General features: G+C 47.0%; 47 protein-coding genes across 47 annotated transcripts; 28 read left to right on the forward strand and 19 right to left on the reverse strand.

Moving 5' to 3' along the window:
• Nucleotides 1–206: 206 nt before the first annotated feature.
• On the reverse strand, nt 207–1,784 carry F5891DRAFT_419241 (amidase signature domain-containing protein). Its single transcript, XM_041371760.1, has 6 exons — nt 1,758–1,784; nt 1,021–1,326; nt 806–965; nt 638–751; nt 444–586; nt 207–397 (listed from the first exon to the last, which is right to left on the reverse strand). The coding sequence occupies exons 2-5, from the start codon at nt 1,282–1,284 to the stop codon at nt 546–548; spliced, it is 579 nt and encodes a 192-aa protein (XP_041224762.1). The 5' UTR covers nt 1,285–1,326; nt 1,758–1,784; the 3' UTR covers nt 207–397; nt 444–545.
• Nucleotides 1,785–2,090: 306 nt separating this feature from the next.
• Nucleotides 2,091–3,035, forward strand: F5891DRAFT_1110918 (ribosomal protein S3; the record flags this gene model as incomplete). The annotated part of the gene is made up of 4 exons (XM_041363714.1): nt 2,091–2,231; nt 2,286–2,494; nt 2,550–2,762; nt 2,810–3,035. The coding sequence occupies 4 exons, from the start codon at nt 2,091–2,093 to the stop codon at nt 3,033–3,035; spliced, it is 789 nt and encodes a 262-aa protein (XP_041224763.1).
• A 101-nt stretch (nt 3,036–3,136) lies between these two features.
• F5891DRAFT_1234528 (polysaccharide lyase family 8 protein) lies at nt 3,137–6,098 on the reverse strand (the record flags this gene model as incomplete). Its single annotated transcript, XM_041369614.1, has 12 exons — nt 3,137–4,150; nt 4,200–4,283; nt 4,333–4,498; nt 4,550–4,593; nt 4,639–4,656; nt 4,706–4,838; nt 4,888–4,955; nt 5,009–5,290; nt 5,346–5,548; nt 5,600–5,712; nt 5,760–5,912; nt 5,971–6,098. The coding sequence occupies 12 exons, from the start codon at nt 6,096–6,098 to the stop codon at nt 3,137–3,139; spliced, it is 2,406 nt and encodes an 801-aa protein (XP_041224764.1).
• A 307-nt stretch (nt 6,099–6,405) lies between these two features.
• F5891DRAFT_1040020 (uncharacterized protein) lies at nt 6,406–7,810 on the reverse strand. Its single transcript, XM_041361982.1, has 4 exons — nt 7,208–7,810; nt 6,933–7,154; nt 6,756–6,881; nt 6,406–6,703 (listed from the first exon to the last, which is right to left on the reverse strand). The coding sequence occupies exons 1-4, from the start codon at nt 7,485–7,487 to the stop codon at nt 6,624–6,626; spliced, it is 708 nt and encodes a 235-aa protein (XP_041224765.1). The 5' UTR covers nt 7,488–7,810; the 3' UTR covers nt 6,406–6,623.
• Nucleotides 7,811–7,852: 42 nt separating this feature from the next.
• On the forward strand, nt 7,853–10,589 carry F5891DRAFT_1279033 (Mpp10 protein). The gene is made up of 6 exons (XM_041370343.1): nt 7,853–8,104; nt 8,167–8,904; nt 8,955–9,344; nt 9,397–9,902; nt 9,956–10,243; nt 10,294–10,589. The coding sequence occupies exons 1-5, from the start codon at nt 7,960–7,962 to the stop codon at nt 10,235–10,237; spliced, it is 2,061 nt and encodes a 686-aa protein (XP_041224766.1). The 5' UTR covers nt 7,853–7,959; the 3' UTR covers nt 10,238–10,243; nt 10,294–10,589.
• Nucleotides 10,590–10,689: 100 nt separating this feature from the next.
• F5891DRAFT_1147353 (uncharacterized protein) lies at nt 10,690–12,112 on the forward strand. Its single transcript, XM_041365045.1, has 3 exons — nt 10,690–11,296; nt 11,349–11,899; nt 11,956–12,112. Exons 1-3 carry the CDS (start codon nt 10,783–10,785, stop codon nt 11,971–11,973), a joined length of 1,083 nt encoding a protein of 360 aa, XP_041224767.1. The 5' UTR covers nt 10,690–10,782; the 3' UTR covers nt 11,974–12,112.
• F5891DRAFT_1040025 (uncharacterized protein) lies at nt 12,113–14,251 on the forward strand. The gene is made up of 10 exons (XM_041361983.1): nt 12,113–12,326; nt 12,384–12,409; nt 12,457–12,623; nt 12,670–13,012; nt 13,063–13,116; nt 13,168–13,490; nt 13,548–13,560; nt 13,610–13,759; nt 13,817–13,918; nt 13,975–14,251. The coding sequence occupies exons 1-10, from the start codon at nt 12,289–12,291 to the stop codon at nt 14,148–14,150; spliced, it is 1,392 nt and encodes a 463-aa protein (XP_041224768.1). The 5' UTR covers nt 12,113–12,288; the 3' UTR covers nt 14,151–14,251.
• F5891DRAFT_1040040 (PUA-like domain-containing protein) lies at nt 14,252–15,873 on the forward strand. Its single transcript, XM_041361984.1, has 11 exons — nt 14,252–14,688; nt 14,739–14,792; nt 14,847–14,876; nt 14,934–15,029; nt 15,079–15,095; nt 15,143–15,183; nt 15,230–15,292; nt 15,342–15,424; nt 15,481–15,514; nt 15,564–15,623; nt 15,679–15,873. Exons 1-11 carry the CDS (start codon nt 14,327–14,329, stop codon nt 15,730–15,732), a joined length of 894 nt encoding a protein of 297 aa, XP_041224769.1. The 5' UTR covers nt 14,252–14,326; the 3' UTR covers nt 15,733–15,873.
• An 82-nt stretch (nt 15,874–15,955) lies between these two features.
• On the forward strand, nt 15,956–17,104 carry F5891DRAFT_1040043 (uncharacterized protein). Its single transcript, XM_041361985.1, has 5 exons — nt 15,956–16,049; nt 16,076–16,247; nt 16,298–16,334; nt 16,460–16,543; nt 16,599–17,104. Exons 1-5 carry the CDS (start codon nt 16,016–16,018, stop codon nt 17,010–17,012), a joined length of 741 nt encoding a protein of 246 aa, XP_041224770.1. The 5' UTR covers nt 15,956–16,015; the 3' UTR covers nt 17,013–17,104.
• F5891DRAFT_1040045 (uncharacterized protein) lies at nt 17,105–18,458 on the reverse strand. Its single transcript, XM_041361986.1, has 2 exons — nt 17,812–18,458; nt 17,105–17,754 (listed from the first exon to the last, which is right to left on the reverse strand). Exons 1-2 carry the CDS (start codon nt 18,419–18,421, stop codon nt 17,180–17,182), a joined length of 1,185 nt encoding a protein of 394 aa, XP_041224771.1. The 5' UTR covers nt 18,422–18,458; the 3' UTR covers nt 17,105–17,179.
• An 87-nt stretch (nt 18,459–18,545) lies between these two features.
• On the forward strand, nt 18,546–19,491 carry F5891DRAFT_1040051 (uncharacterized protein). The gene is made up of 2 exons (XM_041361987.1): nt 18,546–18,684; nt 18,732–19,491. Exons 1-2 carry the CDS (start codon nt 18,634–18,636, stop codon nt 19,131–19,133), a joined length of 453 nt encoding a protein of 150 aa, XP_041224772.1. The 5' UTR covers nt 18,546–18,633; the 3' UTR covers nt 19,134–19,491.
• Nucleotides 19,492–21,261, forward strand: F5891DRAFT_1040057 (GAMM1 protein). The gene is made up of 9 exons (XM_041361988.1): nt 19,492–19,667; nt 19,735–19,787; nt 19,838–19,925; nt 19,978–20,149; nt 20,198–20,285; nt 20,332–20,484; nt 20,533–20,706; nt 20,757–20,997; nt 21,056–21,261. The coding sequence occupies exons 2-9, from the start codon at nt 19,740–19,742 to the stop codon at nt 21,109–21,111; spliced, it is 1,020 nt and encodes a 339-aa protein (XP_041224773.1). The 5' UTR covers nt 19,492–19,667; nt 19,735–19,739; the 3' UTR covers nt 21,112–21,261.
• Nucleotides 21,262–21,575: 314 nt separating this feature from the next.
• On the forward strand, nt 21,576–22,228 carry F5891DRAFT_954080 (uncharacterized protein; the record flags this gene model as incomplete). Its single annotated transcript, XM_041375232.1, has 3 exons — nt 21,576–21,718; nt 21,773–21,914; nt 21,965–22,228. 3 exons carry the CDS (start codon nt 21,576–21,578, stop codon nt 22,226–22,228), a joined length of 549 nt encoding a protein of 182 aa, XP_041224774.1.
• A 278-nt stretch (nt 22,229–22,506) lies between these two features.
• Nucleotides 22,507–25,060, forward strand: F5891DRAFT_419594 (major facilitator superfamily domain-containing protein). The gene is made up of 8 exons (XM_041371762.1): nt 22,507–22,925; nt 22,984–23,174; nt 23,221–23,704; nt 23,751–23,810; nt 23,873–23,966; nt 24,014–24,185; nt 24,235–24,308; nt 24,365–25,060. Exons 1-8 carry the CDS (start codon nt 22,723–22,725, stop codon nt 24,890–24,892), a joined length of 1,806 nt encoding a protein of 601 aa, XP_041224775.1. The 5' UTR covers nt 22,507–22,722; the 3' UTR covers nt 24,893–25,060.
• F5891DRAFT_1110946 (uncharacterized protein) lies at nt 24,868–26,741 on the reverse strand. The gene is made up of 8 exons (XM_041363715.1): nt 26,407–26,741; nt 26,218–26,356; nt 25,910–26,165; nt 25,808–25,861; nt 25,675–25,759; nt 25,494–25,621; nt 25,325–25,442; nt 24,868–25,271 (listed from the first exon to the last, which is right to left on the reverse strand). The coding sequence occupies exons 1-8, from the start codon at nt 26,672–26,674 to the stop codon at nt 24,961–24,963; spliced, it is 1,359 nt and encodes a 452-aa protein (XP_041224776.1). The 5' UTR covers nt 26,675–26,741; the 3' UTR covers nt 24,868–24,960.
• Nucleotides 26,730–28,100, forward strand: F5891DRAFT_1040072 (ribosomal protein L15e). Its single transcript, XM_041361989.1, has 6 exons — nt 26,730–26,894; nt 26,955–27,139; nt 27,197–27,351; nt 27,403–27,593; nt 27,649–27,735; nt 27,786–28,100. Exons 2-6 carry the CDS (start codon nt 27,063–27,065, stop codon nt 27,879–27,881), a joined length of 606 nt encoding a protein of 201 aa, XP_041224777.1. The 5' UTR covers nt 26,730–26,894; nt 26,955–27,062; the 3' UTR covers nt 27,882–28,100.
• Nucleotides 28,101–28,131: 31 nt separating this feature from the next.
• On the forward strand, nt 28,132–30,305 carry F5891DRAFT_419882 (glycoside hydrolase family 16 protein). The gene is made up of 14 exons (XM_041371765.1): nt 28,132–28,543; nt 28,597–28,632; nt 28,693–28,704; nt 28,757–28,873; nt 28,924–29,000; nt 29,053–29,071; nt 29,122–29,149; nt 29,197–29,269; nt 29,317–29,360; nt 29,410–29,569; nt 29,624–29,764; nt 29,814–29,828; nt 29,882–29,964; nt 30,015–30,305. The coding sequence occupies exons 1-14, from the start codon at nt 28,317–28,319 to the stop codon at nt 30,171–30,173; spliced, it is 1,191 nt and encodes a 396-aa protein (XP_041224778.1). The 5' UTR covers nt 28,132–28,316; the 3' UTR covers nt 30,174–30,305.
• On the reverse strand, nt 29,990–32,009 carry F5891DRAFT_420086 (sure-like protein). The gene is made up of 8 exons (XM_041371766.1): nt 31,925–32,009; nt 31,769–31,863; nt 31,635–31,707; nt 31,419–31,577; nt 31,284–31,360; nt 31,171–31,233; nt 31,071–31,104; nt 29,990–31,013 (listed from the first exon to the last, which is right to left on the reverse strand). The coding sequence occupies exons 2-8, from the start codon at nt 31,790–31,792 to the stop codon at nt 30,352–30,354; spliced, it is 1,092 nt and encodes a 363-aa protein (XP_041224779.1). The 5' UTR covers nt 31,793–31,863; nt 31,925–32,009; the 3' UTR covers nt 29,990–30,351.
• A 622-nt stretch (nt 32,010–32,631) lies between these two features.
• F5891DRAFT_1234549 (ras guanine nucleotide exchange factor domain-containing protein) lies at nt 32,632–36,354 on the forward strand (the record flags this gene model as incomplete). Its single annotated transcript, XM_041369615.1, has 12 exons — nt 32,632–32,970; nt 33,022–33,394; nt 33,446–33,649; nt 33,707–34,136; nt 34,191–34,261; nt 34,320–34,461; nt 34,519–34,570; nt 34,605–35,069; nt 35,124–35,224; nt 35,281–35,580; nt 35,632–35,854; nt 35,905–36,354. 12 exons carry the CDS (start codon nt 32,632–32,634, stop codon nt 36,049–36,051), a joined length of 2,847 nt encoding a protein of 948 aa, XP_041224780.1. The 3' UTR covers nt 36,052–36,354.
• Nucleotides 36,355–36,493: 139 nt separating this feature from the next.
• On the forward strand, nt 36,494–39,174 carry F5891DRAFT_1190012 (DEAD-domain-containing protein; the record flags this gene model as incomplete). The annotated part of the gene is made up of 7 exons (XM_041367238.1): nt 36,494–36,685; nt 36,737–37,418; nt 37,470–37,999; nt 38,053–38,234; nt 38,291–38,477; nt 38,533–38,653; nt 38,711–39,174. 7 exons carry the CDS (start codon nt 36,494–36,496, stop codon nt 39,172–39,174), a joined length of 2,358 nt encoding a protein of 785 aa, XP_041224781.1.
• Nucleotides 39,175–39,699: 525 nt separating this feature from the next.
• On the forward strand, nt 39,700–43,038 carry F5891DRAFT_1040136 (anaphase-promoting complex, cyclosome, subunit 4-domain-containing protein). Its single transcript, XM_041361990.1, has 11 exons — nt 39,700–39,952; nt 40,008–40,338; nt 40,387–40,982; nt 41,037–41,143; nt 41,191–41,321; nt 41,373–41,524; nt 41,575–41,828; nt 41,888–42,115; nt 42,169–42,226; nt 42,283–42,468; nt 42,519–43,038. Exons 1-11 carry the CDS (start codon nt 39,721–39,723, stop codon nt 42,686–42,688), a joined length of 2,445 nt encoding a protein of 814 aa, XP_041224782.1. The 5' UTR covers nt 39,700–39,720; the 3' UTR covers nt 42,689–43,038.
• Nucleotides 43,039–43,353: 315 nt separating this feature from the next.
• Nucleotides 43,354–45,453, forward strand: F5891DRAFT_1040151 (uncharacterized protein). The gene is made up of 4 exons (XM_041361991.1): nt 43,354–43,776; nt 43,834–43,868; nt 43,925–44,458; nt 44,510–45,453. Exons 1-4 carry the CDS (start codon nt 43,628–43,630, stop codon nt 45,223–45,225), a joined length of 1,434 nt encoding a protein of 477 aa, XP_041224783.1. The 5' UTR covers nt 43,354–43,627; the 3' UTR covers nt 45,226–45,453.
• A 1-nt stretch (nt 45,454) lies between these two features.
• F5891DRAFT_1147391 (phosphatidylinositol N-acetylglucosaminyltransferase subunit C) lies at nt 45,455–46,969 on the reverse strand. Its single transcript, XM_041365046.1, has 6 exons — nt 46,702–46,969; nt 46,429–46,650; nt 46,190–46,370; nt 45,992–46,139; nt 45,773–45,939; nt 45,455–45,720 (listed from the first exon to the last, which is right to left on the reverse strand). The coding sequence occupies exons 1-6, from the start codon at nt 46,805–46,807 to the stop codon at nt 45,675–45,677; spliced, it is 870 nt and encodes a 289-aa protein (XP_041224784.1). The 5' UTR covers nt 46,808–46,969; the 3' UTR covers nt 45,455–45,674.
• F5891DRAFT_1040157 (uncharacterized protein) lies at nt 46,951–47,850 on the reverse strand. Its single transcript, XM_041361992.1, has 5 exons — nt 47,600–47,850; nt 47,431–47,547; nt 47,322–47,374; nt 47,180–47,256; nt 46,951–47,122 (listed from the first exon to the last, which is right to left on the reverse strand). The coding sequence occupies exons 1-3, from the start codon at nt 47,750–47,752 to the stop codon at nt 47,366–47,368; spliced, it is 279 nt and encodes a 92-aa protein (XP_041224785.1). The 5' UTR covers nt 47,753–47,850; the 3' UTR covers nt 46,951–47,122; nt 47,180–47,256; nt 47,322–47,365.
• On the reverse strand, nt 47,851–48,786 carry F5891DRAFT_1040163 (uncharacterized protein). Its single transcript, XM_041361993.1, has 5 exons — nt 48,667–48,786; nt 48,560–48,611; nt 48,317–48,508; nt 48,118–48,266; nt 47,851–48,068 (listed from the first exon to the last, which is right to left on the reverse strand). The coding sequence occupies exons 1-5, from the start codon at nt 48,727–48,729 to the stop codon at nt 47,961–47,963; spliced, it is 564 nt and encodes a 187-aa protein (XP_041224786.1). The 5' UTR covers nt 48,730–48,786; the 3' UTR covers nt 47,851–47,960.
• Nucleotides 48,768–50,541, forward strand: F5891DRAFT_1040166 (actin-related protein). Its single transcript, XM_041361994.1, has 9 exons — nt 48,768–48,928; nt 48,983–49,047; nt 49,106–49,304; nt 49,361–49,485; nt 49,537–49,659; nt 49,713–49,902; nt 49,953–50,127; nt 50,177–50,316; nt 50,365–50,541. The coding sequence occupies exons 1-9, from the start codon at nt 48,875–48,877 to the stop codon at nt 50,428–50,430; spliced, it is 1,137 nt and encodes a 378-aa protein (XP_041224787.1). The 5' UTR covers nt 48,768–48,874; the 3' UTR covers nt 50,431–50,541.
• Nucleotides 50,542–51,517, reverse strand: F5891DRAFT_1040168 (ribosomal protein S24e-domain-containing protein). Its single transcript, XM_041361995.1, has 4 exons — nt 51,362–51,517; nt 50,942–51,226; nt 50,815–50,886; nt 50,542–50,758 (listed from the first exon to the last, which is right to left on the reverse strand). The coding sequence occupies exons 1-4, from the start codon at nt 51,362–51,364 to the stop codon at nt 50,705–50,707; spliced, it is 414 nt and encodes a 137-aa protein (XP_041224788.1). The 5' UTR covers nt 51,365–51,517; the 3' UTR covers nt 50,542–50,704.
• Nucleotides 51,494–52,330, forward strand: F5891DRAFT_420545 (uncharacterized protein). The gene is made up of 5 exons (XM_041371767.1): nt 51,494–51,584; nt 51,634–51,889; nt 51,942–51,992; nt 52,044–52,170; nt 52,219–52,330. Exons 1-5 carry the CDS (start codon nt 51,549–51,551, stop codon nt 52,313–52,315), a joined length of 567 nt encoding a protein of 188 aa, XP_041224789.1. The 5' UTR covers nt 51,494–51,548; the 3' UTR covers nt 52,316–52,330.
• Nucleotides 52,331–53,032: 702 nt separating this feature from the next.
• On the reverse strand, nt 53,033–53,870 carry F5891DRAFT_954209 (uncharacterized protein; the record flags this gene model as incomplete). Its single annotated transcript, XM_041375240.1, has 3 exons — nt 53,033–53,196; nt 53,249–53,521; nt 53,576–53,870. The coding sequence occupies 3 exons, from the start codon at nt 53,868–53,870 to the stop codon at nt 53,033–53,035; spliced, it is 732 nt and encodes a 243-aa protein (XP_041224790.1).
• A 564-nt stretch (nt 53,871–54,434) lies between these two features.
• On the reverse strand, nt 54,435–57,217 carry F5891DRAFT_1040175 (ARM repeat-containing protein). The gene is made up of 10 exons (XM_041361996.1): nt 57,027–57,217; nt 56,937–56,973; nt 56,587–56,883; nt 56,276–56,524; nt 55,985–56,221; nt 55,809–55,923; nt 55,508–55,753; nt 55,116–55,453; nt 54,789–55,059; nt 54,435–54,734 (listed from the first exon to the last, which is right to left on the reverse strand). Exons 2-10 carry the CDS (start codon nt 56,961–56,963, stop codon nt 54,730–54,732), a joined length of 1,785 nt encoding a protein of 594 aa, XP_041224791.1. The 5' UTR covers nt 56,964–56,973; nt 57,027–57,217; the 3' UTR covers nt 54,435–54,729.
• Nucleotides 57,218–59,142: 1,925 nt separating this feature from the next.
• Nucleotides 59,143–60,387, forward strand: F5891DRAFT_1040181 (galactose mutarotase-like domain-containing protein). The gene is made up of 4 exons (XM_041361997.1): nt 59,143–59,223; nt 59,273–59,555; nt 59,605–60,067; nt 60,115–60,387. The coding sequence occupies exons 1-4, from the start codon at nt 59,176–59,178 to the stop codon at nt 60,239–60,241; spliced, it is 921 nt and encodes a 306-aa protein (XP_041224792.1). The 5' UTR covers nt 59,143–59,175; the 3' UTR covers nt 60,242–60,387.
• A 142-nt stretch (nt 60,388–60,529) lies between these two features.
• F5891DRAFT_954395 (uncharacterized protein) lies at nt 60,530–66,313 on the forward strand (the record flags this gene model as incomplete). Its single annotated transcript, XM_041375253.1, has 19 exons — nt 60,530–60,740; nt 60,790–61,963; nt 62,019–62,090; nt 62,127–62,192; nt 62,346–63,024; nt 63,075–63,216; nt 63,259–63,537; nt 63,585–63,783; nt 63,832–63,978; nt 64,029–64,161; nt 64,212–64,455; nt 64,508–64,635; nt 64,684–64,836; nt 64,886–65,065; nt 65,114–65,271; nt 65,327–65,458; nt 65,511–65,678; nt 65,737–65,984; nt 66,036–66,313. The coding sequence occupies 19 exons, from the start codon at nt 60,530–60,532 to the stop codon at nt 66,311–66,313; spliced, it is 4,791 nt and encodes a 1,596-aa protein (XP_041224793.1).
• A 721-nt stretch (nt 66,314–67,034) lies between these two features.
• Nucleotides 67,035–70,349, forward strand: F5891DRAFT_421014 (uncharacterized protein). Its single transcript, XM_041371769.1, has 3 exons — nt 67,035–69,026; nt 69,079–69,261; nt 69,316–70,349. Exons 1-3 carry the CDS (start codon nt 67,122–67,124, stop codon nt 70,252–70,254), a joined length of 3,027 nt encoding a protein of 1,008 aa, XP_041224794.1. The 5' UTR covers nt 67,035–67,121; the 3' UTR covers nt 70,255–70,349.
• Nucleotides 70,341–73,520, reverse strand: F5891DRAFT_1110991 (DCP2-domain-containing protein). Its single transcript, XM_041363716.1, has 7 exons — nt 73,221–73,520; nt 73,103–73,174; nt 72,842–73,049; nt 72,692–72,790; nt 72,488–72,640; nt 72,345–72,436; nt 70,341–72,294 (listed from the first exon to the last, which is right to left on the reverse strand). Exons 1-7 carry the CDS (start codon nt 73,334–73,336, stop codon nt 70,833–70,835), a joined length of 2,202 nt encoding a protein of 733 aa, XP_041224795.1. The 5' UTR covers nt 73,337–73,520; the 3' UTR covers nt 70,341–70,832.
• A 1,017-nt stretch (nt 73,521–74,537) lies between these two features.
• On the forward strand, nt 74,538–75,251 carry F5891DRAFT_1040192 (uncharacterized protein). The gene is made up of 4 exons (XM_041361998.1): nt 74,538–74,736; nt 74,787–74,840; nt 74,908–74,937; nt 75,002–75,251. Exons 1-4 carry the CDS (start codon nt 74,542–74,544, stop codon nt 75,050–75,052), a joined length of 330 nt encoding a protein of 109 aa, XP_041224796.1. The 5' UTR covers nt 74,538–74,541; the 3' UTR covers nt 75,053–75,251.
• A 197-nt stretch (nt 75,252–75,448) lies between these two features.
• Nucleotides 75,449–76,945, forward strand: F5891DRAFT_1234617 (phosphoribosyl pyrophosphokinase; the record flags this gene model as incomplete). Its single annotated transcript, XM_041369616.1, has 6 exons — nt 75,449–75,482; nt 75,545–75,584; nt 75,635–75,944; nt 76,040–76,087; nt 76,223–76,317; nt 76,370–76,945. The coding sequence occupies 6 exons, from the start codon at nt 75,449–75,451 to the stop codon at nt 76,794–76,796; spliced, it is 954 nt and encodes a 317-aa protein (XP_041224797.1). The 3' UTR covers nt 76,797–76,945.
• An 805-nt stretch (nt 76,946–77,750) lies between these two features.
• On the forward strand, nt 77,751–81,683 carry F5891DRAFT_1164726 (Pkinase-domain-containing protein). The gene is made up of 5 exons (XM_041365365.1): nt 77,751–78,225; nt 78,286–78,515; nt 78,567–79,247; nt 79,302–81,158; nt 81,214–81,683. The coding sequence occupies exons 1-5, from the start codon at nt 77,979–77,981 to the stop codon at nt 81,349–81,351; spliced, it is 3,153 nt and encodes a 1,050-aa protein (XP_041224798.1). The 5' UTR covers nt 77,751–77,978; the 3' UTR covers nt 81,352–81,683.
• F5891DRAFT_1040204 (ubiquinone oxidoreductase 20 kd subunit) lies at nt 81,684–82,487 on the reverse strand. Its single transcript, XM_041361999.1, has 5 exons — nt 82,102–82,487; nt 82,007–82,047; nt 81,930–81,955; nt 81,893–81,897; nt 81,684–81,809 (listed from the first exon to the last, which is right to left on the reverse strand). Exons 1-5 carry the CDS (start codon nt 82,415–82,417, stop codon nt 81,772–81,774), a joined length of 426 nt encoding a protein of 141 aa, XP_041224799.1. The 5' UTR covers nt 82,418–82,487; the 3' UTR covers nt 81,684–81,771.
• On the reverse strand, nt 82,469–85,812 carry F5891DRAFT_1040209 (P-loop containing nucleoside triphosphate hydrolase protein). Its single transcript, XM_041362000.1, has 9 exons — nt 85,568–85,812; nt 85,480–85,518; nt 85,392–85,455; nt 84,926–85,341; nt 84,256–84,873; nt 83,932–84,207; nt 83,493–83,877; nt 83,002–83,439; nt 82,469–82,945 (listed from the first exon to the last, which is right to left on the reverse strand). Exons 1-9 carry the CDS (start codon nt 85,651–85,653, stop codon nt 82,574–82,576), a joined length of 2,694 nt encoding a protein of 897 aa, XP_041224800.1. The 5' UTR covers nt 85,654–85,812; the 3' UTR covers nt 82,469–82,573.
• A 125-nt stretch (nt 85,813–85,937) lies between these two features.
• On the forward strand, nt 85,938–87,336 carry F5891DRAFT_954421 (WD40-repeat-containing domain protein; the record flags this gene model as incomplete). Its single annotated transcript, XM_041375256.1, has 6 exons — nt 85,938–86,164; nt 86,218–86,265; nt 86,324–86,411; nt 86,462–86,553; nt 86,606–86,953; nt 87,006–87,336. 6 exons carry the CDS (start codon nt 85,938–85,940, stop codon nt 87,334–87,336), a joined length of 1,134 nt encoding a protein of 377 aa, XP_041224801.1.
• A 172-nt stretch (nt 87,337–87,508) lies between these two features.
• On the reverse strand, nt 87,509–89,732 carry F5891DRAFT_1040234 (uncharacterized protein). Its single transcript, XM_041362001.1, has 5 exons — nt 88,844–89,732; nt 88,748–88,780; nt 88,673–88,696; nt 88,247–88,604; nt 87,509–88,194 (listed from the first exon to the last, which is right to left on the reverse strand). The coding sequence occupies exons 1-5, from the start codon at nt 89,659–89,661 to the stop codon at nt 87,556–87,558; spliced, it is 1,872 nt and encodes a 623-aa protein (XP_041224802.1). The 5' UTR covers nt 89,662–89,732; the 3' UTR covers nt 87,509–87,555.
• Nucleotides 89,733–89,904: 172 nt separating this feature from the next.
• On the reverse strand, nt 89,905–91,322 carry F5891DRAFT_954128 (uncharacterized protein; the record flags this gene model as incomplete). Its single annotated transcript, XM_041375236.1, has 3 exons — nt 89,905–90,087; nt 90,138–90,867; nt 90,922–91,322. The coding sequence occupies 3 exons, from the start codon at nt 91,320–91,322 to the stop codon at nt 89,905–89,907; spliced, it is 1,314 nt and encodes a 437-aa protein (XP_041224803.1).
• Nucleotides 91,323–91,499: 177 nt separating this feature from the next.
• F5891DRAFT_1040240 (uncharacterized protein) lies at nt 91,500–92,425 on the forward strand. The gene is made up of 3 exons (XM_041362002.1): nt 91,500–91,903; nt 91,948–92,176; nt 92,230–92,425. Exons 1-3 carry the CDS (start codon nt 91,538–91,540, stop codon nt 92,367–92,369), a joined length of 735 nt encoding a protein of 244 aa, XP_041224804.1. The 5' UTR covers nt 91,500–91,537; the 3' UTR covers nt 92,370–92,425.
• Nucleotides 92,426–93,382: 957 nt separating this feature from the next.
• On the reverse strand, nt 93,383–94,798 carry F5891DRAFT_1129161 (uncharacterized protein; the record flags this gene model as incomplete). The annotated part of the gene is made up of 9 exons (XM_041364363.1): nt 93,383–93,458; nt 93,553–93,698; nt 93,751–93,879; nt 94,011–94,065; nt 94,114–94,279; nt 94,304–94,307; nt 94,355–94,463; nt 94,519–94,662; nt 94,713–94,798. 9 exons carry the CDS (start codon nt 94,796–94,798, stop codon nt 93,383–93,385), a joined length of 915 nt encoding a protein of 304 aa, XP_041224805.1.
• Nucleotides 94,799–95,267: 469 nt separating this feature from the next.
• F5891DRAFT_1040244 (uncharacterized protein) lies at nt 95,268–96,244 on the reverse strand. The gene is made up of 5 exons (XM_041362003.1): nt 96,113–96,244; nt 95,979–96,088; nt 95,809–95,929; nt 95,510–95,754; nt 95,268–95,453 (listed from the first exon to the last, which is right to left on the reverse strand). Exons 1-5 carry the CDS (start codon nt 96,124–96,126, stop codon nt 95,329–95,331), a joined length of 615 nt encoding a protein of 204 aa, XP_041224806.1. The 5' UTR covers nt 96,127–96,244; the 3' UTR covers nt 95,268–95,328.
• A 1,064-nt stretch (nt 96,245–97,308) lies between these two features.
• On the forward strand, nt 97,309–98,936 carry F5891DRAFT_1190035 (uncharacterized protein; the record flags this gene model as incomplete). The annotated part of the gene is made up of 5 exons (XM_041367239.1): nt 97,309–97,396; nt 97,463–97,836; nt 97,889–98,159; nt 98,206–98,543; nt 98,598–98,936. The coding sequence occupies 5 exons, from the start codon at nt 97,309–97,311 to the stop codon at nt 98,934–98,936; spliced, it is 1,410 nt and encodes a 469-aa protein (XP_041224807.1).
• A 1,578-nt stretch (nt 98,937–100,514) lies between these two features.
• Nucleotides 100,515–101,369, forward strand: F5891DRAFT_1190036 (uncharacterized protein; the record flags this gene model as incomplete). Its single annotated transcript, XM_041367240.1, has 3 exons — nt 100,515–100,603; nt 100,655–100,980; nt 101,029–101,369. 3 exons carry the CDS (start codon nt 100,515–100,517, stop codon nt 101,367–101,369), a joined length of 756 nt encoding a protein of 251 aa, XP_041224808.1.
• Between the last annotated feature and the right edge of the window lie 20,107 nt (nt 101,370–121,476).

The following is a 121,476-nucleotide window of genomic DNA, read 5'->3' on the forward strand; positions in this document are numbered from 1 at the left end:
AGGGGAATTAGACGAGAAAAACCTTTGTGCCCAGCCTTCTGGAGAGCCGCTTTGGTCATTTCCAGAGACCTCCTGATAGGTGGGTGGGGAACAACAACGCCGTCATCCCACATGATCGCAAAACACAAATCCTTGCCAGATCCATGGTCCGCGAGTTCGTACTCGTCCTTCATTCCATTTCTTTCGAACCGCAAGAGGGTCCTTGAGCCATGGTTTGGAGTCAACGACAGCTTTCATGAAGACTTTGAGTCCGGATAGACTGTTTGTCATAGGACCGAATACGGAGAGAATCGAGTCTTGGCCCTCAAGTGAGTTGCGGGCACCGCAGTACGGTACACGCCCGTATGACGGCCTCAGGCCGTATATGCCGCAGAATGCAGAGGGAATACGAACAGAGCTGTCGGGAGGTTACTACCAGTGATACTTCCAAAATTTTGTCATACCCTCCGATATCAGAACCGACTCCCAATGGGCTTCCTTTGAGGGCAATCAATGCACCCTCTCCTCCTGACGACCCACCTGAGGTCAGGGAGACGTTGTGTGGGTTAGTTGTCCGACCGAAGACACTGTTGAAGGATTCTGGCCACTAAAATTACTTTGAGCACACGAGTAGGATTCATTTTCAGGGTGCGCTCACCATAAGTGTCTGTGGAATGTTGGTGCGGAACAAATGGCACAGCTCCGCACTCGATCAGAATGTCGACCAACACTGCGTTTTTCTCTGCATACTGCCCAATCCACGAGACATAACCTGAAAACCCAGCGAATCACAACGCGTTAGGTCTAGACCGGGATTGTGACTTACCCATAGTGGTTTCCAGTCCTTTGATACATAGTTGGTCCTTTAGAGAGACGGGCAGTCCGTGAAGGGGACCAACAACCTTCCCGGTCTTCTTCAAGTAATCATCAAGTTCAGCCGCTCGGGCCAATGCGCGATCAATAAAGATTTCCGTCAAGCAGTTGACCTTGGCGGCCAGTTAACGCCACATCATCGAGCAAATGCCTGGCAACTTGGCTTACAAGCTGATGAGCAACAATGGCCCTCTTGGAGAACGCGGTGGTGACGTCTACAGCTGTCCATTCTGCACTTGCAAGTCTCTTCAATAAGACATCCACCGAAGTATTGGTGATCTCAATTTCTCGAGCATTCAAGAGACCACAGGACTCTGGAAAACCAGTCACATCTAAGGTAGAAAGTGGAGGCGGGGTGACAAGCCATTCCTGTGGAATGGACTTGAGCTGCCTCTGTTTCTTCTCTGCGGCTAAAGCAGTCCAATGCGGCATATGGATGGCGTTGGGGACGAGAGTGAACGATGAAGTTCAGACCTAAAAGAACATCTTAGAGTAGATAAGACATACAGGTAGCGGGTAAAGGAATTCCGTGGCTAATCTTAACAGCGAGATAAGACCGTAAGAATGATTGGCTTGAGGGTCAAATGCGTGCACGAAAGAGAAGATCTGGTCATGTGGATTCATCATATAACTATGTACAGAGACAATCGATCAAAACGTGTATGGTTCTGTCAAATAATGAAGGCCCGGCCTAACGGAAGAATCGTCAGCTGAAAGCTCAACTAAAAACAAAACAAAAGAATCATGATCAGAAAGTCATTGATGTCAGTGATACACGTCCGCCGTGTTATGGGCTCGCGTGCATCAAGTCGACTAAGAGGTGCCAGTGGTGGTTGATATACAACGCTCGTCATTGAATTGAAAGCCTTATGTGAAGGGGTAAGAAACATGGAAATATTACTCACCGCCAGCTGTACGCTGTCCCAGGCAGGAGCGTTTAAAAATTGAAGTTGTATTTTCAGCACAATTTATCAAATGGGCTTTAGGCGGCGATTAAATATTATTCGGCAAGCAGTACCCGCCGCAACGTGCAGCGCGACAACACGTACGGCGTCGAAGGCTAAATTTCATCAAGGTTCGTCCAATTTCTTGCAGTCAATGTGTCCATAGCCTGTTTGCGTGGTATCGCAGAAGATCGGAGCCGGCAATGGCATTGATGGGATGGATGACAATTCTGGGATTTGGATGATGACAGTGTCTTATCTATCCGTCTTTGCAGACATTCCCCCATCCCCAATATGTCCGCTCAAATCAGCAAAAAGCGCAAGTTCGTAGCTGACGGTGTATTCCGTGCTGAACTCAACGAATTCTTCACTCGCGAACTCGCTGAGGAGGGTTACTCTGGATGTGATGTCCGTGTCACCCACGCCCGCACCGAGGTACGCTAGTGTGCGCTGAACAGCCTTGCCATCTTGCAAATGCATTACTTTCAGATTATCATCCGTGCCACACACACCCAGGAGGTCCTTGGTGAGAAGGGCCGTCGCATCAGGGAGTTGACTGCACTCGTCCAGAAGCGTTTCAAGTTCCCCGAAAACTCTCTTGAGCTTTACGCCGAGAAAGTGCAATACCGCGGTCTTTCCGCTATTGCTCAATGTGAGAGCTTGAGATACAAGCTCCTTGGTGGTCTTGCTGTCCGCAGGTCCGTGTTTCTACCAATCACAATGCGTCGTTTCTGATCATGTCCATGTCTCCAGGGCATGCTATGGTGTCCTTCGCTTCGTCATGGAATCTGGTGCAAAGGGTTGCGAGGTGGTTGTCTCCGGCAAGCTTCGTGCTGCTCGTGCCAAGTCGATGAAGTTCACCGATGGATTCATGATCCACTCCGGTCAGCCCTCGCGAGACTTCGTTGACTATGCTGTGAGACACGTTCTGCTTCGCCAGGGTGTCCTTGGTATCAAGGTTAAAATGTAAGCTGATCGATGTATTTGAGGACATATGGCTCATCATACAACAGCATGAAGGGCTATGACCCCGAAGGCCAATTGGGCCCTCGCAAGCCCCTTCCCGACTCTGTCCAGATTCTCGAGCCTCCTCTCGACAAAATTGTCTCGGAACCTTCTTCAGAGTCAAGAGAACCTGCCGTTGTTTCCGCTCCACCCCCAGCTGCAGAGGAACCGGTTGCGTATGCACAGGAGCCAGCCTACCAGCAGGAGGCATATGGCGAGCAGCCTGCATTCTGATCTTGTCTTTGTTTATATCTCATCCACAAAATATGTACTTGATCGTTGCAACGCATTAGGATTTGCATAGTACTGTAAGATCCCATCTGATGAACGATGTGCTACTTCCCTAATACGTGGGTCACGCTGCTTCCTGCCGAACCGCTGCTAGGTAGTGTGAAATGTATAATAAGGGTGTTCTGAAGACACCACCCTTTCGGTTTAACTCCATCTCCAGCGGTCATTTCTATAGTGAGTTCAGAGAGTGTCTGCGATGGATCCGAGACTGTCACATTGCCAGATTCTACCCGATAAAGAATGGCGGCGTTTGCACTGGCTGTGACGGTGATCGGTGCGTAGCCATCCAGCTGGAAGGTGAAGGAACCTCCAGAGGGGCTCCAAAGTACTGCTGTTACTGTTCGATGGACTTTATCGAGCAACGCACTAATACTTGCGCTATTCTCAATTTCTTGCAACCGGGTGGCCGCCCGCTTGAGCATGAAGGTGCCATAATCAACCGCAGGATAAGATGTATAGGAGACGGGGGCGGATAGATTGTTATGATAGAGCCATGCGGCGAAGAGTTCGACCGTCTCGGGAGGCTGCGTGGAGCTTCCAATGTTTGACCAGGCACCCGTGCGGTTACCCCATTCAACGGAGAGTCCATATGTCCCATTGGCAGCTGGAAACTCATAACCAACTTGGCCATGCCACATGGTTTGTGGATTTGTGTAGTTGCCACCAAAAGTCCCTGCTCCATTGACCCAAACACCGCCTCCAAAGCGTCGTTGGTCAAGAACTGAAAACACGGGGGCTGCAGTGACAGACGAAATGTTGGCAATCATGACATGTTGAATGTCGGTCTCCAGGAAAAACCATGTCTTTTGCCAGGATATCGAACCACTCTCAGGGTTGATGTAGCGCATTGCTGCGGCGCCAATTTGACCATCCGTGACGCCACCGACAAAAGCTTCTTGACCGGTATATGAAGTATGGTTACAATCGAGTACTGTAGCGTTATAGTCCACGGTAATTCCAGGGATAAGGTTCCAGTCCCAGGCGGCAGCGATGTCTTCATATTCATTGCCTTGAAGGTAAGTGTAAACAGTACCATCAGAGAGGTGGAAGCCCCAAGGCTGATATGTCGTTAGTGCTGCTTACACGGCGTAGGAGGCGACACCATACATTTTGAGAGTTGAGACATTCTGTGTTGACTGTCCTATTGGAGTACATTCTCAATGTGGTCACATAACCTGGACCGCGAGTTACCTAGGGGCGCGGGTCAACGGATGGGGCGGACAAAAAAAAAAGAACTCGCCATGTAGTCATTTGCGAAAAACATACGATTCCCGTGGAGCTCACCCACATTTGCATCGGTTGCGTTGGCAGATACAGTCAGAGAAAACTCAAGGAGAACGGTAGAGTTCCATTCCTCTCCGAGTTGCTGAACTTCTGAAATATTCATATTGATGCTACCGGTAGCCCTAAAACAGCGTTAACAAGAACATAGCCAGCAAGCGTCATGATAGCCTCACTGCTCGTCAATCACCGGGAAACTGATAAAACGACCCAAGACGCTCTAGGCAGCGTCAGAAAACATTGAACCGCAGGAACCCTAACTCACAAAATCCCAATGCGATACCTGCAAGATGATCGATCATAGGTAATATGACAGTAAACTGTTGACAAACATTGGTCTGAACGTTGCGGAAAATCATCCACCGATTTCCGTCGAATAGAGTTTCAAGTGCAGTTCTGGAAGTTGCGTTAGCGGCAAATTGCGTTCCTGCAGCCTCAGTTTCCAAATCAAGAACATCATTCGAGCTGGCGCGATTCAGATGGAGACTTCTTTCAAAATACAGGGATGACATACAAGTCTTTCCCATAATTGCCGTTATAGATGATCCCAAGGTGTTGACCGAAAGATCCGTCGGGACGAATCTGTTTGACAACTGACTATTAGTTCGCCAACTTCAGGACAATGATGGGCTTACCCCATCAGATCCAACAGGCTGTTCGATAACCACAGTCTCATGGATTCTCGTGAAGGCATCTACGATCATGGAGATATTGACAACCAGAAGACCTTCATCGATGCCAATTTTCGCAAGGTCTAATGCATTCGAACCAGTAATATAACCTATACCATTGACATAGTGGTCGAACGTGCCATATGCACGGAGGGTGATGTGAGTACAATTGCCAAGCTGAGTAGGTGTTAATGTGTTATTCAGCAGGAGGCAGGATTGTGACACAAATTCAGGGATTAAGATAACCTAAACCAGGTGTCAGAAGAAATTGATACGATTAAAGAAATAGCTGCGATCCTACATTGGAGAACCAGTTGGTGTTCCAAAATCCCGGCGTGCCACAGGGGCAGGTTGGAGTGCCTCCATAATCTAGACATGCAGGGTTGGTAAAATCATTAGCGAACCAATAGTCCATGGCAAGCGATATGGCGGCCAAGGTCTTCGAATCATTGACGTATTGCTGCCCCCCGCTAAGACCGCCATGCCAAGCAGCAGCCATGGTACCTGTCAAGAGCAAGTCAATGTGTCAATTCGTGGGCCAATGTAAATCCTCACTGATGCGTTGCCAGTGCAATTGAGCAGGCCAGTTGGACCTTACTGCATCACATCCGGAAGTGTAATCCACTTCAGAACTAGGCCACCGACCATTGGCTCCCAGGTCTGCAATCCTGCAATGTGATTGTAACCAGGTGTTACATACAAAATAACGACTAACCAGGATGTGATATTCTCAGGGCTCAGAGTGATTTCCTCTGTAATTGTTACCAGCCTGCGCTGATGAATGGTGTTGATGTCCTGCGTGATAGTGGTGCCCGCAGCCAGCGTGGGAGATGATACGGGTGGTGTGCTAGTACTGGGCGCAACTGAGCTGTTGAAAGAGGAGTTGAATATGTACGGTCAGCAACGTATATTGGGCTCAACCGTACCTCGGAAACCCGTCATATCGACCTCTATTGTGGTGAGCGGCAGCAATGTTGATATGGTCTGGAATGTGAAGGTCGGTCGCATAACTGCAGACCACACGAAACAGTAATATTAAAAGAAACGTGAGCATGAGCCCGACAATACTACCCAGCTGCAGGAAAAATTCGAGTTGGTTGACTCAGTGGGATTCGAGAAGAAGTCCCCATTCTTTATATGGTCTGGGCCAGTGTAACGCGGAGACTAGAAGCAATCATCGGATCAAATGTTAGAATCGTGACGGCGCCGGCGACAGCCCCGGACTCGCTTATTCCTAGATTGGACATTAGTCTTTTTTTTATGATTCATTTTGCATTTGCAAATGAATCGCATACTGACCTTGGACGTGACAGAACAGATAGGTTCTTTCATCTTGAACATCCATCGATGCACTCAATGAATGAATCTTGCGAAAGATGCATATCAAATTTGATTCCCTCTGATAGATTAACTAGTACATGATATACCTCACCTACTAGATGAGTTCACCAAGGGCACGGGTAGCAACTTCCATTATGGATACAGCAATAGCGAACAACTATGGATAAGTATACATCTTGGATAGAGCACGGAAAGGAAGACTTCTATGTCCATGTAAAGGTAATAAACTTCTTCATCATCACTTCGTAGCAAGAACGTGAAACTTAGCCAATGAAACAACGACAGGAATGGCAAAGAATGCATAAGCCACCCAAATCACTACCAGACTTGATTAGAACTGAACTTGAGAATCGAATGTACAGTCACTCACTCGTGAATGCGTTGCCAATAGTGGCAATCAGTTGGGGACCATTGCTTCCTTGACCCTGGATACTTTGATTGAAGTCATCGGCGGCCTTCCCAAACCACATAAAAATGATGAGAGTAGATCCGAGACCTAAAGCCCCAGATCAGCCCCAGCAATGTGTACTTCGAAATAGATGCATACCAATCAAGAACGCAAAAATCCCAATCCATGCGGAGACTCGCTGCACCATGGGTTTTTCCCAAACAGCACCAGCTTTACCCATCAAGTGACGGAATGATATTGCCGTGAACATGACGAAGAAAGTCACGGAGAATACAAGGGAGATTGCGATGAAAGTTGGTGCACCTGCAGGTGGGGCCGATATGACGGAACTGGGGGTGTTAGATGTAAACACCGAAGTGTCTTAATTTCATGTGAGCATGACTGATATTGGCAACTAGATAGCTTTAACTTACTATAGATGGGAGATATGGAAGATGGCATACACGTCAGACCAGCTTCGTTGTTTGGTCGAGAGCACGATCCTAGAGGTCCAAGGAAAATGCTGGGACCATCCACTGCTTTGGTAGATCCGGGCTGCGTCAAGGTAGAGGAAGGTGTCACTGTAAGCAATGCGACTTGGCTATGTAACATGACAGTCGGGGCAAGGTACGAAAACAACGAGAGTAGGAGTGCCGTGAGCATGAGCACAGGGGTGAAGTACAGGATGGTGCCTTTTGAAATGTCGGCTAGCATGGTTGAAGCAGTTGCGTAAAAGTATTGAGCTGAAAAAAATGAATGTAGCGAGAGCCTGCTCGAATGTCGCGGGACCGTGCGCGATAGAAACTAGGTGGACCGATGAGAGAAGGGGATTGAAACGTACTTTCCATAGTTTGGGATCGATCTTATGTACCGTAGCACGTATCATACGTCGATTCGGTAGCCTGTAGGACAAAGTGCAAGAACAAAGAAATCGCGCTCAGTGCAACGCAATTATAAATTGTTGCCTAGGCATTTGCCTTTTGTTATGTGACTCGGATATAGAGCGAGGAATGGAAGCCCATCGTCGAAAGGTCGAGACCGAATATCGTTCGCATATGGAGAAATCATCCGGTCGTATTCGTGCGTCTATCGAACAAATAATCACAAATAGACGGCGTCTGTCAGAAACTCAGAAATTTCACCGATCGCACAAGTCCAGTGCAGACCTGGTCTGCTGGTGCATGCAATGGAAATCGAATCACAGGTCATTCTGCCGAGAGAGCTCGATGATCTCTCGTCTTTCATTCAAGAAAAGCCCGAATCATTGGCAACTGCCACTGCTGAGCTACAAGCCATAGCTCTCCGCGCAACCAAATTCATATTCGATCTTGGTGAGCAGACCAAACCCAATTCAATATCCGCACATGATGCAGCCGGGCTGAGTAGTTCATAGCTTTGCGGTCGGAACCTGCATCTCTGCCTCATATTGAGAACCTTCTGTCTTCACTCAAACAGTCTCAAGCACCACAGACGAGATCACAGACTCGCGCTAATGCCAAACGGAAGAGGAGTCCAAGTCCTGTACTGGAATTCCCGAAGAAGGTCACTATAAAAAATACACCACTGCCCTCACTTTTTATCGAGGATATGAATGAAGATCAAATTTGGCAGCAGCTGGACCTTAGGGCTGCACCTCTTTGCAGTAATCTTCTGCTGCTAGAGGGCGAGACTGAAGATGACATGGAATTACCAGACGGGATGTATGACGATCAGGAGGACGAGGAAGGTGACGAGGTATTAGAAGAAAGCGAAGATTCTGAAGAAATAGAGCACACGGACGATTCTGAAGAAGACACTGGTGGGTCAGAAGAAATGACTGACCTTCGCGAGGAGCTGTCCGAAGACGAGGAGGACGATTCAGATCATCATCCATCTCTTCTTGACGTCGTCAAAGTAAAACCCTCTGTAAAACGTGCAGTCGCAAAGAGACCCAAATCAGACCTTGACGACGATTTCTTCAGTCTGGACGCATTCAATCGTGAAACGGAAGAGGCCGAAGCAACTGCTGTTTCCCGTGGTCAACTACGACGAGAATCGGATGACGATGACGATGAAGGTGACAGTATTGATCTCTTCAGGCCAATAGATGACGTCTATGACTCTAATGACAATGCTTCGGAAGACGGCGCAGGTATGCAATCTTGTACTCTTTTTGTCACGCGTAACTCACATAACACGCAGAACCGCTCTACCAAGATTTCTTCGATGCTCCCAGGGGCTCTGGCTCGAAAGCTATTACGAATACTTCTTCCTCGAAGGAAGTGCGATTTAGTGAGCAGGTCAGAGTGAAGAGTATCAAGGCAAAGGGCAAGGGCCTACCGGTGGCTAGTTTGATGGAGGACGACGATTCCGACGACGAGAGCGGACGGAACATGTACTTAGAAGATCTGGACGAGGTCATGATGGACGCTGAGGTCGAGGAGTCATTTGTAGACGAAGATGAAGATGGAGACGAAGACGAAGACGGAGACGAAGATGAAGATGAAGACGACGATGAAGACGACGAAGGTCGCGCTACCATTGAAAGACTGAAGGACGACTTATTTGCGGAGGAGGATGAACCAGATTCCAGTAAGGCCAGTCATATTCTTGTTGGTATCATTTATTTACAACCTGGCTGCAGATATGACCACTTATGAAAAACGTATGGCAGCACTCCAAGCACAGATCAAGGAGCTCGAGGCGGAGAATGTTGCTAAGAAGGACTGGGTATTGATGGGGGAGGCCACGTCGAGATCTCGACCTCAAGATTCTTTGCTGCAAGAAGATTTAGAGTTTGAACGAACGATGAAAGCGGTGCCCGTCATCACTGAAATTGTGGTTCAAGGTCTGGAAGAGCGAATAAAAGCTCGCATAAAGGATGGCCGATTCGACGATGTCGTGCGGATTCGCGCTATCGACGATAAACCTTTCCTTCCGTCACGATTCTTTGAGCTCCAGGACACCAAATCTTCCCAGTCACTTGCTCAAATCTACGAGGATGAGTACGTCGTCGCACAGAACGGCGGTACGGGAGGTGACGACAGAGACGGTCGGCTCAAGAAGGAGCACGACGAAATTACAAAACTTTGGGATAGCATATGTAGCAAGCTAGATGCACTTTGCAACGCGCATTACACTCCAAAAACGGTACGTATTTTGGACCCTACCATTATGTAGATATGACGCTGAAATTCCGACAGCCGAAAGCTACTATATCGACAGTCTCCAACGTTTCCGCAGCTACTTTAGAATCAGCACTTCCTACTAACAAAACCGTGTCTTCTATGCTTGCTCCAGAAGAGGTTTTCAAAACAGCATCTTCTGATCTCCGCGCCCGTAGCGAACTTACACCCGCAGAAAAGCGAACACTACGTGCGAAAGAAAGAAAGGCAAGGAGGAAGACGCGAGATGCCCTTGACAAGAGCGTTCACAAGTATGCCAAAACGAAATCAGGGAAAACCTCCTCCAAAAAAACGAGTTAATTTTTGGTATGTTCATTGAAATCATATAAGACTAGTTTTCCTAACCCCGGTCGCAGATTACTTCAGATTTCCGGTCAATTTTCAAGGTGTTTTCTTTGAAATTAAACTGGATCCTATTTTACTTCCGGGAGAGCCCAAGCAAAATACACGAACATCGATTATTTTATTGGCATATTTGCACAGTACTACATACGCACGCATATACAAAAACAACTCATCGGGTGGGGAGATGAAAGATCATTCATTCATGTGCAATAGATCGGTACTTGTGGCGCCGACATGTTCTTCGTCGCGTTGATGAATAATGTCGAAAGCAAGAAACATACCTGACTGTTAGAAATCCACATCCAATGACAAACTTGAATTGCGTCTGAAGAAGAGAGGCCATTAGCGGGACCTCCCGGACCGGCAATTTATATTATTAGTTTACGGTTTGGTTACGGTTTGGTCAAGGCGATAGTGACTTGTTCACCTGTGCAGCAGTGCTCGACCTCTGATTCCCTTCCTCATCCGAGTCCACCAATATTATCCTCGCATTTCAAGGAATGTCGTTCTTCAAGCGTAAGGAGAAAAATTTGATTCCTCCCGTCCAGTCAGCAGTTTCCACATCAGATGGTTCGCGAGGTCCATCTCGAAGCACGTCTTCCCTCCCTAGTTACAAGTCCACCGCCAGTACCTACGTTGCCAGCCGCGATGGGCCAGATCCTTATAATGCCATGAGCACCAGGACTCAGTCACAGAATTCGTACGACAACTATGATACTTATAGTGCCACTGCGGGTAAAACTCCTGATGTCGAGGGAGATCGGAACCGCAATGAATTGTTCGCTGGATTCAAACCTCAGGGGAAGACAGGTTCTGGTCGATACTTCGATGGCCCCGCGCTAGGCAAAGAACCCTCTCCTGGGGAGGAGAATGATGAGGATGTAGAAGGCATCAAACAGCAAACCAGATTCATGAAGCAAGAGAGCGTCAACTCTACCAGGAATGCACTGAGGCTTGCTCGGGAAGCGGAAGAGACTGCGGGGAACACCATCGGAAGGCTCGGGGATCAATCTGGTGAGATCCGGCTGAAGTCGTAGTTTCATTCTCATTGATCGTTTCGCGACAGAGAAACTCGCTAACACTGAGCGTCATCTTGATGTTTCAAAGGGTCACACCTTGCGCGCCGAAGATCAGATCGGTGAACTGAAGCAGCTCAATCGGTCAATCTTCCGCCCTGTCATTACTTGGAACAAGGATGCAAAACGCGCCGCTCAGGAAGACAAACTTCAGCAGCGGTATGAAGATGAAAGGCTAGATCGCGAGAAGGCTATGCAAGACATCAGAGATACCCAGAACCGCTTGGGACGTGCTACTACATATGGCCGTCAAGATGAAGAAAGCTTAACATCTGGAGGGTCAGGTAGATTCCGCACTGAGGAACAGCTGGCCACAAGAAAGGAGCAGCGGAAGAGATATCAGTTTGAGGGGGGTGCCTCTGATGACGAGATGGAAGATGAATTGGACGACAACTTGAATGAGATCTCGGCTATCACCAAAAACCTGAAGGCACTGGGTACTGCTATGGGACAGGAGCTCGATCAGCAAAACTCGAGACTTGTTACCATCGAACAAAAGACGACTACCTTGGACAACAACGTGTTCAGGAACACTGAAAGGGTGCGCTGCCATGTTTTCCACGTCACAATATCATTTGTCTGATTTCCGAACAATAGCTCAAACGCATCAAATAGAATGGCTCTTTCTGTTGGGAACAAGATGCTGTCTCTTCTGTATTTAATTCATGGACATTTTTCGTAAATGCTGTAGCGGACCCTATACCTTGTACACGTTATATATTGAGACGCCACCAGGCTGACATTTACATAAAGCCTGAGTGAGGAGGGATTTTGATGCTCCGCCTCTTACGTCGTCTGACCTGCAGGCCTGTTCCTTGGCATAATATTCGGAACTTGCTTTGCGCATCTCTCATGCTGCGCAGCATCTTGCACTGGACTTCTTAGGACAATTGACGAAAAAAGGTAGTCAGCATTCCCAGAGCCAGCGCTATGGAAGAATGCGCGACCTTAAATGACCTTCAGACATGGTGAGAGCCTCCACTTCTGCTGTCACAGAAACCTATTTATGCTAATTTCGTGCCAAGGGAGCGCCTGGTCGAAGAACAGTCAAGTACGTGGCATCTTATTACATGGCAGAGAAGACTAATATCTCAAAAGGCCTCTTTCGTCTTACACTCACTGACAATCAAACGCTACGCATTCGGGTCGACGAACTGGAACGAGAACTATCGGTGTGGAAGCTGGCTTTCAAGGCTGCCGAAGATGAAAAATGCAATCTACAAAAACAAATGCTCAAGTTAGAGAAAAACATTGGCTCGTTAAGGGTTGGTCATCTAATATGTGTTCTTCAATACTTGATGTCGTATGCAGGATGATAACCCGCTTCTCCTCTGCCTCATTGACGGCGATGGCAACATTTTCTCCCAAGACTTACTTGCGTCAGGCCATACAGGAGGCCGGCAAGCAGCTATGCTGCTAACCAAAGGGTTAACAGACTATATGGTCGATGTCGATGCTGGATCTTCCGGGCGTGGACAAGTTTGGCTGACTGTGTACTGCAATAAAACCGGCTTGATGGACACGCTGGTGAACAACGGTATATGCAGTGCTTCAGAATTTGAAGCATTTGTGCTGGGTTTCAACTCAGCTTCGCCGTTATTCTCTATCGTGGATGTGGGTGGGGGAAAAGAAGCAGCAGATGCGAAGATTAAAGGTGATGTGATGAAGTTTGTTTTCGTATGATTTCTTCTAACTTCCTGGTAGAATGTCTTCGTGTTTTCACCCGCTTTCCCCAGACTTCACGTGTATTCTTCGGAGGTGAATTTTCAAAGCAAGTTCTTGTTCAGCTTATGCTGACCTGATTCCAAGGTGGGCACGATAATGGATACACTTCGACATTAAGTACCCTTGAAAACGAGGGCCTGCTGGAAAAAATTGTCTTACTCCGTGGATACAAGACTCTCGCCGCTGAGCTTCAACCCTTCGATTTGCCCCACCTCGATATTGGAGGTGTCTTCATGACAAAGAAACTTCCGTCGTCTTATACACACAGGAGGTCGACACCTCCAACAGGGTTCGCTCCCCAAGAACATGACAGACAGAAGATAAACCCCAAAAATTTCCTCGTTGGAACGCAGAGTCCAGTCATTTCTATGAACACATCCTTCTGCAGATATCTTGATCCTTCTCTGGTAGGGTCTTGTTGCTTACACCATTCCGTGTTAATAACGATTGTTTGCTGTGACCAGCCACTCAACAAGCGTAGGTCGTTCATCATTGTTCATCGGGCATGATGTCGATCTTTTTACAGAAACTCCACGACCTTGCACATTTTTCTATCTGTCCGTGTGTAAGCAAGGTGATAAGTGCACCTATGGCCACGATTACTTTCTTACAGCAGACAATTACGCCGAGCTTCGTGCCAATGCGAAGAAATCACCTTGCCCCGTCTTTAATAAGAGTGCGTCACGTGTGGTTGTTCTTCATGGATGGCAACCTCAGTCTTCTGCACATCCAGACCAACTTTGTCCCTTTGGCGAAAGTTGCCCTTCTGGACACTACTGCCCCAGAGGGTCTAAATGTGGCTACAGGAAACAAGGCAAATGCAAATTCATCGGGAGTGAGCTCTTCGTGTCATTCATCAATTACGCTATTGACGCAATGTATGCTATGTAGGAGAGATGCATATTCCGCTGAATGAACGCATAAGCATCAGTGGACGACCTCCATCTAGAGCCCAGAGCAGCAACGTCAGCGGGCAGACAGATGGAACTCCGACTCCTCCGATGAGCCCAGTTGACCTCGGCAATTTCGCCACCATATCACCCTTTGTGCCACAAGGCACTAGGTGATCCATATGTAGATTACTAGATCCCGCTACGCTGAATTGTAGTATGTCTATAAATCTAATACTATTACATGTTGCTTAGCTATAGCATGAAACGCGGTCACGTGAGGGACACGATTTTATTTTAACTTGCAATGAGCGTATTCGCTCCCGCCCGCTTTCACTGTTCAACTAACCACTATGTCCTATGCAAAAGAGCGAGAGCAGAACATTGCGCGCAACAAGGCTCTCCTTGATGGCCTGGGTATCGCTCCCCTCAAACCAAAAATCGAACCGAAAGAGAATTTAAGGAAGAAAGTGGCAGCCAAGAAACGGAAGTCCCCCTCGCCCGAAAGCGACGAACTCGAGGAACCGCCCAAGAAAGCTTCTCGTTTAGCAGATGATAGTAATGAACCAGGGCGCGCGCGAAGAAGCTCTCGTCTTGCTGGTAAAACAGTCGATTACAAGCAGGAACAAGACCGCGGGGTCCCGGAACTGATCACAATCAAACGGGTTCAAAAGGTCAAAGTTGGCCAGCTAAAATCAAAGAGAACATATGACCCGTCAGTAGCCCTGTTCCCTTTCTTCAAGCTAACTGTGTAATTTTGCGTAGTCATAGGTACGGTCACATACCCGATGTAGAGGTGGGGACCTGGTGGGCAACAAGGTGAGGATGACTTGGTAATCTTTGCCACGAATATCGGCTCACTTGGTGTACTAGAGAAGATTGTTCAACCGCGTCTGTCCATGCGTAAGATTTTCCCCCCTCCTTTTCGAATGGGCACCCTCGAGTTAATCAATCTTATAGCCCTTGGGTCTCAGGTATTGCACCAGGTCCAAATGGTGCATACTCGATCGCACTTTCAGGAGGATATGATGATGATGTAGACGATGGATACGCATTGTGAGTCACGATATAAGCGTGCAAGAAACAACGACTCACAGCGATCCAGTACATTCACTGGTTCTGGTACGTGTGTTGTGGTAGAGCAACGGAGATGTCCTCACTTTTCTTAGGCGGTAGGGATTTGAAGGGAACAAAGACAGCACCCAAGAATGTAAGTACAATCACCAATTATTTCGATCAGGCTAATCTTCGAAAAGCTTCGAACGGCTCCTCAAAGCAGTGATCAGACTTTCGAGGATAGAAACAACGCAGCCCTCCAGGTAAATAGGGAAGGTGGCGCTTGATTTCTATTTGATGCATTCTTTACAGAAATCTGTTGACACTCAGAAACCTGTCCGTGTGATCCGGGGCTTCAAAGGGAAGGCCAGATCAAAGTACGCGCCGTCAGAGGGGTCTGTTTTCATTTATATCTCGCCAACTTCTTCGTTAATTGCCACCTTGTTCATAGGTATCGCTATGATGGCCTGTATCTTGTCAAAAAAGTGTGTCGCTTGGTCGATAGCCACTGTTTCCTTATCACTAATGTCGTAGGCGTGGATTGCAAAAGGGCTCAATAAGGGGGGTTTCCTCGTATGCAAGTTTGCGTTCGTCGTAAGTATTCTGCATTTCCGGTTATCAGTCCACACCTAATAGCGGTTCACACTAGCGAATGCCAGGACAAGAGGCTATCCCTGTGAACGACGGCGGTGATGATGAATAAATATACCCCAACCATCTAATGACCGTATCGTGCTCACTTCTGATCTAGATAAACCATATTGTACTTACTACCTCCTGCATCATCTCCTAGTATTACCTCGAGCATTTGCTAATGCTGAATTGATTAAAAAAATAAAGTCGGTTCCTGAGGCCTGAAATTTGAAACGCTATAGTGTGAGACTTTATATAGTCAAAAATGATTAGTCTTGAAATTTCGAGGTCAACTCTCTTCCACCTTCATGTTTTCGTGTTTTGCGGTAATAAACTAAACATTCATTGATAAAATGCACTCCTTTCATTACCTGTCTGTCACTTTGTGTGCTCTTTCATTTTTATCCCCCAAGTAATCGGCTTTAGCGGGGTCCAGTCGTCCGTACATGACCGCTCGCGCAGGTTGGCGCACGTACGCGCCCTAAGTGGTTCCGACCAGCCCCGGGCTCTCGATATCTCTGTCAATCAGTCGAGAGATACGAAAATCTCAAAGAGAGATACATTCACTTATTTTCAAGATGGCAAGTGAGTACGACCTGCAACTCAACCAAGACCCTTACTAATTGCACAACCAGTGGTGCCTGTGGAGGTTTCAATGGTCCTAACGACTATGTATGTTCTCTATCCTCTGGTTACTGTCGATCATCGCTTGACATTCATTCAGATCGTTGCGCAGAGCTCATGTGTATGTTCTACCGTTTTCTGGCTGCATAACCTGAAACTTAAATACAATGAAGGATTTTGCTGGAGGTAGCCATTGCTTCCAAACGATAACTATCACCGTGAATGGAAAGTCGGCGCAGGCCCAGATTGTGGACGAGGTATTTTTTTGCCAATTACTGCTTTGCGGAGCATTTAAGTGACACAATTCTACAGTGCCTTGGATGTCCTTGCGGGGGACTGGACTTTAGTCAGGGTCTTTTTGAGTTCTTCGCATCAACCAGCGTTGGAGAATTATCTGGATCGTGGAGTTATGGCACTAGTGCTTCTACCTCGTCCACGCTTCTGCCGTCCACGACGACCCAACAGTCTTCCACTAGTACTTGGACGTCACCTACTACCACCTCATCAAGTACTCCTACACCCACATCCACCCTCACAACTACGAGTACCCTCATAGCCACAACCACACCTATGACTTCAGTTCCCCTACCGACTACATCTTCATCCACTGCATCTCCCCTCCCTGCTTTTAGCCCCGACAATCCTCAAATCCTTGCACAAATTAATCTTGGGCTGATTGAGTTTGGTTCACTGCTCCAAGCTTGTGCAGCATCGTCTTCGGAATAATAGATATTTATGCCCTTCTTGAAACGCTCGCCTTTAAATACGCACCACGTTCTTGTATAAATCTTTTTACCACTTATAGGCGTGATCCAGAGGTAGTGCAATGATGTACATCATGTACCTGTCAATAACGCGTGTAAACATGTAGCTCAAGAATACTAAACCAACAATCATGGACATGGCTGAGTTACCGCCGCTTGGACGATGCGTAGGAATGCGTCACTGCTCTCTTCGTCTGGTTGGTTCAACTTCCTCGCCTTCCACAGGTAGTATATGCCCTTTATACTTTCAGTCACTGCCTTGTCCTCTTCAACAGAAAATTCATCATCCTCTTCATCTGCGTGTCCGTTCCCTGCATGCCGCCCGTTAGAATATGACATGTCATTTAACGTGATTTTCACGGGTTGAGTAACGTGGCCATATTGACCGGGATTCCCAGACACGGGGGTCTCAAGGTCCGAATGATCCAACGTTGAGGGTGGTGACGGGCTATCACGATCGAAAGTTGACGATGGTTCGTTTGACGTGTGCGTGTGTATGTCTTTGCGTGGGGAGATAATATTAAGGAGATGTGCCAATACAGTAGGCGATGGCGGCCCAAACTTACTGTCGGGCAGCGGCAAAGAATGTATAGTATCAGCTGGTATGGGTATAGCTTCTTCTTGCTGTGTATAATACGTCGGAAGCGCAGTTTCTAGTTTCCGGTGGTTCGGTAGGGGCGAGGGCACCGTGGAATCAGCAGATCCTAGGAAAGATGTCAGGCAAGGTAAAAATACCAAGCTTGGAAAGAAAGAAACACCACCTTGTACTGATGAATACCGTGCCCAATAAGCATCTTCTGTTCCATCGGCCGAACCTTCCTTAAATATACTGCGAGGTGCTAGAGCGGAAAATGATTCATGCAGCGGGGCATTGTATGCGTTCCAATAGCGATCTTCATCATCTAGAAAACCACGAGCCACTGAGGGGAAACGTTCACGCGCCTGTTCCGCCGCAGTTGTTGGTGGATGTAACGCAGAGCGTGAAGTGGGTGGGAAAGGCATCAGCTGAGTGTCATGATACTTCCATCCGTCTTCGTCATCCCACTCAAAGAGGAGGCGGACACCCTGCTCATGAGATACGACCTGAACATGAGCATAAGTGTGCTCTGAATCTGAAGTGTACCGAACGTAATATTGGCCTGGCTGATCTCCGGGGGATGAGAAGATGTTGAGAAGCTCGATAGCACGGGCACTTTGAGAAGCAGGCCAACATAGATACTCTAGAGGATTATCAGGTGAGATCTGAAGGAAATGATGTCGCTGAAGCAGTGATCTAGACAATAAATGAGGTGGCAGGGGTTGAGTTAACTCAGAGGGGGGTGATATGTATTGCAAAACGAGGTGTATGGTATGCGATTGAATTGGGAACATAATCGATGGTCAATCAATGAATCGATGTTGGTCGATGGTAAGATGGAAATCACATTTTTTGTTTGTGATCTCATTATAACAAGGGACATGAAAAAACGACCCCCCTCGACCCCCCTTCTCACCCAAGTACTGCCTGTCAGACAGTGTCCTGTGTTACTCACAGTCTCTTTCTCTCACCTTCCCGCAACCATCGTCGCTCTCGCCCTTCAGCGATGTATCTACTTTCTTTTCTTCTGGCTTTACCTTTGCTCTCACTTGCGCAGGTTCGTAGTTACCTCCCGTTTTCCTGTCAAGCTCACCCCAGCGTCAGTCATCGCAGAGTGTTCAGCTCTCAACTTCCACCATAGTGGAAGAGACTCTCGGCTCGAATCGCCAAACTAGCACAGTAACACAGATCACAGTTTTTACTATCACTCCCGCTCCCACAGCGTCCGGTACAGTTTCTGCCTCTGGCAACTCTTCTTCAGCAATAACTAGCGGTACCAACAACGGGACCACCACATCAATCGCCTCTAGCAATCTACCCACTGCAGCGTCTACCATTGCTGGAGCAGATGGCGGTCCCAACGGTGCCCCCAGTCCAGGAGCATCAGCGTCAGGTGGAATATACGGCCCTCCAGATGGCTATATTGCAGGCGCACAGGCTTTGCGCAGTGCAAACATTCTCGGAGCTGTCGTCTTTCTCGCCGGAGGAGCATTGGTTTTGCTTTAGAGGATAAAACAGTTTCAAAACTGCACACTGTTCGTATGTTTATATATCCGTATGATGTGACCCTGGCACACTGCCAAACATACTTAGGATATTCCGTCTAGCTCTCTTCAAGCTCTCTTTATTGAACATGGACAAACCAGCTTGCTTTTAGGATTTGCTAATGGAACTGTACTTTTGCATATATCGCATATATCCTCGCATGCCTACCGTTCATTGACACTATTATATCTGGACTGTCTTGGACCGAGTACAGTACTAGCATACTGTAATGAGACCTGGTCTTCTGACTAATTCTAGACGGGACGATTATATGCTGCCGAAATCGAGTTACGTATCAGTATGCTCTCTGCTCACTGGGTAAGTACTGAGTAATAAGAATTCGAGATTTCGACGAGCGCTTGATTTTGCGTAAGCATGTCAATATTAATCGAATCATTGGATTTCGGATAACCCATCTGAGTGTTCTTCACTCGCACCTACTGCCCATCTCAAAGAGACACTTTTATGACCTTGGTAAACAAGGTCATCCCTAGCGTACGTTCGTCGACCATTACTTTGGCCTACCTATTTCGCCTGGATCGCAAGCTGAGTAGCAGGACAGTTATTATGTCACAAACAGGGCCCACTACCAAAAAGCAGAGAATGGATGTCAAGGTTCGTTCGATCACTTGCAGGATGTATCCTCATCTCTAGCGCCTGGATAGACCATAGGTACTCATAATGGCACCTTCCATTGCGATGAAGCACTGGCAGTTTTTCTTTTGCGTCAGACGGACGCCTATAAAGATGCAAGTGAGTATGTCAAGTTTTTCATCAGTGCTCACCTTCCCAATCGATTTTCAAGGCCTAAAACGTACAAGGGACCCAGCTGTTCTCGATGGTTGCGACATAGTAGTTGATGTGGGAGCTATATACGATGAAAGCAAACGCCGATTCGATCACCATCAACGTGGTTTTACGGAGGTGTTCGGTCATGGCTTTAGCACTAAACTGTCATCTGCAGGTCTCATCTACAAGTATGGAACTTTTAGATTCTTCTTGAGGTATCTAACACTTTCATAAAGGCATTTTGGAAAGGAGGTCGTTGCCAGTGCGGCAGGGCTGGAACCGAGCGACAAGAAAGTTGACACACTATGGTTAAAAATGTACAAGGTATGCAGTCGTTCAGGGAGAAACACATCTTTCCAACTATCTGCAGGAGTTCATTGAGGCTCTGGATGCAATTGATAATGGGATTTCGCAATACTCTTCCCAAGAACAACCGAAGTACCGCAACCGCACCGATCTATCGAGTAGAGTTGGATGGCTTAATCCTCGTTGGAATGAGTCTACAGAGTCTGAGAAAGTGGATGTGAGTGCCTGCGTCTTTACATGTGACACACCTAGCTGAACTGTCTAGGCCCTGTTCTTGAAAGCTTCGCAGCTGGCTGGGGGTGAGTTCCTCGGCAGGCTTGATTACTATGCCAATGCATGGTTGCCTGCACGAAATTTGGTATTGGCTGGGCTCTCATCGCGCCAGAATATCGATGCCAGTGGAAAGATCATATTATTTGAACAATTTGCTCCATGGAAGGTTATATTGTTGTCGATCACGACCTTTCACTAGATTCTGACATCTGACAGGAGCATTTGTTTGAACTTGAGGCCGAACAGGGTGTCTCCGAAGATGAACTTCCATTTTATGTGATATACCCTGACGAGACTGGGGGAAACTGGCGTATTCAGGCAGTCCCTGTCTCTCCTGAGAGCTTTGACAGTCGAAAGGCGCTTCCGGAGCAGTGGAGAGGCGTGCGTGATGATGAGCTGTCAAAAGTAAGCGGTGTCGACGGATGCATATTCGTGCACGCATCAGGGTTTATTGGAGGTAGGTGAAGCATCAGTGGTGCAGTTGCATCGGAGCTGATCTCTGGTATTTGTTTCAGGGAACAAGACGAAAGAAGGCGCTTTGAACCTAGCAAAATTGGCACTTAAGATGTAATCGATCTCGCTTTCAAGGAATCTCTACGATCTCGGTAGTCCGTTTTTATATGTCCCGCGAGTTTAAATTGCCGTTATACAAGGTAGCTGATATGTAGACCAGATGAAATGTTCTTTGGTGAAAAGAGCGGAGACCATTTAGTGTTCGAAACAGCATCCGATCTACGTAATTAGAGTTGCCGTCGGCGTATCGGTGAGATTTCTTTCCGTGTTACAATTAACTTGCTGCAGACACGTTTTCATCCAGAGCCTACCCGAATAAGATGTGTGGTATTTGAACACATTCGGCAATACTCGCCCTCGTGTTCTTCGCATGTGTCGCAGCTGCGTGGGGGCCACGAATGGAACGCGCGCAAAGGTTCAGGGTGGTCACTATTAGTTTGGTCTGCTCCTCTCACTTCCAACCCGTATTTTGCTATCTAGAAGCTTTGACTCTCTTTTTTTTTTTTTTGACAACGTTGAACGATGCCTTACATCAAAGCCCATTACCACCCTTTCCTTTTCATCCTCATCACTATGTGTGCTATGGCTGAGCTGGGTCTCACTGCATACCTTATCAGCGTTGGAAATGAGAGTCGTAATTGGCCAAGCGCTCGTTATCATTCACTGTAAGTCTGCTTTCTATCTCGAAAAGGAGTCCTGCTAACGTAGGATGCATTCAGCTTGATACTCTTCGAATTCAACGCCGTGTGGACCACGTTATTCGGGGCAGCTTATATGCTGTGGATTGTTGATGGTGCTGTGCACTTTCTTGCCAGCATAGCAAGTTCCATCATCTGGCTTGCTATCACTTCGGCACTTTGGGTAAGACATCTTATGGTATAAAACACCCACAGTTTAATCCGGGTGGACAGGGCGCTGCAGCTGGCATGATGCATAACACGCGGACTGGGGGCAACTGTAATTGGATACTCAATAGCTCCCCGTCTGTTAACGGGGTCTTGCCATGCGATCCGCCACAGGAGCTGAGTGTGTCCAGCTGTCGAGAAACGCTAACAGTCGAAGCAGTCGGCTGGGTACTATTTGTACTCTGCGTCCTCACACTCTTTGCGACATGCATGTGGGTACGAACGAGCAAGCGAGGATATGTGAGTGCAGAGTATAAGCCGGGGATGTGACAGGTTGATGATCGGTGCCGCCCTTACCAGAACTCGAGCTTTTATGTCTAGGAGATTGGTTGTAAAGCAGGAGGTGGATTTTGGAGGTAGCTCGAAATAGTGTGCGGTGTGGTGTTAATTGGGATTTATGCCCAGGCTACTAATGCGTCTGGTATGCTCATAAGTTATCGAGTCAGTCTAAGCGATTGATAAAATTTTCGGTTACGTTAAAGTACATCCACGATCATATATGGATAAGCTATGCGTTGGCCAGACCATGGAGCTCACAGACTGCAAATAACAATCCAGGTCCTTTCCGTGGCTTTGGTCTGATCCAGACGTGTGCGCCAACTTCATACGTGCTGAGACCGATACTTGCGAATCAGAAACTCAAATCCAGGTCAGTATAGGGAACGACCGTTTTAGGGACGATAGTTGTGGAGTCAGAGTTAAGGTTACGTCATCCAAACTTATCAGATAAGAGCATCGGCAATCTAACGTACAACTTTCACAAAATGACCCAGCGATCTCAAAGCAGAGAACTTTACATCTCTATTCCAAGTCGTAGCTACACAGAACCACATATAAACTCTACCTCAACCAGGCAGCGTGATGACGAACTTGTAGAGAGAGGGGATGCAATCTCTCCAACGAGGGCGTCCGTTGTTCGGATGTTGGCTTTACTGTGCGCATGTTCTCTCAGCGTCGGTAGTCACTAGTGCGTTTTTCTTCCATTCTTCCATTCCCTCCACCATTTACTATTCTCCATTTAAAAGTGCGTCATATACACTAGGGCCACTGAAATCTCGACTTGCGCGAGAGATGAACACATCCAACACGGAATTTAGTCTGTTGATTTCTGCATTCAGTTTAAACAGTACATGGACACCTCTAGTCGGGGGCCTGATGGCGAGTAAACTTGGTACAACGCTCACTAGTATCATTGCTACTGGTGTCATATTTGTTGGTAAGTAGTATTTGTTCATGCTACGCACTTTCTCATCCCTTTCTAGGCCAGGTTTTACTACTGGTTGGCGACATACAAGGAGATGTTCGGTTGATGGTATTTGGGCTGTTCGTGTTCGGATTTGGAGTCAGTCCTCTTGCTGTTGTGCAGGAGTCCATTATCGTGCGATTCTTTAAATCACACGGGCTCGGTGTCTCAATGGCACTGGGTCTTGTGGCCGGCAAGTTGGCGTCATTCATTTCGGCGCGAACTTCCCTCCCTCTTGCAGAGCGTTTGGGGCGCCACGCACCGTTCTACGCGTCCACATTCCTAGCTGCTCTTTCCCTTCTCATTAACCTGGTCTACGTGGCATCCTCGAAGTGGCTTATACGGGGTTCTGGCACCGTCTTACTAGAGCCTTCCGAGATACGAAGTGAGGCGAGGCGCCGCTCCCTGTACGATCTCTCCGAGGCGCAGGCACTGGAAAAAGTTGCAAAAAAACGCCACATCAGGTTCAAAGATATTCCAAAGCTTGGAGATATCTTCTGGGCGTGCGTGACAAAACTAGAACTCACGACTTGTGCTGACCTTTCGCAGTTATATAGGGCTAAACATCCTCTGTGGCACTATATGGGCCCCTTTCACCCATTTGGCAGCGTAAGTCTGCATGCGATCAGGATATCTTTCGTGACTCATGACGTTCTTTGTGCGACCTTTAGCAACATTTTTGAAAAGAGATATGGATTGACGGAGCACACTGCCAGTACACAAGCTTCCTACCTTCTGGTTGGGAGCATACTCTTGTATCCTGTCGTAAGTGCATTCGTATTGCTCCATAATCTTGACCAACACCAAGTCAGACCGGATTCATGGTAGATCGGATGAAGCACCCACAAGCTGTACTTCGCATGTTCACGCTGTCGTCTGTATTGACGTTGTTTGGATATGCATGGCTTGTTCTTCCACCAGTGTGGACGGGAACACCTTCTCCTGCAGTTGCCGCCTTTGCGATTGGCATTGGCTTCTCCCCTTGTGAGTCAGTATTGCACTATTTAATCATCATTCATTCGACATGTTTTAGTACTCCTTGTGGTCTTGGTCCCTCAGCTGGTCCCGTTCAAGTTTGTATCAACTACTCTCGGTGTGCACAAAAGCGTAAATCGTTTATTGAGTCCAGTAACCTTATCTGAGCTATGAGCTTGATGTTTCAGATGGAACAAACAGGCGCGACAATTTTCCAAACGATAGCTGGCCTTGTTTTGGACGGTGATCAACGGGTCAAAAAAGGCGGCCAGTACACAACTCAGCAGTTGTTGAACGTGTTTTTCGCTTTCAATGTTTTGCAACTACTGGGTATCATCGGTCTATCGCATCTTGACAGTCGGCGGAGGCAGGCAGCAGAGACTATTGAGAACACAGTCGGGGATGAAGAAGATGTCGAACGTGAATCAGAAGAGTCGACCTTCACGGGGGGCGAAGGAGATATCCTGGCTTCTGAAATCGGACCGTTGTGTTCTCAAGATCCAAGAAAGCCTCTACTTGGTCGCCGGCACAGAGCAGATTCTGGGGCCAGTTCTTTCCCTTCTTCTTGTCCTCCTCAAGGGGTTTGTGGACACTCAGAGATAAGGAGGGGTCGTATTTTTGTGTGTCTTTGCGCCATGATTATTGGCAGCGCTTGGATACTGTTTTTGAGCACTGCGTGGCTGAGGCTCCGGTCGGGACAAGAAAGAGATTTATAATAGTACACGTGGCTAGTGTTTAGATACTTTGTTATCAAGGAGTAAGATTCTTCCAGCGTCATGAGCCATTATCTACGCGCACTCATTAACCAGTGTCCACAAGGCACTCCGACAGTTTCATCCGAGGTGTCTGATGTCGCAGAGTCATCAAGAAGGTCAGGGAGTAGTGTGACGGTCGTTGCGAAAGTTGGAGATGGGAAACTCTCATTCTCAGCACGCTTGGCGGGTAATTTTTTCCTCCATGACTCTATCATTTCCCAGGTGAGGGTCGGATCCTTCGACTTTTTATAGAGAACATCTGGACCGAATGGATCGTCCACTCCCCTATCTGAAACATCAAGCGCTACCGCGCCTGCAGCTCCAGCCGAGGACGCCGGTTCTGCTCAATATGTCAGTCCAACCGATGATGACACAAAGTATCATATATCTCACCACCACTCGTGCCGCTCCAGTTCGATAAGGAGGGAGCGATTCCCAGCACTTTTTCCGGTTTAGCGATCGGTAGCTCGGATTCATTGTCTGAGAGGATATTGTGAACAGGTTCCGCGACCTGTTGAATGGTTTAGCTCGGTCATTTTTAATGATGATATTCAACGCCAACCTCCACCGGTTGTACAAAACCACCAGGGGCACGGAGAGCCGAGCCGAGCCAATATAGCAACGCATGCATAACAGTCGGAGAACGTGATTGTGCGTCTATAACGGGGGAAACGAACGCTGTCGTCCAACCTGTAAAATTATGAAAATTTTCTTCCCTGATCTGGCTTGAGGGAAGATCTTACCGCGTGAAAACATACCAAAAGCCCACTGCTGGTATGAAGTCAGAATGAAGAAGGGGGTTTGATTATGAGCGCAGGTGTCCCATAACTAAAGGATCGCTTCAGAGTCTGGGAAATGCGCATTATGTGCACTTACCTTCCCCCAAAGGCGCTCCTTTCCACGTAACGGGCGCTTAGTACCTTCGGGAAGCTACCAAATACGTTCCGTATTCACGGCTCAAGGGTTCTAAGTACGTACCGATCTGAGCTGAGTGAATTGCCGCATAAATTCGTCGGACATTATCCAAGGAGGTTGGCAGGCGACAACTACAGACATATCATGTATGTCAGGGTGATCTTGGTTGGTATCCGTCCAGTGAAATGTCTTGAAATTTTCGTCATCGCAGCCGTGATCATCAAGCATCGCAAACCCCCAATCTTTCGTTGCAGGAAACATGATATGAAAAACTCGTTGAACTGTTTGGAGGGGAAAATTGTCCAACCAATCACATACTCTGATGAAAACAAGGTTAAATCACCTCGTGTTTCAGGTAATTATTTACATACCGATTGATATCCGAGGCTGCAGGAAGCAACAGTTCCGGAACATTGAATCTATGCGAAGAGCGTACTGTAAACCGTTCGCCTGTTTTCCGGTCCTCATCGTACAGACAGAGCGAGCGATTTGGCACATGCTCCTCGATCCCTGCAGATAGTACATTAGCTCGCGAAGCTTGGTTTTAACACCAAGCATACAATTATTAACAAGTTCATCAAACGTGGAATCCAGGAAAACTATGTTAGCAAGGTTGCGACGCCGTCGGCGAACAGTAAGTGTGATTCTACGGCTCTTGTGCCCTTGGTGAGATATCAACTCTCGTTTGTGCATGAGCTTCAGCCGGGGTAGAACAGCAGTCCTTAAGGTAGCCTTGCAAGTCGTCTGTAGCTCTGTAAGCCATATTGACCTCGCAGCGAATATACTGTGGGGGGAATGTTGGCATTGCTCCTTGAGGATAGCAAACATTATATATCAACAGGTTGCTGAACAACGTCGATACAGGTTGGAGTAATACAACAATCTTAACAACAACAAGACGCACATGAGGAAACAAGGGTCGCTATGTACGATGCCTAAATGAGGCAGGCTGCTGGCATAATCCGATGCACAACGGGAATAGCCGAGAACCCTCCTCCAGTCGTCAAACAAGACGTTGTAGTCGTACCCGAGTCAAGACCCTCAAGAGGTATGTTTCTGTATCGTTATCGTATGCAGCTATGCTAGAAAGGATCTACGTTGCTGTCAGAAACTCTAGTTTGGAGAAATCTAAATGGAAATCGATGGATGCTTTCGTCTTGATTGGATGTATGTTGATCTGCCGAGTCACTAACCATCTTGCATTGCAGCCTGCAACATGGGCGCATACAAATACATCAGCGAGTTGTACAGAAAAAAGCAGTCCGATGTGCTGCGTTTTCTTCTCCGTGTTCGGTGAGTCCTGATGCTTGTGATACACTAACGATGAAAGTTGCTGATTTCGTACTCTAGATGCTGGGAGTATCGCCAATTGAAAGTCGTTCATCGTGCATCTCGTCCTTCTCGTCCTGACAAGGCTCGTCGGTTGGGATACAAGGCCAAGCAGGGCTACGTTATCTACCGTATCCGTGTCCGTCGCGGTAACCGCAAAAAGCCAGTCCCAAAGGGTAGGCTCCTGACCGACGTGCCTTTCGATATAATCTGAATTTATCTTTTAGGTGCCACCAATGGCAAGCCCGTCCGTCAGGGTGTCAACCACTTGAAGCCCCAGCGCAGTCTCAGGAGTACTGCCGAGGAACGTGTTGGAAGGCGTTGTGGAAACCTGCGAGTTCTGAACTCATACTGGGTAAACCAGGACGGCGTTTACAAGTACTTCGAAGTCATTCTTGTGGATCCTAACCACAAAGCTGTAAGCCCGAGGTTTCCTCTATTTGTTATGTTTACGAGGACGCACTATGATGTAGATTCGCCGGGATCCCCGTATCAACTGGATTACCAAGCCAGTGCACAAACGCCGCGAAGCTCGTGGTCTCACCAGCGTTGGGAAACAGGTTTGTTCATTATCCATGGCCCTCAGGATTTCCCTGATATTTTGTTGCAGAACAGGGGATTGGGCAAGGGCCATCGTCACAACCACGCTCCTGCTCGTTCAACCTGGAAGAAGCACAACACACTGTCTCTTCGTCGTTACCGATGATTTACTTGCATATTTTCTGTTGTTCTTCCATTATGTTACTTCATACTTGCTATGCTTTGTATGACCATGAAGTTTCGCCAAAAAGATATCATGTGCTCCTACATTTTGTAAAGGAACTTTTAGGTTGTGAGCTCCATAATAAGCACAGCAATGGCAAACCGGCATCTCACCAATTCTCACGGAATGTCAGGCGGTCGTCCATGCGTTTATGGTGATTGCGGAACAATTTTTTAGTCACATTCGCCTCGTGCCCACCATGATGATACTGTGAGAGCCTTATTGCACAACTGCGGTAATTCATTTCGGCCGTCACATCTACAAATTTATTGGAGCTACGCTAATGGCAACTTCCAATGTTATTGTGTTTGGACGGTCTAGTCACCGCACCATAAAATCCAGTTCATTTTCCTTTGAATTATATTCCTCCTTCCGAACATGCTCAAACTTCGACATGCAATTATTTACCTATTATGCGGACATCTTTCAGAGACCATGGCCTTTCCAACCATTCTCAGTGACATTGATTGGAAGGCCGGAGTTGAGTTACTGGGCAACTTTAAATGGCCAAAGACCACATTGCCGACGAAGAGAGAAACCACGCCCAATGGATCTACTATACTGTGGATTATTCAAGATACCTATGAGGGCAGCACTTTTTTCGAGTAAGTGTGTCGTCCAGATCACCCAATCGCTACTGGTAACTGACGGGCTGCAGTACATTTAACTTCTACACTGGTGCAGATCCCACAAAGTAATGTTTGCTTTTCCATCCAATCTCCGGGGTACTTAACACTCAGTGATAATTGTTTAGTGGTTTGGTGACGTGCGTGTCTATTGGTTGCACGAGATTCTTTCATTCTTACAATTTGAAATAGTTTTGTTGACCAACAGACGGCATTCAACGACGGCTTAGCATCAATAACCTCCAACAACAAGGTCATCATGCGGGGCGATAATACAACTCAGCTAGCATATGGGGTCAACAGAAACAGGTAAAAACCTCCAGTGCGCTGAGTGCACCGAGACTAATTTAACCTCTTAGTGTCCGCATAACAAGTCAGGCTGAGTACAATATGGGTCTCTTTATACTGGATCTAGACATGGCTCCATGGGGTTGCGGTGGGACAACTTTCTTTCAGTGTACCGATGTCATTTAATTGTTTCGATCAAGGTGTTTGGCCTGCATTCTGGCAAGTAATACCACGCAAAGGTTGGGTGATAAATCTGACGATGTGGCTAGGACGCTTGGGAGTGGGACATGGCCATATGTAAGCTTGAAATACCTTGGATTTTCACTCAATAATCTCTATTAAAGAATGGTGAAATAGACATCATCGAGGGTGTACACGACAACGAACACAACCAAGTCACCTGGCATACCGCTCCTGGTAAGCGAATTACTAGTTACTTGTTCCGTAACTCACGTAATTCTCAGGTTGCAACTTAACCCAGAATACTAACTTCACTGGGACGATTGTGGTGTGTCTTATCTTAGCATGGACGAGAGGTGGTGGGCTAATTGTTGAAGCAAACGAATTACACGGATAACCTTCAATGCAATGCGTTCATCAATAACAACGCAGGGTGTGGTGTGACGGAATGGAGTCAGGCTTCATATGGCCCGTTATTTGATGAAGCTAATGGCGGTGTCTTTGCTATGAATTGGGACGAAAACGGCATCGCAGTTTGTAAGTTCGTGAACCTCGTAGCACCGTGAGACTCTAGACTGTTTCACCCCACAGGGTCATTTTACCGGGCAACTGTTCCACTGGACATTACACAGGGACGACCAGATCCATCTAATTGGGGTGAACCTGTTGCTGCACTGTCCACCCAGTCATGTAATATCACTAACTACTTCGCAAATCACTCGATTGTATTTGGTGAGTATTTTGATGAAATTCAGATCCTCATTGCTCACTAACAATGCAGACATCACGTTTTGTGGTGAGGCTTCATTACTGAGGCGCATTTTGAAGCAATTTATCAAGACTAACCAGGTGACTGGGCCGGCAACTCTTACGCTACATCAGGTTGTCCTGGCACCTGCGAGGACATACTGATGGATCCGGCTAATTTTGTTGTGAGATTCTATTGATTTCTTGCATTAATTTATCTCAACTGATTACATAGAACGCTTCTTGGATCATCAACTCACTTAGTGTCTACAAGCAGTCTTTGTTGAACATTGGCAGCACGTCGAGCGTAACCCCAACACATCCAATCGTGAACCTGAAGACTTGTTGGATTATCTCTACAGTAATATTCTTACACGTGCTTGTCTCGCTTTGAGATGCTGGCTGTCCAAGCAGAGGCATGGCAAACTATTATATGGCGAGCTACTGTGGACGATCAGAGGAACACATTAGTGACACTACGAGGGCATGTTAATAGATCTTGCACCCTTGACATTTGCCTTATAATTCGCTTGCATTGATTATATGAGTGATATCAAAGGGCTGCAGGTACTCTAAAGTTTTAAGATCCTCACAGATTCTGGCCCTATTGCCGCAGGGTCATGATCTACATGTGCAAAACACGCCCGTAGTGGAGTAATGCTCGCATGCCCTTTAGCGATGGCCCAACCATCCGAGCCAACTGGGAGGGAACCGAGCGAAGGTGTGATAAGGGGTTGGAAATCAGGGGAGAATTTAAACACTAGCGTTGCAGGTCCATCTCTCGATACATCGCCTTCTACATCGCCTTCTACATCGCCTCCGGGTTCACTTTGTTGTGCAGGATACTGTCTCGCCATGTCCTGGCCCTTGTTGGGGACGACCTTCGTTGTGCTCATAGCTCCAGGAGTCAATATTGCTTTAAAAAGTCGCCCGTACGAGTTACGCCACATGTGCGTCCAATGGACATCTATGCCCTCGGGGTTAAGCAGTTCCATTATCATGGGAATATTCACATTATACATGTCGATTTCTCCGTTGCGTATTCCACCAATGTCTTTACCCCAATTGTTCCATAGGTATTGGATGATCTGCCCCGAAAGGATATTTGCGGGTCCAAAAAGTTCGTTTGGGGTGGTATGGAGAACAGTGCCGTATGAAATCGCGACGGAACGAATCTGCGATAGCGCTGACGACATTGCGGCACCGATGGTTCCAGAAGACATGGCTAAAGCAGCTGGTAATCATGATTTGTTCATGGGATGTTCAAACATAACGAAGAGAAAACACAGACCAGAGGAATTTCTGCCGAGGTTTGGTCCCGAGATCTTACATACATACCAATTTAAATTAGACTTCGAGAGCTATCACAAGGAGCAGCTGAAGGTACTGACCACAAGATCGATTGTTCCGGGATAAAGGTTATGAAGCGCGATGTTGGTACAGGTCGCGGGGGTCTACGGAGCATACGCCATAAGCTCGCAACAAGAATAGAAATCTTACATACACCATCCAGCAGTACCCACTCGGCAACTTCACCCTCACTTAAAGGACGCGAAGCTGACGATACCTCTCCCATTCCGTCTTCAACAAACTCTCAATTAAGTACAATGTATTTCTCATCGCATACTAGTACACTCACCGGGTTCCTTCGGGTAGTAATATCTTCCTCTCGTGATTTCCTGAATGTGAAACGCTTTCCCTGCAAGCGGTGCGTCAGCACGAGAGCTCGGACAGGACTGTTTAGACTCGCCAATCCACGATTTCTGGGAGCTTGGCACGACTACTTTCACATCCCATCCTAGTTACATGTTAAACACAAGCGTCTTCATGCATGCAGGGTTCACTGAAAGCTTACTGAGATTTGTAATGAGGTGTCGATAAAGGCCATAGATGTATGGAGATTGGGGACCTGGAGGGCCGTCATCGTTCTTTGGCATGACATAGGTTATAGTTAGCGAAGGATCTTGAAAAGGAGGAATAAATACTTACGACGAGTAAAACTCTGGGAGACATTAGCTAGTATATCAGAGGAATGGTAATGAATGACCCTTGTTGTCACCAGCGACGGCGATGGTGATGAGCGCCTGTGTGTAAGATCATCGATTCCCATAATTAAAAACTGTCCACCATCTTGAACCACGCAACTTCTTCTGTCTCTTCGTTTTCGCTTCTGCTCCTGCCAGCCCTTCTTCGACGTCGGCCACAGCGATACCAGGCGACACCTTTAATCGAGGCTAATTCTTTAAGGGCTAGGCTCAAGGCTAGGCTGAGCCATTGTTATTTCCACTTAGACGTTGGCTCTACTCTCTACTGAAGCTTGCTCGAGCCGCCGTGTTCATGATTCACTAGCTCGCTGGTGACTCCATACTTCTCGACGACTACCAGACATGACTACGCCAATGACGAACACAAGCCATTGTTTACCTGCCATACCATCCCTCCCTCCAATTCAGATGCCCGGCGACACCGATAAAAATACTTACCTTGACCTGGGACATGATCCAATTGCACCTGTGTCTGCATCGTCCACATCTCCCAAGGCTTCTTTTTCCTCTACTTCATCTACTCTTGTTGTCCCTCGTCACACTCCTTTCGATACAGGCTGCTCTGGATTTTCATTCTCGACTTCAACCGACCCCTCGTCCCAATCCTTGCGCAAATCAGTCTCTGTTGACTCATTTGTTGGTTACGATAGGGAAACGTCACAGAGAACAAGCGGTTCACGAACGAATAGAGGCACCACTCACTCCACTTTCGAGGCATCTAGGACACATAAACAGGACGGTCTATTGCACAGCGAGCCCACTCTTTCTCAACCGTCTATTCGCAGTCGCGGTGCGAGTGTGAGTACGATGAGTCGGAGTCATGTTTCCGGAATAGAGCACGAGCGGGAGGCCGAGATTTTTCAGCGGCGGAAGCGACCAAGTGAAGGCAGACGGGGCTCTGTGAAGGGCAAAGATCACCTTCGAACAGCTCCCCGTCCAGGCGATCTAAATCTCCCTTCACGCATGCCGGTTCAGGTTCTTGACGATACCCGCCGCTTGCATTCAACAACATCGCTTAGTTCACTGTCTGTATGTAATCCTGCGCTGGCCAGTCTTACATCAGGGCGCGCAAGGAGTGACAGCCTTGGCTTGCCAACCACTACCGCTTCAGGTAGAAATCTATCGATTGATACTCTTCAGCCCTCTGTGAGCACTCGCCACACCCATGGAGCTCAATTTCTGATGTTGCGTGCACAGTTTTTGTCCAAAGAGATAGCTATCGCAGTAGTCGGGTTTTCCGGATGTGGCAAGTCGACATTCATCTCGGAGGACGCTAAAGCACACGGGGCATCGGATGTTGAGGCACTATTTGCGTCGCCGGGAACTTTTCCTCCCACTCCTTTCCGTTGTAAGTTCATATTCAATACATTGCTCATCTTGTTCTATCTGACTGCAATCTCTCAAGACACACGTCGCTTTGACCGGGCGATACCACGCGATTTTTCAATGGTAATCTATGAGTTAGATATTGAAAGGGTCCTGCCCGAAAATCTTCCACCTGTCAGTGGGGTTGTCGTGTGTTATGATGCTGCCAACAAGGCTTCATTTTCTCCTGTGGAAGAGTTCATCCGTATGTTGCAGTTTTTCGTTTTCGTCGTTTTTTATCAATTATCTTTGAAAGGGCGGATACAACCGTTGAAGCTTTCAACCATAGCGGTGGCCTTGAAGACAGACTTGGATGTCGTTGTCGATCCGCAGGAGTCTTTGAACCTGTTGAAAAATTACCATGTTGGTCTAGTGCAGGTTGATCACTTGGGAGAAGCAGAGAGGGCTAGGATAAAGAAAGTGTTCAATTGGTTGACGTTATCTATTTTGCCAGGTCCTCGTGAGTCTACAGAGTGGTATATGAGTGTGGTGTTAAACCCTGTCGTTGACATTTCAGATGCTGATCTCCGAAATCCCGCATCACCAGATGTTCGCCACTCACCGATTACTTGGGAAGCCCGAGCATCAGTATCATCAACTACATCCACCGTTTCTTCTTCCACAGCTTCTACGCAAACCATGTCCCAAGACCAGGGTGGCTCGTTGCGACACTCACCCACTTCTACACTCCCATCATCTCCACCGCCAATCGCCATCTCTCCAACGCGCGCCCGGTCAACTCCAGATCTCCTCTCGACCCATGAGATGTCAAAATCACGAGAGTCGTCTGAGCGAAAGTTATCGAATGCTCGCAGTGTCACAAGCTTTGTTGGGTCATCAAGCGTAAATTCCTCGTCGTTCGGCTCCTTTATTTCTGGGAGAGATCTTTCATTAAATGTTACTGAGAACGGCCATTTTGATCACCCTGCGAGCAAGGAGAAGGAACCGTGGGTCGTCTGCAATCATTCGAGTTAACGCTGCTAACTTTCTGATTTACTTAGTCGCTCAGGACAATACGCAACCCTGGAGGAATTACTTGATAAATTACTCTTTCTTGCTGTCAGCGGTGATGGTAGGCTTGCCCTTTTTTTGACCTGTTGGCACTACATGATTCACAGCATCGATTGTAGATCCAACATTTATCTCGCATTTCCTTCTTACATATCGAAGATTTGCAAGTCCTCGCAGTATTCTGTTGGCTATGCAGAAGCGAATGCGACAACTCGACAATTCGACTGGCGATCCGATGTTTGCGAGCTATGCACAGATGAGGTATCATAATCTTGCAACCTGAAAAGTCATCGTCCTAACTTGCCGGTTGATTTGAAGAATATGCCACCTACTTGAAACCTGGATCCAGACGTATCCACAAGACTTCGCTGTTCCGGGGGCCCCTGGCGCCTTACACGCCCTAGGTGAGGTCAATCGTCGGGAAGACATACCTCCTACATTATGGTTCCGATTTTCTCCCTTTCCTCTCACATCTTCCCAACATCATAGATACGGATGCGGCCTGGGCGCTCAAGTCCGAAAATCCCGTGGATGAGAGCGAGGATCCATACAGTATATCAGATGGAGAGGAGGAACCACTGGTTGTTGAGACCGAACCATCCTCTACGAGCCGTTCGTCGGTGGCTCGCTCGAATGACAACCTCCCTAGTGCAGCGAGCGTCAGGGAACGCAAGTCAAGCTTGCCGCTTAGCGCGAAGATATTTATACCAGTGAATTCGAGTCACGGCCAAGGAGATGTTCAAGATATGTCTTCGAAGGATCTCCTGATCAAGCTAAGGAGTAATGCCCAGACTCTGGCTAACTTCGAATGCTCCGCGATCGCGGAGGAGATCACGCGAGTGGAAGCGAAGTTATTCATGGATATCGAGGTCAGCATTGATCACTACCACGATTGCCATGATCATGACGACTTTTTTTTGCAGCCACGGCACTGGTTACAATATACCCTCATGCCCGGACGCAAAGACCCTGAGTTGGACTCAATATCTCGATTCAATGCTATCTCCAATCACCTTGCCGATTGGTAAGTCGCCGTGGGTGGGTGGCGCCAATGATAAAGATAATTAATGGTTTCTCCAGGGTGGTATCCCTCATACTATGTCACGATAAACCGAGGAACCGCGCAAGGCAGATAGAGCGATTCGTGGATATCGCGCACGAGCTCCGCGCATTAAACAATTACTCAGCACTGCGTGCTTTCGTTGCTGGAATCAATAGCTCCACTTTCCAGGGCGATGAAACCATGGAGATTTTCAAAAACAAGACTCCAGATCACTACAAGAATCTCTTGTCTTGGGATGTTCTTCTTCAACATCGCGGAGCTCATCAGGCTTATCGCATGGCGCTCAAAAACACCAAAGGCGCTTGTATACCAGCGCTGTAAGTGCGGTGACTTTCATTGCAAATAGCTTGATATTTACCTCTTATTAGGGAGGTCCATATGTCCGACTTGATCCGTGCCCACGAAGGAAACCCCAATGTCAATCTGGATGATCCTACAAAAATTCATTGGGGAAAATTTAATATGTTTGGTCGGTTTATTCAAACCACCACTCACTGCCAGATACAGTGCCAAACAAATCCGGATTATTGCTTACCATCGCGAGATCGAATACTGAAGGTCATATTTAACGAATATGTCATGTCGGAAGATGTACGTCTTGGTTCGAAAACTCTTACCCTCCCTTAATTGACCCTACGTAGATGCAAACATCTCGAATGGCACCTCTCCCAGACTCAGATTTAGTTGAAGAACCCTTCCGCTCCACGCTGCCTCGAACAATGTCACGCGAACATTCAACATCCTCCCAGAGAGATACAACAATTCTTCGCAGAATACTGCAACGATGAATACAGCCCCCAGCATGTATCAGGATTTTCCTTTATGTATCTGCAGTTTGTTTCTATTCATCTGTCGCTCTCAGAGATCCCATTTGTTTGATACCCCGTCTTTGTACGTATCATATTTGTTGTTATTCGGCAAATGTACCCTTTCATGTTCAAGTTATGTCGCTACTTCACACTCATCCCATAGGCACAGTAGTAAATCTTAGCATCCATCGAACCAGTCGAAGAATATGTTGCACCTATGACCAATTGATATGTGTAATGCTCTGCAGTCAAACTTCTCTTGACAAAATTTTGGATCGAGCACGTGACATTTTAGTGAGTTACACTGGTGGGCCAAATCTTCATAACACAACTGCTCGTAGTATCGCTCTCTGAGGGACTTGATAGTCTGCTGAAACTCGTTTGGACTCTGTCGGTTGGTCGCACTACATTATATCTAACCATGGACTTCGTAATGACCATCGAATCTGACGATGAATCACCACCTCAACGCAGAAGCAGCAAGAAGCAGCAAGTGGATGATGCCGCCCACCTGGACCCCGATTTCCAGTTTGATGTCGCTGGCGATCCCTACATTGATTTTTTAGAGTTTGGAACACAGCAGGAGGACATTGTGAAGAAGGTCTCTAAGCCGGTGAGTTTATCACTGCTACACATGGTAGTCGGTCACTGAATTGGCACATAGGATCCTGTCTCAGTAGATGAAATCATCGAAAGACGCAAACTCCAGACTCTCTCAAAAAGAAAACGCGAGCCAGAGACTGAGGATGAAGCTGAGGACGATATGGAGGAAAGTGATGCTAGCGGTGCGGAGGACTTCCCTGAAACGGATGGTTCGGGCGACGAAGATGACCCCCTTGCCAGTTCCGGCGAGGAAAATGACGAAAGTGCCGAGTCCGTATCTGAAGAGGACGAGGAGCAGGGTGATAATGTTGATGTGGAATCCAAGTCTTCGGATGAATCAGAAGAAGAGACTCAAGTCGAAAAGGATCGCAAAGAAGCATTCTTTGATTCGGAGGCAGCACCTACGGAGCATCATGCATCTTTTTTGACCATGAATCTTTCCCGTCCAATTCACAAGGCGTTGGCCAATCTCGGGTTCACTTCACCGACACCCATTCAAGCCGCGACCATCCCTGTTGCTTTGCTGGGCAAAGATGTTGTCGGAAATGCTGTCACAGGCTCTGGAAAAACTGCTGCATTTACGATCCCTATGCTGGAACGGCTGCTATATCGAGAAAAGGGGAAGCATGCAGCGGCAACTCGGTGTCTGGTGTTGGTCCCGACAAGAGAATTAGCTGTGCAATGTTATGAGGTTGGTTCTAAACTTGCAGCACACACTGACATTCGCTTTTGCCTCGTCGTTGGTTTGTTCCCTTCAAATTCCACAGCGGCCTGTTCTCATGTAAAATATTTAGGTGGACTTTCCCTCAAATCGCAAGAAGCAACTCTAAGGACTCGCCCAGACGTCGTCATTGCAACTCCTGGACGGCTTATCGATCACTTGCGTAATTCCCCTTCTTTCGCGCTCGATGCACTGGACGTTCTTGTTCTTGACGAAGCGGACCGCATGCTTTCGGATGGATTTGCAGACGAGTTAGCTGAAATCATCAAAGCATGTCCTGTTTCCCGTCAGACAATGCTGTTTTCCGCTACAATGACTGACACTGTCGATGAACTGGTGAAGATGTCTTTGAACAAGCCTGTACGACTGTTCGTAGACCCAAAACGAACCACGGCTCGAGGCCTTACTCAAGAATTTGTTCGTGTGCGAACGGAGAAGGACGCAGACCGGACTGCCCTACTTGTATCTTTATGCAAGAGGACATTCAGACAGCGCGTTATCATATTCTACAAGAGCAAGAAGCTAGCACACCAGATGCGCATTGTTTTCGGTCTTCTTGATATGAAGGCCGAGGAATTGCATGGCGACCTCACTCAAGAACAGGTTAGACAGCACTTGTCCACTCTCTTACATGTCAGACATTGACTCTGGGATAGCGTCTCAAAGCTTTACAGCTATTTCGCGATTCACAAGTAGATTATTTGATGGCGACTGATCTTGCTTCTCGTGGGTTAGATATCAAGGGCATCGAAACAGTCATCAATTATGACATGCCTAACACATTGTCGCAATACCTTCACCGAGTAGGTCGGACGGCCCGCGCAGGCAAGTCTGGTCGGTAAGCTCCAATTTTTGATCCGTTTCCGTTGATTGTGTTTTTGATCATCATTATAGCTCTGTTACTCTAGTAGGAGAAGGAGACAGGAAAATGCTCAAAGCAGCCATCAAGCACAGTGCGGGGGAAGATAATGTTCGCCATCGGGTTGTCCCTGCTGATATCTTTCCCAAATGGGTCAAAAAAGTAGAGGCTCTCAGAGATGAGGTCGCGACAATTCTTAACGAAGAGAAAGAGGAGAAGCAGGTAACTTGGGTCGTTGAATATCATTCCAACCGCTTTTATTCATACATTATACTAGATCCGACAAGCGGAAATGGAACTCAAGAAGGGACAAAATATGATCGAGCATCAAGATGAGATTTTCTCTCGGCCTGCTCGAACCTGGTTTCAGAGCGAAAAGGAGAAGGCAAAGGCAGTTGGTGGGTGAACATTTATAAGGTTTGCGATCAACAAGAGCTTTACGCCGTTTTTTCTAGCCACGAGCAAACAGCAGCATGAGAGTGGAATGGCACTCGCGCAAAAAGGGAAACGTAAGGCTATTGACGAGCCTAAGGCAGGTTTGTTGCATCATTCACAACTCCTGTTTGAACCATCCCTTCAGCCAAAAAGAGATAAGTTTGCTGGTCTGACCAGGAAGGCAAAACGACGGAAGATGGCATTAGAAGCCGACAAGGAATTAGGCGAGGCAGGTGCTGTGAACGCTGCCATTCGTTCCGCAAAGAAAGCTGCTCGTCCCGCTAAGATTGGGATTCCAGACCACCGAAACGTACCTGTTTCAAAAAGAAGGAAGACGAAAAAGGGGGTATCGAGAACTGGTGGTAATACATTTGACAGGGATTTATCATCGAAGGCAGCAAGGGGTGAAGGGGTTCATGCGAAGAAGGGAGACGCAATCGGCGGGATGGGCAAGCGCAAAGGGGGAAAACGGAGGGACAAATAGCAACTTGTTTAATCGCCCAAAATGCGACTCTTATGGTTGGCGTTTGAACCTTCACGTAGGTCAGACCACGTGGTCAAATGTATACATGCAAATTCCTGTGTTGTTCCTTCAGAGCATTTCGTGCTCTGCTTTCAGGCACCTGCAGTATAAAGTTCAAAGTAGCAAAACTTTTTTTATTCTATTTAGTTATGAAGATTACTGAGACTAAAGTTCACCAGGGAGGCAACCTTGTCATCCTGCTGTAGCAAGTAGATAGTGAAATAGAAGCGGTGTATTTGCAGCCTCCATAATAAATCCATTGAGAATTTGAGTTCCGTAGTAGGCTCTGCAGCGAGCGGCCCTGTGCAAACAGCACACAGCGCTGATCACCTGGAAGGAACAACCATCTTCCTGAAACCTCCAATGAGGCTCCAGGTCTGAACTTTAACAGAAAAGGCAACTGTTTCACGCGCACGTGGAAATGCAGGTGCCTGGACACTCGCCTACCTGAGCCTAATACTTCGTGGAATCGGGGACTGTGCTTTGGTATCATCAGAGGCAGAGCACATGGAGCACGACGCGTTTGCGTCACTGGCTGTCTTGCAGCTCTCGTCTCCATGCCGTCTACTGCCACTGGCTTGCTGCCCAGACAAGGACCTTGTCGTCCTGGTGTCCCGTCTTGGTGGAAGAGATAGGTTGACTCTATGGAAAATGCAAGGAACCAAAAAGTGGGACATTGAGATAGAGTGTGACGAAAGCTCCATTGAAAGCGTATCAGCTTTAGCGTGGAGTCCGTGTGGTACGGTTATACGCCACAAATCATGCGCTGTGATATCTAACATTATTTACTGCAGGTCAGACGATTGCTGTCTCTCATGGATTCTCCCGCGTTACGCTTCATTCCGTGCAAGATGGGCGCATTGAGCGCTCTCTCACTATCCCGGCATCGTCGCATAATTCTGAACAACAACATCGAATAACCGGAGCTTGGTGGTTCCCGGGTTGCCGCGATTTATCAAGAAGCACCATTCCAGATATCTTCAAGAGAAACGAAATCAATGTCTGTGCATTGGTTTATCCTAACACTTCATCCACTCTTATCATACTGAAGACAGGGTCTGCTCTCTCCATATTGAAAGTTCTTCCACTCCTTGATCCCCTTCGAGAAGAAGATCACAAGCTCACGTGAGTCTTCCGGGGCCACAAAATTTGCACTCATTAACGCTTGTTCAGTGCCACCGACCTTTTCGCTTTCCAAGGAACGCAGACAGGTGCCGCGCTGAAGTTATCCATACCTGAAGTCATCAGTGATTGGCCATCGTTGCTACCAGACCCATCTCTTGCTTCTCTATGCCCTCCGATCTTGATCGATGAACAAGGCAAGACTGCAAAAGAGCCACAGATTTACATTTCTGCGGAAGACGAGAACAGTCTCCTCGTGATAGGTGACGACGATGGCAAGCTTCACTGTTTCTTGGACGGCAGCTATTACCTAGGGCCGATCAGTACGCTTCCATCCACCGTGCCAACGGCAGTGTTCAAGGATCCGAAGCAACCGCTATTTCTACTTCATCCTCGGGCCTCAGCCTCCGACTTCTTATCTGCCACGTTCGCGCCTCTATCGATCGACTTGCCGTTGCTTGCCTCGCATAGGATCAGAGATTTCGCCAGGCTTTCCTCCGCCGCACGGGAGTTGATGTGGTATGTCATGCGGGTCATTGAAGACCTGCATGAAGTCTGGTTTGGTTCTGGTTCACTTACTGGAGCACGAGAAGCTGGCCCAAAGTGGATTCAGCTGTTAGAAACCAGACTTCGTGATCAATTTGGCCGTTAGTGATACTGTCCTTTGATGGATTTTTACTATTCTCAAGCTTCCTCGACAGAGAAGGAACCTAGTGCAATTCTCGAACTCACTGGTCTCTTAGTCGCTGGATTGTGTTCTGAGGGACTTTCAGATTTCTTATCGTCCAGCGAACAAATGAGTGAAAGGGTTGATTTATCCAACGATTTGTTGTTCAGAGCTAATTTTGCGTTTAGGCTCTCCAGAAATGGGAGTCCACGGTGACTGATGCACTCATTAAACTGCGCGACTTCTCTACGTTGCGACTCGTTCCTGCGCTTCAACGGTTACATATCATTTTTGAAGAAGTTCGAGGATGGTCACTTATGTCAAACAGGATTTTACTGGGTTACCCATCGTTGTGCTGACACTCTTCCAGTCCTCAATTCGTCTTGTTTGGATTCAACACTGACGACATTACCCATTGTCTGTCTGTGCTGAAGCAAAGCATCTTCATTGCAAATTTGTTGGCATTTCAAGCAAGAGGGGAACTTGGGTCATTCAAACACTTCCTGAGTTTTCTTCGGTATGGTGAGTGAGTTACTGAGCTGCATATACCCGTAGCCTATTTCCCGTGTTAGAAATCGCCTTAGCAGGTAACTCCCCCGAGACCCGCTCACCCCCTGAACATGATATCCTCGAAGTCAATCACTACTTAATGTCCGGGCTGAAGACAAGTCAAATAGACCGGTGGTTCACAGGACCAACTCCCCAATTTGATACCGGAGATCTTGGCTTGCCTCGACATAACACAGATACTAACAAAGTTCTTGAAGAAGCACTGGAACAAGCCCACACCGCGTTGCAGGATCCTTCTCAAACATCATGGCAGCCGGTAGGTTTCTCACTTAATTGTAATGTATGCTCTACGACATGAGTTTGTATGTGTTTTAGAAAGTCTCCACGGCCGATAAATCACATCTGGACCGGAATCTGTGGGTACTTGTTCATGATTTGGCTGTCCGGTGTCAGCGGGTCTTTGCACATGTTTCGAAAGCTACCGCTCGATCAGCCATCATGTCAAGTAATGTTGGTGCTACGCCATTTCAGGCAGAGGCGAGTGAAACAGTTTCAAGCGGTGCTTGCCAATTTATCCGCGAAAGAGTTGTGCGACAAAATGAGGTGAGTCATGCTCTTTACAGTGCAGTGCATTCAACCAAATTCGGATCTCTTAGCCTGGCAACCACCTGCAGCATCTCGCGATCTATTTGGCCTCGGAAATGCGGCCCCTTTGTGAGTTGCGCCTTTGGCTCCTTCGCCTTTTTTGTAATTCAATGTGTACAAATTAGTCTGCCTGACCCGGACGCCTTACGCAAAATGTGCCGCTGGGGTTCCGCTGCATATTGATGTCATTGTTATGGAGTGCTCCATAGCTGGTCATGAGCCCGAGAATGTTACCGATGTTGATCTTTGTAACGCTGAGTTTTTCGACGACGAGATCCTCGTCATTGTATACAAAGTCAGAGGAACCGACGGTAAGGCATTATTTATGTCCATTTGGCTCTCCATTCAATAACAGTCAAAGGCCCGATGTTCGCAGCTACGGTTCACTACAGCGCCCTAGAGTATCAAACGCAATCAGAAGGATACGTAAATGGCCCCGCGCGGAAAGATATGATAGCCAACGTGCTTCAAAGGTTGAACGAGGGGCATGTAAGTATCGTGCACCACCATGTTTTTGTCGAGACCTTGTGACCGGTGGTTTTACTAACGGCATGATACAGCTCTTGAAAACCATCCCGATCAAGAGACGTCGCCAATTGACCGCGTGCAGAGACGGATCAGTATCCCTCGCGGTCAACGGAAGAGCCGGAAGGAGAGTTGTTTGTATTCTTGACGGTGATGGCACGACAATGGATATACTGGATATGGAAGGAGATGAAGATATGGAAGGTGAGGATGAATCCGAGATGGATTCCACCGGTGCATAAGAGGGTATAACCGTAACGAGAGGATGTTGTGATTCGGTCCGTAGGTTTTGCATTCGCGGCCTCATTTTCATGGGACACGGCGTGTCTAAGCCGAAAAAGATGGATGACTATGTCCTTGGTGTGCCCCTTTAGGGTCGTGAATCTCCATTAGTGCGTTGATCGCGGTCACTGCGGTGAGTTGGAGTGAGAGAAGAGTGGAGAAGTGTTGGATCTATAGAGTCCAATCGGCCGTCAAAACGCGGCTTTCAGAGTGAAATGAAGGATTGCATCGGGGATTCGACCGCACATGCGCCAAAACATCAGGTTCCTGAGAGAGCGGCGAGCACTGAGCAGGGTTGCTACCGGGTACGTTCAATGGCTCGGGAATGAATGCAGATCACACACAAGGGATCACATGTGCAGTCAGTCACCTTAAGGTCAAACGTCTGCCAGCATCTACGATTTACAAACATATTATGATTCCGAATTGCAATAACTTCCCCGTGAGGCCCCCACGGACAGTCTGAAATTGTAAACAGTTTCGCTTAACGTGATCACACCGCGGCCCTCTCCTCGTGCCCTTGATTCGAATTCTTTTTTTCCATGCCATTTTAAACCGTCGTCTCTTCTGTGGATCGTCTCAAAGTCCCTCCTTTACATCCCAAGCTTGTCTGGCTGGGTTTGATAGAAGCCTTATTGTCCTTTTTACAACCTTTGTATTCACATGCCTAATAGAGCCGACACCGGCCATTCACCCTCAGACGATAAATCCAACTTCAAAGCAGACGTTGACGACGATCCTACAGCCCCCATGTCTGATATTGCCGTCCGAAAAAAGAAAAATGCGGATGCCCAAGCCGCCTTCCGCCAAAGGTGAGCCATACCTCTCCAACCCCTGCTTTAACCATGTTCAAATGTTATGTTTTTGAGGCGAGCAAACTACATCGCAACTCTAGAAGAGACAGGTCAGTGATCTCTACTCTATTGTACCTTCATCGCTCATCCTTGTTATATCCGCTAGTCACTAGTCTTGAGTCTGTCGTCCTCCAACTTCAGGATTCATGTCGCGAAGCGCGATCAGAATCCGGGGATCTACGACAAGACAATGCACGCCTTAGACATGAATTGCGCGAACGTGAGAAGTTCTGGAGAGCCCTTTGGCAGGCGAGGAAGACAGGACAGGCTCCTGAATCTGACGACTTGCCTCCGCTCCCTTCATCTTTTGCTGCTCATCCTCAACCAACAAACATCAACAATCGTACCCCCTCGTCGCATGGTCATTATAGTGATGATAGCATGGGATATCAGACCAGCGATGAGACGTCCAATTCTTTGTGCAGCAGCTCGTATACCAGCGCGCCAAGTCACTCATATGCGACTCAGTCTCCCGCACTTTCTTACACTGGCGTGGAGACCGAGCAGATAACCTCCGGTGGAACTGGACATCATATGAACGCCCGAGTATCAAGATATGGTTCTTACCCGTATCCGATGCAACCCATCAACCGGGACGGACCATGGACTCACAACGTGGCGCAGACTACGTCCGCTAATGGTTAGTTGATGCTCCCGCCACCAATATTACGACTTCTGATAGAGCTTGTAGGTTCTCCTACCTTGACATCTCCTGATGTATATGCAAACCGCCCTTTTGAAGAGCAGAAGAGTCAACTCAATCACTTAGAAACAACCCCATATCTCTTTCCCAGTAGTCGTTCCATCTCCCCCACATCATCAACTCCCCCATCCTCATCTAGCACGTCCTTGACGTCTCCATTCCAATTTACGTTCCCTGCTGATGGCTCGATCACGCAAGATCGCGCAGAATTTGATTATCGCAGGCACTCCAATACCCACGGTGCTGATTTAACCTTACATGGTGGCACTGCCGACATTTCGCTTCCTAGCGCGGGCAGCGACGGTGTGCGTTACAGACTTGGGGCCCGCCGTGCGAATTCCGGCCCGAGTCCACTTCTACCCTCCCTTCCTCACTTCTCTGGAAGCGAGAATGGCTCTCATCACGAGCGGGGGAGTAGCGAAGGTGAAGCCACCCCCTATTCGAAACTTCGACCTCGTAGAGCACGTTCTCGGGAGTCGAGGTCACCTTCTCCTGGTGCACCCCCAATCTCGGGCACGCTGGCGGTCATCAAAGCTCAAGCTTTCGGAGCACTCCGTCGAACTCGTACCAGGACCAAAAAAACTTCTGAAGGGGCGGCTAAGGTTGCTATGGAAGTTCTCGAGGCCAGGGGCATCGGAATGGGCGTAGTGGCTGGCTCGAAGCGTCCCCGCCTTCACCACGACGATTCCGACATGCAAACATGATGCAAATATAAATGTACTCCTCAACGATTACCAGTTCACTCATTTGATCCCTAGGGATTGTATCATTCTTCTCGTCACCAGTGGACTATGTAACCACAATTATTTGTACAGCGATTAAAGATCCCAGTTACTTACTGTATTGCACTTACTCCATAAAGGTCTGCTGCATAGTGTCACATGTAATATGTTATGTACCTTCGTTGCACAATACATTTATTATTAAAACACTCTGATGGCTGCGCATGCGTAATACCGCGTGTCCTTCGCGGAAGTCGGTAACTCGCCAGCGGCTCACTGGCTAATGTTATCGTTATACTCGTCTGGATCTATGGGCTCGTGGCATTCGCCTACGGGCCGACAGAAGTCATTTCTGCTCGGCGGAGGACAAAGATATTTAGAAAGTAAGATTCTATGCTGTGCTCCACGTTTTAAACAGGGTGGACCAATTATCAATTAAGTCTCGGAACAGCGACATCCCACGGTCCTCTTATCTCGCTGCGGAAAGATATGTTAACAAGAAAGGAAAAAGCTTGACGAAGTGACGTGCTTTTTGTATTTTTGTGCCCAGACTAGGACTCCCGGGGCAACGAACGTCACCGTGATCGAAATGCCTGCATAAATGTAGGCGACCGAAACGGATAAAGGTAACGTTAGAGCAAACGATAGTACACAAAGGGTCAGTGTGAAGAGGATCTGTGCTACTTGTGGTGTGACCTATAATCAGAGTTTACATGATAATGTAACTAGGCAAAATTACCGGACCCACCTGAAGCTGATGACGTAGGATCGGGAAAAGAGCGAACAATTGCACAGCAAACAGGACAAGAGCAAAGACAGCCAAATCGTCAGGCAGTCGCGAGGCCAAGACAACCGATGACGAGATCGCGGCATTCATGGATAGTACAGATGTCAGTCTACACGGAAGATGAGAATTGACAACAGGGTCAACGTGGCACTAACCCACCTTTCCTGTCGGACTGGTTTCATGGAACTATAATCGGCGAGCAACGCGTTAAGAAAGAAGAGACATGCTGAAAGCGCCCAAATGGAGTCCGAGGACGTTGCTGCGGTCAAAGTTCGCAAAACAGGTGACAAACCCATCAACGCGAGGAAAACAAGAAGGGACGATTTGATCGTATTTGAGCCTGGTAGGTGCAACAACAATCAATGAAGGGTCCAGGGGTGGTGGATGTGGAGACGTACGGGTGAAGGCATCACGAACAGGATTAGAATAGCTGAGGATCTCATACATAGCATATCCCCCAAAGAAACTAACTATCGAGACCCACAACAGGACACGGGCATCAAGCCAGCGTTCCTTGAGCCTCACAAAAACTGCGAGGAATGTGAAGATTGTCGCTAAGTGCTGTGTGATCGCACAGCATAGCAGTACTAGTGGCCAATAGGTGTACGGCTTGAAATTAGCTTTAGAGAATATTAAGTACCACGTTTTGGAGATAAATTATGCCTACCAACGGTTCCGCCTCAAGGAAGAGAGGAAAGAATGAGGATGGATGTAATTATCAGGAAAAGGCTGCCTTTCCCACAACACTTTGTTCCATCCATCAGCTTCGGATGACATTCATGCGTTCGGTGATCGTAGAGACAGTTCTTAAGGGCTACTTATGTATTTGGTACTAGATGTTGTGACGATCACAATCACGTGGCGGCATCGAACATCCGCCTTAATGCAATGAGCCGAACCGGGGGATTCACACAACCATATCATATCCTCCAACAATCATCATTTACCCATTTGCATCTCAGGGAGTACATGGACCAAGACAAATCAAAACGGCGTCACTTTCTTCGATCATGGGAACAGAAGAGGAGGCATGCTCTACAATGAAAACAACGTGTCCGAACATCCGAGTCATGCTGTCTCACCGGTAGTCCGCTGAGTTTGACGACGTGTAAGATAATAGTAGGACATGATATACAAGAAGAAACATGCCCATGAGGCCTTGAGGGATCACTTCATGATTGAGCGGGTCCGAGGTAAATTGAAAATTATGGGAGGGATCGGCGATCCTGTATTAAACAGCACGAGAAAACCTGGAGGTCAGAATAAGAAGTCCGGAGGATGGATGACCCACATGTTATACTGGCGGTGAGGCGATACACACGCACAAAGTATTATTCAATCCCACTAGAAGTAGCGACAGTGAGGAACGGTAAACAATCGGTCATAGAGCTTGACATTACCACTAGCCGTTCTTCATCTCTTGACGTAGGTACTGATCTCACCGCTTTCGCGGCCTCGACCTGTTCGGCAAGTCGTCCCCGATTCGGATTCGAGGCATTAGTACCTCGTGCATGTGCCTATGCTGCCTGGTGAATCCTGTAAATGGATACTAATTCAGATTCGGCTTACCGTTTTCAACCTTTTCTCAGCAGCCTCTGCAGCTGCGGCGCGAGGATTCGAAGGCGATGCCACGGTGGTGCCATCATTTGACTGGGCGACAGTGCTTCCCAACACCTGATGTCCCCCGGAATGCACACCGGCCTTGGAGCACAATGAGCCCATGAAGCGCTAGTAGGTGGCAGAACAGACTTTGATTGTACACAAGTTTGTTGTCCCTTAGGTGCTAAAGAGACTGAGAACGGGTATTAAGACGTTGTGGTCTGAATTCAGGAAGCGCAGCCTAGTGTGGCGCCTGAATGTGCTCTATTAGGGAAACATGTGTAGGCAAGGCATCACCGTGGATCTACTGCAAATCGTACATATCAAAGAACTATATGGGAAGCGTATTCGATATCTCTGTGTAATTTCCCCGACTGCCATTGCCAGTGGGACGCTCACGAAGGTTATGCTCTTCAGAATACCTGCGCGGTAGCCATTCCTGCAATTATGACTGAGTATCACTCAAATCGAAAAGAAACTGTATGAACCTCCCACCAGCGCCTGCTGGCAGACCATGCCGTACTAGAATCCAAACCTGCCTTGAGCATGCGGTTTTTAATGCTGACACCAAGTAACAGTCCGAGGATAGTCAATAAAAAGAGGGTGACCACAAGCTGGTCCCTAGGAGAATCTCGTTCTGGTAGGGACAAATTAACGTTGGCAGACACAAGGAGATTGAAGACGCACGAAAACATCGAGCTTCTACATCTCCCTCTAGACCGGTCGCAGTGTCTGGATCTGTGTCGCCAAGAGATGCACCGGCGCAGATAGGTAGATTCTGATTCAAGCACCACTGCTTGGTGCACGATAGACAAGGTTTGGAGGGGTTGTCGGGCGTGTTCAGGGATAAGATCGTATAGTTGGCAGAGAAGCAGATGCCTGAATTGTGATTAGTTACTGCAGCATGATGATCAAGTTCAGGGGACTTGCATTTGCAGAAGTTCGTCACCTCCCACTTATTCATGGCAGCTTCGACTGGCGCCTGCTAAAATTGTTAATTGAAGGGTCCCGGTTAGATAAAGATCAACTCGACGTACGATGCTGAGTATGAGCGTAATAAAGAGAAAGCTAATAAGCCGTGTGGGACCATGTCGTATCATGACGAAGCGCAGTGGCCAGGAGGTGGATGTGATATTATGTGAGAAACACGCTCAAACGGTCAAACGCGTCTGCTTTCACATTTGATCGTCAAACCGAATCTTTAGACTTCCTTAATAACTTTTTTTCTTCATTATCACTGCAGGGATGTCGGCAGAATTTGAGGATGTCCTAACAAATCAACCTGTCGTGATAGACAATGTAACGCTCATCTTCCAGCTACGGCGCGTGTACGCTCAACTAGGTTTTGAACAGGGCTCAGGAACTATCAAAGCAGGTTTTGCGGGCCAAGATCATCCGAAATGCTTTTTTCCGTCATTGTACGTTTTTACAGCGCAATGCTGCCCAACACGTTGTTCCAATCACTTGAGTTTCTAGCGTTGGGAGACCAAAGCATGTGCGCGTCATGGCTGGTGCCCTTGAAGGTGATGTCTTCATCGGTCGTCGCGCACAAGAGTTCCGCGGTCTTCTCAAAATAAAATACCCTATGGAACATGGCATCGTGACTGATTGGGACGACATGGAACGGATATGGAGTTGGATATATGCTGAAGAGCTTGGGACCCTCAGTGAAGAGGTATGTCCCTTTATCTAATATAGGTGTCAGGACGTTCCGATCAGAATGCCTGAAAGCACCCAGTTCTCTTGACGGAAGCGCCGCTCAATCCAAGGAGTAATCGTGATGTAGCCGCTCAGATATTCTTCGACACATTCAACGTTCCAGCTCTCTTCCTCTCCGTACAGGCCGTTCTTTCGCTGTAAGTTATATACTTGTCATAGTTATTCTAGCCCCTTCGAACTATCCATAGATATTCTTCAGGGCGGACGACTGGCATAGTACTCGACTCTGGGGATGGTGTTACACACGCTGTCCCAGTATTTGAGGGTTTCTCCATGCCTCACGCAATTCGAAGAGTGGATGTCGCCGGAAGGTACGATGTCCATCTTCCCGTCGGATAACACCCTCATATGTCGCATTACACAGAGATGTAACTGACCATCTACAGCTACTGCTAAGAAAATCTGGCCACCATCTACACACCACTGCGGAAAGAGAAGTTGTTCGGATAATAAAGGAAAAGTGCTGTTATATCGCGCTAAATCCTTCCAAAGAGGAGAAGGACACGGTGGGTCGGACTGAAGAGTTCCGTCTCCCGGATGGAAACCTAGTTCAGGCAAGTTCCCAACTTCTAGTCTGGAGATGCCAATTACACATTTCTTGCAGCTGGGACCTGAGCGATTCCGCGCTCCCGAAATATTGTTCAATCCAGAGCTCATTGGACAGGAATACGCCGGTGTTCATCAGGTTGTTGTAGATTCCATCAATCGAGTTGATTTAGATCTGCGGAAGAGTCTCTTTTCGAATATTGTGCTCAGCGGAGGCAGCACGTTATGCAAAGGTCTGTGAGCTTTAGCAGGCAACTTACTCGCACTGATAGCATCTTAAAGGTTTCGGCGACCGTCTTCTCAACGAAATCAAGAAGTTGGCTTTGAAGGATATTAAGATCAAGATTTACGCCCCTCCGGAGCGTAAATACTCGACGTGGATAGGTGGTTCTATTCTTGCAGGTCTTGGAACTTTCAAGAAGGTTGGTCTCAACCTGTTCTATGTTGGCAGTTCTGAAACATATCCACAGATGTGGGTATCAGCAGAAGAGTATCAAGAGGATCCGGATATTATCCACAAGAAGCTCGGCTTCTAAGGCTTCAGCTTTACTGTGTTTCATCCCCTCTTTGTAGGACTGTATGCACTATATTACCACTGCATCGATACCCAACATAATCAATTGATTTTGCAATGCTCTTAAGAACGCACAGATTCCAATGGAGATGCTTGTGAGCCGCATGTGCATATGATTCATGAATGTGGTTGTGAGTGTGACATACGCCATAGGTACAGCTCGCTCGACTGGTTCTCAATAATAAGGGGGACACTCGAGCAAGAAAGGAATATAGACTAATGCGATAGGGCAGTGTCTACTTGCCCTTCTTAGCAGGCTCAGCAGCCTTAGTCTTCTTAGTACCACGGAACTGCAGACGAAATGTATCAGTCTATCATACGATAATGATTGAAGAGATTGTCATACCTTCTTCGCGCGGTTCTTTCTCTCGTGTCGCAGTTTACGTGAAGGCTTGTCAACTTTGGTTTCAAGGCCAGACTAGTTAGATAAAGAATGAGACCGTAGTCGTGTGGTAGGGGGAACAAAAGCTTGCCTGGACCAGTCTGTGCTTAGGCTCGAATCTCCTCTGTGATGCCTCATCATCGTAAATCAGCGCAAATCCGGTGCTACGTCCACCACCGAATTGTGTTCGGAAACCGAAGCAGACTACGCGTGCTTTTTCCGTCTTGTACATGGTAGCCAACTTCTCTGCGAGCTCGTTTTTTGGTACGTTCGCCCGCGATGGGTGGAGAACATCGAGTACAAACTGACGGCGCGCCAAAAGGCGGTTGGTGATGAATTTACGGGCGCGAAGGGTGACGGGTGCTGTGTTGTCGGCCTAAAGTCATAGACCGTAAGCTTAGTACATCCAACCTGCATTGGTACCATCCATCGCCTCCCGACCGCAGATCTCGCTCGGTTTCGACGATTCGACATAGTACAGCAACCTGCAGCATTTGACGTGAACTCTCACCATGATTCTTGTCGTCCTTGACGTTTTGCGACCTTTTCTTCCCGGGGTCTTGACGAGATGGTGCGTGTAGGCCCAAGTAGATCGAAGTCCGTTCGGCAGAATCCGTACACAGCCACCTGTAATTGCCCAAAAGGGTTGGATAGCTCCTTAGCCTTGAACTCCCTCAGGCTTGTGATATCATAGAGTTATGTCATCTAGCTTTGCCTCTTCGTTCGCGCCCTATGTAAGCATTCTCATAGGTCTTTATGAATGAATTGTACCCATGCGTGCAGACCCCTCCACCAGATGACTCTTCCTACCGATCAGCGCCGTCTTCAAGCTCCAAAGCGCAGTCATGGTTTCCTGTTCACTCATCCTCACGAGGAACAGAGATATCTTATCAATCTGGCGGTCTCCCTACATTTAACCATTTGATGAGTTGGCATGAGGATACTCAGGAAGATGTTCAGCAGAACCAGTGGGAAACGAGTTATGGAATGCGTGTGGATGTTCTATCAGCCTTTGCATATATCTTGGGTCCGATCTCAGGTGAGTTATACAAGTACAAGAGATTATTTCGTCGTGTCATGATTTGCTTCAGCTTTGATATTACTTGTGCTGGAAACTCATAACGATTATGTTCGATTTCACGGTGACCTTCCACGCTTCCTTACTGACTTACCACTGAGCTCATCGTTAACAGCCTACCAATCTGCCTTGCTAGTGACACCCCTGCTATTAGTGCGCATATTTGCATCACTACTCGGGTTTCCTTCATGGATGCGGTCATTCCTCACTATTTCATTCGCACTTTCCGCACTTTTCATGGCGTAAGTGATCCGTAAAGTCGATATGAGTCCCGAGTTCACACATTTCAGCGTACGAGCGTACTTTGGAGCTTCTCGCGGAGGTCTCACACGTTATCATATCCCAATAATTGGGCCACTCGCTGAGAGATGGGTCTTCGAGGAATGAGCTATTCTCCTCCGCGATATCATCCAACATCAATGTACACCAAGACTACACCCTCTATCTATGTAGCAACGAATATGTGAAACCATAATAACAAGCGGCGGCCCATTTGGAGGAACAGCACGCAGTGGGTGCCAGCCACTGTATTTTCTATGTCCACGCAGTTGATTACGGGCGGACTGGAACACGCACACTGCAGGCCAACAATTTTGTGAAGGACAAGAACACTTTCCTTCTCCAAAGTACCAATTACTGATGTTGTACGGAGGGCCCACGCCTGACCTCCCTGTTACACCACAGTTACAGGACTGCATTGAATTTTCTAATATTACTCATCCGCATGTGTGTAAAACAGGACAGACTAACAGCAAGAAATGCACAGTGACGTAGCACGGTGTGGTGGATGCAACATAACTACTATGTGCAGAATCGAGCTCACTTTCAGTCGACCAACTCATTTCATAGAGCATCACACGGATTTATGTAAGATATCCTTGCATACTTTAATCGAAATCCATGATAATGGACTATTCCGTCTTTTCAGGGAGGTAGTCGAACGAACAGCATAGATAGTTAAAAAAGCATGAGGAAGTCCGTGATAATACAGTGGCAAGGTAAGTACAAAACAAATATGTACGCGCGCTCTAATAGAAGTGTCAACGCGTGTGTTCTATAGATATATAGTCTGTAGTTATAGAAGAAATCGAGTCTAACCCGATGTTATATGCAAAGACCTACAACCTGGACGCCAGACGCGCATGTCGCGGTAACAGCCTTGCCGAGAACAGCCTGAAGGAGGGGTTGTATCGCATTGATGATAGCATCGGTCAGATTCTCGACGATGTCCAGGAGGTCGTCCAGAGTACATTTGAGATCGTATACGACTAGAAAGACAATTCATAACCGCTCCGCACATAAAAGATGACTGGGACTTACTGGGACCCAAGATTGGACCGACAATAGGCAATGAGACAACAAGGTTGTAAGTGACCGTGAAGATGTCTTTGTTGGCGTTGATAATGCTCTCTAGCAAGGTCTCTAGGTTGTTGGTGGGATCCAGGTTTGCGACGCCGTTGTCGCCGCCAAGTTCTGCTAGGACAGAAGTGAAGCCTATAAAGTTCGTATTGAATCCAGAGAGCTCTGTTGAGGCCTGCTGTTGGAATGCGGGGTCGGAAGCGGACGCAGACGTTGCATTTGAGGCCAGGTTGTCTATACGAGAACGATAAGTGAAGACCACAAACAATCCCCACTTTACCAACGTACGGTAATTTGCGGCGTGCTGCAAAGCCTGACGGTGATATCTTTGTAGACGAGCAAGCTTGCCCCTTGACGCGTTCGAGCTTCCATGAGCACTAGCAGCAGACGGTTCGCGCAGCACGTGTGGAACACTCCTGGCGGCTTTACGTTCTGTGTACCCTGCCGTTATCCGCGATGGCGCCTTCGGTGACTTAGCTTGTATGGCTGTAGTATGAGAAGCTAGATGCTTAGGCGTGGACAACCTGTCCGTTCTGGCAGCGATGTTCGCGAACCCGTCAAAGGCCTTTGGTGAAGACGGCATTGAGATTGGTTTGGCCAGGGCATGCTGTACCGCGAAGGGTGTGCTAATCATCAACGTCATGGCGGCGGCGGGCAGGAAGACAAGGAGAGAGCGCATGACCGGCATATTGAAGGAGTGGGATTAAAAGGAGCGTGGAGAAGAGTTGTAGATATTAAGACAAGCGACTCGCGCTAAAGTTATAAGAGATATAAAACTAGAGGAACAATGTAGCAAACAAGTTCCCAGACTTGCGATAGTTGTGGTAGAAGGCAAAAGTGCAACTCATCTAGTGAGACGCATTCTTATACCCTAATATTTAGATCGCCAAACCTTATTAATCAAACCTCGTCTCTGATTGGTCCCCCCACCCTCGCGCCGATATCACGTGATGAAAAGCAACTCACCCACAAGATTATCGATTAGGTTTGAACCTCTTCACATGAGATCTGGGCGCGGGTCATGACACTCTATAACGCCTAATGGCCACTATTGATCTAAGAAACACAGTTCCACTTGATCTGCGGAATCGTGAGCAAGCTTCTCAAAGGCGCATAACTACGATATATTTTCTTACTGGGAGCCCGATCATGCGGTACGAAATGCATTACAGTTTCTATATAGTTTAAGGAAGACTCGGCACGCATTGTGTGCAATAGACCAACGACAGAATCTGCTAGTCAAAGAAAGAAAGTCTTCGCCAATGTAATCAGATGTGCTGCGCATTGGTACGGGGAGCATAATAGGCAGTGTTTTGTCTGCAGTTCATGATTCATTGAGCACAAAAGAAGGTACACTACTATTTATTCTCTTGGAATGTTCGTGAGTGCGAGAAAAAGACTCAAAGGGAGAGGGGTATGTGCAGACTGCAAAGACCGCCTAATCAACCTGTGCTACAGAGGTCAACGCCACGGACGATTTTTTCGTACTTTCAACACTTGCCTAACATATCCGCTGACGCTTTTTGAAGGGCCCGTGCGGCGAAGTAACGCACGTCTGCGTCAGAATCTGTTTTCTGTTGCTCTAGTACCGGAACAATGCTTTTACGGACAAATTCGCGACCCTCCGTAGTATTTCCATATGTAGTGGCAAGGACTTCTAGAGACTTGGCGACATTGAAGCGGATGTTCGGGATGGGGTCTTCAGCAAGCTGCAGGAGCGGCCCGATAATCTCAGCTTGAACAATTGCAAGATTCAGGGAAGGTGCGATAGTCTACAATTTGAAGATCCCGCTCAAATCGCTGCAGCCTAGTAAAGATAAGCACGTACTGTGATCGCTTGCACGGTGGTCATCCTGTAGAGGTAATTTGGATGTTGCCCCATACCCATAACCTTGGGCACAATCTGAACCTTCGCCCAATCGACGCCGAAGACTTCCGTTAGTTTCTTGAGGTTGATGGTTGCAGATTCGCGTATACTGAAGACTGTGTCACCCAACCAGGACATGCACAGGTTCCCAAGCTGCTCGTCGAAGAAAGGTTTTCCGAGTTGTGTTGCGAGAAGGGGGATATATTCTATGATAGCCTGTCTGACACGCCATGACTTATCCTCTGCAAGCTCGATGATGGCGGGAAGAAGACTATCAGACAGGAGTTCGATATCAATGACTGACAATAGCAATTTCAGAGAACTATTCGCATGCAAACGAGCAGGAAGCCTACCACCATTTACAGTCTCGAGCTTACTGATGACATTGAGCCGAACATCAGGAAATTCGTCCTTTAATAGATGAAGGAACAAGGGTAAGAGATGCTCTATAGTAGCATCTCTGCCCAAGAGCGGTGCAAGGCCACTGATATGGTTTGCAAGAGCGGCTCGCACGTGCTGAGACGCATCATGCGAGAGGTCACGTACGCAAGGCACGATGCGTGCAAGGATGACTTCCTTCTCGAGCAGTTTCGAAAACCCTGAAAATCGAGAGCGGAATCAAGCAATATTCTGTAGTAGTATCGATTACCATACCTGGAATTTGGCCTGCAGCCGCTGTGCGTACTTCTGCCTCGTTATCTTTCAGAAGCTGCACATATTGCCCTATTAACTCCTCCCTAACCAGTTCTGTGCCGACGGCTTCTGCGAGCTAAACGCCAATATGAATTATGGTACCCAGATAAATGTAGAATTTGGCATCAGGGACGCACCTCATTAAAATGTGTTGCAGCCATATATCGCACTCGCCAGCTCTTATCAGCAATACTGTGTCTAATTTGCTTCAACAGCTGCTCCTTCACCTCAGGTGGCGTAAGTTGCTTCGCGATAACAATAAGATCTTCTACTGTGAGTAAGCGCACAGAATCCTGATCATCGGATTGAAGTCTGCGGTAGATAGGTAGCCCATCCGACAAGACATGTTGCTTTGACAGGTTTTTAACAAATGGCTGCCAGAGAGTTAGTATTTCAATCGCCGCAGAGGCAGAATATATATTACGCACCCCGAGCCACTTTGCTGCAGCACGTCTGACCATAGGTGTATCATCTGCACCCAGAGCGGCGAAGCCCTTCCGGAGATCCTCCTGGATTGACCACGATACTTTGTTGTAAACTGGAGGATACAGTGCAGCAGAAGAAGTGCGTGATGTAAACCATTCGCCCTGCGAGAGCCGCTTCAGGAGTGGGATGTAAAACTCCTCGATTTGCGGAGTAGATAGAACTTCGGCTATTTTGGCGATAGATTCTGCAGCCTGGTGGCAAAAGTATAAGTTATTAACCAATCGATCCAGCAACATCTCTTGAGGACGCGCACCTTATCCCGTACCAGGGTCTCTTCTACTGCGGATAAATTCTCCAGAGGGCCTAGCAGCACATGAGCGAATTGCTTTCCACCAATGTACTCCTCAAAATTCCTTCCAAGCTCTTTGGCCAAGGCCAGTAGTACCTCATCCTCATCATCGACAGAATCTTGCAAGAAGGGAACAAGCTCGTCACGGGCACGATCTGGCCCTAAAGCAAGTGCAATCGTGGGTATGCTGTGAATAGCGTTGAGGCGTAGTTGAACGTCTTCCGAGCGCAGCTCGTCCATTAGAACGGCAATAGGTGCAATCTGCAATAATGATGTGTTACTTTCATGTTGTTCATTTTGATGATGAGACTCACGTCCTCCATGGTGTATCCGGGTTCCATCGCAGTGGCGCTGTACCAAGAGACGTTCAGTCCCAGTTGAGAAATCACGCGGGGGCTTCTTACTGTTTAGTAAGTCAGATACTAGCCTGCTACACCTCTACAAGAGTTGCAAGGCTGGAGATGGTTGTGTTGGAAAGTGTGATGAGTCTAGCGATTAAACGTTGAGGGCAAGTGATCTGTCCTTGATTAAGCTTGATTAAGGTGAAAGGTGTATCTTTGTTTAGCCTGAGGTGCATTTAATTCAATCACCAGGCCAATATTTATCGTTCAAGTTTGCAACTATAACTACCCAGTGCAGAATATTAGAAATATGATGCTTGCACTGACTTCATGCTACCCGTAGGTACCGTCGCTGAGGCAAGTACTAACCTATCGTGACTGGTGCCCGACTTCGAGAGCTGGTACTCGTGAGACATTTAACGGAATCGGAACTGACCAAGTAGTGCCCGTCATAGTTTCATGCTGGTCTTCCCGGGCGGAACGAGGCTAGTCACTGCACCAACAAACCTAGCCCCAAAGGCCGTCACGAGGGATAATAGACAAATCACTCAATAACTAAAATCAAGAACTTCATCACGGGCCCTGTAGTACATATAGAGCGTAAAGCAGTTAACCTCCGACTAAAAGATATTGGTCCACTGTAACCCTTTCATGAAGAAGAGAAATATCAGAAATATTATGCGATAATCATCAACAGCATGCCCAATGGCTCAGTTGAAGACGACAGACCATGACGTAAGCCATAAGGTCTACCTCGCGATAACGGAGGGGCACCATCATACGGGTTGCAAGTCCTGTGATATCCCATCGTTAGTATTGAATCAGTGTCGGACAATCATACATAACAACCCACAACCCAACAAACCATGAGCCACCACCCGCAAGGGCTCCATATAAATCTATAAATTCTCAACCCGTTCCAGAGCGGAAGGCACCCATAGTCTTTGACAAGTTCCGCAACCAGTACCAATCTCGGCAGAATACTGCCAACGGGCTTCCACTTCGCTGCGTGCATGCACACGGAGATCAACATACACCCAAGACAACTCAGAATGAAGCGAGATCTGGCTCGAAACTAGCCTCATCGGATCGACAATATGTAACAGCATTTTGACGTCACGACCTAGTGTACACCGAGTTTATGAGACCGTGAATCCGTGTCCTTGGTTATAAACTCAGCGAGGCTGAGTCACACCGCACGAAGCACAAGCACCCATAAACCTTGTTGAATCGTCCTCGTATGCTTTGCTCATGACTTGCCCTGCGAGCTGCACTATTTTGCATATAGCACCAAAATTGTAGTATGAGTGTTCCCTGTCCATGCGGGGTAGGCAGTGTATGATATAGCTACGTGATGCACCTTTCTGTGCAGGTATGGACTATAGTATGGCGCAATAATGCATATCGAACCCTCATGCATGGTCAAGGAGGGCGATGCTGCAGGCGGGCGCACGGAAGCACCGATAAACCACGCCCGAGGCATCGAAGCAAAGAGTCCTCGTGTGCAACGAAACAAGGTAGCTTGGTCCTTTGATCACGAGTTTGTTTTGTGATAGCGCAATTGTCAAGTGGGCAAGAAGGATGATGCTGCATACAAACGCACGAATTAACCACGCCGGAGGTGTCAAAGTGAAGAGTCCTTGGGTGTGATGAGACGAGGCGCCTTGACCTTTGATATCACATGTGTTGTGATAGTAGCAATTCGTCAAAATTTACAACGAACAGGTGACGCCATGACAGTATGGCAAAAGTTCAGAGGATGTGGCAAAGCAGCCACAGCACCGATAGCAAGTGAGAAATCGATAAAATATCAGCTGGAGACGCTGAATAAACAGGAAGTCAACAATGATCCAGGACGACTTTGGTCTGCGGCGAATGTAACGGCATATGCATCTGCCTATTTGAAGAGTCACTGCCGCGCCGCGAAAGGATCGCAGAGGAAGCCGATAAGAGGGCTTCTTTCTCGGCCGACCTGGCCCGACCATAGACACAATCTCGTTCTGGAGTCAGGAAGTGTGAAAGAGGTGTCGACAGTGGGAGAGGTGTATGTCATGAGTGACAGTGACAAAGTAAGAACAAAGTGGAAGAGTAAGCGATTCTACCTAAGGGCAGGCTTTTAATCAGTCGCGGGGGCCGGGCCGCTAGCCTCCTCCCAGGGGGTATATGTCATAGTTGCCAACTCAGTCCCTCAATCTCACCATCTACTTCGAAGATGCCAGTCAAACAAGTTTCTGGGCGAGTCACTTTGACTCATACAAAGGTCCGTGATAGACCTGACTAAAAGTAGACATCCCTGATTCCTGAAATAGGGTTCCTCTGTGGAACTACTTCTGTACGGTGCGACAGTCATTTCATGGAAGGCTGGAACCATCACCCAACCTCAGCCAATTGAGCGGCTATTCGTTTCATCCAAATCCGCTATCGATGGCTCAAAGCCTGTGCGGGGAGGTATCCCAGTTATATTTCCTTGCTTTGGACCTCCCAGCCACCCAGAGCACATGAAACTTGCCCAGCATGGTTTTGCCAGAAATGAAGTGTGGAAATTCGATAGCATTATGATGGACAATGACGAGGGGGTATCTGTGAGACTCAGTAAGTGCCATCTCACTGGATTTGTGTCGCTTGATATATTTTCTCTCAGCGCTTGAGCCAACTGCGGGTATCACAGCAAAATACGACAAACCATTCCATCTGGCTTACATCGTTACCCTGGCTCAGCATCAGATTAGTACTGATCTGCACGTCACGAATACGTCGACCTCCACGGCTTACCCACCAGACAACCTCGAATTCCAGGCTTTGTTCCACAACTATATTAAGGCCCCTGCAGATGACGTCCTTGTTTTCCCATTGCAAAGTAAAAGTTATTTTGACAAAACAGACGCATCTGAAGAAGCCAGAAACAAACCGAAAGTCGAGACTAGAGCAGGAGTTGACGTTCGTCAGTTCACTGACTCTGTGTACGAAGATGCAGGGGGGAAATATGAAGTCACGTGGCCAGGAGGTGGTGTAGAGATTACGGTTCAGGAGCTAAAGGACGTTGTTGTCTGGAACCCTCAGCAGGTTGCAGGTGTGAAAATGGCAGACATGGAAGATGGGGGATGGTGAGCATTTATACTGGTTCATGCACTTGGATGCTAACATTCCGTAGGGAAAGGTATGTTTGTGTCGAGCCGGGTTATGTGAGGGGATTTGCAAAGATAGAGCCAGGCAAGACGTGGATTGGGCAGCAAGTTATATCTGTCATTCACCATGAAAGGAGGATCAATCAGTTGTGATTAGTCGTTATGAATCGCACACTTATTCAATACCATTAGACCAGTGAAAGAGAGAGATTATTAGTAGATGTTGTAGTTCGAGTAACATTAGCTTGTGTGCAGCTCAAGTGCAGCTGCAGGAACTTGAACATTGCTTGAACATGTGACTTGACTTACGTTTTTGGCATGTGACAAGCGCGTCCCCACGTCTAACTTGAGCCGCCAGTAGGGCCCCTCACTGATACTTGGATTCAGTGCATGCGCTGAGCGATCTTCTACGCTGTTCATACTGTACAACAATTAGTTCTCATGGAGCAGGAGGCTACGCTCCGAGTACTCATCAACCAAATTGACTACACTGTGGCCTCCCCTGGCCCTCTCGACAACACATCTCTCCCTCGAGTGCCTGTGATCCGTATTTATGGCGCATCGTCCACAGGAACGAAAGCATGTGTACATGTGCATCAAGTGTACCCTTATTTTTTTGTTGAGTATGAGGGTAAATTGAGTCCCGAAAATGGTGTGTGGATTCAGTTAATTCAGGATGTTTTCGTGCTGACTCCAGTCAGTGAACCAGTACATCGCAAAGTTATCTCGTTCTTTGAACCATGCTATCGCCATCTCGATGAAGCGCAATCCACATTCGCGCAAATCACAGTTTGTTCGGGGTGTACTTCTCGTGAAAGGCGTTCACTTCTATGGATTTCACTCGTCTTATACGCCGTTCTTGAAGATTCTTATTGCAGACCCCGCCTTTGTCAATCGTGCTGTCACTATATTGCAATCTGGAACTGTTATGCGAACACGCTTTCGCATTTACGAAAGCCATTTGAGCTACATCCTGCAGTTCATGTGCGATTTTGGGCTCTATGGATGTGGCTGGATGAATATCGCGGAGGCCTGGCAGCGAGGACACGAAGAAACCGATACTGAAATGACGGAGCCAACAACATTCAAGATATCACCATACTTTCGTCAATCCCGCATGCCGCTTGAAGTTGATGTTGCTGCTCATCAAATTCTAAACCGCCGTCTTTTGTCCGCACGCAACATCCACCACAAATTGGCAATACCCTCACCGCCTTTACCTTCTGAACCATTTGTTCTGAGTGTTCGTGAACTGTGGGATGACGAAAGACGTCGAAGACTTGCCAAGGGCCTCTCTCCAACCCCTGTGCTTCCTATTGATTCAAGCAAGAGGTCGAGGGCCCATGGGGGCGAGTGGGTTGCGGAAGTGAGGTGGTGGGAGGAAGTCAGAAAACGCATTGAAAAAGAAAGAGACCTCGAGCCCGCTTTCGCAGACAGTGCGGGACTTTGGGAGAAATGGGTGATGACCACTTTTGAGAGTGTAGAAGCCTTCTGGGAGGCTGAGTGGAGAACTTGGAGGCCAGCTCGTAAAGAAGCCACTGGTCATAATGGACAGAGCACTCATATTTTGGAAGCCGAGGACAGCGAAAATCCTTTTGCACAAGCGACACAGTATGGGTCTTCGACAAATCGGGAAGGACCACCGCAAAGCACGGATGTCGATGTTGACGAGATGTTACTTTCTACACAGGAAATGAGTCAGCTAATGGACCGCGAAGACCAAGAGTGGGCGGACTTGCAGGCGGGGGACACCATTGCAGAGCCTGACGCTGCTGCTGATGATCAGTTGGCCGAAGAAGGGCCTCCTCCAGACTTTGGGATGGATATGCCCAATCCCTCTGGCGAGGCTGAAGCTACCATGGATGAGAATGAAAGGTTCAATCACTTATTTTCCCTGGCTCATGTGCTCATGTGCTCATACTTGTCTCAGCAGACTCGGCTCTCCTACGCGAGAACTTCCCCGAACAAATTCATTCCGACATTCATGGCGCGATCTGGAAATGTAGGCAACTCCTTCTTTTAAAAGTCATCATTGAAGTGAGAACAGCTGCAAACGAGCGAGGAGTCTTTCGGCATCTTCAGAGCTTTCAGCAACTCCTGCTAAGTGAGCACATTACTTCCATGGAAGGGTTTTTCATTTATGCATATTTAGGAGAATGCGGTACATCAGTAACGAGGTCGCCTACGATGCGACTACACCGATGATGTAATTATTGAAGCTACCATATATCGATCCGTATTGAATGGTTGCAAGCAGACATGCGCTACCGTCGATGGTTCCTATAGAGCTCTCAACACAGCGAGGATTATCCCCTAGCTCATCTAATTCAGCTGATAATAGTGTTGGATGCGATATCGAAGAAAACCCATTCCTATTTCGAGGTGAACAGTCGATTGATGTATCGGGAAGGCCGAAGAATTCACAGGGCCCTACAATTCGCTCAACGTCAATAGAAACAAGAGAGGAACGCCGAGACGATCGCGTTGAACGCATTGAAAGCATTTTACAGCCGACCTTACCAAGAGTTTCATTTTCAAGACATATACTACCTACCTCAAGCCCAACCACGGCATTCGTATTCGCTGTACCACCACCGTCCTCCTCTGAACTTTTCAGGACTATTGAGACATACGGTGTCCCTCGAAGGCTTTATCGTAATCCTTATTACTCCAAGCGCGCAGATGCTCCAGAGCACCCCAGAGAATACGCAGGTCTACTGTATCACCTTAAAGGCGGTGAGGGACTGGACACCCTGGACCAGTGGAAGTCTCATGGAAGTCAGCTTCATACGGGAAGAAATGTGCGTCGTTTGAAAGGCACATCTCTGTCATGGGGATGGGAGTATGCAGCCCTACCTCCGAGTAAAACTCAAATGAAAAGGTGGCTGAAAGAAAACCCAATTCAGCGGACCTCAAGGGCCAGGATGTGCTCTCAGGTAAGTTGAATTTACTATGTCAAAGCAACATCTTATGAGAGGTTATATAGATCGAGGGCAGTACCCAAATGAATCCCTATGGTCTGAAGTCAACACCACATGTTCGATCTGACTCCAACACTAGAGCGGCCCAGCACATGTCCTTGTTTTCCCTGGAAATGTTTGGTGAGTCCCGAAATGACCATTTACCATGTGCTCACTTTCATTGCTAGCTCCTTCACAGTGGTAATAAAGTACCTGACGCAAATGTTGATGGGATTGTTGCAATCTTCTTTGCTCTCGGGGATGATAATATTCATTCAGTGTTTCACGAACGAGGCATCCTGGCAGTTAAAAATGCGCAACTGGATCCTCGTCGAATACGCGATTTCCCGTTGGAGATTGTCGCTGACGAACTGGAGTTACTCAATCGGATAGTTGACATAGTAATTGACTTTGATCCGGATATCATCGTCGGCTGGAATGTTCAATCAGCATCTTGGGGCTATCTCAGTGCTCGAGGAAACTACTATGGTTCGTGCAAGGTCTTTTCCAATTCTTGGTAATTAATACATGTGAAGGTTTTGACGTTGGCGAGCTTATATCTCGAGCTCCTAACAAGAATGATGCTGCAGGAAACTATCAATGGAGCCAGAGGACAACAACCACGTTCAAGGTCACTGGTCGGCATGTGTTCAATGTCTGGAGAATTATGCGAGTTGAGCAGACACTGTCCATATATTCTTTCGAAAACGTGGCCTTCCAGTTACTGCGTAGAAGGTATGCTGACCAAATCCATCACCACTGTTTCACCACTCATCTGCACAGGGTCCCTCGTTATACTCCTGAGGTCCTAACGACTTGGTATAATAGTACAGATCCCGTGCACACCTCCCGTGTCCTTCGCTACTTCCTTGAACGGACGATAATGACACTGGAGATTCTCCAAGAAGCCGAAATAACCACAAAAAATGCGTGAGTCTTCAATCCAATCTAATTTAAGTCCTCATATATGGCGCCGACAGAGAGTTTGCGCGTGTCTTTGGAGTCGACTTTTACTCCGTAATCAGTCGAGGCTCACAGTTTAAAGTGGAGTCATTCATGTTCCGCATTGCGAAGCCAGAAAGCTTTGTTCTCCTATCTCCTAGCAAACAGGATGTGAGTCCGAATGATACCATTCTTCAAAATCAGTTGACACCGTCTTTTAGGTTGGAAAACAAAATGCTGCAGAATGTATGCCTCTCATTATGGAACCCCTCTCCGCCTTTTACAATGGACCTGTCGTCGTGCTCGACTTCCAATCACTTTATCCATCAATTATGATTGCTTACAATTATTGCTACTCAACCTGTCTCGGAAGAATAGTCGACTTCCAGGGTCATAACAGGTTTGGTGTCGTGGATCTCCAAAGACCACATGGACTCTTGGAAAACTTGCAAGACCACATAACAAGTCAGTCATCTCTTTTATGGGCTTCATGCTCGTCTTAAGCCCTCGGCTATAGTCGCGCCGAATGGTATTATGTACGTGAAGCCTGAAGTGAGGAAGGGTTTGCTTGCGCGCATGCTCACGGAATTGTTGGACACCCGAGTAATGGTCAAACAGGCGATGAAGGGTTCGAAAACTGACAAGGTAATGCGTATGTCGTCAATTCTGACTTCAATAACCACGGTCACACAGGCACTTAGTCGAGTTCTGAACGCCCGCCAGCTCAGTTTGAAATACATCGCCAATGTCACCTATGGATATACGGGTGCAACATACTCTGGCCGTATGCCTGCTGTTGAGATTGCAGACAGTATCGTACAAAGCGGCAGAGAAACCTTGGAAAAGGTTGGTATTTCAGCCATGTTGTTTTGTATCAGCCTGAAAATGGAGTCAGGCCATAGAAGTCATCGATAGCAATGCTAAATGGGGAGCTAGAGTTGTTTACGGGGACACGGACTCTCTGTTCATATACCTTCAAGGGAAGACAAAAGAGCAGGCTTTCCACACCGGCTATGATATCGCGGATACGATTACGGCGATGAATCCAGCACCCATCAAATTGAAATTTGAAAAGGTCCATACATTCCGAGATAAACGAATTGACTACTAATGTTTAGACTAGGTGTATCTGCCATGTTTATTGATGGCGAAGAAAAGATATGTTGGATTCAAATTTGAGAATCCAGATGAAACTGTCCCCGCATTCGATGCGAAGGGGATCGAAACTGTCCGTCGTGATGGGGTACCTGCTCAGTCAAAAATGACAGAAATGTGTTTGAAGTGAGTATGTTTGTGTATTCTCGTGACACGAACCCTTGCCTAAATTCGCGGCAAGAATTTTATTCCGTACCCAGGATCTCAGTCAAGTAAAGGACTATTGCTACCAGTCATGGACTAAAATTCTTCAAAACCAAGTCTCAATACAAGATTTCATATTTGCAAAGGAAGTCAAGATGGGGACATATTCGTGCGTGAAAATCTATCGATGCATCACATGTACTGGAACGAGGTTACATCAGTGAAAAGGCACCACCTCCACCAGGGGTAGCTGTTGCCGCTCGAAGAATGATAGAGGACGAGAACGACGAGGTTCAGTATGGCGACCGAATTCCATACGTGATAATAAGGGGTCCCCAGGCACGGCTTGTGGACAGGGCGGTGTCCCCAGAAGAATTATTGCAAAATAAGTGCGTCCTTTATCTTTGCTTTTGCCGTGAATCCGAACTGCTGCTAACCACAATCTAGGCACATGCAATTAGACGCTTCGTATTACATATCCCGCGTTCTGATTCCACCGCTCGAACGTGTTTTCAATCTGATAGGTGCTGACGTCAGAACTTGGTTTGACGATATGCCGAAGGCTATCCGAGTCGATAATCCGAATCCTCTTGCAATGTCTCCCAAAAAACAGAAGATCGCAGCAAGTCGGTTGAAAATAGATGAACATTTTCAGAGTTCCCAGTGTATTGCATGCGGTGGCTTGTCTTCAGACGGTAGGCACTCTTATCTTTTACCTCTCTTCAAGGTTAATGAATTCACGACAGGAATATGCGAAAGGTGTCGGAGAATGCCCCAAGAAACAATGCCCGCCATCCTTGATCAAATACGAAAAGGAGAAGGCCGGTTCCTGGATGCACAACGGGTATGCGCGTCGTGCGCGTCATCCGCAAATGCAGAGCCAATTGAGTGCATTAACATTGACTGCCCGTGGTTGTTTGACCGAAAAAAAGCAGAAAGAAGGGCGGAGTTTCTTGAAGGATTACAGGTTATCGTGGAGGACCTTGAAATGTTAGAGGATTGCTATGATGGTATACCAGACTGAGATAGTTATATTCAGGATCCTTAGGGCCATCAGGAAATCATCAAGTTCCTTATTTGCTCCTTATTTGCCTTACATAATTCATACAAGTATATGTCTACTTACTGTTTATGTCTATTTACTTGAAAATTGCCGGACCTGACTAAGTTGCTACTTATGGCGCGAATTTGTTGCAGTCATGTGATGTGCGCGTTGTTGATGCATTGTTTGGTGCTAGCTAGTCGTACTACTCAACTACTGCGAATACCCTTCACTTGCTCACAGTTTACACCAGCGAACGCGAAGGTAAGTATGGCGCACCCAGCGCCAGGAATTGTAGCATGGACAACTTCTATTCGCATGTCTATGGCGAAGGATCCATGTCGGCAATTATTCGAGGACCAGGTCCAAACACACGGCTTTATCTTCTTAGACGATTATCTCGAGAATATCTTGGCTGGCCCAAAGCAAGAGTGCGTGAACTGATACATCCTTTTCTCTACTCTGAGCATCTGTAGAGCCATTATCGACCTCGTCAAGACACCTGCTCGAAAGAAGGCCGCACCCAAGCGAACCAGAGCAGCCACTTCAGCAGCTGCAAAGGCGCAAAACTCCACCCTTTCGTCTCTCGAGGTATTTCTTCTCTTTGAAGACTGATGTATTGAGAAAAATATCTTTTCTGCAGGAGGAGGACATATGCAAGGAGAATCAGCCACCTGTCAACAGCTTTCATCAAGCACTTCTCCACGCCAAGCAGAACGCGGAGTCCACGCATTCTCATGCAGACAGTGACTGTGCTGAGCGAGTTTTTCCTCAGTCCAAGCCCGCAGGCATGATTATGGGCAAGCATGTCAGTCATGATCCGGATCTAGTAGAGGATGATCCAGCCCCAGAGGTAGAGCACACGATAGTATCACCACTTGACGCCTTGCGTTCTGTTACCCTTGACTCACCGAAACATACCCACGCTCGAGAGGCACGCACTGGCAATCACACTCAACCACTTCCGCAGATACCAGCAGTCAGCTCTCCGATCACGCATGTCAGGGATGCATTGACCGCCCCGCTGCCCATTCTACCTGCGTCCAGTTCCGCTCCTGATTCAATCACTATGGTCATTCCACTTAATGACTCACCGTCTCGTACTCTTGCGCACAAGAGCAGCGCACCGCAATTTCCAACACTTCGCGCTCCATCTCCTCTACGTAAGTCGATGCGCGTCGTAGGAGAACCATCTACGGGCGCTGGGAATTTTGCGTCAGCTGCTCCAGCACAAGCGCAACCTTCCGCACTGGGCAAACGTACGTCGTGGCTAATGAAGGCTAGAGAAGTGAAAGCCATGGAAGGCATCGTGCATAATAAGGCAAGCATTCTCGGCCCTGGTGTCGGCGCAATGGGTCCCTCTGGCAACACCGTTGCTCCTTTGAAGCGGAAAAGTGGTGACATGGCTGCTGCACCTTTAGCTTCAGACAAGACCAGCGAGGGGCGTAGAGCGAAAGTGGCAAAGGCCTCCAAGTCTGATTCTGCTCCACAAAATTTGAAGGACCCACCTTTGAACCAGGGGGCAGCTATGCCGACTGAGACTCCTTCATCCACCCTGGTGCCGACTAGAGCTATGCATCTCCCTGAGGAGCACTGGGAACCACTGAACGACAAGGAGGAAGAAGCTAGTTTCATTGGGGTGTTCAAACGTACAGTTGAAGGTCTTGGTGCTCGCGCGGGTAAAAGCATGGGGAAGTCCCTCGGTGGTGGTGTGGCAGCCGCTGCACTTGCTGAAGCTCGTGCTGCCGCAGAAGCGAGAGTAGCAGAGAGGAACAAGATCAATGAAGAACAGGTCACGGAGTCAGAAGACTTCTCCACGCTAAACGCTAAAGAATCCCAGCCGGCAACTGCAGATGTTCACTCTGACATCGTGACTAATGAGAGCCCGGTAGCCCTTCAATCTGTGTCTGCAGCGGATGAGAGTGTCTCAACAACCCCACCCAACTCCCCACCTCCCACCCGTACTTCTGGCTCCAGCTTCGTTCCTCCTCCTGGTCCAGTGTTTAATAGGCAACCTCCTCCAGTGTTCATGCCTCCTATCTTGAAGCAGATCGCACCCCTCGCAAAAGAATTCTCTTTCAATTTGCCAGCAACAACCTTTACGCTTCCTTCACCAATATCCCTGGGTCTAGCGGCAAGACTTACATCGTCTCCTTCGTCGCGTCTTCCACAGGCAGGCGGTATGCAACAATCTTCGCAATTAAACACATTGTCGGATGCTGTCTTTGATCAAGTGGAGGACATTCCAGCCTGGATGCCCTCTACCCAAGACGCTGAATACGCAGATGGTTCAGAATCCCAGATCCATCGGGCAAAATTTGCTACACTTGAAGATGACGATGATGATAGTTGGCCTCTTGAGGAGAAGTTGGCCGCAAGCGAACAGGGATGGACTGCTTTCAACTTCAATAACAAGGAGGACAGCATGACATGGAGTTCACTTCCTACCGAATCTCAGGGACTCACCAGAACCAGAAGTGACCTGACTGGTAATTCAGTGAGAAACGCAGTGCAGCGAGATGAGGGGTCCATAATCCCCAGTACCTTGCCCATGGATATACATGGTGATGCGGCTCAGCTTCAGGACAATGAATCCAATGTCTCCGAACCGGAAGCCGACCCAGAGTCAATTATGTATACGAGCGATCTGGGCAATGTCCTCAAGGCTGGCCAGCCGACTATTACTCTTATTGAGGCATGTACAATTCAACTGTCAGTATTCTTAATACTCACAGTAACAACCGAAGTCTGGTGGCATTCCGCGAAGTGAGAGCCAATTATCCATGGCTTCAACGTCTTCGTCTTCCCAGCAATCACAGGCTGGATTCTTCGGTCAAGCCACAAAGCTCGTCAATAGTATGCTTGGTACGGGCAAAAAGGCCAAGCCAGAGGTTAAGAGCCTACAGCTTGCAGCTGCGGCTGCGAAGAAGGTATCTTGTTCACCTTTACCTCGAACGTTTCGTGGGACTCAAAGTATTGTATAGCAAGAAGAAGAAGCCAACAAAAAGGCCACCCGTCTCAAGGAGATGGAGGCGAGGCGCCAGGCAGCACTTGCTCGCAAAGCAGATGAAGAGAAGTCACGTGCTGTTGAGGAGGAAAAAAAGATCAAGGAGGAATCCGAGAAGCGCAAACGCGAGCGCGACGAGACTACGGAAAAGCGGCCTCTCAAAACTGCTGTGCTTAAGAAGACGGAGGAAGACGCGACGAAGAAGCGGAAGATCACCATCGACGATAAGAAACCCGAAGTTAAAAAGCCGCCTTCAAAAGACAAGAAGGATACTCTTCCTTCCAAGTTGGCGAAATCCAGTTTGGTCACTCCTGCAGCAAAAGTTGGTTCTGCTTCCAAGAACATCAAGGTCCCCGTGTCATCTGCGCTTGTGTCATCTGCGACCTATAATGCCTCGCAGAATGTCGCTGGGTCATCAGCAGTTAAATCTGCAACTACCGAAGTGAAATCTACCAAAGTTGGTCCTCCCAAGGGAAAAGCTAAGGTTGCACCACAGGAGAACGAAGATAAGCTTCCGTCCGCCATGGTGCAGAATCAGATGGCAGCACGTGCGATGGCCCAGATACGGGCAGCTAAGCAACAGCCACCTGAAGTTCCCAGCGAGAGTATTGAACTTCCTGACATTAACAGCGAATACTCTGACTCGGAAGATGAAGATCGGCCACGGACGTTTGATCCTCCTGATTGGGCCCAGTCACCGGAGCTCCGACAGGCGTTGCAAACGCAAAGCACAGTTAACCCAGATGACATATTCGGAGCGATACGGCCACTGCGAATGGAGGAGTTGTTCAGGACGAGACAGAGCCGGTTTAGAGCACGGACGAGTTCAGCAAATTGGTCAGGTTCGGACCGACTGACGGTTGAAGAGGAACGAGAGTATGCCCGTCGCATGGGATTTACCAAACATGTATCCTGACCCTGTATCACCATTTATCTCTTCTTTTCGACATGCATGTACCACACATCCTTGGTTTCGTGCAGTATATTTATTTCCTCGCTTCAGTAGCAAAACAAATGAGTGTGACGAAACTTGGCTTGCATTCGGCGGTCAAGAGACAACAAGTACAAGCGAATGAGCACGGACTATAGGCCAGCGATATATCTGGTTAGAATGAAAATGGAGCTACAAAACTACAGGGGGTATTGCGACGAGACCAAGGATGACACCGGAACTAGTACTGTAGATTCAAGGATGACAGAAAGGTGTCGAGAGTGGACAAATGGATGATAGCAATTATTGTACTGCAGCAACAAAACGTAATGAACGACGAGAATGACAATGGTTCACGCCAAACTCATTGAAACCCGCAGTCAAAAAAGACAGACAGGAAAAGATGTCTCGAAAGTAAAGGACCGAAGACAAGGAATAAGTGCAGGAGAAAAGGCGAAGGCGTGCCAAAAGAGAAGAGTGGACGTAGCATATACACTATGGCGTTGATGACAAGCAAAATATATGATGCAGGGTGGGGTTATAGCAGAGATATAGTGGTTTAATCATCTATGGCCAGCATTAACGGGGGCTGGTGCCGGTGCATGTTTATTACCGTTTAGGAGTGAAAGTAGCTGAGCGCTGTTGGTAACAGGGGTTCGCGAAGTGATTGGCGGTGGGAGAAAATTTGATTGTAAAGTATGGGCTGATGGTGTGATGGGAGAGAATCGAGTAGATGCGATTTGAGCACTGACTGAAGGCATCCCAGTAGAGAAACCGGTTACCATATGAGGACCCGCGCCCTGATGTGCAGAGGGGAAGAGTGCGGAAGGATGGGCTTGATAATTATGGACTGTAGAGTAGCCTTGCAAGTAGGAGGAATGTGGATGAGAACTGTGTGGCATTCCGACAGGAAGGGATGGGGGGCCTGTCAGCAGTGACAACAACTGATTTTGTTGGATATTCCGAGGGGAATAGTCGTGGGTGACAAACTGACCAGAGCGTGGTCGCACTTGAAAAATGTCATCAACAAGCGGCGGCTGAGGGTGCCCGGTGCTAGGTTGCTGAGAAGTAGGTGTGGGATAATATTCAGCTGGCATTGATGACATATGTCCAAATAACGGGCGAAAATCAGCTTGCGGATAGTGCGCAGATGGTGGAACGGAAGCCGACGGTCCCGGACGACGGGCACCGGAGGGCAACTCCCTACTGGGCAGAGTAGGGGTCATGCGTGAAGACTCATCAGCCACTGATTCCAGTAGGGCCAGCTGCCTCAACATCTTGCCTGAGGCAGGAACCTCAGTCAGGCGCGGAAGGTAGGGTGATATATCGGCAGTGCTCGACGTACGTCTTGACGACAATGAGACCTTTCGAGAGGAAGCCAAGGGTGAAGTAGACGATGCGGCAGACGCCGCGGATAACGAGGCGGTCGAAAGGGCTCCTGATGAAGGAGTTCCAGGATCATGAGTAGGTGAACTTGGTAGTGTAGATGACTCGACAAAGGAAGCCTGCATGCTCAAAGATTGGGAAACCCGAAGGGTATGTGCGGAGGACGATGTCATGTTTGAGGGCCGTTGTTTCGGAGGCGGAGAAGACATCATACCAGGCGTTTCTGACTGGGCAGAAACACGAGAAGACCAATCAACGATATTCTGCTTGGCTAGTGGTGTCGCGTTGTGAGCGAGTACCGAGAGAGGCGATTTGACTGGCGGAAGAACAAGCTGAGGCTTTGAATCATCTTGCTTAACAGCCGAAAGCGTCAGAGAACTGAGTAGACGAGCAAAGTGCGGGTCCATGTGTTCAGGATCGACAGCTTGCTCGTCATCGGATTCGTGGGTAGCTACACGACGGTTTGTCACAGGAAGCGCCTCGCTATACTGCGGAGATGGCGTCTGGGGTTCGCCATTATCCGCCGAAGATGAGCTAGACTCATGTGTGCAATTATCCGTACTCGTGTAGCCTCCAATCCTCCGAACTCGCCCCTCCATTGCTCGAGGCTTATTGGCAGTGACGAATGCCTTCAGCGATCTACTCGAAGTTGACGATAACTGATAAACAAATAATAAAAGGAGACTCACGCGATGAAGGGGGATATTAAATAAAACTTTCCTGGTGCAGCTTTGTTCCGCCTCCAGGTTGGAAGATCAGTTAACTTGAACCACTCGATCCGCTGCAAGAAAAATTACGACAAAAAAGGGGAGGTGTGACTAAATGAACGTACGCTTATCTCTTTGCGGGTCCGAGTTTTAAAAGGAAAGTCTTCCGGGACTCCAGGTACCACAAAGAGAGAAATCCATTGCTCCTTGATCGACATTTCAATTACGTTTGCAGGAATCAGCTGACCTGCCAGATTATAACCGGTCTCCTCAAGCACCTAGCGGAGAATCTAAGGTCGCCGGACAGGAATGTGGATAACACGACGCACTTCTCGAATGGCACACTCATGGGTAGGCTCGCTCTCGTTTATCTTACCCTTTGGAAAGCCCCAACCAGAAGACGACTTCCACCCCTTGACAAGGATACACTAGAGATCTGAGTAAGTTGTGTTCGTTCTTGAGCACCAAGAGCACCATACCTTTTCCCAGGTGTCGTTTAACATAATTGCGCCACATACAGGGACTCTAGTCTTGTATTGCATGAAGGTATTGAAGGCTTGTTCATGATCGTGACTCCACTGGTGTAGCAGAGGACAAGCTTGGAAAAGCATTGCGGAGAATTTCTTCAGCGGTAGCGATGGAAATTTGGGATTTTGTTCTCGGATGAAGTCCTCGTAGAACCAATGCCTATATGAAAAATGTGAGCCGGAAGGGAATCGCAAGCACTGCGGGCAGCTTACGCTTGCTCCACCTGGAAACATATCCGCTCAAGAGACGATAGTTCTTCCTCTGGGAGATTTAAAAGAAAGCGACTTTTTGGCGTAAGAACAAAATTGAACATAGGTGGAGTGGATATACCTGGATAGATCTTCAAGGACCTCTTCATGTGTTGCAAGTTTATAGGAAAAGCGTTCAGCGGAGTCTACCGGAGGAGCAGGGTGCATTTCTGGCGATGAGGACGAGGAAGAAGTCATGTTTAATTGAGAAAGAGGGAGAAAAGAAATAAGTAAAGAGAGTTCAGGAAGCCAGTCTTGGAATTGATCGTTGTATACACAGTTGGATGGAAAGACGATTGATGCACTTGTTGTTAGCGGTGAGTGATAGCGTATGATTTCGCTTTAGCCACGTAACAAACATGACACAACACATATTCTTTGTCACAAACCGTCACTGATTCTTCACTTAGCGCAATTGGTGAGAATGATGTTGGAGAACTCTACATCAAGATGGGCAGAGTTTCGGATGCTGAAGAGCAGCTCAAGAAGGCTGCCTCTATCCGCAAGAGAATAGGTACTAATGCTTATCTCGATCAGGTGCATGTTGAAGCAAAGGGCAACTTGAGCTCGGAGGAAATTAGGGTTAGGACAGTTCCACCTTGGAAATGTTATGGTCTGCGGAAACTATAACCTGGTATGTACCACCTCAATACATATTTATGGCACCCGCTTAATGATCAGCTAGTGTCCCGGTACAACGTTTGATCAGGCCAGCTTTTTGGCTTATTTTGGATGCAAGGTACCTGACTTTAGACCGCATATACGAATCCATGGTTGAGTAACATCTTACGTCTCGTGGAACTTCGAGGACACCCTCAAAGCTCTCCTGCCTTGTGTGAGCCAAAAATATGTTTTGACACTGTTATCGCAACGGCACGGCAGGCATGTAGTCCAGTCTAGCAAAGCATAAAGTACCACTGGCCTGGGTGTCCATGTCAACCCTGTTACACGATATTCACTTTGATCCAAGCTGATGCTAAAGTCAACGGCTTAGGTTCTGAAATATGCTGATTGCAAGGTTCTTGCTATTTTTTTCAATAAAAACATACGGCCACATCTGGATCGTTCAGACAGGAGCGGGATTCGGAAGTTGGCACTTCCCAACAAAGCGAGCTGAACAATAGATATCACAAAAACCTCATCTCAGTACATTTACAATCTCGTCGTACTCACCTTCAAATGTCTGGCCTCACAATGCACTTGCATTCCAACCCGGCCTCTGGGATGGCTGTTTACAGGCGGCTATAATAAACAACCAAGCCCTGAACCTTTCTAACCAAGGCGATTATACCGGTGCAGAGGATCTCCACCTGCAAGCACTCCACCTTAAACTCAATGCAGTTAGTGAGAATAATCTTACTACTGCCATAACTCGCAATGCACTCGGAGAACTCTACCTCAAGATGGGCAAGATCACGGATGCTGAAGAGCAGCTCAAGAAGGCTGTTTCTGTCCGCATGGAGAATGGTCCTGCATATGATGCGGCAGTCTCTGTCGAGAATCTTGGTCAGGTGCATGAAGTGAAGGGTGACCTTGAGGAAGCGAGAAGGGTAAGACTGTCCCATCCTGCAGATATCATGGTCTGCGGAAACTTTGATGTGAGGTAGTCTCATGTCATCTTCATAACATTTGCTAATCGCACTGTCAGTGTCCTGGTGAAACGTTTGACCGGAGCCAGCTTTCGGCTTGTTCTGGATGCCAGGTATGCAATTTTAGGCAGTTTCAGGCCGAAAAGACGCATGAGAGAACTGAATGACCTTGTTCGATAGTCTGCCTTCTATTGTGGAAGAACCTGCCAGGTGAGCTACGGAATTAATGTCGCCTACCTGACGTTTAACTATAATGCTACTCCACAATGCTTAGGTGAAGGACTGGCGTGTTCGCCACAAGACATTCTGCAAAAAGCGTACGTAAACAATGAATCACGGATCATCCTCCCGATTTTATAGTTTTGCGTCTTGTGGCATTTTGAGGAGATTCAGCCCTCCTCCCGTTTGTATCGCTCAATGGCACGGCATGTATGTAATCCCAGTAGTGAAGTCCATTGGCCCGTCTCCTATGTCAAGACTTTGATCAAAGTTGCAACATAATAAAAGAAAACTTGTTATTGTGATCGCCTTAAGAGGCTCCAAAGAATTGTGCACATCAAGTTGGCTGCGTCTCAGCCGCCCTGCACAGCCATCACCTTATCGTCACGCAGTCACACGCTGATTTTCTGTGACACGTGTGATAAGTGTTAGTTTTCGCTTTTCCTTATTTTTTTCTTCTTACAATCCATGGATATATCTCTCTTGTACTTAAATTAATATCATGTTGAACGGAACTGGAGTCAAAATCTTCACTGGTTCGTCTTTAGATTCTGACTTTTTGCGACCTTCTCTTACGGAGTGACACTTACCCTGACAGGCACCAGCCATCCCGAGCTGGCGGAGATCATTGCTCGACGGTAAATACAAATGAACTCGCGAGCGCGCTGTTCACCCATGCACTCTCTAGCCTTGGTCTACCTCTTGCGAAAGCTGATGTAACCAAGAGCGGCATTGGCGAGACGAGCGTCCGCATCGCAGAGAGCGTTCGCGAGAACGATGTGTACATTATCAATACTGGATGCGGAGCAGTCAACACATCCCTCATGGAGCTTTGTATCATGATCCATGCCTGCAAGATTGCAAGTGCTAAACGCATAACGGCTGTCGTTCCTCTTTTCCCATACGCACGACAAGATAAGAAGGACAAGAGCCGCGCCCCAATCACGGCGAAACTCGTAGCAAACATGATACAAAAAGCAGGTTGTGATCACGTCATTGTAAGTATCTATCCAAGGAACATCGGGGCACCGTTCCGGTGTTTGCGGGTGCTCTGTCAACCCAATGCGTCGATGCGCTGACAACTTGGATATAGACCATGGACCTTCATGCATCACAAATTCAAGGATTCTTTGATGTGCCAGTGGATAAGTAAGTCTAACGTTTGATCCTGTTTCCAAGCGTGGTCACTCATATTCGTCCATTTTTGTCGTGCACAGCGTAAGTGCTGTGGCATTTTATAGATTGGGCAATAATTTGACACGTGTGCCCATTCCAGCTTTTCGCCGAGCCATCATCAATCCTGTACATACGCACCCATTTTGATCTTCAAAATGTCGTAATCGTTTCCCCCGATGCGGGCGGCGCCAAGAGGTGACAACTTACTGATAGGAGATTTATGACAACTCTCATCATTATATCTCAGGGCTACGTCCATCGCAGATCGCCTGGGCGTCGATTTTGCTCTTTTTCACAAAGAGCGCAAAAAGGCCAACTCCGTATCGCGCATGGTTCTCGTTGGGCATGTCAAGGACAAAGTTGCCATCCTCATCGATGATATGGCCGACACTTCCGGAACGCTGTGTCTCGCCGCGCATCATCTCACCGAAGCAGGTGTTGCCAAGGTTTACGCAATCGTGACACATGGAATATTGAGCGGCAATGCTCTAGAAAATATTGAGAAGAGCGTGTTGGAGAAACTGATCGTGACCAATACGTTACCTCAGAAGGAGAACCAGGCAAAGTGTTCCAAGATCGAAGTCATTGACATCGGACCTGTCCTCGGGGAGGTTATCCGGCGAAGCCACTATGGGGAGAGCGTGTCGAAGCTCTTCCATGAGGTTCCGTACTAGAAGAGAGGATATTATTATACGAGTGTATTTGCATCCGATCTGCGAGAAGGATATATACATATGTAGTAGAGGATAGACTTGTGTCTAGACTTGGCCATGGTACTCGGATCAATATCAGAGCATCAGATGAAAAAGCATGTCAAATATCAAGTATCCCGCCAATTATAGGTGACCTTGCTGTAAGATCAAATTCGTGAGACAAAGTTTTTAAACCAAACTCAATCTATCACGCGCACGGTTAGCAAGTGAGTTTATGACGATATGACAGAAGATTCGAATTCCAAATTAAGAGGTGAAAAGTGTGAGATCCTATCGCGGGTCGTCGCTTATTACAAGGGTTGAAGCGGAAGGACCATTCTTCTAAGGGGCGTCGCCGGAATGAAGTTTGGGCTGCGCACAAGGCAGTGACTGCCACTGGCGGATATATCACTAGATGCGGCTGCATCATCATCGATCATGGGCAGGATGAAGAAAGAGAGGCCAACCGGTTGCTGAGAGATAATTAAGGTGCCGTTGGGGTGTCACAAAAAATTGCCACGGTGTGGTTCTGAGAAGTTCTGGACTACATAACGAGAAGGTGATTGCGTAGGGTCTAAGGGTAGCCGGCTAGACAGCCTCGGTGGTACGCAGGATGGAGGAGAACGGGACCGAATATTTGGGCAACATAATGAGATCCGGTTGAACCCGGGAAAAGCTGGGAAAGACATGTGTTAGGGAGGACTGAGACGGAGTGAGACTCACAGAAAATTCCTGGGGCTATACCACTATACAATTAAAAGTTTTTGGCGTGAGTATGAAATTATTGAACGTACCGGTTGTATAATCTCACAGGATGAAATTGATGTACTCACCATCAACGTCGAGAGAGAGGGAGAGAGAGCTATTGAGTTCGGTTGTTGTAGCACAGCTTTAGTAGTGTTCCCTAGTCTGGCGATGAAGATGCTTCTTTCGACTAAACCTCCTCGCTTTACCTTTTCCGCTCTCTTGTCTTCAACACTTGTCGGTTTTTTCGAGTTCGTCGTAGTCGTAGTCCTCGTCTAGCTAATTGCGAGCATTCGGTACATTTCTTATCATCACTTATTATCTCTTTCGTCGTATGTTCCCTTAGCCTCAGCATCCGTGCTGGCCCTCTCGTTAAATTCTCCTTCCCACTTTCCATCGCCAGGCAATGCTCTGCGTATCATGTTCACATCCTCGAATCATGCCCACCAGAGCAATGGTCACTCAAATACACACTACGACTCGCACAACAATAACCAGACAAATGGACATACCATCCACCAGACAAATGGTCACTTTCACCCACCACCACCTTCCCAATCCCACAAATCGGCAGCTTCATCTCAGCCAAAGGAGACAGTTTCTGTCATTGGTATACCCTCTGTTTCTATACAGAATGGAAAACTCCAAGTCGGAGACTCTCGTTCCAGTCAGTCTTGAGTATCTCAATCTCTTTCCTTGTCTCTCATGTTCGCAATTTGATATAAAGGTTCACATCGCTCTTATACACCAATCAAGACCCTGGGCGACGGTTCTTTCGGAACAGTCTTGTTGTGTGATTGGCATGGGACGCTACCGCCCAATACACCACTTTCTCCTATGCAATGCGGTGGCGGCGCTAGACCAGAATGGGCTGGAAAGCGTCTTGTCGCCGTCAAGAGGATGAAAAAGAAGTGGGAAGGGGGTTGGGACGAATGTAAAAAGCTAAAGGAACTCGAAGTATGTCAATTAACTTCTATTCACCACTCCCATTCTCACCAACCCTTTCAGTCATTACGCGCAATACCATTTCACCCTTGCATCATTCCACTCTATGATTTTTTTCTCCTCCCTGATACTAAGGAGCTCTATTTCGTCTTCGAGTCCATGGAAGGGAATTTATATCATCTAATAAAGGCGAGAAAAGGCCGTACCCTTGCTGGCGGCCTAGTCGCTTCTATTTTTCGCCAGATCGTCTCGGGTTTACACCACATTCATTCTTCAGGTTATTTCCATCGTGATATGAAGCCCGAGAATGTTCTCGTTACGACAACGGGTCTCTTCGAATATCGTTCACTATCCCCGGTAGCCCCTCCAAATGCACCTACGGAGAAGGATGTTGTCGCGATCATCAAGCTAGCCGATTTTGGGCTTGCGAGGGAGACACTCAGTTCACCGCCGTACACGGAATACGTCTCAACTCGTTGGTATCGAGCCCCGGAGGTGTTGCTTCTCAGTCGAGATTACTCGAATCCAGTGGATATGTGGGCCCTTGGTACGATCATGGCTGAGTTAGTCAACCTTCGACCATTATTTCCAGGATCCGGTCAAATAGACCAAATACATCGCATATGCGAGGTTCTCGGGGATCCTGCAGACCATGGAACGGATCTCCGCGGTAGATCCCTTGGTGGTGGCAAATGGAGCAGGGGACTCAAGATGGCGAAACAATTTAATTTCGCTTTTCCAAAGGTTGGTTGCTGCAATATTATGTACGTATTGAATATTGTTGACATGTCGTGTCAGAGCACTCCTCGGGACTTCTCTTCCTATTTCGACCGTAGTGTCCCTCGCAAACTTATTGATTGTATATCAGACTTACTGAAGTATGATCCTGATAGTCGTCTCACGAGTCGACAGTGTCTCGAACACCCATACCTTATTGAGGCTCTACCAGGGAATGGTCCCCCGATGCCTCCTGCTCTTCACACACAGACTCTGCCACCAACGCCATCGAGATCTGTCTCGAATGGCATATATCACATCACTCCCTCTGCTTCACCACGCAGCATTCCTCCATCACATTCACATAACTCCGCCCCGAAATCACCCTACCATCAACCCCCAAGCCTGCACCCGTCACATATCCCCGATGCTTCCTCCTCCCATCGCTCTGCATTCGTCCCCTCCTTTGTCACGTCAACTATTCACACACCTACCTCACATAAAACACCCGAATATGTCGTTGATCCACGCATACATTCGCATTCGCATTACTCGGACATTCCAGAAGAAGTACGCGCTCAAGGGGGCGCTTCCTCATGGGCTAGTCACGCACGGAGTGACTCCGATCAGATGGAGGTATCCTCTCCACAGGCAGAGCCCCTTCTCGATGCTTACCACGCGGGCTACCCGATGGAAGTACAATCTTCACCGATGGTACCGGAGTATCAGACTCGTCCCCGCGTTGAACCTGACCATCCGATGCCTGCCCATGATGCTACCCAATCGCCGAGCATCAAACTCAGCAGCAAGCTACACTTCAGCCTTGGCAAGAAGCCCTCTAAATGGGGTCTTTCCATGTTTGGACACGGAGAGAAGGTCCATCAGCAACTTCCTCCCGTCGACGAAGTACCGGGTGCGTCTTCCAACTCGACGCCGTCGCTCAAGCGTACGCAATCTACCAGCTCGGATAGTCCATCATTGGCAGAGTTACAACCTATGAACGGTTCAGCTCGTAAGAATGCCAAAGCTATCAAGAAAGAGGCCGAACGACAATTACGCGAAGCGGAAAAGCAGCGCCGCGCAATGGCAGAACGGACCCAGAGGGAGCAGGCTCGTGCAGTCATGCAGAAACGCAGCCAGATGTACATGCAAACTACTTCGCGGAACGAGTTGGAGTGGATGTGGCAAACACATGCCAGTTTGCTCAATTCCCATCAGCGAGGAACGCCCTACGATGAGATGGAGAAGAGCAAGGTATCTGCTTCTGGTCCTATTCGACAGAAGGAGACCCAAGGAAGTGCAAAGGTATCATCGCCGACGTTGAACGCTGCTTCAGGTCGATATATTAACCCTATCGATGGGACGCTGGCTCCTAACGACCGATGGGGGTTACGAGATGAACGTTTGACGAAAGTTCGACGAAGAGGCTTTGATGACGACCATTCCATGTCTTCATCAGACGTTCACAGCTTAAGCCGAATGTCCGCCATCTCGTTCGCTACAGTCGACAGCGACCCTGGCCCATCACGGACGCGAAGGCCAACGCTGTATGGGATCAACCGAATGACATCCGCTTCCTCACTACGCACAGGCACGACGTCCTTTGATGATTTCCCCACTTCTGCTCGGTCATCGAACTCTATCTCTCTGGACCACCAGTTCAATGACTTCTGCATACGTGCCTCTGTTGACACTACATCTTCTGCATCGGGAGCTTCCTCACCTCCACCTCTAAATCTCCTTTCCCTATCACCATCACCACGGCCGTGGATCCGTACCGATTCTTCCAGTCCACAACACTCATCATACATGGTTCCTCCGATGATACGATATCCTTCGTCTTCTCATAAGTCATATGAATGTAACGGGCAGTTGTATGGTCACCCTCCAAGTCCAGGGATAGATCCTCAATCTGTCATAAATCCGATATTCAAAGTGGTAAGTAAGCAAAGCTCTAGTTCTACATCTTAAGTAGAGCTGACTTCCATCTTAGACTCCATTACCAACATCGCCCAGTGATCATTTATCATCACCACATTCTCTCCCCCCATTTTCTCAACTGGAGGCAGTTGCAGAAGGGGAATACCCACCATTATCGCCCATGTCCTTCCATTCGCCGGAAGATGACTGATGCCGGTGGCATCACCACTCTCCTTTTGGTTTTATTTATCAGGTCTTGTGAGGTTAGGAACGTTCAACCGGTGGACATATAAACCATTCATTGCTACATCTGTTCGTTCTTACCGCCCGGCGCCCTCTAAACCGTATCTCACCGAACCCAGGAGGTTGATCGGGCATATCGCCCGGATTCACTGTGACTCTAGTATTCCTCCTGGTTTATCTTACCATACTTACCCCATTCTAGTAGCATATTTACTCTGGTTGGGCGTTGTAGAGCGCCGCTGTACTTTTACCCATATTTGCAATAGGCGGCAATCAGAAACATGCAAAGCATTGTTTAACACGGGATGAAATATTTAATCTAGTCATATGCCAGGCGCTGGTGGACAGCCCGTGCTAATTATATAGCTTGACAACCTGCGCATTCTACTTAGTGGTCATGCGGAGCTTGTTCAAAGCGGAGGCCGCTGGAAGTCGTATGTGAGTTCGAAGTCCGGCCAGAAAAAATAGTCACATACCAGTAGCTAAAGGTAAAGTACAACAAATTTGTTAGTAGTGACAATCAAGCCAACCCATGACAATACTTACCCGCATGGCCGAGCACCAGGTTTGTCCTGCAAAAGAATGTCAATTATAAAACAGCGTCCAGAAGTATCAACACAAACCAGGTTGATGAATATCTTGGGATGGCCAAGAGGTCCTCCTCCTGCAACAAATTGTCGCACCGACGCTCAAGTTGAGAAGAAAAAGTATTACGGACCACCATCACAAACAGCTTTCCGCCCATGCACAACACGGATAGGTTCATTGTTAATCATCTCCATTGCGCTCAATGGGTTGGGCTGGAGTTCGAGAACAGTCTGCTCAAAACGTGGACCTGACTGGGCGACCGCGCGAGGTCTCTGGCTGGTTGTCCATGTCGTTGGATAATTGGGTGCTTGGTTCGCGACGGGTGATGGAGAAGCGGGTATAGGTGTTACATGGTTTGCGGAAGAAGAAGAAAAGCGGCTTAGCACCTTCAGCTGAGAGGCGCGATGTATCAGACGACGGCTAAGCATGGTCACGGTTGCGGACATCGAGACCGCGGTCGAACCCGAAAGCGAGAAATCTCGCAAGAATTTCGCCAAGAAAGGAAAATCTTCATATTCCTCCTAACTACGCTACAGTACTAGCCCGTCGTGCATATTATGATACAGTGCTTGGGTACTATAATACAGAAGTGCACACGTTCCTTAATCCATTTCTTCTATTTCAATGTCATTATCTTCATTCCAATCTTCATCCATTGCATCAACATCGGCCTGGCCTTCATGATTGGGTACGACAACAAGTTTGTTGCGGGGGGCGTCGAACCGAATATTCACAGTCTCCCCATCGCGAATGCGGTCAGAAAGTAGCATCACCGACAAGGGATTCAGGAGATCGCTCTGGATGGCGCGGTTAAGCGGTCTTGCTCCGTATGTCGTCGAGTACCCGATGGACACTAAGTATCTTTTTGACTCGTTATCAATGTCGAGTACTATTTTCTTCTCGGCTAGACGGTCTTGGACCTCCTTGAGCCTCAAGTCTACGATCTTGAGCATACTGCTTCTGGAAAGTGCACGCTATATCATAGTGTAAGAAATTTAGAACCTAAAATGCATGCTATGCGGTGACTTACAAAGACGACAATCTCATCTATACGGTTGATGAACTCGGGTGGGAAGTGGCCCATTATTGCCCCCATGACTAGCTGCTTGGTCTGCGGAGTTACTGGACCCTGACCTACGTCGTTCAAGTATGCAGCACCGAGATTTGACGTCATGATGATAACGGTATTCCGGAAGTCGACAACGCGGCCCTGGCCATCAGTGAGTCGGCCATCGTCGAGAACTTGGAGGAAGAGTGTGACGAATTCTCGCGAAGCCTTCTCAATCTCGTCGATGAGGACGATGGAATAGGGTTTGCGCCTAACATATTCGGTGAGTTGTCCTCCGGCGTCATGACCAACATAGCCAGGTGGGGCGCCGATAAGACGTGCGATAGAATGCTTCTCAGAATATTCAGAACCATCGATGCGAATCATAGCATCAGGGGTGTCAAAGAGAATGGTAGCGAGCTGCGAAGGTTTCGGTCGGTGACCGTAGTTATGACGGAGTTACATCAACTTACCGTCTTACTGAGCAACGTTTTTCCTGTGCCAGAAGGACCGGCCATCAAAAAGCTGGCAATAGGCCGCTGAGCATTAGCCAGTCCACTTCTCGAGAGCCGGATAGCGTTGGCGACAGCTTTCACAGGTTCCGGCTGACCAACAACGTAATCGGCAAGGATACGTTCCATGCGAAGGAGTTTCTCCTTTTCGGTTGACATCAAACGTGTGACTGGAATAGCCGTCCACCGTCCGACAATTTCTGCAATCTGTTCAGGAGTGACGGTATCTGTGCCTCCACCAATCTTGGCGTCCTCTTCGAACTTTTTGGCTTGAAGGGCCTCCAGACGATTCTGGAGGTCTGGCAGGGCATAATAGCGAAGGTCAGATGCAGTTGCAAGGTCATATCTAATATGTGCTGTAGTCAGGAGATGCTCGATTAATCCAGAATGGCAAGCGCACCTTCTCTCTGCCTCGTCGGCCTTAGCGCGTAAATTGTCGATCTTCCTCCGCACTTCGTTGATTTCGTCGCCTTTGCGCTTTTCAGCCTCATAGGCAGCCCGAAGCGGTTGTAGTTCGTCATCAACATCGGCAATGGCTTTGCGAGCCACACTCAGACGCTCCTGGCTGGCCTGATCCTTCTCGCGTTCCAAAGCATGAATTTCAACCTCCAGTTCGAGCTTACGACGTTGAAGCTTGTCGATGGATTCAGGTGCTGTCTCTCGGGTAACACGAACACTAGCACAATTCGTTAGGTAGTTTCATAAGGGTATTAAGGAAACATACCTTGCACAAGCTTCGTCGACAAGATCAATGGCGGCATCGGGAAGACGTCTCGAAGTCAGATATCGATGGGCCAGAGTGGCAGCAGAGATCAGGGCACCATCCAAAATTCGAACACCATGATAAACTTCATACTTTTCCCGAATGCCTCTGAGAATGCTAATCGTCTCGGAAACACTAGGTTCGTTCACCAAAACTTGTGCGAATCTCCGTTCCAGAGCAGCGTCTGTCTCGATATACTTCCGATACTCGCTCAGCGTGGTAGCCCCAATACAACGCAGCTTGCCTCTAGCCAGAAGCGGTTTGAAGAGGTTGCCTGCATCCATGCCACCACCTTCGGCACCTCGACCAGCCATGATAAGGTGAAGCTCGTCCACAAATAGAATAATAGATTGGCCGTCCTCGGATGATTTTTCCACTTCGCTCAAAACTGACTTGATGCGTTCCTCATACTCGCCTTTGTACTTCGCACCAGCCATCAACGCACCCATATCAAGCGAAAACAGGCGCCCAATGAGGGTTGCTGGCACGTCCCGGTTAACGATACGCTGAGCAAGACCCTCCGCTATCGATGTCTTTCCAACACCAGGCTCGCCAATGAGCACAGGATTGTTCTTTGTTCTGGACAGGGTAAGTTTAGAGGTGACTACCGACAGAAAAATGTGAATCCTACCTTCTGCAAAGAATACGAATTATCCTACGGATCTCATTATCTCTGCCAATCACAGGGTCGATTTTCCCTTCTTCGGCAAGAGCAGTCAAGTCGACCGCATATTTCTGCAAAGCGTTGAATCCTGCCTCTGCGTTCTTGCTTTCCACTCGACGGTTTCCTCTAGTCTGCTCGGTAGCTGTTTTCAAGGCGGCCTCAGTGAGACCAGCGTCCTTGATGATAGAGGATATCGATGGGTCCTTTAGAAGTGCGAGAATTATATGATCCTGCGCGATGTAGGAGTCGTGCATGGTTTTCTGGAGTGACTGGGCCTCGCGCAAAACCTTCAATGCACTAGCGCTCATGGAGATCTCCTCCGGAGATGGAGATTGTGAGGGCAGTCTGACGATGATCTTCTGAAGTCCACGTTTTACAATGACCTGTCATAGGGGTGAGGTGGCATACCAAGCCGGTACACGCAGACACGTACTGGATCACCACCAGCCTTCTGTATAACAGAAGAAAATAGGGAGCTTGCACCAACATTGGACAGACTAGTTGGTAATCATCTCCCGCACCCTCGTTCAGGAGAGCTGCGGCGATATGTGCAGGGTGAACTTTGGAGAACGAGTAAACAACAAATAATTATCAGTAGAATATGTACACATACCTTGGGCATGAGAATAATCCTTTGCGAGTTGAATGGCAGCCGACAAAGATTGTTGGGTTTTATCTGTGAAGTCGAAGTTCATGGTGAAGGCGAAAAGCGAACTGAGGTTGGTGACGACGACTCCTTGCCTGGGCTACCTTTTTATCAACCTTGCCTAGTTGTAGTATGATCCAGAAGTAGGGAAAGAGTTACACTCCTTTATCGAACATTGCAGAACTTGCTGGTGATATCATCACACGTGGCAATGCAGGCCTAGGTCTTAATGACGCGGTTGTGACGCCGGTATCAACGGGCGCCTAGTTATGTAAGCACCTGTTACACCGTGACACGAATCCAGACTACCGTCTGCACCTACCCTCTTCTCCAATGGTCGCATTGGATACTGTCTGGCCCGCAGATTCGATCGAGTTTTGCCCTCACGAGAGTGCTTCTGATATCTTTGTTTGCGGGACCTATCGATTAGAACAGCCCCTCGCCGATACCCAGGTGCACACAGATGACAATATAGTAGATTTCGAACCTACGGCGAGAAAACAAAGTCAAGTCCGTCGTGGAAAGTGTCTTGTATTGCAAGTGACAGAGGACAGAGGAGTGTAAGTAAGCGAATCGATTCCTGCGAATCACTGGTTCAACGTCTATCATCAAGTTCCCAGATTCAGGAAATCAGTCTTCCAGCTGTCCTCGACCAGAAATGGTGAGATCCGCGTTGTATGCTTGAGTCGTATCAAACGTCGATATCTGCACAATCGTAGGTGTCATACTTCTCGAACAGCCTCTCCAGTACTCGGAATTGCAGACTCGGAAGGGAATGTTACCCTTCACGAGTGGCACAAAGAAGAGGTATGTTTTAATGTATTTCAATCGCATAAATCGTGACTGAGTAATTTTAGCGCCAGCTCAAAGCATTTCAGAGCGTATCCTGTGCAACCTCAGACGTTCTGTGCCTTTCCCTGGACTGGTCTACCCGAAGATACCCCACGAAGTACGCTAGCTCAAGAGACTGCAGGCAATTCTGACCCAGGATTCTGAGACAGCAATCACGGTTCTCTGGTAGTTTCCTTGTCAAATGGATCACTGTGCGTTCTGAATCCTGATTCAACTGGCAACTTGACTATTGTCAACCGGTGGCGCGCGCACGATTACGAACCTTGGATTGCTGCTTGGAACTATTGGGATACATCCATCATTTATTCGGGTGGAGACGACCTAACCATGAAGGGCTGGGATGTCCGACAGAATTTTATCCAGCCCATCTTTACAAATAAGCGGCATGTAATTATCTCCACATGTTCTGTTTGTTTCTCATACCCTCGAAGATTTAACGCAGGTGTCACAACTATTCAGAGCCATCCACACATCGAATATCTCATAGCCGTCGGAAGGTGCGTAATTTTTCTTTGCTATCAACATCACGGCTTTTGAAATCGCGCACAGCTACGATAATAGCGTTTGTATTTTTGACACTCGGAAGCCGCTGGTACCGCTCGTTCAAGGAGATGTCGGAGGGGGTGCGTGGCGTGTCAAGTGGCATCCGTCGCCCAGTCGTAAGGAGGATCTCCTCGTTGCAAGTATGCACGACGGTTTCAAGGTGGCGAGGGCCCACAACGGAGAACATGCAACGTGGGAAGTTGTGAAGCGGTTTGATGATCACAGGTCGCTAGCATACGGCGTAGACTGGTCATTTGCCCCTCCAGGTGTAGATGGGGAAACATTGATCGGGAGTTGCTCATTCTACGATCACATGTTACACCTTTGGAGCAGCTAGTTAGCAAAATGTAAGTGAGATAATCGGAGATGCGTAAGGATATTGACTGGAAATGTTTTTATGGGGTAATCAGGAGTATATCTGGGCGAAGATCGTAAAGTACGCGGGAAAAAGGGCGTGATCTAGATCGAAGATTGGTAGTGACATGAGCAAACTCTCCCAAAATACTCCAGTCCCAGAGTCGAATTGCCGCGGATTAAGTTGGTATTGTGGAACGTCTTACAAACGATCGACGCTTTGCGTGGAGATTGAGTTGGAGGACGGAGAGATAGGCGTCTGAGGACAAGTCTCAATCTGTTCTTTACGTTTCTTCCAGAACTCAGCATTTGACCCTTTCATGACAAAAGCTAGGGTCCATCGCGACAGACCTCTCAGAGATTCTGGTTCATGGACTGCAAGAGTGAGCAGTGAAGCCAGCGACAGAACAAATACGATTCTGTTGCATTCCATCAGCATCACAAGGAAAATGCTCTTTAAGAATACTAACCGCTCAGCTAGCCTCGCACCAGCATGATTACCTGCAGTCCACTTGGCCGGTAAAAATGCTTTAACGGCTCTGGGCAACACATATAACGCCATCTCTCCCCTTCTCCGCGTGTTTTCAATGAGTATACTCCAACCGCACGTTAGTGATCCCACGAGAATACTACCGTATGGCCCATCCCACACGTCATGAGGGATCCATGGAAACAGCTTTGCCAGCACTAAGGTACGTGTGAGACAGGCAGCGAAGAAATATGACGACAGGAAAGTGGAGAGGAATGTCGCACTGCGGATCGCAGCCAGGAGAGCGGGAATGGCGCGATGACGCTGGAAGATGGAGCTAGGGCGAGTAAAAAGGAGAGGGAGAAAGTGAACCTTCAAAGACGATTAGCGGTGCAATGCAGTGCACTCCAGGCCATACACTTACAGGCAGGTATAGAGCCATAGCCTCAATGAACGCCAAGGAAAATCTCACGCCAACATTTGCTAAACAGCTGTTGTCGAGACCCCACCGCGTTGTAACACGGGAATGCAGGAGCTCGCAGGGCAATCCGCCCACACCACCCCGGCCAGGCACGCCAAGCGCCTTCCAGACCATATCTGCACCTGTACCACATGCAGGCAAGACATGTGGATTGCCCCAAGATGAAGGGTATCCGCGGTCCTTGGCATAAGACATCAAGAGGTGAGAATGGGAGGAACTGTGCCCATAGACCCATTCTTTAGAACGCATAACACGCAAGGCGTCCAACAGCCGTTTGTCTAGGTTGGCTAGGGATGATATCCTGATAAGTGATTGATCATAAAACGATGAGCGAGAGCTTCCCGACATAATGATTGAATGATATCTAACCATTTCACGTAAGAAGGGGGAAGTCTGTAAAAAATGGATTTAGACATTAATCTATTTTGTTTTATTGCTAAGCACCTATGTGGCTGGTAGAAGAAACACCACATGATTCTGATGTTGCACAAAGGTTTGAATATATATATGTTGACATAAAGAATGCTACATATCACGCACCTAGCACTGCAGGCCCAAAATACAACGGCATCCAGCCATACAGCTATACTTCGATGATATTTCTTGGTTTTCCCATCGCCTTCAGCAGGCAGTAGTAAATCAGTAGATGGTCCAACTGGCTTCGATCGATTTGCAGAAATGTTGAATAGGTCAGCTCTCCGGGCTGATGGCACGAATAAGAAATGCTGCATGATTGCGTCGGTTGCACGACAGAAAAAGAGGAGCGTTAATCCAACGGTTGAGAATGGTTGACGCGACCCTGCTTTGGATAGTCGAGTCCTTTGGAGCAAGAACAGCGCGATTGTCGAGGACAAGATATTTGACAGGAACGCTTTCTGAGAGGGCGTTGAGTTGGACATGCCTGAGCATGCCTGAGCTGCAAGCGATAGGGCTGTTGCGCGTCGTTGGAATGTGGAAGCCATCACTGGCTGTTGTCGAACTTCTGGATCGTCTTGTTTATCGACATTGTGGACACGTATCGCTTCCAAGAGGTGCCTCAATGCAATTCCACCACAAATGGCTACTGTGATGGCGAACGGAAATCCTGTAAGGCCCACTTCGCGCCTCAACACGCGCCTGAATGAACCCAAACGAGTTTCCAGACTGGATGAACGATTGACGAGGGTAAGAGCAACTGGAAGTAGTGCAGGACCAAGAGAGAGAGATAGGCTGAGAGAATATGTACGAAGGGCGACCTTCACCGGATGACTTGGGTCATCTGACCAGAGATTCTTCGGATTGATATTTCTCCATGATGTCTTACTATGATCCGAATCTGGTTCAGTAGGCTCAATGACCCGAGGAGACGGCGCTGACATGAAAGCGCTGTAGAAGGACTCGGGTTTGAAAACGACGGGTGTTGCACTCACATGCAACTTCACTGCTGTACAGTATTTACATATATTACGATTAGCATAACGATATGATCTGTATGGTGATCTCCGTGGAAGTCACGCCACTCTCGCGGGTAACTCTGTAACAACCTCAATATAATTTACCACGACATCCTCATCAGAGAGCTCTTCCTTCTAGTCCTTGGCCCCGACCCAACTCGATTCTGTTTAATCATCCTTATCGAATACTTTGCCTAAGCCCTTCGAGTAGCTCCAGAAGTCAACCTCGGTGGAAGAGAACCCGTCTCCAAGACTTCGCACTAATTCATGAGCCAGACCGGCACGTTTGACAAGATCGATGAACTGGGCTCTTGAATCTGGGAAGACAAACAACCGGAGTACTGCATCTCCCTATAAAAGTGATATCAAACGATGATACACTTGTCAATGGAAATGCATACGTGGCTCTGGAGAAGTGCTCCCAAGTATTCTAGAGGTGGAGTTTGGATGTCCGAGCCATCATTTTCCAACCTCATCGGTAGAGAAAATTTAGATTCAGGAAGCTTCCCTTTGTCCCCCGGATGGTTATCGGAAACATCAGAGAGGTATGGCGAAAGCCACATGCGCCAGAGTTCAAGTTTGCGACCATCCCGACCGAGCCTTCGCATCAGTCGATGACAGCGCACCCAGTCTTGTTCACTTCCTTCCCATTCCAGGTTGACCGAGCGAGCGAGCTTGTCAAGCGTGATCTCTGATTGAGGGTAAGCGAGAGAAACAAAGCTTGTATCCAAAGGCTGGTCAGACAGCCTGCTCTTGCTAGTGGAAGGACTTAGACTTCCCTCCGAGTGCGCTATTGCATGCTGTGCCGGACGCATCATCAATCTTACCCATCGTCTTCTCCGTACCCAGGCACCAGTGCTTAGTTTGCCAATCTCTGCGTGCCAGTGTTTCTCCCGGAAAAACCAGTTGTACTCAAAACCGTCGTATTGAACTTCTCCTGAGTCTGTGCGCATGTCAATCATCCATGTTCTGGAAACCCAGCGCCAAGTGCCATCGGGCAGGGGATAATTGGAAAGAGAGATATTGGGTTGTCGGGATTGTTTCAAAGAATCGGACGGGGTAGTGAATTGTGGAGGATCGATAGGAAGCAGTGATAGGGGTGAATAATACGGGGACGAGAGTACGGTGAGGCTTGGGATGATAGTTACAGTCTGCCACACATAAGGAGGTGAATGATATACATACCCTCTTTGATTTTCATATACAACAGCCCAACGATAATCGTCCTTATTAATGCCAGGGATATCTGAGATACCTGAGATGTCCAAAGTGATTATGGTAGTATTATCGTTGGTTTGTTCGAGGGCCGGTAGTTGTTCTATGGACTTGTTTGAGCTGTCTGCCTCAGCTTCTGAATCCGCTGGTTGTGGTTTGTGATGCCTAGAGCGGCAACAGGAGAAAAGGTTTGGAAGGAAAGAAAATATACTTAAACGAGTCTTTGGAGCCAACCGACGACGTGCTGGTTCTGCGGCTGAAGGATCATCGAGCGTTAATATTGCCTGAGGAGGAGCAGGCCACTGAGGCCCGGCCGGCGAGCACAAGTCCTGGATTTGGAGCTCAGCGGTAGCGCTAGTACTGCTCGACATTGTGAGGACGAGTGATGATCAAGTTGTCCGAAGGCTCGCCTACTAGCAAGTACTCAGTGTGATATCCTTCACGCTGCACGTGGTGCTGGTGTTCTAGTAGTACTTATAAGTCCTATATATATAAACAATGACGAAATTGTTCCAAAAGGAAATTTCCATGCTCCATGCTATTCATTTCCATCTCTTAGCTTAGTAAACAAGTAACCCTCATCCGAATGTTCCGTCTTTTCCTTGTCCGTGCGGTCGCTGCTGCTCAAGCAACTCATCGACCGTTGGCGTTGTCGAACGGATATTATGCAAGAGCATTCACCGACAAAGCTGATTCATCTTCCTCACGGCATTCCGTGATCACTTCATTAACCAGGACGTGTCCATCATGTGGGACTATTCTTCCAACTGCGTTGCCTGCCTGTCCAAACTGCAATTATATTGCAAGGATCCACGACTCAATATCATACCACGATATACTGGGTCTTCCTTATGAGCCTAACCCGTTTGTGGTGGATGCTGCACTCCTTAAACGCCGTTTCATCGAAGCACAGAGAGTTTCGCACCCAGACGCATGGGCAACTAAGAGTGATGTGAGTGATTCTACGTACAGTACTAGCAAAAATTTATTCAGCAGTTCCAACGAGATATTGCACTTCACGTGTCGAATACGGTGAACGCTGCGTACAAAGCACTGTCGTCACCCTTGCATCGTATAGAATATATTTTGCAGCGGAATGGCCTCATGACTGAAGAAGCAGATCCATTAGAGGATATAGAACTCATTAGCGAAATCATGGAAGTTCGAGAGGAGATTGAAGCTGGGGACATCGAGCGAATTCGCACCTTAGAAGAGGACAATGATAGTGAGTTTTGTCATTTGTGAACGTTTGGCAGGTACTGACACTTGTGGTCACAGACAAAATTAGTGAAGTTGTGAGCGCAGTCACAAAATTTGTAGCTCAAAAGAACTGGCAGGAAACCAAAGTCGCAGCAGTGCGACTGAAATATTTGAATGGAATTGCAGACGCTCTCAAGCAGCGATTAGACAACATGTAATTAGACTATACACCACATCCTTGTTGGCACAAAAATTGGATATTTATATGATCAAACTCGATCTAGCTCCCTGTAAGGTCTGTCTGTCCAGACTCAAAAATGCCTTCGGATAGAGTTCCTGGACCCGGGAGTCCCGCTTCTCTATACACGTGACGTATAGGAGCCAAAGAAAGGTGTCCCCCCGGGCCGGGAAGGCACCTCTTTTTGGGAAGTTGACCCATTAGTTTCGCCGAGCACTATGATGTACCGATATTGGTTATCCATCGTAACGGCGCCTGTGCGCCAATCCCCGACTCCGAATGGACAGTATCATGTAGAAGACATATATTCTCACGAATATTAGAGTACAAATTTCGAGCAAGAATATCAAGAAAAGGTACAATTCATGGATTGGTTATACAAGTGTTGAGCGCAGAACACCAAGTCATGGAGTCTATTCTTCCATGTACTCAAGCTCGTCTCCAACTCCAGCAGAGAAGGACCCTTTTTTGGCTGGCGACTAACCCATTGCCTCTGATGCCTCATCCGTAGCCTTCCTTTTCTCCCTACCATCTTTGATTGAGTTGATGAAGGCAGCCTGCATGTATGTAGATATTGTGTTATATTACCCTATCAAGCTGCTATTTTTTCATCAAGCATATCTGGCTTTAGATAGGCAGCTTCTGATGGGAGAAGCCACCATTGATAACAGTATGTCCAGGCATGATATTGAGTTACATTTCCATATCAAGCTGCTATTTTACCATCAAGCATGTCTGTGGTTATAGAGACAGTCTCTGATGGTGAGACATATAATTGCTGACTAGAAGCTCAGGTCTCACAATGAGTTATCAAGCCACATCAAAATGGCAGTTTTTGATCAAGCATGTCTGGCTTTAGATACGGTGCTGATATTTTGGTCACATATCTTATAATTTCACATAATATCATCTTCACAGATACAGTGCAGCATGCATCAATTAAATAAATAGGGTATACAGACTGTACATATACTATTTATGAGAAACATTCAATTAATTTATGCCAGCAGTAGCTCGCTCTCGAAGAGCGGCACGTCTCTCTCGAATTTTTGCGAGCGCACTGTTTTTACTAATAGTGCACCACAATGACGAAGAATTAGGGAAAATGCGACTGTTCAAAGTGTTAGATTAGAGCATGAATTTTGTGAGATATAATTACGAACCGTGTCCACCATACCATGAGGTCATTTACTTCCTCACTTTCATCAGGATCTTCCAACAGATCCAAAATGCTATGATAGAAGTTTTCGGAGTCGGTCACCGTGTTGGTACATGAAAATACGGACGACAAACTCAACGAAAATAGAACCTTAAAAAAACAAAAATTAGGAGAGGTATGCGGTATCAAATTTGCTACGTACTTGCGTAGCAATATAGGCCAAGGATCCCTTGGTTACAGACTTCATACTATGTAGGTATGCATTGCCAGAGCACGTAGCCTTTGGCTCTTTATCTACTGAGCTTGGGGATGTAAAGATGTGTTTGAAACCCTATGAAAGGGACATTGCCATAAGTAAGATATCGTCAGGAAGAATGAACTTATGAAAATGAGAATATCGCTTCTCAATAAACCCCTCCATGGATCTTCGGGATCATAAGCATAGCCTGTGTATAAGAACACAGGCCATTGATCACCACTGACTGCAGTTTCACCACTCTTGAGCTTTGCCTTGGTTCTGGGTGATGTTAGAGCATTTCCATTATTTTATGATGGAAGGACTTACTCTGCATCCAACCAATCAAGGCCTGTGGGGCAAAGCAACATGCCAGTTACTTCATGATTAAATCCTCGGTCAGACTTTATATTTCGAGAGAGAGGGGGTATGACTACTTGGCCTCTGGGAACAAGCCATTCAAGGACAGTAGATTTGAGGGTTTTAGTATCGTCGCCTCATGCGCCAGAGGCCCCTTTACCCAGCTGCAGTAGAAGTGAGTATAACGACCTTCCATTACTGAATGGCTGACCAATTCTCCTACATGAATAAGATCTTCTTCCTCCCCATTTGTCAGACGATCTAATAGACCAGGATAGGACTCTACTAGCATCATGAATACTATATGTTCTCGTCGAACACTGATTAACAATACTTTAAGTGCTTGCAACATCTGAGCGTTACAATTGTACTCACTCCGCTGGATAGTCCTCTATGGGACAATCAGGCGATTCTTCGAGTCGGAGTACACCTGCTGTTAGAAGGGCAGGATAGTTGCACAATGCAAAGACCGTTCGACCAAAATGTCGTCCATGAAGAATAAGGGGATTCGACGAACTCCTGAATCAAGACAAATCAGGGGATCCATCACTGTTCGAAAGACCACTTACACTTTTTTACGTGGAGCCATATAAAGTGCTGAGCCAGTGCGCTTGCGTGAAGGATCGCCAGAGAGATGGTTCTCATCGCCACTCATACTTGAAATTGAACTAGGTAGCTATCATACAAGTAGTAAAATGTGACACTTTATATATCAATACTTAGCACGCGATGGAGCAGATGAACTGGGCGAGTGCCATTGATATCATAATCAAAAATTGGCCCGCCATCCGAATGCCATCAATATCGTAACTAAAAAAATGCTCCACTGTCTGAGTGCCATTGATGTCATAACGCAAGAAAACACGTCACCTAACATAAGTATCGTAACAATGAAAATTCTTCCACCGAATTTCAGACAAGCCTCAGCCATTCGTCCGAGCGCCATGTAATACTAAAAAAAACCATCATCTTAGCACCATAAACATTGACACTAATTAAAAAAAACTTCCAATGAATTTCAGATGGTCTTCGAAGCGCCATAGATACCGTTATCAGGATGCTGTGAACAGAAACAGCTGCAAGAAAGAGCAGGGGGTCCTGCCAGACCACCGTGGTCTGACTCTAAATCAATTCCACACAAGAGGAACAAAGGACTATGGGAGACTACGGGATACTATACACCATCTATTTGTCTCCACTATGTTTGTCTCCACCCACCCAATTCTTGAGAAATCCCCCAACAACTGTTTTCGCCAACCACCCAACAAGGATCACCACTGTAGTAAAGACAGGATGACAGTCGAGCACGACTGTGAGGAAATCGTTCAGTAAATGCGAATTGTAGAAAATATAGACAAAAACAAACCACAAACTCCAAATCCAGTCGCCATTCCACCCAAAACATTCCTAACGACCCACTCACAATCTACTTTGTCCTCATCCCATATCTCGAGGGCCCGTGTAACAAGAGAGCTGCTGTAGTATGAAGGATCCCAATAGTATGGAGAACCTCCAGGTTTAGACGCTGAAGGGCGCCATATCATGAGCAAGAACAGAAGGAAAAGCTTTGTGAGGGAAGAGTAGAAAATTGCCAGAGGGATAAGCGAGAACCTAGGCTTGCAATTGAGGTATCCATTACTACTAGGAGCAAACTCCGAGACTCACCTGAACTGTTGTCGAACACCTGATATTTCTACTGGCGAGGTACTTCTCCTTGAGCGAATGATATCTAAGAGTGCAAGTACAAAATACGATGCAAACATCACTCCATGAAATGCAAATATTCCTGCACGAGCTATCAGCATAACACTCAATAAAAAAAACAAGCATGGCACCTATAATGCATCCAATGATGATCCGGAGGAAGACAATGTTGGTTTCAACTGTCCACCATGATACATCTGCAGATATCTGAGGATCTAATGACCATGAAAACACTGACAACCTTTAAACAAAAAATAAAGCTGACTGACATGTGCCCATCAAATAACTAAGATAAATGAGCCAGAGTGTACAGTGGGACTCGTGGCCGATGAGTTCACGTACATGCATCGACAGTGATAAGCCCGCAAGCAAGCTTCAAAATCAGCCACCATCTGTCCTACAAGCCTAGTGCTTAGCACCATGGACAATATCATACATGCCAGCGGTTATTCGTGCTTGAATATGTTGTAGATAGATGAGTAAAGAGATAAGGTAAAGAGAAGTCACATACCGGTAACTGGAACACAGCATGACATGGTGGGCAACATGCTGGTGGTTATTCGTGCTTAAATGTGTTGTAAATAAATAGGAAACTAGAACTATGTTGAATGCACAGCAACACAGCATGAGGTGTTGGATGCAATGGCACCCGAAAATGGCAATATTATATATGCATATGAAAATGTACACTCTACAGTACTTAGACAGTTCCGGTTTGTTAAGGTAAACTACATGTTGAAAGTTCGAAAGGAAAGCCATCACTCACCGGACGCGTCAATTATAGTGAATGGCTATATTCAAGCTCAGACAATTACTAAGCGGGTATTCCCGTTTGAGTGCGGACACGTCAATTATATCAAGCTCAGACAATTACTAAGCGGGTATTCCTGGCTGAGTGTGAATGTGTAGTCATTCAGTATATCAACTGTAGCTTCTGCTAATGATGTCTCTTTTTCTGACCCTTATGTTTGACTTGGAGTAAGTATGACTACAGTAGGCAGTAAAGAAGCTTAAAAGTCAGGAGTTCGTGTTATTTTTGGTACATGGTGTGATTCGCACGGGAGTCATGTAGCAGATTAACTAGTGGTCAGTGGTCAGTGGTCACCTAGAGCTCAGAGTATTCACCGCCACGGCATACACAGTGACAATGATCATTTTGTCACTGTACCATTGTGTTACTGTGGCTGCAAGACTTAATGTATTTGCTAAGCGCCTGGTACTACTAGCCACAATTAGTCATTCACTATAAATACTGATCATCTGCATCTGAAGGTCTTCTTTCTCACTACTCCAACACGCATCTACTACTACTAGTAGGAATAGTCAAGTATAGCTTATCTGAGTCCAACAGACTTTGAGTTCATTACAATTAGAATTGTATGTGTTATTTTGCGTTCGCTATCATGATAGATACAAAATTAATCATGTACACTATATAGACTCGGAACTTTGACGCGCAAGATGGAGTCATGGTCCAATTTGAAACGTGCACAGGCGCCGGCATCATCAAATGATGATGAACCTAACTCGAAACGCATGAGAAGTGAAAGTAAGTTGGGGTTTTGCCATACTGCCAATATGGTCACTGATGGATCATACTTAATCAATGATACAGAAAGTCGGGTGGCGCCATCACCACTAGAGGATGAAGGCGCATGGCGCATTCTATTTCAATACCTTACCACTCAGATGACTTACCCTCAGATGGAAGAGGAATTTTCATCTTACCTGGGTGATAGATACTGTGCAGACGACTGGAAGGATGCTCGAGCTGCATTGTTCTCTGCTGACGACTTAAATGATGATGCGACTCCCTTGGCCAATCTTCGGGCCTTGTATGCTAAACATGTAGTACCTCGGTCTTCTTCACCATCGGATATAGTGAGTTCACTGGAAGATTCTTCCTTAGTTGCAATTGCAACAAGGGTGACTGGACACTTGTCAGCCCACACCCACAAGAGTCGTCATCGATCACGTCAACGAGTCAGAGTAAGTAAAATCATAGTTCTGGTAAATACATGATTGACAGGTGTAACTAAAGAATCCCTACATCGACGCCGAGGCAGAGGAGGACTCGACCGAGGAGGAGGAGGAGGAGGAGGAGGAGGAGGTAGATAGTAACTGTTTGGCACGGCCACCGCCCGTTGGTACAAGCTTCTCAGGACCTTCGGCCAAACAGACATTTTTTTCGGCGATCGACAATATCTTTGACAAGGTTAAGACCTCAAAGTTATCGGATATACGTGTTCCTTACAGGGCGGCCTGGTCCCCTGGCACGATTCAAAACAGAATGTACTTGCTCCATGTTCACAGTATGTTTTCTAATTCCCTAGCACTATGTCATTCATCATTTCGCAGGAACTGCAACGGTCTTTATCACCGAACACCTCCGGAAGAAAGGACTTGCTGTTACCATCTCATCCTGGATCCCAGGACAGCTGTACGTGGTGGCAGATAGCCCGAAAACTATCTCGTCATTGCTTCCAGATGCGCATAGATACTCCATTCGAGATTATCTTTGTATCTCGGACGAAGAGCGTGAAGCAGTCGAGCGTGCACGCGCCAAACTTCCGAACCCAGGATGGGTGCGGATCACACACGGCAAGTACAAAGGTGATATAGGCTATGTTTACGATTCTGAGCAGTTGAACGATTTTGTTGTGGTCTTGATCCCTTCACGGGACTTGCCCTATCCCGTGCCTCAGACTTCTGCCGTGTTGTTTCAGTGATCTCGACTTCCGGCCAACAAGACAATATCCGACATTGTTCGTGATGGGGAGGTGATCGGATGCTCGTACAAAGGCGAACAATATTACATGGGGTTGTTACTCAAGAACTTCCATCGGCATGGCCTAGAGATTGTCACCACCCCTCATCCTGATTACATTTGGCTGCATCTGCAATCCAGATGGGACACACGCTTCATCAAGACCGCTGAATTAGCGTTCTCTATGCAATTCCTGCATGTAGGTGATGAGGCGAGGGTTGTCACCGGAGAAATTCATTCAGAGATTGGAAAAGTAGTCTCCACAAACCATGCATTTGGTAGTGTGTGCTTGGAACTCTTGGTCGAAGGATGTCAAAGATAAATGGACTTTCGATTCCGAGATGTAGAACATGTGTTTTGGCTCGGCGACTCGGTTCGAGTTGTAGCGGTGTAGAGACTCGTGCGTCTCATGGTCTGATATGGCGCTTTACACTAGGAAGTACATAGCACGAACTTGTAGCGTCACTCTGTGCACTACCCACAGCTATCTCTATATGACGCGCAGCTTTCCCGCACAACGCGCGCCATGCGCGCACCATTCCTGCGCTTCGCGATGTATACGCGCGCGCGTTCCTGCGCTTGCGCGCCCTATGGCGCCAGCCATCCAGAAGCATCCATCCACTGTCCACCAAGCTCCCTAGTACGTATATTTCCATTTCCTTTATTAGCATAGTTCCACCTTTATTTTTATCATGGATTCTCACTCATATATATCTTTACATACCTACTCGGTAGCGCTTCAGCTCCGCATGACCGCGCTTAGGCGCGCTATATAAGCGCCAGCAGTACATACTATTAGGAAGGGACTTTTACCTCCCAATTACTGGTTATCACTTACTTACTACTTAGCAGAATATAGTAGAAGTCTATTTGTCTATACTTCGCATCTCCCTTCTCTTTTCTTGCATTATATTATCACTTGAGTCTAGTCTTTATCATTTTCCGCATATGCACGCGCGCGTGTTCCCGCGCCTTGCGCGCACCTGCGCTTTCTCGCGCTTCGCTGAAGCGCGTACCTCTAGATCTTGGCTGCACTCGCTTCCCCTTTAGGGTCGAACACACTTGTCTCCTCAAGTAATGCAGGCTAGGCAACGCACGACCTTCAACTATTATAGATACAGCTAGGAGCATTATTTGTTCCTCTCTGTATTGTTGTTTCTACAGCGGGTGCATATTTGGGTTTGGAAGGTTACATCATTCAAATGTCCAGTGATATATTTCACTTTTGTCAAGAGTCAACCAAGGAAGAGGTACGTATGAACATATGATGTTTTGATCCTATCTAACACTTCGTATAGGTCGAAGTTTTCAAGTACTATCTGGATCGTCGTCCCCTGACCCACGTACTGCAAACACAGCAACTTTATGAGCCCCCCCCCCAGAAATTGAATCTCTTGAAATTGGAGATGATGTAGAGGTGCATGGGGGAGAGTATGCAGGCAAATGCGGCAACATCAGTTGGTTTGCTCCTGGAGCAACTTCAGTCCTATATTTACAGTTGGACAACACTCAGATGCTTGCTTCAATGCCAGTGATAATTGAAGTTCTTTCAATATGGGTTCAGCAGATTTGCCTCGCTCCAACAATAAAATACACGAAGGACAAGGGATATAATGTGAGGCCTGGAGACTTCGTGAAAGTCGCTCCTGGGCCCGAGTATCAGACTACAGGGGTCATTCAAAGCATTGACTTTCCAACGGCTCGCTTGACCCTACTGTCTCAGACTGACGAATCACTTGTAAGTTCAGATAAATTTGACTGGAACTCCTCTGACTGGTAACAGATCAACGTTCCTATAAGGTTTGTGGTGAAGATGCATAACACAAGCTTGGATACCTTCAAGGATGCCATCAGCAAAGAAGTGTTCATAATTGGAGGTGAGCAGAAGGGCTACTGAGCTATGCTATACGATATGGGGAGCGAGACTTGCACTGTTGCTGTCCATGGGCAGAAGCGGATATCACTCAAACGCTCTCATGTTGCCACTAGGTGAGCTACGTCTCATGTTTTTCAGTGATCTAATTGCTCATGGTGACTCAGTTATGGAATGCGGCTGAACAGTGCAATACTTGAAAAGCACGACTTGATTTCGTTCTGTGAAATACGGCGAAAATCATATCTAAAGCCACCCCCTCGAAGTGTTACTCCTCCACCCAAGAAAATAGCTCCCTGCTGCTCTATCCCACATCCCAACATGCAGTCTTCCAGCACCCTGGGCAACTGGTCCACTAATACCGAAGATATCGACAGGGCGGTCGACTATTCGTTGGTCGTCAATTCAACTACTTCATCCAAATCAACTTTGGACCCCTGGACTGTCAGTCCAGAAGATAACGAGGCTGGACAGGAGACAATTCAAGACGACGGTGAGTGCTTAATAGAAATATCACAACATTTAACTAATTTCATCATAGGCCCGCTGCCTTGGCTGATGCGGAAGGAATTTTCTTCGACTTTTCTTATGCACCACGCACTGTTGAAAGTCTCGCCAAGCTTTATGGGGGGGAGATTGCACAAACAATTCGTCTCAACAATGTGTCCCGACCCCTTTCGCGGTGTGAATGGACCTGCTGTAGAGACTCATGCCTCTCATGGTGTGATATGGCGCGTTACACTAGGAGTACATAGCACAAACTTGCAGCATCACTCTGTGTGCTATCCACAGATATTCCACTATGAGGCGCAGCTTTCCCGCGCAACGCGCGCCATTCCCGCGCTTCACGATGTATGCGCATGCACGCGTTCCCGCGCTTGAGTGCCCTATAGCGCCAGCCATCCAGAAGCATCCATCCACTGTCCAAGCCCTCTAGTGCGTATATTTCCATTTCTTTTATTAGCATATCATTCCACCTCTATTTTTATAATGGACCCTTACTTATATATATCTTTACATACCTACTCGGTAGCGCTTCGGCTCCGCATGACCGCGCTTAGGCGCGCTATATAAGCGCCAGCAGTACATACTACAAGAGGGAGTTTTTCCACTTACTTTTCACTTACTTTCCCTTTAACTTACTAGTTACCACCCACCATTTTACTTAGCAGAACATAGTAGAAGTCTATTTGTCTACACTTTGCACCTCTCTTCACTTATCTTGTATTATATTATCACTTAAGCTTAGTCTCTCTATCATTTCCACACGTGCGCGCTGTCTTCTTAGATAGATGATCTATAGATAAACACCTATAAAACAAATATCTCCACGGTCAGCGATTCAGACAAATACCAATGACTGATAACGTGGTCGTTCGTGGGTGGCTAGTTGTATACTACCCAAGGTATGTTCAGCTAAGGATACTTCTGCAAGATCAGTAATACGATGGTCAATCCAATCTTTGGACTTGACAGGAAAACAAACAAACAATGGTCAGCCCGACAGTATGGCGATGACCAAAAGAATATACAGGTTTCTTCCTCAAGTTCCCTTTCAACAACAGTGCCTCGTGCCAACTATACTCCAAAAGAAATGGTGCGGAATTACAATGATAAACTCCCTCAGCACAAAACAGGTAGAATCAAAGGTCAAGACTAATCAGATGCTTTATTGTAGAACTCTTAGCTCAATATTGAACCTGCTGTCAAGGAACTCTTCTTTGAGTATTCAAACAGACTCAGGAACGGACGTCCTTGGGTTTACTACCAAGTCCCCTCTTCAACGGCTAAAGCCTAGCAGGCACAGAATATCTTGGCTCAGTATCACTACTCAGATGAGTGAGGTCAAGCTTCACTATCAATTCCTAAAGTCTCCCCACTATGCTACTACTGAGTCTTAGGTGGACGTAGAGACAACACGAATATTTTGGATCAGTATTTTTGGACAAAGAACACCAAAGGTCAGTGAAAGTAAAAGAAAAGAAAAAGAATAATAGAAATCAGAATAAAAGTGTGGCTGTACCTTGCTTGCTGGTTGTTGCACACAGTGAGCTCACAGCGGGTCGTTCAGTATGATGAGCTTGCAGTATTACTGTCTCTTGAGAGTGTTCCTCTCAGTCTTGAAACAGTTCTTGACACTGGTACTGACACTTATCACACCTTACTTCACAACTTAGTGTTAGTTGGGCTGAGAAACACCCTACTACCTGCTGGTATCTGCTTTTTATTATTTCAAAAACTGAGGTCATTATATACACAATAAATGTGGCTGTGCTACTAGTGTATTCAAGAGTCATCAAGAGTCATAATGAGTCATATGTGCAAGGTGAGTCATAGTGAGTCATAGTAAGTATCTAGAGTGAGTCATAGTGAGTCATTGGGTATTTGCTAAGTCATGTGACCTGTCCAACCCCTGATGACAAATCCAGAAGGAGAGTAAGAAGTGTCACATGATATGAATCCTGTGCGTGGCTGTCTTTGCTTTGCTTTGTTTGAAGGGTGAGAATGACGCGAGCCTAGTATTTAGGGGTTTACTAATGTTTTTCCAGGACAACATATGTGGGAAATATTTTTCACAGTCACCTGACATGTGTGGGATTTTGTCTGGGTCATCACCATGGCTGACTAAGCAAAACTCATCGCAGAATTAAATGTACTAAAATATTCAGGCTGCTGGCATATAAACTTGAAAAAATAAAAAGAAAAGCAAAAAATATTCCCTTAGCCTCAGTCCAACTTCAGATAAAAGGGAAAAGGGTTTCATAGTGGTATTTCAGGGTATTTGACTCATGAGAGAGTATTGGTCGTCCATGCACCGAACCGGTTTGGTGCAGGTCAGCGCACGCTTTCCCGCGCTTCGCGCTAATATGCGCGCGTGTTCCTGCGCCTTCGTGCCTTGCGCACACCTGCGCTTTCTCGCGCCTCGCTTCAGCGCGTACCTCTAGATCTTTGCTGCACTCGCTTCCCTTTAGGGTCGAACGCGCTTGTCTCCTCAAGTAACGCAGACTAGGCAACGCACGACCTCACAACATTTATAGATACAGCTAGGAGCCTCATTGTTCCTCTCTGTATTGTTGTTTCTACACCACACCCGAGAATCACGTTGCAGCATTCTGCATGTCCAACGGCGCAGGCACCGCTGACCTGCACCAAACCGGTTCGGTGCATGGACGACCAATACTCTCTCATGAGTCAAATACCCTGAAATACCACTATGAAACCCTTTTCCCTTTTATCTGAAGTTGGACTGAGGCTAAGGGAATATTTTTTGCTTTTCTTTTTATTTTTTCAAGTTTATATGCCAGCAGCCTGAATATTTTAGTACATTTAATTCTGCGATGAGTTTTGCTTAGTCAGCCATGGTGATGACCCAGACAAAATCCCACACATGTCAGGTGACTGTGAAAAATATTTCCCACATATGTTGTCCTGGAAAAACATTAGTAAACCCCTAAATACTAGGCTCGCGTCATTCTCACCCTTCAAACAAAGCAAAGCAAAGACAGCCACGCACAGGATTCATATCATGTGACACTTCTTACTCTCCTTCTGGATTTGTCATCAGGGGTTGGACAGGTCACATGACTTAGCAAATACCCAATGACTCACTATGACTCCCTCTGAATATATGACTCACTATGACTCACCTTGCACATATGACTCATTATGACTCTTGATGACTCTTGAATACACTAGTAGCACAGCCACATTTATTGTGTATATAATGACCTCAGTTTTTGAAATAAAAAAGAAGCAGATACCAGCAGGTAGTAGGGTGTTTCTCAGCCCAACTAATACTAAGTTGTGAAGTAAGGTGTGATAAGTGTCAGTACCAGTGTCAAGAACTGTTTCAAGACTGAGAGGAACACTCTCAAGAGACAGTTATACTGCAAGCTCATCATACTGAACGACCCGCTGTGAGCTCACTGTGTGCAACAACCAGCAAGCAAGGTACAGCCACACTTTTATTCTGATTTCTATTATTCTTTTTCTTTTCTTTTACTTTCACCAACCTTTGGTGGTCTTTGTCCAGAAATATATTTCCAAAATATTCGTGTTGTCTCTACGTCCACCTAAGACTCAGAAGTAGCATAGTGGGGAGACTTTAGGAATTGATAGTGAAGCTTGACCTCACTCATCTGAGTAGCGATACTGAGCCAAGATATTCTGTGCCTGCTAGGCTTTAGCCGTTGAAGAGGGGACTTGGTAGTAAACCCAAGGACGTCCGTTCCTGAGTCTGTTTGAATACTCAAAGAAGAGTTCCTTGACAGCAGGTTCAATATTGAGCTAAGAGTTCTACAATAAAGCATCTGATTAGTCTTGACCTTTGATTCTACCTGTTTTGTGCTGAGGGGGTTTATCATTGTAATTCTGCACCATTTCTTTGGAGTATAGTTGGTACGAAGCACTGTTGTTGAAAGGGAACTTGAGGAAGAATCCTGTATATTCTTTTGGTCATCGCCATACTGTCAGGCTGACCATTGTTTGTTTGTTTTCCTGTCAAAGTCCATAGATTGGATTGACCATCATATTACTGATCTTGCAGAAGTATCCTTAGCTGAACATACCTTGGATAGTATACAACTAGCCACCCACGAACGACCACGTTATCAGTCATTGGTATTTGTCTGAATCGCTGACCGTGGAGATATTTGTTTTATAGGTGTTTATCTATAGATCATCTATCTAAGAAGACATTACTGGAGCCCACCGCGAGGGGTGGTATTTTTAAGGTTGTCACTAACCTAATATATTCAGACCAGTCTTGTTACTGTATCGACATACACACTTTCACATCGCTTGACATCCATTGTCATCATGAGTACCCAACCAGCACATCCAGCACATCCAGCTAATCCTGTTAATCCAGCAAATCCTGTTAATCCAGCAAATCCAGCACCTGCCCAGCCTGCGGCTGCGCAACAGGCACTACCTAATCATCCGCCACTCATTCTACCATTGCCAGGAGGCAAACATGCCCCTGCTAAGTTCAAGGGAAAGTATAACCAAGTCAAGAAATTCATTCGTCACTATGAAAGACTATGTGACCAACTTCTAATCACAACCAACCAGGAGATGTGCGAGAATGTTACTTTGTACTGTTCCTCACGCATCACACGACTCATAGAAATATTACCAAGTTACAGAAGAAACAACTGGGCTGACCTAAAGGCAGACTTTATCAGCCTCTTTGATGCAGATCGGGACGCTAAGCGATATAAGGTTCGCAGTTTAGTAACCTTTGTCAACAAGCATCGGTCAGCATCTATCAGAACATTGTCAGATTGGAAGAAGTATATTCGGGATTTTGTAGCTATAGGAGGATGGCTACTAGCCAAGAACAAGATATCAAGCAATGACCATGCTACTTACTTTTGGAAAGGAATTCCTAGAACATTGCGCTCCAGAATCGAAACACGGTTATTGGCAACAACACCCCTAAGAGATATGACAATCCCTTTCACCTTCAATGAGGTATCCCAAGCAGCAGATAAGATTCTGCAGCGTGATCGCTTTGATACGGACCTAGTATATTCAGATACGGATAATTCAGATAGCAGCGACTCAGATAGTTCTAGTGGCACGGACTCAGATACTGAATCAAGTTCAGAATCAGACGAGGAGTATGACAGGAAGCTCAAGTCTGCAAAGAGAGCAAAGCATAAGAGGCACTTACCTAGTAAGACCATTATACGTAAGACTCGCTTTGAAGATGGAAGCTCCGATGATGAAACTCCTATTACTAAGACACAAAGAGCAGTTCACAGACAACGGGCTGCTAAGCAAGGCTCACAAGAAGAAGTAGAGAATTTGATTCAACAACTGGGAAGAATGAAAATAGGAGATGCTAACTATAGCACACTTTACTATCAAGCTATAACCTTAGACCCAGCAGTGAAAGATATTGTTGAGAATCCTCTGAGCAGAAGGAGAAGAGAACAGGACATGGGCTTTAGAGACAATAGATTCCCCAGCGCCAGATTCACACCAAGAGACAATGGAACAAATTTCATAAACAGAAATACTAACAACCAATACAGTGCACCTAATAGAACTAGTACTACCCCTAACTACTCTAATACTCTCTACCCTGACAAACCATTCTGTTATGGGTGCGGAGAAGAGGACCATGGGTTAGCAACGTGTCCAAAAATAGAGGAAATGCTTACCAAGGGCGAGTTAGTAAGAGGAAGAAGCGGAAGGTTTATGTTGCCAGGAGAAATACCCCTAAGGAAATGGCCGGGCCAAACAATAATCAATGCGGTGGAAAATTGGCATCGGACGGCAAAGACTCACTTTGTAAGATGGATGGAACCTGAATCGGAAGACTCCGCAAGTGAATCTGACGAGTCGGAAAGTTGCTGGATGGCGGAGCACATGAGTACTGATGAGTCCGATGAAGAGGAAGTTTGTGCTTACCCGGTATACAGAACCCAGAAAGAGGGTGCACGCAAAAAGTCCGAAGTGTTTGATGGTGTCTACCCGACGATGGGAAGAGACGCGCGGGAAGCAATGAAAAAAGAACAGCGTCAGAGATATGAGCTGCGGGGAGACAGACAATACGCACCAGCATCAAGATCACAGCTTCCGAAAACTTCCAACGAACTTCCGACACCGAGACAACCCAATCCTATGCCTCCGCCCAAGCCAACGGTACCCGAAGGCCATGAATTCAAGATAGCAGAACCTAGAAAACCCAATGAATCAGTAAGGAAGTCCCCGGAACATTCCAGGGAGGACAAAGAGAACATACCTTTGAAGCCTGTAGTACGTCCAGAGTTAGTAGAAAGAGAAGGAAGGAAAGACGAACCTAAAAGAATATGGACGCACGAAAAATTTGCGCATGTGCCCAACATTGATGAAGAAGCGCGGTATGATGCGCAGGACGACGACGTCGTCATGGAAGATGACGCCCTACTAAAAAGAAAAACAAAAGAGTTAGTAAGAAAGTTGGGAAAGGATGATATCAAGGACGTACCGAAAGAAAGGACCAAGGCTCATATGCCCGCCGATCATGTGATCGAACCTAAAACGGGAATAAGGCGATCAGAACTTGCTGATGGAACCAGCACAAAATTGGTTCTGAATAGAATATTAAACGTACCTGTAGAACTAACTGCCGGTGAAATCCTAGGGGTGTCTAAAGAGTTAGCCGGACTGTTGGCTGAGTCAATCAAGCCGAAAGCAATGAATAGAAAAGACGTACATTTGGTGTATGAGTCGATGAAAAAGAATAAGTCAGAAGCCGAAGGTTTCCGGATCACGGAAAGTCCTGAAGCCCGGACGAAAGAAGCGCTGATAGAACTTCCGATCAGAATTCACGGAAACAGTCTGAAAGCGGTAATAGATACCGGAAGTCAGCTAAATATAGTGTCGGAACACATGTATGAGAAGTTTATAAAACTTCCGATCAACCGGAGTAAGACACTTGTATTACATGACGCAAATGGTGGAAAGGGGCTGCTTAAGGGGCTCGTATCACAAGTTCCTATTAGTATAGGATCGGTTCTCACAATAGCCGAAATTTACGTAGGAGAAGCGGTGCCATTTGACATTTTATTAGGCAGACCCTGGCAAATACATAATACAGTATCAATACATGAACGTGCTACAGGTACTTGGCTAGAATTTGGGAATAGCCCCACCAATGACGACGTATCCGAAGTTCTAGTGGTACCTTCCAAATTTGGAAAGAACCGAGAAAGCGGGGCAAAGAGCTGGAATATTACATGTTCGGCAATAACCGGTATCAAACCGTTCCATCAAGAAGTATCTAAAAATAGTACTACGTCTTCGGAATCGGTTAATTTAGCGGTACCAAATATGGAAAGTCATGAGGACTGCAGACGTGTGCTCATGGAAATTCAGTCACACATAGTTCAACAAATCGCAAAAATGGTGGATAACTGCATGGACTTAATGAATAGTACAATACAATCTGTAGATACAAGGGAAGGTATAAAAAGAGACGAGACTTTGAGAAAAATGAATAGTCCAAACCCATCAATCACAATGCCCCCTAACCGAGCTGTCACACTTTTTCAACCGAATCCGGAAATGTTGCAGTATGCCGGAACTACGCATGACGTCAGATTCACGCATCCCGGACATCACGCGTTTAGGCACACCGCCAATATCTTAAACGCACATTCTATTAAAGGAAACCACGAGGCCGATTTCCTAGTTCTAAATAGTTCGCAGTACAAGGAACTGCAGGAAGAAGCTAGGCACATGGGAGAATTTATTCCTAGTATAGTAGTTTCGGCTAAATTCGCTGAGCCGGACCTCATTTCCCATTATGGAAATATTACCATACCAGCGGTTGAGCTTCCCGTTGATGCCCGATCAATTCGATCACCTACCCCACTTGCGTTCGCCAAACGCAATTCAAACAGCGCCTTTCTTAAGAATTACGACGGTGACTTCCGTCGTTTCCACAACCTCTGCCTCCCTCTCCCCACCATCGACTTTAGTGACCTCGTCCATATGACGGACGAGGACATTATTACACTACCGGAAATTCCCGCTGATTCCGAAATACCGCGCAACATCCCAACCGAGGCCGCGCGCCATCTATACCCGCGTTTCGTCGTGCCCAGCGAAACGCAGGGTATTCATTTAACCCAAGCGCAGGCCCAACGCAACAAGGACCTCCTCAAGCAAGAAGAAACCATCGACCCACGCAAGTTATTCCCGCAGGCTTCGCCTGCCTCACCATCTTCCATCTTCTCCCTAACCCCTTCCAACTCCACGGCTGACCTCATCCCCAAGATTGAGTCCATCGGTGATGCTATTGCCGGACTCGCGGATGAATGGGTCCGGCTGCCCAACTCTCAAACTAACGGTACGGATACAACTACTGATAAGCTTACTGACGATGAAGACGAAGATATGGACGCGGACGCGTCAGATGACAATGCTCTCGTCTCGGACGACGAGAGCAGTTCGTCAGACTGCTCTTCCTTCGCCGACGCCATCGACCACGAGGACAACACTATCGCCGCGCATGCTACTGCCATGCAGCGACTCGCGCAGCTTGCGCGCGACCTCACCAACCCACTTTCCCGGCGCGTCATGCCCCAACTCGTCCCCTCCCTTAAATTCAACCGTTCCCTCGACACTCTCGAAGAACAGGACGAATCCATGGACTTTACCCCTCGAAACACGCCCGTCGCCTTCGGCCTCACGGCCGACAAACTCCAGTACGACCCTTTGCCATTCCAAGGCGAGTTCGACAAAGAACTTGCCCGGCGGGTCATCAACATGACTTACTACCTGTCCCGCGAAATGATGGCCCAGGGATCCCGCGAGCTAGGAACTGAGCTGGCAAGCTTCCATGCCGCTCGTCCTAGCTCGATTTTTCACTACGACACCTCTGAATACCCCAAGTTCGTTCCGCGCGGATCCACCCGCCTCCATTCCCGCCTTTATGAACTTAAGTGCATGCGCGCCAACGCGCGCACTATCCTTTCCCTCGTCCACGCAACGCTTACCCCCGTCCAATCACAGGAATCCATGCTAACCGACATCTTCCTTATCGTTGTCGACGGGGTGCGCTGTATTCCCGCCATCACCAACCGCGCTACGTTCTTCCTCCAATTCTGTCCCTCATCTAACCCACTTTACACTTTAGAAGAAGTCGCCGCGCTTCGCACAGCGTCGGGCCTCTTCCGGTTCTATGGGAGTTTCCAGCTCGCCGACGCTATCGACGACCTCCTCACACTCTCCCTCCCTGACGAAGACACTGTCCACCAACTCTTACAGAATTATTCCCTCGACGACCTCCGTGGTACTGGCGTTACGGCCAACGCCAGCCTCAACTACCTCCTGCACGTTGCAGAGTCCCAACATGAGCGCTGCTTCAATGCGCAACGCGAAGGCCCATACTTCTTGGAATAGGGCGGGTCAGTCATTTTTTTTTCGTTTATCCTTATACCCGGCTCATGTTTCTTTCTATTCACACTCTAGTTCTCATCTTCTATACTTAGAAATAGCTTTTTTTTCATACATACATTGCCCTTACGTATACGTAGACTCATATCCCTACAGAAGTGTTTTGCTTGTGCTGTTTTGTACTTTGATCCGTTCTGAAAGTCTGCATCCGTTTGAGTGAGTCTATTTTTGGCATCATAACTAGAAAATACAAATATAACGATCGAGTTTGTACTTATATGTCACGTGACCAGTTCTTTTTGGTATTCATTTACTTTGGACGTGGGAAATCATTGTTTGATATGAAGGAAGTTCTCGTTCGAAGACCCCTAGGTACCTGATATTAACACACATATGTATATAATGAATCTAAAATTGGTTCATTGAAAGAATCTTCGATCGAAGGCCTAGAACTATTAGGACGGAAAATTCACTAAGTCCCTAAAACATTCAAGTAATTCAATAAGTCCCATTATCAATATACAATCCCAACTAAATCAACATTAACCATAATATCAACCAAATCAAATCACTTTAGTCTAAGAAACTACTCTTTACTGGCTCAAGCTTTGCAAATCTTCCACAAATACATACAAAATACACAAAGAAAACACATTGCCAAGAATTTACCAAAAGCAAAACAGAGACCACCGGCCCGCGAGCCTAGAACATATTGCAACACTTAACCTTGCCTGACAACCTAGTCTCACGCAGTCATAACCCTAGCAACAAGTCACACGTATATATACCAGAACCGGTTCAGGGAACCGATGTCACTCCAAATGCAAAATTTGGAAACCATGCAACTAAGCCACGGGCTCTATGCACGAGCCAGCAATACTCTTGACGAATATGAAGATTTTGAAGAAGGACGTGCAGAACTATACGACTCTGCAACCATAGATGAGTTTGCAAGTAAGGATGAAGAGACGGTAACCATGTGGACCGATAGTGTAGAGAATCATTTCGAGCCTGGAGATTCAATATGGGCAATGACCCTTGATGGACATGAGAATGAAGGGATGTTTTGGACCCCTGAAAGCTCTTTCAATTACCCATTAGCCAGTGCAGATAATGCCAAGTCGTTCACAATGTATAAGCGAGTTGACAAGAAAGTACGCCCAGTTCCAGGAGTATTTCCCCAGGAAGCAAAAGTGGTGAGACAATTCCCAAATGACCCTTTAGACACTCTTGTACCCTTATCCCCTAACCCCGCAGAGGTAATTCCCACCCGGAAAATTACTGCAGAACGACTTGACGCTTTGAATATCAATTCCAAAGGATTCTTACGATCAGAAGAAGAGAAGTTGTTTCGATATATTATGTGGCTGCACCAGGATGCATTAGCCTTTGAAGATACAGACAGGGGTACTTTGAAAGAATCCTACTTCTCTCCCTATATTATTCCTACTGTTCCACATATCCCATGGGAATATAAGAATATCCCAATTCCACCTGGAATACGAAGCAAGGTTATAGATGTATTGAAGCTGAAAATCGATGCAGGAGTCTATGAAGCTAGTCAATCAGCATATAGATCGCGATGGTTTTGTGTAGTTAAGAAGAACGGAAAGCTTAGGATAGTCCATGATTTGCAGCCTTTGAACAAGGTCACAATTCGAGACGCTGGACTACCACCCATTCTTGATGACTTTGTAGAACCTTTTGCAGGAGCCCAATGTTACACAGTATTTGATTTATTTTGGGGATTTGATGCTAGAAAGCTGCACCCATTAAGTCGAGATCTTACTGCATTCCTAACTCCCCTAGGACTACTTCGCATTACATCGCTTCCAACCGGTGTAGAGACTCGCGCGTCTCAATGACGAATATCCGGCCTTTAACCATACATTCCTATACATTACAGCTCTACTCCTAAGGACCAGTCTCGCGCGCGCCTTATCCGAACTCGCGCGCACTTACGCGCGCCTTACCTACGCACGCGCTATGCGCGCTTCGCGCACCTCCTCATAGGTCTTCGCGCTATTGTCCGTCCATCCGTCCCATGTCCTTACTGATTCGCTGGTGCGTTATTTCTATCTTATCCATTGAACTAATAAAATCTTCGGTCCGACATCCGCGCTACTTATGGAAAGTTTATTTAAACTTAGTTATAATTAGAGTTGATATGGTTACTCGGTTCGGGAGCGCGCTCGGAAGCGCGCCTTCTCCATTCTTAAATACAGAAGGGTTTCCTTTAGTTCTGGTACTTACTTTTCCCTTATCTTTGTGTACTGGAAAGTGAATAGATCACCTCCCCACTTGTTATCTGATCATATCCTCCTGTCAATCCTCCACCTTTGCACTCACTCCTCAGTAAGATCTTGCCTCTAACGCTTTAGGCGCACCTTCGCTTCGCGCGCGCGCATTCTCGGACCTCCCGCTCACGCGCGCATCTCGCGCGCCTTCGCGCGCGTTATCTTCTCGCGCCTATTAGCGCCCGCCTAGCTCACAGAGTTTCCCTCCACTTTATTTCGAGGAACTTCTCTCAGTGGTTGTCCTTTGGGTCGAGTCGTTGTCTCGTATCCCGGTCTTGCTGTTGAGCACCCCTTTTGTTTTAAGTGTTTTCACGTATAGTCAAGATTCCTCATCTACACCGGATTTACCAACTCTCCTGCAGAATTTCAGAAATGTATGACATTTGTACTCAAAGATGAAATCCCGGATAAAGCCAACATATTCATAGATGACCTTCCCATCAAAGGCCCTACTACTATATTTCCAGATGAACATGGTCAGCCTATTGTTTTAACAGAGAATCCAGGAATACGCAAATTCATTTGGCTTCATGCCCTAGATGTTCACCGAATTATGCATCGTGTCAAGGAAGCTGGTGCTACATTCTCAGCACTTAAGATTCAACTGTGCCTCCCAGAAGTCTTGATTGTCGGACAAACCTGTACCCCTGAAGGACGAATCCCTGATAAGACCAAGGTAGATAAGATTCTGAACTGGCCAGATTTAACAACTCCAAAGGAAGCTAGAGCATTTCTAGGATTATGTGGTACTGTACGTATATGGATCCCAGGCTATTCCACCCTAGCAAGACCCTTGAGTGAGCTATGGAGAAAGGATGCAGAATTTGTTTGGGATGAAAGACGTACAGAAGCTTTTGAAACTTTGAAGAAACTAGTTGCTTCAGCACCCGCCTTGAGGTCAATTGACTATACTTCAGACTTGCCAGTAATATTATCAGTGGATTCTAGCTATATGGCAGCAGGAATTATCTTATCTCAGATTGATGAGAATGGACGTAAGCGCCCAGCGAGATATGGATCATTACCATTTAATGAAGTAGAAGCCCGCTATTCACAACCAAAGCTGGAGCTATATGGACTTTACCGAGCACTTCGTCATTTCCGTCTTTACATCATCGGGGTGAAAGTTCTCCATGTAGAAGTTGATGCCAAGTATATCAAGGGAATGTTAAATGAGCCCGACCTTCAGCCGAATGCAGCTATCAATCGCTGGATCCAAGGAATCCTTTTGTTTGATTTCAAACTCATCCATGTTCCAGCTACCAAATTCAAAGGACCAGATGCTCTGTCTAGAAGAGGTCTAGGTGAAGGAGAAATCATCGAGGTTCAGGATGATTCTTGGTTGGATGAATTAGCATTATATACGGGAGTATCTCAAGCATGTTTCCGGACTACCGTATTATACCAGGACGAGACGGTATCTCCCTCCACAGTATTCATGGGAACAGGTTTGCAGGAACAGAACCTTAAGGATATTTTCAAATTTCTAACTACCCTAGAAGCACCATCATTCTCAAGTATTTCAGCAAAGAAGAGGTTCCTGAAGAAAGCTGTCAAATTCTTTGTACAGAATGGAAAAATGTATAAGAGGATGCAGGCTAGACCACCCCTATTAGTAGTCTTTGATCCGGAAAAGCGTGCAATTATTCTGAATCAGGCACATGAAGAGCTTGGACACAGGGGCGAAGTTGCCACGTGGGACACAGTACGGCTCAGGTTCTTCTGGCCCTACTTATTTTCAGATGTACGGCATCATGTACAGTCATGCCACCCTTGTCAAATTCGAAGCACTACCAAAATGCATATTCCTATTACAGTTTCTACCCCATCTACGATATTCATGAAAGTCTACATTGACATTATGCACATGCCTCCAGCCCAAGGATTCAAATACATTGTGTTGGCTAGGGACGACTTATCACGATATGTAGAAGGACGACCTCTGAGAGCACCTAATGCCAAGGCCCTTAGCAAATTTTTTTGGGAAGACCTCTATTGCAGATATGGAGCTATTGGGCAAATAACTACCGACAACGGACCAGAAGTGCAAGGAGCATTTTCAGCCCTTATGCGGAAAGTGAATATTCCACATGTCACAATTTCACCATACAACTCTCAGGCTAACGGAGTAGTTGAAAGAGGGCATTTCATATTACGAGAAGCATTAATAAAGGCATGCAATGAAAACATTACACAATGGCCTCAGAAGATCCCCCAAACTCTATTTGCGGACCGAGTTACCACTAGTCGGGTGACAGGATTTTCTGCATTCTATTTAGTTCACGGAGTACACCCAGTTTTGCCATTTGATTTAGCAGAAGCTACATTCATGGTAGATGGATTTAAGAGCGGAATGACTTCAGTGGATTTACTAGCACTTAGAATACGCCAGCTTGAAAGACGTCCCGAAGACCTAGAGCAAGCAGCAGAAACCCTAAAGAAAGCTCGGTTCAAATCAAAAGAGCAGTTTGAGAAGAAGTATTCAAAGCGATTAAGACGGGAAGCTTATCAACCAGGAGATCTGGTACTGGTACGTAACACTCGGATAGAAAAGGAACTAAACCGAAAGACTAAACCCCGTTATCTTGGCCCTTATAAAGTAGAACGGCGAACTCAGGGAGGATCATATGTACTAAGTGAAATGGACGGTATAATATCCCGTCGTGGAGTCGCTGCCTTTAGACTGTTGCCATACATATCAAGAAACTCGCACCAATTTTGGAGACTTTCTCAAGGAATTGAGGAACTTGAAAAGGAACATCTTCTCCCTGATTCTGATGGACCAGTGGAATAGCGAAAGAAAAGCCAGCTACTCCCCACAGCAGCTAAAGATGTGGCGCCAGAAAGCCCGCGCTAACTTGCTTCGCATTACAGCCGTTTGGATCGGCCACGTGCTAGAGAAACATACACACTCAGAAGGAACTAGTGACATTTTGTTAGAACCTGGGAACGCGTACCTTACAGAACCATTAAGCCCAGAAGAACGGGATACATTATCAAATTTTCCCAACTGGATTTGCCCAATCTGCGCTACCTTAGAACAACGGGCCCAGAACATAGAAGCTCACCTGAAGGAAATTGAAAGAATAGAAGTTCAGTCGTGGGTAACATTTTCTTTAGATTAGTTTTCCCTAGTTTCCCCTCCCCAAAGTTTTTTTTTCTAATGAATAGCGTACCTGCTGAGGAACGCTTATTGCATGAAACACAAGCAGCCTGCCTTGTTTTATTTGTACATCACATACACTGTTCACATGCCACTCTATTTTCCGGATATTTACTTACTATAACTGTACTATGGGATTTGGGATACAAACGATTGGTAAAGAGACATTGCCCCACATGCTATTTGTTGTTTCACTGGTTACTGCGCGCTGAAGGACAATCAATTGAGCCGGAACCTAAATTAATGACGGAACCCTAATTTCGGCAACAGGAAGAATGCAAACCTTAAATAACTTAAAACCCTAGCGGCATTAATAAAACAGACAGCGCCTTTTTCATTCACAATTCATTTAGGGGTTAGATCGCAGGGACTTTCAATTTTGCCTAGTATAGTAATACTTTAAATCCCTGAAGACCCTTGTACAACTTTCATATATAGGACGCCAAAATTTGAAGGCGTTCCTCAGTTTTCCGCTGGCACACAACAGCGCTACTCAATATCACTCTTTTTCTGGCTGCAAATCACTCCTCTCTTTCTTTAACTATGCTCTTCCGCCGCCATCCCAAGTCATTTGTCGACCTGACTCATCGGCACCCTATCATCGAAACCAAACCAGATGCATACACTTCCGCACCGGACCGCTGCTGGACGTACCACCAAATTTGCTGCACCTATCACGCCACTTTTGCCCTCGGCCAAATTGTGCGCCTAGAGGACCAGTCCAAATTCCACCAGATCTTCACTGGCCGAGTTTCGGAAGTAGTGGAGCACTACAAGGACGTCTTTGTTGTACATGTCACTCCATTGGACTATGAACCCACTAATCCACTCGCTCCACCGCCCGTTCGTCTTACCCTGTCTACTCACGTCCTTTCCCTTCCCAAACACCTTCGCTTTCTACGCTGGTGCAAGAAGCGCACCAAGTGTCTCAGGAAATTCAAGGCCACAGAGCCGGACGCAATTATGCGGTCCCTTGACGACTTTCAGAAGCAATTGGACGGAATGGATAGCTTTGGGAATAGTGTTGTGGAATTCGGAAGTGAAATTTTGGTACGAAGCTCTCAGGATCGCCGCTATGATGAAATATTAAGCCTTGTTAGGGGTCTGGATCCACTGCCTGATTTCTTCTAATTGACAAGTACACTCCTTTCATAGCTGATTAGTTAGTCTTTTTCTTGGTAGTATACATCATTCCGTTACGGTCTGCATTTCCATATACTACGTTCGGCAGTCTTTCGTCTCCGCAAATCAAACACGTACCATAACTGTAGTCAACTATGCGAGTCTTGGAACTCATTTTGTACACTATCTACGCCCTTGCTCTATACATCCTAGCAAGCAAACATACGGGTTACGTAGAAATTATTGAGGACGATATCTGTGCAAGTACCACAATCTGTCTTGGAGAACAATGAATCGCGCAACACGAATTGAGCAAGGCTTGGAGGTAAATCCTCAGCCTGAACCCGGGTTCTTACCCACCCAATACCTTTGTCTTGGTCAAATATATTCAAATGAAGAACATTTCCAAAGCCAGCTGACTATAGCTGAAAGTCAGATTGATCGGTTAGGAAGTTCGTTTACATGGCACGCAGGAGAAATGCATCCACATGGAGATCTACATTATCAGGTAGATGTACGACCCTATCGTGGAAGAATAAAGGGTGCATACCTTCTCCGGTGGCGGTGCCCTACATGTGAATACATATTCATAACAGCACAGGACTTGAACCGTGCACTTGATGAGATAGAAGAAAGATTACGGGTTACCCAGCAAGAAGATTTTCAGGCAGAACTTCCACCCCTGCCTCAAAACCATATCATGACCAACCCATTACGATACCCTTTTCCTAACACAGAAGATGAACCCAGCCTAGCTAGGGCTTGAACACCCTTCCCCCTTCAGAGTTTGCAATCGGGGACGATTGATTTCTCAGTTTCCACTAGATGACCTGCACCAAACCGGTTCGGTGCATGGACGACCAATACTCTCTCATGAGTCAAATACCCTGAAATACCACTATGAAACCCTTTTCCCTTTTATCTGAAGTTGGACTGAGGCTAAGGGAATATTTTTTGCTTTTCTTTTTATTTTTTCAAGTTTATATGCCAGCAGCCTGAATATTTTAGTACATTTAATTCTGCGATGAGTTTTGCTTAGTCAGCCATGGTGATGACCCAGACAAAATCCCACACATGTCAGGTGACTGTGAAAAATATTTCCCACATATGTTGTCCTGGAAAAACATTAGTAAACCCCTAAATACTAGGCTCGCGTCATTCTCACCCTTCAAACAAAGCAAAGCAAAGACAGCCACGCACAGGATTCATATCATGTGACACTTCTTACTCTCCTTCTGGATTTGTCATCAGGGGTTGGACAGGTCACATGACTTAGCAAATACCCAATGACTCACTATGACTCCCTCTGAATATATGACTCACTATGACTCACCTTGCACATATGACTCATTATGACTCTTGATGACTCTTGAATACACTAGTAGCACAGCCACATTTATTGTGTATATAATGACCTCAGTTTTTGAAATAAAAAAGAAGCAGATACCAGCAGGTAGTAGGGTGTTTCTCAGCCCAACTAATACTAAGTTGTGAAGTAAGGTGTGATAAGTGTCAGTACCAGTGTCAAGAACTGTTTCAAGACTGAGAGGAACACTCTCAAGAGACAGTTATACTGCAAGCTCATCATACTGAACGACCCGCTGTGAGCTCACTGTGTGCAACAACCAGCAAGCAAGGTACAGCCACACTTTTATTCTGATTTCTATTATTCTTTTTCTTTTCTTTTACTTTCACCAACCTTTGGTGGTCTTTGTCCAGAAATATATTTCCAAAATATTCGTGTTGTCTCTACGTCCACCTAAGACTCAGAAGTAGCATAGTGGGGAGACTTTAGGAATTGATAGTGAAGCTTGACCTCACTCATCTGAGTAGCGATACTGAGCCAAGATATTCTGTGCCTGCTAGGCTTTAGCCGTTGAAGAGGGGACTTGGTAGTAAACCCAAGGACGTCCGTTCCTGAGTCTGTTTGAATACTCAAAGAAGAGTTCCTTGACAGCAGGTTCAATATTGAGCTAAGAGTTCTACAATAAAGCATCTGATTAGTCTTGACCTTTGATTCTACCTGTTTTGTGCTGAGGGGGTTTATCATTGTAATTCTGCACCATTTCTTTGGAGTATAGTTGGTACGAAGCACTGTTGTTGAAAGGGAACTTGAGGAAGAATCCTGTATATTCTTTTGGTCATCGCCATACTGTCAGGCTGACCATTGTTTGTTTGTTTTCCTGTCAAAGTCCATAGATTGGATTGACCATCATATTACTGATCTTGCAGAAGTATCCTTAGCTGAACATACCTTGGATAGTATACAACTAGCCACCCACGAACGACCACGTTATCAGTCATTGGTATTTGTCTGAATCGCTGACCGTGGAGATATTTGTTTTATAGATGTTTATCTATAGATCATCTATCTAAGAAGACACCGCAATTCAACATTACCACATTCCTGCCAATGACCTCAGCCTTGCTCCTCCACGTAAAAAGAACCAATGAGTTCTCGTTTTAGATGGAGACCATTGTGGGGTTATTCTAACTATAGCAAAGTGTAACACCAAAAAAAACACTGTGGAGGTACATACAGACTCTGGGCCTTCGGCTCTGTTAACTTTGAATTTCAACCAAATCTGTGTCATGGAATCTGTGCAACCCTAATGAAGTACAATCATGTATGTACAATACTATACCTTTTCATGATTTGAAACACCCAGTAACCATGGTAGCACAACTTTGTCGGATATAGTAGTTTGTTGGCCATCAATTCAACCACCCATGAAAGGTGCTGACTGAACTATCCGAACATCATCGGTATTCAAGTTAGATGGCTGATCAATGCCATACGGAGTGAAAAACCCTACCATTCTTCTTCCCCAGTTCATCAAGTGGTGGTTGCCTCAATTTGGCTTGTCCGGAAATTCAAACAGCGGTTAGTACTTGAAACCTATCCCCTCAACGACTCGGAGCTCACTCAATATCATGCACTTGTCACTGGCAGTCTCCCGTACTTGATTTGCCAGCAGGGCAGGCCCATAGCTGTCTTGGTGCAGCCCCACGATGCTTAGCATGAAAACATCTTCATGGCTCTGTCAGTGTTTTTGTGTGCTTGCAAAGTGTTCTAGCTATTCTTCTCTTCTCCTAGACCTATTTTGAAAATTTCTGCAACCAAAACACTGACTACTCTCGCTTTGATCCATCCTGCTGCTGGTAGTTTAACGTCTAAATTTCACTCGCAGTCATTCTAAATTATGCCTCTTTTCTTCCAAGTAGGACCGTGCGACCAGTGCTGCTTGGTCACCACCATGGAAAGTATCAAAGGTCCATCCCACTCTGATTTCTGTCACCTGGTCCACATTGAAAAGGTTAGACTGGGAGTTCATTCAACATGAGGAACTTGTATCACATGGTGTCATGGTCCGATGAAGGTACAACAATTCTGATGGTGAGTCTGAACAATATGTTGGGTCTTGCAGAACCTAGCTGCTATTCGACCCTAAAGGGTTTCTGGACCAGGCTCAAGGCTCAGAGGAGAGGAAATATGATAGAAACTTGCTGATCTCTCAGACTCATACTGGTAATTGGTGAAAAGATTGCTTGATTATCTAAGCTACAAAAGTGCCAACATAAGGTCAGGTAAAAACAGTCTCTACAAGCCCAGCCAGAAATGAATCCCTACACCAAGTCGCCATTACACAATTACTAACTACTATTTCCTTTAGGACTCCCACTCTACATCTGTCGACCTTGGTACTAGGCACGAGGCTCGGTCAAGGCTTGCCATTCCAGGTACTGCCAGCAAGAAACTTCGTGTCGAAGGCTTACCATTTTGGATAGTGCTGGCAAGGAACTTTGCCACAGTAGGCCATTCCGGATACTGCCAGCGGAGTTTGATTCCAAAACCCAGTCAGTATATAAGCCCTGCTGAGTTCATTTGTTACTCTTTTCTTACTTCATTTGTTCACTTTGCATATATGAATAGTACTTATGTATATTGTTCAAAAACATGTTTTTGTAGTTAGTTACGTTAGTAGTACATGCTGCGCTCTATGCCATCAGTAATGTTGTAGCATGAAGGCATATTTGATTGGTGCCTGTACCTTGCGCTTTTCAAAAATCAATTATGAGTGCTTGTTCCACGCGAATCGCGATTTTGTGGTGGTGAGATACCCGCTGCCCGTCGTGATCAACAGCGCTGATACCCTCAATAGGGACATGCTTATGATTCGCACAAAAGAAGTGTGTACTACTGTTGGGGATCTCTGGTCATGTGAGCATGTGAGGACGTGCGTCATGTTGAACACATACCCCTCCTAGGGTAATATACAGACGGTACACATGCTCTGCTGAAAAATTTCTCGATATTTACTATATGACGGATTAGATATCCATGCACAACTTTTGGATGTCAACTCACACAAGTAACCGCATGCATCGGTTGCACATTCAGCAATGTACTCGCCTCGACTTATTCCTTGAGTTCACTGCAACACTGCTACTTCGACATATTTACCTCCCCTACTGCAAAGGCAACAGGGATAACGAAAGGCATGTGCCTCTT

The sequence above is a fragment of the Suillus fuscotomentosus genome (assembly GCF_016647785.1).
Source record: "Suillus fuscotomentosus strain FC203 chromosome Unknown F5891scaffold_34, whole genome shotgun sequence".
Taxonomy (NCBI): domain Eukaryota; kingdom Fungi; phylum Basidiomycota; class Agaricomycetes; order Boletales; family Suillaceae; genus Suillus; species Suillus fuscotomentosus.

Excerpts from the sequence above, each read along its gene's own strand:
- F5891DRAFT_419241 (XM_041371760.1), bottom strand. The coding sequence starts at position 1,284 with ATGCCGCATTGGACTGCTTTAGCCGCAGAGAAGAAACAGAGGCAGCTC. Across the intron at positions 752-805 it reads AGGACTGGAAACCACTATGG|GTTATGTCTCGTGGATTGGG; the intron begins GTAAGTCACAAT and ends CTGGGTTTTCAG. Across the intron at positions 587-637 it reads ACATTCCACAGACACTTATG|TGGCCAGAATCCTTCAACAG; the intron begins GTGAGCGCACCC and ends AAGTAATTTTAG.
- F5891DRAFT_1040020 (XM_041361982.1), bottom strand. The coding sequence starts at position 7,487 with ATGCTAGCCGACATTTCAAAAGGCACCATCCTGTACTTCACCCCTGTG. Across the intron at positions 7,155-7,207 it reads TTCCATATCTCCCATCTATA|ACACTTCGGTGTTTACATCT; the intron begins GTAAGTTAAAGC and ends CATGAAATTAAG. Across the intron at positions 6,704-6,755 it reads TATTGGCAACGCATTCACGA|TGATTTGGGTGGCTTATGCA; the intron begins GTGAGTGACTGT and ends CAAGTCTGGTAG.
- F5891DRAFT_1279033 (XM_041370343.1), top strand. The coding sequence starts at position 7,960 with ATGGAAATCGAATCACAGGTCATTCTGCCGAGAGAGCTCGATGATCTC. Across the intron at positions 8,105-8,166 it reads CAAATTCATATTCGATCTTG|CTTTGCGGTCGGAACCTGCA; the intron begins GTGAGCAGACCA and ends AGTAGTTCATAG. Across the intron at positions 9,903-9,955 it reads CGCATTACACTCCAAAAACG|CCGAAAGCTACTATATCGAC; the intron begins GTACGTATTTTG and ends AAATTCCGACAG.
- F5891DRAFT_1147353 (XM_041365045.1), top strand. The coding sequence starts at position 10,783 with ATGTCGTTCTTCAAGCGTAAGGAGAAAAATTTGATTCCTCCCGTCCAG. Across the intron at positions 11,297-11,348 it reads AAGGCTCGGGGATCAATCTG|AGAAACTCGCTAACACTGAG; the intron begins GTGAGATCCGGC and ends GTTTCGCGACAG.
- F5891DRAFT_1040025 (XM_041361983.1), top strand. The coding sequence starts at position 12,289 with ATGGAAGAATGCGCGACCTTAAATGACCTTCAGACATG. Across the intron at positions 12,410-12,456 it reads CCTGGTCGAAGAACAGTCAA|GCCTCTTTCGTCTTACACTC; the intron begins GTACGTGGCATC and ends ATATCTCAAAAG. Across the intron at positions 13,760-13,816 it reads TTGCCCCGTCTTTAATAAGA|ACCAACTTTGTCCCTTTGGC; the intron begins GTGCGTCACGTG and ends CTGCACATCCAG.
- F5891DRAFT_1040040 (XM_041361984.1), top strand. The coding sequence starts at position 14,327 with ATGTCCTATGCAAAAGAGCGAGAGCAGAACATTGCGCGCAACAAGGCT. Across the intron at positions 14,689-14,738 it reads TCAAAGAGAACATATGACCC|TCATAGGTACGGTCACATAC; the intron begins GTCAGTAGCCCT and ends AATTTTGCGTAG. Across the intron at positions 15,184-15,229 it reads CAAAGACAGCACCCAAGAAT|CTTCGAACGGCTCCTCAAAG; the intron begins GTAAGTACAATC and ends ATCTTCGAAAAG.
- F5891DRAFT_1040043 (XM_041361985.1), top strand. The coding sequence starts at position 16,016 with ATGCACTCCTTTCATTACCTGTCTGTCACTTTGT. Across the intron at positions 16,050-16,075 it reads TTACCTGTCTGTCACTTTGT|TAATCGGCTTTAGCGGGGTC; the intron begins GTGCTCTTTCAT and ends TTATCCCCCAAG. Across the intron at positions 16,544-16,598 it reads AGGCCCAGATTGTGGACGAG|TGCCTTGGATGTCCTTGCGG; the intron begins GTATTTTTTTGC and ends ACAATTCTACAG.
- F5891DRAFT_1040045 (XM_041361986.1), bottom strand. The coding sequence starts at position 18,421 with ATGTTCCCAATTCAATCGCATACCATACACCTCGTTTTGCAATACATA. Across the intron at positions 17,755-17,811 it reads ACGGTATTCATCAGTACAAG|GATCTGCTGATTCCACGGTG; the intron begins GTGGTGTTTCTT and ends CATCTTTCCTAG.
- F5891DRAFT_1040051 (XM_041361987.1), top strand. The coding sequence starts at position 18,634 with ATGTATCTACTTTCTTTTCTTCTGGCTTTACCTTTGCTCTCACTTGCG. Across the intron at positions 18,685-18,731 it reads CTTTGCTCTCACTTGCGCAG|TCATCGCAGAGTGTTCAGCT; the intron begins GTTCGTAGTTAC and ends CCCCAGCGTCAG.
- F5891DRAFT_1040057 (XM_041361988.1), top strand. The coding sequence starts at position 19,740 with ATGTCACAAACAGGGCCCACTACCAAAAAGCAGAGAATGGATGTCAAG. Across the intron at positions 19,926-19,977 it reads GGACGCCTATAAAGATGCAA|GCCTAAAACGTACAAGGGAC; the intron begins GTGAGTATGTCA and ends TCGATTTTCAAG. Across the intron at positions 20,485-20,532 it reads CAGAGTCTGAGAAAGTGGAT|GCCCTGTTCTTGAAAGCTTC; the intron begins GTGAGTGCCTGC and ends TGAACTGTCTAG.
- F5891DRAFT_419594 (XM_041371762.1), top strand. The coding sequence starts at position 22,723 with ATGACCCAGCGATCTCAAAGCAGAGAACTTTACATCTCTATTCCAAGT. Across the intron at positions 22,926-22,983 it reads CTCAGCGTCGGTAGTCACTA|TGCGTCATATACACTAGGGC; the intron begins GTGCGTTTTTCT and ends TCCATTTAAAAG. Across the intron at positions 23,811-23,872 it reads CCTTTCACCCATTTGGCAGC|CAACATTTTTGAAAAGAGAT; the intron begins GTAAGTCTGCAT and ends TGCGACCTTTAG.
- F5891DRAFT_1110946 (XM_041363715.1), bottom strand. The coding sequence starts at position 26,674 with ATGTTTGCTATCCTCAAGGAGCAATGCCAACATTCCCCCCACAGTATA. Across the intron at positions 26,166-26,217 it reads GCAGCCTCGGATATCAATCG|AGTATGTGATTGGTTGGACA; the intron begins GTATGTAAATAA and ends TGTTTTCATCAG. Across the intron at positions 25,760-25,807 it reads AGGAGCGCCTTTGGGGGAAG|TTATGGGACACCTGCGCTCA; the intron begins GTAAGTGCACAT and ends GCGATCCTTTAG.
- F5891DRAFT_1040072 (XM_041361989.1), top strand. The coding sequence starts at position 27,063 with ATGGGCGCATACAAATACATCAGCGAGTTGTACAGAAAAAAGCAGTCC. Across the intron at positions 27,352-27,402 it reads CAAAAAGCCAGTCCCAAAGG|GTGCCACCAATGGCAAGCCC; the intron begins GTAGGCTCCTGA and ends TTTATCTTTTAG. Across the intron at positions 27,736-27,785 it reads TCACCAGCGTTGGGAAACAG|AACAGGGGATTGGGCAAGGG; the intron begins GTTTGTTCATTA and ends ATTTTGTTGCAG.
- F5891DRAFT_419882 (XM_041371765.1), top strand. The coding sequence starts at position 28,317 with ATGCTCAAACTTCGACATGCAATTATTTACCTATTATGCGGACATCTT. Across the intron at positions 28,874-28,923 it reads TATGGGGTCAACAGAAACAG|TGTCCGCATAACAAGTCAGG; the intron begins GTAAAAACCTCC and ends TTAACCTCTTAG. Across the intron at positions 29,965-30,014 it reads TGGATCCGGCTAATTTTGTT|AACGCTTCTTGGATCATCAA; the intron begins GTGAGATTCTAT and ends CTGATTACATAG.
- F5891DRAFT_420086 (XM_041371766.1), bottom strand. The coding sequence starts at position 31,792 with ATGTCTCCCAGAGTTTTACTCGTC. Across the intron at positions 31,234-31,283 it reads AGTGGGTACTGCTGGATGGT|ACCCCCGCGACCTGTACCAA; the intron begins GTATGTAAGATT and ends TATGCTCCGTAG. Across the intron at positions 31,105-31,170 it reads CCGGAACAATCGATCTTGTG|ATCTCGGGACCAAACCTCGG; the intron begins GTCAGTACCTTC and ends TATGTATGTAAG.
- F5891DRAFT_1040136 (XM_041361990.1), top strand. The coding sequence starts at position 39,721 with ATGGAGCACGACGCGTTTGCGTCACTGGCTGTCTTGCAGCTCTCGTCT. Across the intron at positions 42,116-42,168 it reads GAGTTGTGCGACAAAATGAG|CCTGGCAACCACCTGCAGCA; the intron begins GTGAGTCATGCT and ends CGGATCTCTTAG. Across the intron at positions 42,227-42,282 it reads CTCGGAAATGCGGCCCCTTT|TCTGCCTGACCCGGACGCCT; the intron begins GTGAGTTGCGCC and ends TGTACAAATTAG.
- F5891DRAFT_1040151 (XM_041361991.1), top strand. The coding sequence starts at position 43,628 with ATGCCTAATAGAGCCGACACCGGCCATTCACCCTCAGACGATAAATCC. Across the intron at positions 43,777-43,833 it reads CAAGCCGCCTTCCGCCAAAG|GCGAGCAAACTACATCGCAA; the intron begins GTGAGCCATACC and ends TATGTTTTTGAG. Across the intron at positions 43,869-43,924 it reads CGCAACTCTAGAAGAGACAG|TCACTAGTCTTGAGTCTGTC; the intron begins GTCAGTGATCTC and ends TATATCCGCTAG.
- F5891DRAFT_1147391 (XM_041365046.1), bottom strand. The coding sequence starts at position 46,807 with ATGTCATCCGAAGCTGATGGATGGAACAAAGTGTTGTGGGAAAGGCAG. Across the intron at positions 46,651-46,701 it reads CTCTTCCTTGAGGCGGAACC|CTAATTTCAAGCCGTACACC; the intron begins GTTGGTAGGCAT and ends TATTCTCTAAAG. Across the intron at positions 46,140-46,189 it reads AAACCAGTCCGACAGGAAAG|ACTGACATCTGTACTATCCA; the intron begins GTGGGTTAGTGC and ends TCTTCCGTGTAG.
- F5891DRAFT_1040157 (XM_041361992.1), bottom strand. The coding sequence starts at position 47,752 with ATGGGCTCATTGTGCTCCAAGGCCGGTGTGCATTCCGGGGGACATCAG. Across the intron at positions 47,548-47,599 it reads CTGAGAAAAGGTTGAAAACG|GCACATGCACGAGGTACTAA; the intron begins GTAAGCCGAATC and ends CAGGCAGCATAG.
- F5891DRAFT_1040163 (XM_041361993.1), bottom strand. The coding sequence starts at position 48,729 with ATGATACGACATGGTCCCACACGGCTTATTAGCTTTCTCTTTATTACG. Across the intron at positions 48,509-48,559 it reads GGTGACGAACTTCTGCAAAT|GCATCTGCTTCTCTGCCAAC; the intron begins GCAAGTCCCCTG and ends ATCACAATTCAG. Across the intron at positions 48,069-48,117 it reads CCAGCAGGCGCTGGTGGGAG|GAATGGCTACCGCGCAGGTA; the intron begins GTTCATACAGTT and ends TCATAATTGCAG.
- F5891DRAFT_1040166 (XM_041361994.1), top strand. The coding sequence starts at position 48,875 with ATGTCGGCAGAATTTGAGGATGTCCTAACAAATCAACCTGTCGTGATA. Across the intron at positions 48,929-48,982 it reads AACCTGTCGTGATAGACAAT|GGCTCAGGAACTATCAAAGC; the intron begins GTAACGCTCATC and ends GGTTTTGAACAG. Across the intron at positions 50,317-50,364 it reads GTCTTGGAACTTTCAAGAAG|ATGTGGGTATCAGCAGAAGA; the intron begins GTTGGTCTCAAC and ends ACATATCCACAG.
- F5891DRAFT_1040168 (XM_041361995.1), bottom strand. Across the intron at positions 50,887-50,941 it reads CTAAGCACAGACTGGTCCAG|TCTGGCCTTGAAACCAAAGT; the intron begins GCAAGCTTTTGT and ends TTATCTAACTAG. Across the intron at positions 50,759-50,814 it reads GAAAGAACCGCGCGAAGAAG|TTCCGTGGTACTAAGAAGAC; the intron begins GTATGACAATCT and ends TTTCGTCTGCAG.
- F5891DRAFT_420545 (XM_041371767.1), top strand. The coding sequence starts at position 51,549 with ATGTCATCTAGCTTTGCCTCTTCGTTCGCGCCCTAT. Across the intron at positions 51,890-51,941 it reads TATCTTGGGTCCGATCTCAG|CTTTGATATTACTTGTGCTG; the intron begins GTGAGTTATACA and ends GATTTGCTTCAG. Across the intron at positions 51,993-52,043 it reads CGATTATGTTCGATTTCACG|CCTACCAATCTGCCTTGCTA; the intron begins GTGACCTTCCAC and ends CATCGTTAACAG.
- F5891DRAFT_1040175 (XM_041361996.1), bottom strand. The coding sequence starts at position 56,963 with ATGGAACCCGGATACACCATGGAGGAC. Across the intron at positions 56,525-56,586 it reads AGACCCTGGTACGGGATAAG|GCTGCAGAATCTATCGCCAA; the intron begins GTGCGCGTCCTC and ends TTTTGCCACCAG. Across the intron at positions 56,222-56,275 it reads CTGCAGCAAAGTGGCTCGGG|CCATTTGTTAAAAACCTGTC; the intron begins GTGCGTAATATA and ends ACTCTCTGGCAG.
- F5891DRAFT_1040181 (XM_041361997.1), top strand. The coding sequence starts at position 59,176 with ATGCCAGTCAAACAAGTTTCTGGGCGAGTCACTTTGACTCATACAAAG. Across the intron at positions 59,556-59,604 it reads GGGGGTATCTGTGAGACTCA|CGCTTGAGCCAACTGCGGGT; the intron begins GTAAGTGCCATC and ends ATTTTCTCTCAG. Across the intron at positions 60,068-60,114 it reads GACATGGAAGATGGGGGATG|GGAAAGGTATGTTTGTGTCG; the intron begins GTGAGCATTTAT and ends AACATTCCGTAG.
- F5891DRAFT_421014 (XM_041371769.1), top strand. The coding sequence starts at position 67,122 with ATGATTATGGGCAAGCATGTCAGTCATGATCCGGATCTAGTAGAGGAT. Across the intron at positions 69,027-69,078 it reads CGACTATTACTCTTATTGAG|TCTGGTGGCATTCCGCGAAG; the intron begins GCATGTACAATT and ends TAACAACCGAAG. Across the intron at positions 69,262-69,315 it reads CAGCTGCGGCTGCGAAGAAG|CAAGAAGAAGAAGCCAACAA; the intron begins GTATCTTGTTCA and ends AGTATTGTATAG.
- F5891DRAFT_1110991 (XM_041363716.1), bottom strand. The coding sequence starts at position 73,336 with ATGACTTCTTCCTCGTCCTCATCGCCAGAAATGCACCCTGCTCCTCCG. Across the intron at positions 73,050-73,102 it reads TGTTTCCAGGTGGAGCAAGC|GCATTGGTTCTACGAGGACT; the intron begins GTAAGCTGCCCG and ends TTTTTCATATAG. Across the intron at positions 72,295-72,344 it reads TTAATATCCCCCTTCATCGC|ATCGCTGAAGGCATTCGTCA; the intron begins GTGAGTCTCCTT and ends AACTTCGAGTAG.
- F5891DRAFT_1040192 (XM_041361998.1), top strand. The coding sequence starts at position 74,542 with ATGGGCAAGATCACGGATGCTGAAGAGCAGCTCAAGAAGGCTGTTTCT. Across the intron at positions 74,841-74,907 it reads CGGCTTGTTCTGGATGCCAG|TCTGCCTTCTATTGTGGAAG; the intron begins GTATGCAATTTT and ends CTTGTTCGATAG. Across the intron at positions 74,938-75,001 it reads ATTGTGGAAGAACCTGCCAG|GTGAAGGACTGGCGTGTTCG; the intron begins GTGAGCTACGGA and ends CACAATGCTTAG.
- F5891DRAFT_1164726 (XM_041365365.1), top strand. The coding sequence starts at position 77,979 with ATGTTCACATCCTCGAATCATGCCCACCAGAGCAATGGTCACTCAAAT. Across the intron at positions 78,226-78,285 it reads AGTCGGAGACTCTCGTTCCA|GTTCACATCGCTCTTATACA; the intron begins GTCAGTCTTGAG and ends TTTGATATAAAG. Across the intron at positions 79,248-79,301 it reads TTAATTTCGCTTTTCCAAAG|AGCACTCCTCGGGACTTCTC; the intron begins GTTGGTTGCTGC and ends ATGTCGTGTCAG.
- F5891DRAFT_1040204 (XM_041361999.1), bottom strand. The coding sequence starts at position 82,417 with ATGTCCGCAACCGTGACCATGCTTAGCCGTCGTCTGATACATCGCGCC. Across the intron at positions 82,048-82,101 it reads GAAAGCTGTTTGTGATGGTG|GAGGAGGACCTCTTGGCCAT; the intron begins GTCCGTAATACT and ends AATTTGTTGCAG. Across the intron at positions 81,956-82,006 it reads CCAAGATATTCATCAACCTG|GACAAACCTGGTGCTCGGCC; the intron begins GTTTGTGTTGAT and ends ATTCTTTTGCAG.
- F5891DRAFT_1040209 (XM_041362000.1), bottom strand. The coding sequence starts at position 85,653 with ATGAACTTCGACTTCACAGATAAAACCCAACAATCTTTGTCGGCTGCC. Across the intron at positions 84,208-84,255 it reads GTCGACGAAGCTTGTGCAAG|TGTTCGTGTTACCCGAGAGA; the intron begins GTATGTTTCCTT and ends GAATTGTGCTAG. Across the intron at positions 82,946-83,001 it reads TAGATGAGATTGTCGTCTTT|CGTGCACTTTCCAGAAGCAG; the intron begins GTAAGTCACCGC and ends ACTATGATATAG.
- F5891DRAFT_1040234 (XM_041362001.1), bottom strand. The coding sequence starts at position 89,661 with ATGTCAGCGCCGTCTCCTCGGGTCATTGAGCCTACTGAACCAGATTCG. Across the intron at positions 88,697-88,747 it reads TTCTTCTACCAGCCACATAG|ACTTCCCCCTTCTTACGTGA; the intron begins GTGCTTAGCAAT and ends CATTTTTTACAG. Across the intron at positions 88,605-88,672 it reads CCCCCTTCTTACGTGAAATG|GATATCATCCCTAGCCAACC; the intron begins GTTAGATATCAT and ends ATCACTTATCAG.
- F5891DRAFT_1040240 (XM_041362002.1), top strand. The coding sequence starts at position 91,538 with ATGTTCCGTCTTTTCCTTGTCCGTGCGGTCGCTGCTGCTCAAGCAACT. Across the intron at positions 91,904-91,947 it reads CATGGGCAACTAAGAGTGAT|TTCCAACGAGATATTGCACT; the intron begins GTGAGTGATTCT and ends TTTATTCAGCAG. Across the intron at positions 92,177-92,229 it reads CTTAGAAGAGGACAATGATA|ACAAAATTAGTGAAGTTGTG; the intron begins GTGAGTTTTGTC and ends TTGTGGTCACAG.
- F5891DRAFT_1040244 (XM_041362003.1), bottom strand. Across the intron at positions 95,755-95,808 it reads GGTGTTCGACAACAGTTCAG|GTTCTCGCTTATCCCTCTGG; the intron begins GTGAGTCTCGGA and ends TTGCAAGCCTAG. Across the intron at positions 95,454-95,509 it reads GACTGGATTTGGAGTTTGTG|TCGTGCTCGACTGTCATCCT; the intron begins GTTTGTTTTTGT and ends ATTTCCTCACAG.